The 144,179-nt window shown below is 40.8% G+C and overlaps 5 protein-coding genes and 1 long non-coding RNA gene across 10 annotated transcripts in view; 3 read left to right on the top strand and 3 right to left on the bottom strand.

Annotated features, from left to right (window-relative positions):
• Positions 1-1,236: 1,236 nt before the first annotated feature.
• myo15aa (myosin XVAa) lies at positions 1,237-23,090 on the top strand. The gene is made up of 64 exons (XM_027022221.2): positions 1,237-1,319; positions 1,472-1,535; positions 1,704-1,813; positions 1,900-1,974; positions 2,525-2,615; positions 2,735-2,740; positions 3,161-3,264; positions 3,919-3,982; positions 4,097-4,210; positions 4,405-4,566; positions 4,691-4,804; positions 6,849-6,907; positions 7,034-7,157; positions 7,267-7,362; positions 7,451-7,582; positions 7,667-7,792; positions 7,887-7,964; positions 8,045-8,199; positions 8,314-8,359; positions 8,451-8,575; positions 8,734-8,851; positions 8,938-9,113; positions 9,222-9,306; positions 9,395-9,448; positions 9,542-9,623; positions 9,748-9,878; positions 9,982-10,077; positions 10,161-10,396; positions 10,497-10,675; positions 11,259-11,331; positions 11,632-11,823; positions 12,068-12,174; positions 12,348-12,436; positions 13,637-13,760; positions 14,279-14,497; positions 14,678-14,739; positions 14,833-14,965; positions 15,606-15,744; positions 15,946-16,034; positions 16,141-16,317; positions 16,780-16,895; positions 16,994-17,053; positions 17,166-17,241; positions 17,351-17,466; positions 17,590-17,708; positions 17,828-17,969; positions 18,053-18,164; positions 18,506-18,580; positions 18,820-19,025; positions 19,269-19,411; positions 19,540-19,612; positions 19,753-19,825; positions 20,231-20,304; positions 20,401-20,483; positions 20,586-20,716; positions 20,818-20,912; positions 21,004-21,081; positions 21,175-21,271; positions 21,404-21,564; positions 21,729-21,862; positions 22,035-22,168; positions 22,289-22,422; positions 22,506-22,646; positions 22,855-23,090. Exons 1-64 carry the CDS (start codon positions 1,237-1,239, stop codon positions 22,954-22,956), a joined length of 7,164 nt encoding a protein of 2,387 aa, XP_026878022.2. The 3' UTR covers positions 22,957-23,090.
• A 929-nt stretch (positions 23,091-24,019) lies between these two features.
• Positions 24,020-46,324, top strand: llgl1 (LLGL scribble cell polarity complex component 1). 4 transcript variants are annotated; one of them, XR_003411449.2, is made up of 24 exons: positions 24,020-24,296; positions 25,452-25,549; positions 33,300-33,381; positions 33,472-33,602; positions 33,895-34,038; positions 36,170-36,332; positions 36,658-36,793; positions 37,370-37,424; positions 37,519-37,673; positions 37,864-38,081; positions 38,803-38,870; positions 39,183-39,336; positions 39,873-39,977; positions 40,071-40,363; positions 40,638-40,791; positions 41,134-41,275; positions 42,242-42,525; positions 42,950-43,214; positions 43,318-43,432; positions 43,795-43,880; positions 44,129-44,252; positions 44,412-44,507; positions 44,973-45,014; positions 45,114-46,324. XR_003411449.2 is itself a non-coding variant. In XM_027022186.2 (23 exons), exons 1-22 carry the CDS (start codon positions 24,216-24,218, stop codon positions 44,488-44,490), a joined length of 3,132 nt encoding a protein of 1,043 aa, XP_026877987.2. In that variant the 5' UTR covers positions 24,020-24,215; the 3' UTR covers positions 44,491-44,507; positions 44,973-46,324. The 4 variants fall into 4 exon arrangements, 3 of the variants coding, with proteins under 3 accessions (XP_026877987.2, XP_026877989.2, XP_026877990.2); XM_027022186.2 differs by having other exon boundaries at positions 44,973-46,324; XM_027022188.2 differs by having other exon boundaries at positions 44,132-44,252; positions 44,973-46,324.
• Positions 46,166-49,643, bottom strand: ccdc97 (coiled-coil domain containing 97). The gene is made up of 5 exons (XM_027022190.2): positions 48,983-49,643; positions 48,527-48,872; positions 48,046-48,309; positions 47,596-47,722; positions 46,166-46,973 (listed from the first exon to the last, which is right to left on the bottom strand). The coding sequence occupies exons 1-5, from the start codon at positions 49,133-49,135 to the stop codon at positions 46,841-46,843; spliced, it is 1,023 nt and encodes a 340-aa protein (XP_026877991.2). The 5' UTR covers positions 49,136-49,643; the 3' UTR covers positions 46,166-46,840.
• A 565-nt stretch (positions 49,644-50,208) lies between these two features.
• Positions 50,209-86,219, bottom strand: cacna1ha (calcium channel, voltage-dependent, T type, alpha 1H subunit a). Of its 2 annotated transcripts, none has more exons than XM_027022194.2 (33): positions 86,112-86,219; positions 85,068-85,201; positions 84,551-84,648; positions 81,778-81,937; positions 80,803-81,118; positions 79,144-79,236; positions 78,259-79,036; positions 76,695-77,059; positions 67,701-67,852; positions 67,128-67,313; positions 66,666-66,783; positions 65,820-65,975; positions 65,169-65,256; positions 64,535-64,740; positions 64,003-64,389; positions 63,338-63,438; positions 63,121-63,244; positions 62,885-62,953; positions 62,601-62,785; positions 62,076-62,202; positions 61,839-61,964; positions 61,454-61,543; positions 61,141-61,333; positions 59,207-59,358; positions 58,823-58,932; positions 57,654-57,787; positions 57,413-57,483; positions 56,668-56,746; positions 55,955-56,076; positions 55,506-55,805; positions 54,755-54,923; positions 54,457-54,617; positions 50,209-54,280 (listed from the first exon to the last, which is right to left on the bottom strand). In XM_027022194.2, exons 1-33 carry the CDS (start codon positions 86,202-86,204, stop codon positions 53,234-53,236), a joined length of 6,690 nt encoding a protein of 2,229 aa, XP_026877995.2. In that variant the 5' UTR covers positions 86,205-86,219; the 3' UTR covers positions 50,209-53,233. The 2 variants fall into 2 exon arrangements, with proteins under 2 accessions (XP_026877995.2, XP_026877996.2); XM_027022195.2 differs by having other exon boundaries at positions 54,103-54,280; positions 54,461-54,617; positions 86,112-86,218.
• A 29,371-nt stretch (positions 86,220-115,590) lies between these two features.
• LOC113584943 lies at positions 115,591-116,573 on the bottom strand. Its single transcript, XR_003411450.2, has 3 exons — positions 116,521-116,573; positions 116,276-116,431; positions 115,591-115,919 (listed from the first exon to the last, which is right to left on the bottom strand). It is a non-coding gene; the product is annotated as an uncharacterized LOC113584943 (long non-coding RNA).
• A 26,400-nt stretch (positions 116,574-142,973) lies between these two features.
• Positions 142,974-144,179, top strand: part of b9d1 (B9 protein domain 1) — a 1,968-nt gene continuing 762 nt past the window's right edge. Inside the window, exons 1-5 of the mRNA XM_027022193.2 lie at positions 142,974-143,192; positions 143,357-143,425; positions 143,546-143,657; positions 143,821-143,917; positions 144,009-144,071. Of these exons, the coding sequence (XP_026877994.2) occupies positions 143,130-143,192; positions 143,357-143,425; positions 143,546-143,657; positions 143,821-143,917; positions 144,009-144,071 (404 nt within the window). The 5' untranslated portion in view covers positions 142,974-143,129. The remainder of the gene's footprint in view (positions 143,193-143,356; positions 143,426-143,545; positions 143,658-143,820; positions 143,918-144,008; positions 144,072-144,179) is intronic.

Below are 144,179 nucleotides of genomic sequence, written 5' to 3' on the forward strand. Positions count from 1 at the left end.
TAGCCTTTGTAAGGCTTCCTACAGGCTTCCAGATGGAACACTTTCAACCAAGAGCCCTGGGCAGAAACCAGAACAAAGTATTTCATCCAATCTGTCAAGTGCTTTGCAAAATGCAAATCTTCGTAATGCCTCTTATCGACTGCCGAATACCTCAGGCCTTTTCAGAAACCCCAACAAAAAAGAGCAAACTTCAGTGCTGTCCAATGCACTTCAGAACCAAAATCTTCGTAAAGCCTCCTATAGATTGCCTGATGGATCAATCATGATGGGTACAAAAGCTCAGAATAATCAACCCTCATCACCTTTTCTAGGAAATGCTTTGAAGAACACTAATTTACACAAAGCCTCCTATAAGTTGCCCACAACTCTGGGGAATTCTCCAGAGGATCCAAGGTATGCAGTGGTGACACCTCAGGTTCAGGGTGAACCTGGTGAACACTGGGCTCAAGGCCATACAACAGATCCTCATGAGCCAGATGATGTCTGGTCTTCAGAAAGAGTCCTTCCACACCATACTGTGCAGAACCTCACAAAATGGTCCATGTACAGGGAGGAAGAATTGGTGGATTTTGTCTTTCCTGTGTATCCTGGTCAAGAGGCTGCTTTTTCTGAGCCTGAGTGGTCACCAGACAGGGAGGGTGAACCTCAAGGGCACTGGTATGATAAGGTACAAAGCTAACATCCTGGACAATTTTTTGTGGTGTACCACCTTTATGGTTTTAATTAGATTGTCTTTTATCCCCAAAATATCCTCATTGCTGAAACTCATGTAATTACAGTAAAAATAAAAAGTATGTTGCAGAGCTAATGGCAATATATAAAAAATGAAATAATTATATATCATACCAAAACATTTAGACCATTTGTTCATGACTGGTAAGATCAAATCACATCACTGAAGTCTTGATAAAGTAAAATAAGATTTGTGGCATGTTAGAGCAAAAATGTATTTACATGGCATGTGCAAATGTCAGGCAATAACAATTATACAGCAGTATTCTACTCCAAATCCATATAAAGCCACAGCACCAAACATCTTGGTGTTTTTTCTATTCTACCACACATGAACTCATAAAATGCTTGATAGGTTGACTTATTACAACAAAAAACATGAAACTCTTACAAGCTTCATTCCTCCAGGATTAAGAATACTATATTTGTTAAAACACTGTGTATCATGTTTTGCTGTATTCATCTGTCATCAGTATCAATATCCATATTTACTTGGGCATGTAGATGTACTCAATCCGAAGCCTGCCAACAATGTTGTACCGAGAGAGAACAGAAGAGGATGGGGTTGAAGACATGACACAACTTGAGTAAGAACTCATTTAATTTGCTAAAGCTAACTTGTCACAGAGCATCATTTTGTTCCATTAAATTATAGCACATTTGTCACTGTGATCTATAAAAAAGTGTTCTAAGTTCCTCTTCAGCTGAAATTGTACCATGAGTGGACTCCTTTTCCCAGGGATCTGAATGAAGCTGCTGCTTTATTCAACCTGAAGAGAAGGTTTGAACGGGAATTGATTTATGTAAGTATATTTTTGGTCCTTTCCTAGAGATTACACAATATTTCCCATAACAACTATTTAAGATCCATTTTGTTTGTTTCTGTGGTCAAGTTGATATTGCATGTGTGCTTGTATGTTTTATGACTGATATTTTTTAAGGCAAATACAACATTATTATGTCCTCTTCAGACATATATTGGAAGTATTCTGGTAGCCATGAATCCCTACAAGATGTATAACATTTATGGAACAGACATGGTGCTGCAACACAAAGGGCATGCCTTTGGCGAAAATCCTCCGTAAGCATGCAAATATTTCATGTACTCTTTCCATCCGGCACTTAGACTGGAGGTAAATTGCTTAACTACTCAAATATTTTGTTCAGGCATTTATTTGCTATAGGAAATGCTGCTTACACAAAAATGATGGATGCCAAACGGGATCAGTGCATTATTATCAGGTAAGTTCAGCTATGATCAAATATCCTTATAGTTATAGTATTAATAATTTTCTGGGCACTTTATGGGCTACAGAACCTAAAATTGCATATAATATTATGTGGCAATACTGGACAAATCTGAGTAAAATGAAAGTATTAAGTTCCTTTTACACTATTTAAGCCAAGTTATTTAAAGTGATTTACGTAGCCATCAGGGTCTACTGTTTGACACAACTGGTCACCTGGATCACTTTAAACCTCTGACTGAAGGAGATACTTGTAAGAAAAGACTACAAGTGTCTGGGCCGGTACTGCACATACGGATCATGTCACTGTAAAATGCACCTGCTGTCAGCGCAGGGTAGCTGGCATGACACGCTTGCCAGCATTTGATTTCACTCCTGTCTGATGACCAGACACCATGCTCATTACTTAAGTGCAAAGCAAAAGAGGTAGAGATCAATTCCTCGCATGCCAAGTGTCTATGCCAGTTTACCTAACTGTGGTGTTAAACTGATAACTAGGGAATTACAGCAAACATTTGGTGTAAAATCTCCCTATTGTCTTTCAGTGGGGAGAGTGGCTCTGGTAAGACTGAGGCCATGAAACTGGTGCTGCGTTATCTAGCTGCTATACAACACAAGCGCAACATAACACAGCAGGTATGGTTTAAATAAATGAAACTATTAGTCTTTGTAAAGGTTTGTCTTTACAGATGTCTCAAATGTGCAATGTTCTAACAAGTCTTTTGTGTGTTTTCCTTTCTTGTGCTTTCAAACAGATTGAGGTACTGTATGACTAAAACATTGTATGCTGAAACAGTGTGTTAAAATATGACCTGGTAGAAACTGCATGTGTGTTCATGAAGAGCAAGTTTTTTTCAGTTCATATCTAAATTAATTATTTTACTTATATGTCATTGTGAAACTTCAGGGATCAGTCTATATTATAAAATATACAATCTTTGACTCCTACCCCTCTAGAAAAGGGTGGTCTGACTTTCTAGCCCAAAGCAGAAACCACCCTGAATTTCACTCCAAGGATTCAGAGTTTGTGTCCTCCTCTACAGGTTAATTAAATTGAAGTTATGGTCTACATACTGTGAAGCAAGTTTAATGCTCCCAGACTGGTGATTTTGCACAGAGGAAGAAGAGAGGTCAACAATGAGTTGTTTTATTAATTGCTGACTTATGTCTTGTGATTACAGATTCTTGAAGCAGCTCCACTCTTAGAGTCATTTGGAAATGCCAAAACTGTCAAGAATGATAATTCAAGTCGATTTGGAAAATTCATAGAGATATTTTTGGAGGAGTAAGTGATTCTTAAGAGTGTCTGCCTGAGATAACCTTTGGAATTATGGGGTCAACTAATTTCAAGGCATTTGTTATTGTTATCATCATCTATCAAACAATATCATTATATGCATTAGACCAATAAAGTTAGCAAGTGTAAGCTTATATTCCAGGTGAGTAACTGCAGTGTACTGTAGTAAGAGTTGTAGAGATATTAAACATAGAGATATAGTGCACAGACCTTCCAGAGAAACATGTTTTGGACAGAGTTCCAAAGTGCAATGCTGCTCTTTGCTTGCATAGCTGATGAAGCTGATAAACCTCCAAAATGTTGTTTCTCTGGAAACTATGTGTACTTTACTACAATTTAATACTCCTCTCTCTCTCTCTCTCTCTCTCTCTCTCTCTCTCTCTCTCTCTCTCTCTCTCTCTCTATATATATATATATATATATATATATATATATATATATATATATATATATATACACATACATATATATAGTTTTGAAACCCACTTCATATACAGGCTATCAACTTTCACTATTAAAAAAAATTAAAAATAGTCATAAACCATTAGATTATAATAGCAATTAGATTTTAACATCCACTTAAGTGTGTCAAAACTTTTGCCCTGTAATGTATATATATTTTGTCTCCATTTTTATTTTCAGGGGTGTAATCAGTGGTGCCATAACGTCACAGTATCTACTTGAAAAATCCAGGATTGTGTTTCAGGTTATTTATTGCAAATCTCTTGCTCTAAAATTGTTACTTTGGTTACATATTTAATTATACAAAGTTATTGGGTTTAAAAAGAGAAAAAAAACATTTTTGTTATGTTTCCTTTAGGCCAAAGATGAAAGAAACTACCATGTATTTTATGAGATGCTTGCAGGTCTTCCTTCACAGCAAAAGCAGTCCTTGTACCTCCAAGAGGCAGAGACCTACTATTACCTTAATCAGGTGAATTAATTAACCTGATCAGAACACTTTGTAGTTATTACAGTTATTACATCAAATTAGAATAAAAATAATAGGAGACTGTTATTATTGTTATTTACATTTCTTTATTTGGCTTTCATCTTTATCACCTTATCACCCAAGAGCACACCTTAATGCCTTGTCTGTCTCATGGCTCACTTGTTCTGGGTGGCCAGGGTGGAGACTGTGAGATTGCTGGGAAGAGGGATGGGGAGGACTTCCATAGGCTCCTCAGTGCCATGGAAATCCTTCGCTTCAATGCCGAAGACCAAAACAGCATCTTCAGGGTCCTGTCGTCCATCCTGCACCTGGGGAATGTCTTCTTTGAGAGACATGAGGTAAGCTATATGTCTAATGTTCACTCACCTGCTGTGTGTTTGCCTCCCCTTATGCTTATTCAACTTGTCAGCAGCAATTATAAAAATGCTATAATTTATTGGGACTCTGTTTTTGGATGATCAGACAGATTCTCATGAGATGGCATCAGTGGTGAGTGCTCAGGAGATCAGAGTGGTGGCAGAACTTTTGCAGATTTCTCCTGAGGCCCTTCAGAAGTCGATCACTTTCAAAGTGATGGTAAGATGCACTGATGTGTACTACTAAACCTGAAGTTATATATTTTTTGAAAAATGTGTATTATGCAGTGATTGGAATGGATATTATGGACTGTGTGGGCATTGTTTATTGACCTTTTCTGAACTCCAGACAAACCTCATGGCACCATGCCAGGAACTGCCACTTGATTCAATTGTGTAGATATAGTGTTTTTTTGCTGCTTCTTCGAAACAAGATCCATATTACAAAACTGATGCTATTTGTGTTCCAGACAGCACAGACAATTTCACAAAAGAAAACATAAAATGGTGCATATATAAGCTCTGAATCGCTCAGATAGAATAACATGGTGAGTTCAGGGCAGCACGCTATAGTGCTATGGAAACCATTGTTACCTGATCAGGGGATACTCAGAGCTGGGGCAGTCAGGGAGGGGTGTAGACATGTTAGTCAGTGAGACAGTTCTTCAGTGTAGCTGAATTAACCTTACTTTATGTTAGCACAGCAAAATACAGGATAATCATAACCAAGGCAGAAATTATAGTCCACCACATTTTGAGCAATTTTCCTATGGCAAATATTCATGGATTTCTGGGACCTTTTTTTTCATATACTATAGAATTTTGCTAAATTTGCCATCATGTTCACTTGAACCAAACTAAAATTTTTCAGTTAGCTAAATGGGTGTAGGTTCTGAATTTTGTAGATGACTTGCATGTGTGATCAAACATCAGCTTCTTACTGGGACATTTATCATCAGACTGGTTTAGGTGACATTTTTTGTGGAGTGTGTCCTGTAATATGCAAATGAGAACAAAAAGTGGTAAATAGGCTGGCAATCCACATTTAAGAATGAGGAAACATATTACTTATATATTTCAATGTAAGTTACTTTTGCAGTATGCTGACATACCTTGAAGTTATGAAGTCAGTTACTGTGGCTCATGAAAAGACATAACATGGTCACATTTCACTTTTATATACCAAGCAAACAATGTGGTTAACTTACTCATGTTGTCACGCCTCCATAAAACAGAGATGTCTTTATGCACATATTCCTGATACCTTTTCTCCGTATGATATTTCTTTCCAAATATTTTTCATGTGCCAGCTGAAAAACATCCAAGCACTTAGTGAAGTATCCATTTTTGAAATCGATATAAAAAAAATCAATTGTTTTTCCATTTCCTATACATTCTACTTTGGATGTCAAAGGTGATGAATTAGATTCTTGGCTCCAAGTGGATATCAGCAGCTTTATGTTTTCATTTTCCCTTCTCTTTTGTTGATTCAGCATTTTTTGGTGATTCCTTCCATTATTTTCAGCATGAAAAAGAAACAAACAAATAAACAAACAATTGGTTGGTATCTTATTTCAGGCTAGTCTTTGTCACAGTGACTCCTGCCTGACTTTGTCAATGTTCGCAGTGTCCTGGCCATGTTGAAATGTGCTAAGGCATTTATTTAGACTACAACTCAATAAGGTTGTTATATGATGACACCAGAAGCTATGCAATGCAATATAAGTAATTCTGCTAAATAGAGACGAAGTCCTCCCTATGTAACAATAAAGGACCATAGCCAAAGTTATTACATTTTGTCCAATCACAGCTCTCATGCTGTCACACTTTGCTTATATGATGGGTCCTGTAAGACCCTGCATTGGGGAATGAAGTGGGGTTGCATCTTATCTCATCTACCAGGTTTGCTTCTGTGGTACATTATCAATTGATTAAACCTGAATGTAAGTTCTTTAATGGTATTGCTTGAGAGCAATTGTCATGTCACAGATGTACAGGGTGTGTTTATATCTCTTCACATATTGGTCTCGTTTCAACAAAGGCCTTCTGACCTTCTGCTCATTATAGAATATTGAATCTGTACTTGGGTATGACTTTTCTGAAGTGCAACCTGTGTGAAGCTGGCTATAGTCACTCTCTAATGACTTGGAGGAACTAGCAGCTGCATATTTACCTGTGTGAAATTTTCATGTTATTTCTGTTTGTATCCTTTTGACTACACCATTCTGTAGTCTGATTTAATGTTCAGTTGTACTTTCATAAAGGAGACACTGAGAGAGAAGATCTACACTCCCTTAACAGTTGAAAGTGCAGTTGATGCCAGGTAAGCATGCAAAGCTTTAAACATTAATCACATTTTTTGACATACAATAGATGGATTGTGATGAATGGATCTGTAAAAAACTGTAGATCTGTAAAATGTGTTCAATTCCTATTTCTAAAATTCCAGAGATGCAGTTTCCAAGATCCTGTATGCTCTTCTTTTCAACTGGATAACAGATCGAATCAATAAGCTGGTTTACCCAAGAAATGAAACACTGTCCATTTCCATCCTTGATATCTATGGGTTTGAGGTATTGAGATGAACTTAAAGTTATCTTGTGTTTGTCTATTTAGGGATGCTCCTCCACACAATTGTTTAAACATGGTTTCCTAGTCAATCATGCCATTTATGCTACACAGGACCTCACCTTCAACAGCTTTGAACAGCTCTGCATAAACTATGCAAATGAATACCTACAGTTCTTTTTCAACAAGATAGTTTTCAGGGAAGAGCAAGTAAGCTTTCTCTGTTCCTTCTAATCTTCTAAGCATTGTGAATATGTAGAGTTTTTAAAATGCATCTAAAAAATCTTGAATATCTTAGGAGGAATACAGCAGAGAACAAATTCCTTGGGAGGAAGTCACTTTCACTGACAATCAGGCTTGTCTTGACCTCATTGCAGCAAAGCCCCATGGGATATTTAGAATTCTAGATGACCAGAGTGGTTTTCCACAGGTGCTTCCCATTTCAACTATTTATGTCTCTGTTTTCCTGTTCTTCAGATTATGTTCACACAGGTTTTAAACTTTTTATCTTTAGGCTACAGATCATACCTTCCTTCAGAAATGTCACTATCATCATGGGCATAACCCACTCTATTATAAGCCAAAAATGCCTCTACCTGAATTTTCCATTAAACATTTTGCTGGGAAAGTCACTTATCAGGTACATATCAAGGCATGGTTTATTCCTTAAAATATTTAGTAGTATAATTATATAAAGGTCAGAATTATTTTTTTTAAAATATAATGCTTAACAGGTCCATAAGTTCTTGGACAAAAATTATGACCAGGTTCGCCAGGAGGTCCTTGACCTTTTCATGCAAAGCAAAAATAAGGTAAGCAGTTATAGCACTTATTTAGTATGGTCTTTGTTTTTGGTAACCTAGAATATAAGTTTATTTTTTTCTTGTTCTAGATGGTTGCACAACTGTTTATGAGTTATTCAGAAGCTGTCAGTCAACAGAAGAAGCATGTTGGGAAGAACAGCATGGTTACACGACGACACCAGTCCTCCACAGTGGCTGCCAAGTTCCAAATGTCTCTTATGGAACTTGCAGAGAAGATGGAGAGGTAGACCATCAAACCTCTTATGCTTGGAATTCATTTCACTTAATTTTTAAGATGACAATGTCTGTTTTTTTTTTAATTTTTATCTCATCTTGTGATTCTCTTATTTTGTGCCAGATGCAACCCATTTTTTGTGCGCTGTGTAAAGCCAAACAATAATAAAGTAAGGAACAGCAGTCAAATCCATCTATTTTCCACAGTAGTTGGAAAATGTCCATTGAGTTATTGTTCTGAGATGATGTGTATTCCTCTAGGAGCCTGGTTCATTTGACATGGAACTGGTCAGTAGTCAGCTTCGTTACTCTGGGATTTTGGAGACCATTCGTATCAGGAGAGAGGGATATCCAATCAGAATATCTTTTGATGTTTTCCTCTTTAGGTAATGTCATAGGTGATTGAGTTGCTGAGAAATAGTAATTTCTCTCTCTCTCTCTCTCTCTCTCTCTCTCTCTCTCTCTCTCTCTCTCTCTCTTTCTCTCTCAGGAATTACAATTTGTACATAGTTGCTTATATTTCAAACTCTTTGTTTTAATATAGATACAAGTCTTTACTGGGCCTGAAGCAGCCTCCACCTGCTACTGGGGAAAACTGTGTGATAATGTTGAGGAAGCTTTGTCCCATGAGGCCAGGAGATTTCCAAGTGGGTGTTTCCAAGGTGAGATTCTCTAATGTGGTAAATATTATCTGTTGGCCAGAGTGCAGTACTGCAATTTGCAATTACTCAATATGTGTTCACATTAGCTATTCATGAAAGAGAACATCTATCACCTGCTGGAGAGTAAGAGAGACAGAGTGAGGCATGTGGCTGCGTTGACCCTGCAGCGCTACGTCCGAATGTTCTTCGTTCGAAAGCGCTACAAGGCCTTTCGTATGAAAATCATTGGCCTCCAGGCCCACTGCAGAGGCTACCTTGTACGGTATGCACTCTAATCTATAACCCCTTATGACTTCCTTCAGTACAAATTCCCAGCATGACTACCCAAAGTTCTAATTCACATTCATTCATTTGTGAATTTTTCAAACAGGAAACGCTATGTGAAAATGCGAGTCAGTCTCGTCAAATTCCGTTCACTGGTCCACCTGTGTGTCAATCGAAAGAGATATGTTAAGGTATGGATAGTGCAGCTCTCACTGTCAGCATCCATGCTATGAATGTGAGCCCACTGCTAACCTCTGGGCATTATTCATCTACTTTCAGATGAGGTTGGAGGCCAGCAGGAAGGCAGAAGCAGAGAGAATCAGAATGGAAATGGTTTGAACCATACCTTAGATGGCTTTGTCTCTGGAAACAGATATATGCCTCAGTATGTCTCAGAGCCTTTTAACATTTTTCTCAAAATTGCAGGAGTTATCAAGACGTGAGGTAGTTAATGTAACACACTTGGTAATTCCAGCAGAACTTGGAAGGTTATTGCAAGCTGCTGCAGGTAGGATTATAATGATGTTTGCTTTGCCTTTCAACTAAGGGAATTAGAAATCGTAAGGTTGTAAAATGTAATTGAACACAGTGGTACTTCACATTGTTTTTGTGTGTGCTTTTCTTTTCTGCAGGTGGTCGAGAGCTTCATTCTGATTGCTTAGCCCTAGTACAAGCTCCAACTGTTCATGTGGAATCTCAATTAACATTACCCCTTGATATCAACAATTACCCAGTTTCTAAATTCATCCAGGTTCACTTCAAAGTAGGTGATGCTTTTCGATTGATCCATAAAGTGCTGTAGAGTTCTCAGAGCAATGGAACAGCTGATCATTTTTAAATGTTACTGATTCAGTTCTTCTTTACAGGAGCAAAAGTTTGGCATGTTGACTGCACCTCTGAAGACACCACTAACTTATATTGATGATGACCTCAAACATGAAGCTCTAGATGTGTTTATCATGGTAAACATATGCAATATTTCTGTTTCTCTCCATACTTTTGTATATTTAAGCTATGCCTTCAGTCTCAGAAAACCATTCTGCAGATCCTCAGGTTCATGGGTGACCCACATTTAAATGGGGCTCAGGAGAATTTATTTGGAAACTACATCATCCAAATGGGACTCTCTTACCCTGGCTTGCGAGATGAAATTTTGTGTCAAATTGCCAATCAAGTCTGGAGGAACAGCAACCCAGACAATGCTGAGAGGGGCTGGCTGCTTCTGCTCGGATGCCTGAGTGCATTTGCACCTTCAGCCAAAATAGAGAAATACCTTCTGAAGTGAGACATGAGATCCATTTATCCTCTGAAATGAATGTGTTTGCACACCATGATATAATTTGATATTTTGCCCCATATTGTATTTTTCTGAATTCTACAGGTTTGTGTCAGACTATGCCCATGATAGCTATAAGGCAGCTTGCCAACATAAGCTGATACAAGCCATGCAGAAATCCCTTTATGGGATTGAGATGGCTAGGACCTACCCACTGTCTGTGCTTGAGTGGACTGCTAACAGGAAGAAAGCCAACATGGTGCTGCAGGTCCACTGCTTTGATGGTGAGAGTCACAGGTGTTCAGCAGGGATACGCTGGGTTCATCAAATAATTTTTAAAAGCTATAGGAAATATCAACTGTATTAAAATCCAAATGCTTTGGGTAAATGTTGTGTGCCACAGAAAACTATATTATCTTTCCAGTCTAGGAGCGATGACATTGCTGTAGGTTTCATGTGAAACCCAAGTGTGAAATGAGAGGAGATCTAAAAAGGCTTCTGTAGAAATGTAGAAAACAAGTGTGTCAGTCTTCTGAGATTACCATCTGTAGATTCTCCCTGTTTTGGCAGGTGAAGGATACAAGAGCATTTACGTAACACAACCACACAAGACAGATCTTGAACACACAATAGGGCTGTACCCAGCTCCTGTCAAGGTCCTCCTATCTCTTTCATCTGCCTAAGTTATCCTGGCAGAGTTTCTCTAGCTCTGTAAACTCTCTGGAGACAAGTGTAGTGCTCTCATAGATTAAGAGACACTTGATCTCTGATGTTAAATGGGATGGAAAAAAGTGTGTGAGGTGTTGTCTTTCTTTTTCACACCACCCTTCTCACCATGGTTGTCAAACATCATGTTATTATCCCCAGGGGCCTCCTTCCTGTGTCCATTGTACTCCTGGACCAGTGGAGAGGATCTAGCTGGGGAAATCCTTCAGCACAGGTATGAGGGAGACCCAGATCCAGGCAGGACACTCTGATTGTATTAAAGACCCCAAACTGGCTGATTAACACAGAGAATTTGATCCTTCAGTCCTGAGCAGGGTCATCGCCTAACCACTCTTATTTCATCTGTCATTTAACCTAGGTCACTCTACTGTCCTCTATGTATAATGAATGAGCTTTAGAGAAGTAATGTATCTGTGAGAATCAATTGTTATGTGCTGGAATGGTACCAACTTATTTCAAGTGTGCTGGTGAGGAAGGTTACTGTGCTGAGCTGTTTCTATGTTCGGTCCTATAGGGGTGTTATAAAAGCCTGGAAGGGGTGTTCCGTCCTTATGAAGGAACAGGGGCAGTGGGCGGAGCTTGCAGGGCATGATTATGTGATGGACCTGATTGCAGACCTGGAGCTGATGAGAGATTTCCCCAAGCAGAAGTCCTACTTCATCATCTCTGCAGAGAGTTTAACCAGGACCAGACCCAATGCCACCCTGTTAGTAACAATAATAACATTTTAAACCTTTTTAAACCTTATTAAAGTGTGACCAAGTGTTTCCAGATATACCCACATGAAAATGGAATCTATTGTAATAATCTTGTGTTTTTGTATAGGCATGTTTAGACAGGCATGGTCTGTTCACAGGAAGATGTGAATGGTTTCTCAGACTAAACTTGAAATAAGGGGCTGAGGTGCTTCTGTTGTTTGATTGCTATTGTTGTTTTGTTCCAAATTCCAGAGCTCTGTTTGGGAGTGGTTTTGATTCAGATGATGAGAGTCCTCTCCTCATCCCTCCAGCACTGGCCAGTGCCAGTCTCCCAGACTCAGATGGATATTACAGTCATGGTCTGATGTTTCAATGCTCTTCATATATTCTTCATTTGGAATGCCCCTTTTACATGACTTGTGGACTGATAAATATCTAGTACTTTTCAAGCTGTATACTATGTTGTGCATTTTTGTGTTTTGATGACTGAGTGTATGATCCACTTCTTTACATTATTTTGATTCTACAGCAGAATCAGATTTCAGTGAAGCTCCAACTCAGAGAGGCATGGACCAATACCTAGACAGCTTGTTTGACCCAGTGCTGTCTGATGTCAGTGGGGTGAGTCCTATAGATACTTCCTTCTGTCCTGATTTTGCCCTAAATCATGTAGATGTGTCGAATATAATACATATCAAAAGCTTTTTGTTAAATGTATGTTCTTATATATATAGATTTATCATCCTACAAATAAAACTGTGGCTAATATTAAACACTTTGGAATCCACTGGGATGATGCAGAGATGCATCCTTTTTTAAGAGTCCTCCACTAATCTCTTACAGACAAGACAAAAACATAAAATACATGCTTGTCAAGAGGGAAATAACACGGGCATTAAAATAACTAGGATGACAGGCTGAATTGTTATCACCCAGTCCTTCTTATGCATTACTGCAGGAGTCTACTGTATAACTTACAAGAGATATAATCAGCTTCACATTGGAAAAATGACGAAAAGGCTGTAAACATCTACTTTTTCTAAGATAAACTGATTTCTCCTCCTACAAATTCAGTACAAATTTGCTTGTACAACTGACGAAGGAAATCTGTCTGAAATTTCCTGTTTCTCTGGAAACCCTGTATACTTCACTACAATTTTGAACACACACACATATATATATATATATATATATATATATATATATATATATATATATATAGTAAGATGAATGGTTAGTTCCAGTGCTGGATATGGTTCATTTGAACCTAGGAGTGTAAGTGATTGAGTATCAAATGTTGTTTCGGCACCAGATACCTACCACTGAGGGTGATTAAATTACTGGATTACCGTATTTCTGAGATGCACTTATTCTCATAGACTATTACCATTAAAACTAATATCCAATTTAAGCTGTATTTAAACACCTGTAGAGTAATGGCTCAAAACCTGCCAAGAGTGTGCTTTTAGTTAGGCATGATTGAGTGACCTGGTCTCATTTCCTCATTTCAAAAGGATCACAAGAACTGTATAAGCCAGCAGGTCAATATCAAACATCATCTACATTGTTCCCATAATTTTAAACTAGTGCTCTTCACATAATCAGTGAGTTTTTACCACCTGAAATGCCTCAGGATAGCAAGTAAAAACCAGATGTTTGTGGTAATTGTTTGCAGACTAAGCTCCTCTTAGAGAGTATAAGGTACTCCCAGGGGCAGAGGGGGTGGGGCTGGGTGGGAGTGTTGGGAGATAGATTTCTTCTGTAGTTGAGTGCGGACAAGGCCCTGGCTAGGCGACAGTGCGTTCCTTATCTCTGGGCCAGGACCTGGAGAAGTCAGCCAGTATGTCCAGCCATATGAAGGGAGCCGGTGGGATTGGAGGTGGGGATGGAGGGGAGGTGAAGACACGAGCCAGCAGGTCCTATCCTCCAGGACTGCAGCCCGGCGGTGAGTCATAGTTCTGCCTCCCTCTCAGCTCTCTCTACCACCCATGAATTATGTATGGAAGCCCTTGTGTCAATTGGTTCCTAAACGCAATTCCCCTGTGGACTGGAGTTCAGGCAGCCAGTTATTTTGGAATTATGCTTTTTGTTTTTGTGACTGTTTTATTGCTCTGCCTGTGTTTATGATGAATATGGTTGGCTGCTACTACTAATAAATATGAGTGTACTGAGTTTCATTACTGAAAAGTTAGTTTCTCAACTCTTATCTTGTGTAATTTTGCACATGCATTGCAGTTCCAGTTTTCTTGCTAATAATGTCTAGAATAAATAGCAGTGTTTATTTACTTTCACTTCATCATTTATATAAGGGCATAAAAGTATAAATATAAAATGATAAATCTTATTATAAAGTTATTTTTGCTTCTGTATTAAAATAATATTATTAGTGCTGGCCTGTTCCAATAAGGCAATAGATTTTAGACAGCACTTTGTAAGATTTATTTCTATCTTTGTTCTTCTCAGCGGTACCAGTACTACCAGTTATGGGAGGAGCAATGATGCCACCTGTACCTATGCCAGCTACGACCTCATTGCCTACATTGCTTACCTCTACATCTAGATCTTCAGATCCCTTAGTACCAGCAATTTCCCCAGTATCACCTTTACCTTCTATGTCAGATTTGCCTGTTATGCCATCTATTCCAGTTCTACCTAACATACCACCAGTGACCGATGTGCCAGGTATAACAGCATTCATTTTCAGTCTTTCATTTTGAGTAGCAAAACTAGGAAGCTAGCAAATCTTGTGAGAATCATTTTAAATCTCGTGAGAATCATTTTAAAGCATTTTAGAATATATCTCATTTTGTTCTTAATAAGACTGTTCTATTATACTTTTTTCCCTCATTTTTCTAATAGGAGTAGATCACAGCATCCTAGCACAACAGCAACAAGCCATCATCAACCAGCAGGCAGTCATACTAGTGAGTCACAGTTTTAAATGTTGACCTGTTTGGTTGTGCTTCAGATGTACTCTATTGTAGATCTAATTGCTGGTCTGTTGTGCTGTATAATAGGCTCAGCAAATGACAATGCATGCAATGGCCCTTCAACAGCAGATGTACAGTTCAGTGAGTGGGCCATATTCTGGTATGCCACATCACAGAGAACATTTACCAATGCCCCGGTCTAGCCAGTCAAGCCCAGTGAGTATCTCAAGGCTAAACAGAAAGCTTTATGCAATTTTGTTCATTATTAAATGTGCCTTATTCTAACTTTTATTTTACTCAAACTCAATTTCTTATTCTCATTCATAACTTTATACTCGATCACTCAACTGCCATCATTTTCTAATTCTTACTTATATTAACTTCTCAACAGTATATAATATAATATAAATATAAGTCAAAAAGCCCATTGCTGCAGTAAACGATTTCTAAAATATATTTGATTATCTAAAACATCTTAATTAGTTGTGTTTATCTTTTCTCCTACAATACTTGCTAAGGTAACAGAAAAATGACAGACAAAACAAGCACTATTGTTTATTCGGTATTGTTACTGAATGTTCCTAGTAAATGATGAGCTTTTGTTTTAAAACACAGACCAAATTTGAAACTGGATTTATTCCCCACATTTCAACTCCTGTTGCTCCAGTACCAAAGCCCTCCAGCCATAATAGTAAGTCGATCAGTCATGACTCTGATTTCATCATGGTCATTATTTAAGTTCTGTTGTGGTTTTGTCTTTTCTCAACATCACATAGGTTAGAGTAGATTGTACATTTGATGCATAAGCAAGTCATTAATGTATTCTGTTCTTTAATAAGTGTTTGGGTGTATTTTCTTAGGCCCAACCAGGACAGTACCACCAGTTGACGTAGTGAGGTCAACCATCTTGAATTCAGAGCATCTAGAACCAACACACAACATCAAAGACATAATCAAACAGTACCATCCTGGCTCTGTCAAGCCAGTAGAGATCCCAAGGTCTGTACATTCCTTCAACCAGTTCAACCATTATAATGGACTGTAGCCTGAATTGATGTATACCACACAACCATATTATAATATATAGGTTATAGTTTATAACATATAGGTCATTTTAAATATATAAATGCATTGTCTTTAAATGCACAGAAATAAGAGATTTTTTCCTGTTATATCTCTCGTTTTCTTCTGCAATCACAGAAAAGAGGCTAAAGTGTTTGTTAAGAAGCCAGACCCTCATGATGAAGCTATGATGATTCTTAAGGACCAGATGCGATCTCCACCTCCACTGGTAGATCTAAAAGGCATTCTACTCTAATATGATTCCTTACTCCATTGCTATCAAATAAAAACCTCCTGTGAATGACCAGTATGCCTTCAATGTCTTCACCACTTAACAAAAGAAGACCTATGGTCCAGCCTTAACTGCTTCAGGTATGAGAGAGTCTAAAGGTGAGAGTGGAAGATTACAACCAACAAAAAACATACAGGCAAAGGGATCCCCTCCAGTACATGTGGTCAGATCACCTCCAGTACCTGCAGTCAGTCAGAGGGCCCCACCCCCTGAGCCTGGTTAGTACAACTCCTTGTAATACATATATCAGATATTAAAAACTAGACCTGTTTGGTCAACTGGTGTACACCATGATAATACCACCACTGTGTTTTACAGAAGGGATGAAAGTTTTATACTGGAATACAGTTCCTTTCTCCAAACATAGCACTTCTCTTTTAAACCATAAAGATTTATTTTGGTCTCATCCATCCACATAACACTTCTGGCTTGTCCATGTGATCTTTAGCAAGCTGCAGCCAGGCAGCAATGTTGTTTTTGAAGAGCAACAGCTTTCTCCTTGCAACCCTGCCATGCACACGATTGTTGTTGTTCACTGTTCTCCTGATGGTAGATTCATGAACATTAACTTTAGCTAATATGCAACCTTTAGTTGCGTAATTTTAATTTTAATTTTCCTCAATTAATAATATTGTAGTTTTGTTGCTTTGTTTGTAACCAAATGTGACTGGATGGTCTAGTGTCTCGAGAACTTCCTATTGAAAAGGAGAGCATTCAGACTCAGCTCCACAAGAGGAGCAGTGAGGAACACTACACCTATACAAATGTCCCCTGGAAAATCTACCTGAGGAAAGAGGTTAGATCTGCATGTATGTGTGTGTGTGTTTCTGTGAAATTTACAAACATTCCATACAGTAGAGAAGTGTCATGCTTCTTTTCTGTTTGATTTTTTAGGTTTTCTATCCTAAGGACAGCTTTAACCACCCCCTCATATTAGATCTTCTGTTCAAGCAGGTGAGTATTTTTGCTTATATCCATGGCACTTACCTATTACTCTGGACCATCTAAATGGATCATTATTGCCTGAGGTTGCACTTGCCTTACTGACAGTAGATTTCTATTTCAGATTGTCCATGATACATTCTCAGAGGCTTGCATTCGCATCACTAAGGAAGAAAGGGAAAAAATGAAATCCCTCTTTGGTATGCAGCATTCATTTGATGGTGTAAAAGATGCTAATGCTTTCAAATAAATATCTTAGCCTTTACATTATTGAGACACGTCCCTGGTGTGTCTTTTTCAATGTGACAGGTGAGCACAACATTGATGTGGGTGCCTCAACACTAGATGAGAATGCGAAGAAAAAGGTTGTCACTGCAGCAAGGGACAGCTGGGAGATTTACTTCTCACGGCTCTTCCCAGCATCTGTGAGGAGGTCTTTCATCTTACACATACTTTTTCAAATAAAAATTTTAATCAGGTTTCTCTAAAGTGTTTGTGTGTGTGTGTGTGTGTGTGTGTGTGTGTGTGTGTGTGTGTGTGTATTACAGGGAAGTGTGGGCACTGGTGTCCAGGTGCTCTCTGTGTCTCATAGAGGGATTAAACTGCTAAAGATGGTGAGGAGCAGTGAAGTGGCCCCAGATTACTTCAGAGTTTTAAGACCATATAGGTAGGCTTCAGCAGAAAACAACTATCTACTCAAGACAGCACACGAATCAAATCTTTACCTTGGCTCTCAGAATTGCTGATGATAATAATGTATGTGAATGTGTGTGTCTCCCACCAAAGCTACACCGACATCATGTTTGTCACCATTCCCTCCAAGAACATGCTGGAGTTCAACTTCACCAATGAGAAACTGATTCTGTTCTCAGCTAAAGCTCCTCAAGTAAAGACCATGATTGACTATTTCATCACTGAGCTGAGGAAGGTTAGCCTCCTCTCCACACATGCGCTGAGTTCAGGGCTCATCTCTGTGAAGAGGTGGAGTAATCATATTCTCTTTTGCTCTAGGACTCAGACTATGTGGTTGCTGTGCGTAATTGCATTACAGATGACAGAACAATGCTGAGTTTCCATAAAGGAGACATTATACGCTTGCAGACAATGGAGGGCTTGGAGGAAGGTGATCAACTCTCATGCGTATCTTAAAAACACACTTTTGTGATTTGTGATGCCAAGTGTTATCTGCATCATCCAAATGATTTAAGATTAGGGAAAAAAGTATCATTAGTTATTCAAGAAGGACATCATACTGTGGAAACAGTGTTGCAGTATATTTCAGTCTGGCTGAAATACTTGTCAAACTGTTGACAGTCTTAGGGGTGCTTGATGAGTGGAATGTTGAAATATTGCCTATTCCCCACTTGGTGGTCAGGACAAAATGGTTAGCAATGATGTGGTGTGCTTTAAATATGTTTACCAGAGTTATAATGTTGATCTCTAGCTCGTGTGGCTGCTCCACAGGCCACTGCTATGGTTGCATTGTGAAAAAGAAGGTCATACTACTCGAAGAGATAAAGAGAGATAAACTTGACTTTGGTGGGTCAGTGTGCATTGCTTTGCATGGAGTGCTGTTCAACATCTAGTTTTCATTCTCGTTTTGATATGCTTTCTGTCTATTCTACTGCGGGTACCTCATTAACAGTAAATTTAAATTTGATTTTCCTTGGTTGAAATTATACTGCATCTCATACACACTCATGATGTGTGTTTCCAGATTATTTTATCATGATTCCTGTTGTACACCATCTCGTGTGATTTCTTTGTGCCTCCTTAAGGCTGGAAGTTTGGAGCAGTCCAGGGTCGTACAGGGGTTTTCCCTGTAGAGTTTGTGCAGCCGGTGGCTGCTCCAGACTTCATCAACCTCCCTGTGGACAAAAAAGAGGAGCCCAAGAATAAGCAGGGTCATGTAGCAGCTTCTGCAGCCCTGGTGGTGGCTGTGGGATCCAGTGTTGCTGCCCAGGAGCTGGACCGCTCCATTGAAGTAGGTGATCCTGGAATGGAAAGCCTCTGCCCTGGAACCACTTTATTTGGAATGTCTTCCTTGATATGTCTTCCTTTATAGATGATTCTGGGAATGTTTGAAGTGCAGTATTTCTTCTGGCAATCTTTGTTTTCTCTTTCTAAATCTGCTGAATGTTGTATCCAACAGTCACTGTCTACCTTCACTGGGCCTGAGAAAAGGATGTGAAAATAATTTATTGCAGATTCTTCCTTCTACCTCTAGGTGGCCTGCCCAGTGAGTGAGTATACAGAGGCCCTTACAGACTATGGAAGCTTGGAGATTGATGAGAGAATTCTGCAGGACAGCCAATACAACATGGTGGAGTTTGCCAAGAAATATTTCAGGGGGGTTCAGAAAAAGAACAGGTTAGCCAGCTACTTTATATAGAACCTAAATGTGATTGTAAACTTTACAGAGTTTGTAGTGGGCTGCCATGAAAGTGTTGAACTAAAACTCTTCAATAATGAACATGCCATCCCTTTTGATTTTACAGTGATTCCTATAAGCAAAAGTCAAAAAAAGGAAAAGAAGCCAGGGAACCATCTGATATAGTGAAATTTTCTAAGGTACAAAAGAATCAAATTGATGTAATTTATTGCATTTATTGTGTGTAATCGTTAGAAATTGAACAATTTTTATAAAGCAAAAAATCTCTAAATTTTTGTAATACTATTTGTGCCACCCATGTATTTGGTGTGTTAAATAGTCCCCAATCCAGGAGTCCTTGATTGAGTTTAGTGATGAAAATATGAACAAGATGGCAGCAGACATCTTTCTGGGTAAGGGAGACTTTCACTCTACAGCCTTCTTTCAAATCTCAGCTTAATTATAAACTCATTTAAAGTGCTGAGAGACATTAATACATCATGACTTGCAAATTAAATTACTTTTAAATAATTTTCTTTGTAATTATAAAAATAGAGTTAAGATGTAGTAGAGCTATTTAGCAAAAAGGACATTCTGCTGAATAATTGTCTACATTTTTACTGTAGGCTGTAAAAATTAAGTTAGATCAAAGTTTTGTCCTTTAGAATTGTTATGCATGTTTAGACCAGCTGTCTGCATGTGACCATTTGCTAAAATAACTGTTCAGACATGTGAATATGTTCCAAATCAGAATTTAAAAGAAAAGATTTTTAAACAAATAGATATGTATCTTATACATCTGCCTGTACTTTTTCCAGCTATAATGAAGTTTATGGGGGACTATCCGATGAAAGGTCAAACTGAGCAAGACATCATCAACACCATACTGAATGTAATCCAAAACATCTCATTTTAAAACTCCATTTGCTGTCTTCTGTTAGTAAATATACTCAAGTGCCCATTTAATGTGTTTTATTTTATTTTGTAGCTTAGTGGCGAGTATGGTTTGATGAGGGATGAAGTGTACTGCCAGGTCCTCAAACAGATCACAGGAAATACAAGTTCTAAAATGTATTTATCTTATTTTTTCTGCTTTATGAAAAGGTCTATTGCATCCACTTTATTGTCACTGGCAGAGTGATGTGAGTTTTTGTCTTTTATTGTATTCTTCAGGGACAGTTGTCAGAGGGGCTGGAGGCTGTTGTACATCCTCACAGCCTACTACCGGTGCTCAGAAGTACTGAAGCCCTATCTACTCAGATACCTCCAAGATGCCTGCGCAAGCTCTGGTGTGCACTTCCAAGGTATGGTACTATTACAGCCTGCTCTTTCATCAGTTCATACTAGTTAGAGCAGTTAAATACTAGTGTTCTTGAAAACAGAGTATGGTTTGTGATGTTGCCAGGCATTGCCAAAGCTTGTGAACAGAACCTCAGGAAGACATTCCAATATGGTGGGCGCAACAAGCATCCTAACAGCATGGAACTGAAGGCAATGATGGCAAGTTATCCATGTTCACTCTTGAATCAAAGAGTGTGGTTGTTCCTGGTGTAGCTTATATTGTTCCTGCATGTGCTCTTGGCACTTATAGGCTGGTAGGAGCTCCAAACGTCAGCTGTTTCTTCTTCCTGGTGGAATTGAGCGGCATCTGAAAATCAAGACTTGCTCAGTGAGTTCCCCTCTTTCCCAAGCTTATAGAGTTTATATTATTCTTATAACCTTCAAATTAAATTCATTGTTCTACAATGACTGTCATGTCTAGGTTGCTTTGGATGCTATTGAGGAGCTGTGCTATGAGATGGGTCTAAACAGGCAGGAAGCAATGGATGAATACGCCATATTTGTTGTCACACACAGGGGTGAAAATATATGCTTAATAACACCATTATATTTGAAAGAGAATGTATATACTGATAATAAACATATTGATAATAGAAAATGACTTGGGGACAAAAAAATCCTATTTTATGTTGGTTACTCTCAATCTGTAGGTCAGAATGTTCGGCCACTGAACAAAAGGGAGTACATCTTGGACATCGCCACAGAGGCAGAGCCTATTGATAGTAACTATAGTCTGTGGTTTAGAAGAGTGATCTGGAATCAGCCACTAAAATTTGACAATGAGCTTGGAGTCACTGTGCATTACAACCAGGTGATGCACACATCAATCTCACTCACCAGCTTTCTGTTAGCTGAACGTTTATTTGCTTAGATGCACTGTGTTTAGTTGCACAGTGCATAATGCATCGTTATGCATATTAAAGTGACTTTTCTCACAGACTGGGAGATCCTTGTTCCCATACGTTTTATTCGCAGGTTGCGCCTGACTACTTAAAAGGACTCCTGGATGTTGTACTGCAGGGGAAGGTTAGTGAGCAGCAGCTTCAGCAGGTGTCAAAACTAGCTGCCCTGCAACACCGTGCCAAAGAATCCGTCGGCCTTCCTACCATGTAATTCAACACTCACACATGCACACATACACACACACACACACATACATACACACACACACATACATACACACACACACACACACACACAGTGGATGTTGCTTATTAGCAGCAGTAAAGTGTGGATATTCCCCTTTCCTGTAAACTCTCCCTTCTTTCTGTTCCCATAAAGCGGTGAGGTTCTGGAATGTATTCCTACCCAGCTGTATGGACTGCAACGCCCCCAGCAATGGCTGAATATGGTGACCCAGCACATGCAGCAGGTCCAGCCTCTGAGTCCCCATCAGGCCATGTCCCAGTTCCTGGGTGAGTAGTACAGTACCTTCACTGTCTCATTGTGGCATTTGTCACAGAGGCCGACAGCTAGGAAACAAAGTAGGAATGCGGGTGTAAAACAGGCTACTGTTGTATGTTTTGTGACTACAGGGCTCATCAGTGCTTTGCCGATGTTTGGCTCCTCGTTCTTCTACATATTGAGCACTAGCAACAGCTTCATCAACTGCCCCTGCATATTAGCTGTCAACCAAAATGGACTGAACTTTCTAAACAAGGAAACACATGTAAGGAATTCTATAAGATGATTGTCAATAAACATATTTAGACCTTTAAAAAATCATACTGATGTCTTATTGCTGCTGTTCAGAAGCTGATGGTGAAATTCCCCCTGAAAGAGGTACAATCCACACGGACGCAGAGGCCAACAGCTGGCTCCAGTTACCCTTATGTGGAGATACTGCTGGGGAATCTAATGTCTCAGCGCATCACACAGCTGCAGGTAGACCAGGTATGAGCTGAGGTCGCTACAACAACAACAAAAAAATTCAGACAACTAAATCTAGAAAAAGAGATTCTGGTCATTTATATGAATTAAATGAGTCAGGCTGGTTCACAGTGATAAGTGAATAAATAACATGTGACCTTATGAGAGGATTAAGTACCTGAGTGCATGGATTGCTGAGTAATATGTGGTCCTCATGGGTGTGACTTTGCAGAGTCTGGAGTTGTGCCGTGTCATTGCAATGCACATGGAGAACATGCTGTCAGCACGAGAGAAGAGACTCACACTGCCTCCCAGTGAGATTACTCTGCTCTGACCTGCCTCCCAACAACACCCCAAACGGCCCACTGTCATTTAAATACTGTGCAGTAAGAGTTAATCATTGCAGTCTGTTATATCTTATACCACATTACTACTAATTGGAATGATTGGGCTAAATTTCACCTTCAGCATAACAGTAGTTGACAATTGTTTGAGCTATAGGTTCGAACCCAAGTCTTTTAATTTAAATATCATGAGTACCTCAGGACACATACTGAAGAATTTATTTCAGTATGATAAGCTTTGATCTCATATCTGCAAGATACAAAGCAAGATATAACCAATTATTGTGGAGGCCTGTGCTTCTTTTTCAAGTACACCATATTTCTACTGCTGAATTCTCTCTTTAAATATTTGTAATCCTTAAACTATGTTGTCCTCGTGTATAATAGCAAATGTTTGTGTCATTTTAAAATGCTGTGTGAACCATACAACACTGTAAAATCATTGTGTTTTTAATATTAAATGTTTACAAACCACCAAACTCTTTGAACTATGTTATATTGTTTATTTGCATTATGTCTATCAAAGAATCTGCGATTTATCTATCACAGAAATGTTTTGGAACCATCTGTTTGTAAGACAAATTAGGGGCTATATTATTCCTCAAGAACACATTTCTTTTTAGATGTATTTGAAGCATTTGGGGGGGGGGGACGGGGACGGTTGTTTACATCCGTACCCCCGGAGCCTTACCTCATTTATGTTTACATAAATGACGTAAGGCATCAAAAGATGTTTCTTCAGATTGCAAGCTGCTGGTTATTAAATCAGCTCTGCTCGTGAACCGAAAGAGGTCCATAGCAAACCATAGTATAACCACTGCGTTGTATTAAGAGTGCATATTTTAAATCTGTAAAGCGGACTGATGTTTTGAGTTGTTCTGTTTGGATGACAGGAAATCTTTTCTGCACTGTAATTGGCTTTGACGGCTGGTGACCAGAGTAAGCGTGAACAACAACCCAATCCACAGTAATCCATACCGGGTTTTGTATACGCATCATGGCTATGGGTGTGTTTTGGTGGATTGGTCACAGATTCTCGTCGGGTGATTGGATTCCCTCGACGTGGTTCTTGTGAACTTGCGCTGTGGTCAAACTGCATAAACACAGCCGAATACTTGCACGGGATTGAGGCGTGGATACAAAAGAAACGGGCTCCTATATGGGATCACGTTGTTGTTTTGTGTTGATTCAAACCTAACGGAATTTTAATTTCTGACGTTGCGGTTTGATATAATATATCGGATTCAGGATGATGAAGTTTAGGTTTAGACGGCAGGGAAATGACCCCCAGAGAGAAAAAATCAAGCAGGATCTTTTTGCATTCAATAAGGTACGTGCGATATCAGGATAGTCTTTTCTCCCCTGAGACGAAGCATGCGGTTTAGAGTTGCGTTGAAATCGTCCAAGCGAACGTTTATGACTAGCAAAACGTTTTTTTTCTACGGGCTCTTTCGTTGCTCAGTCTACGCATATTTTTGTAATATTGCAAGGACGCTGTCCATTGTGATATGAAGGCTAGTAAAAGCGTTCACATTTCAGAGGGACCAATTTAATACAAGACGGTTAAAGTTGGTAGAAACCGGCATATACAGTGTAGCATACTCCTCTAAGTTTTTACGTTGTTACTACGCAGTTTGCTTTTTTATTCGTGTTATAAGAAATGGTTATGTGCAGATATCTTTTTTGAGTTGAGTGCTGCCAACATTCCTAGTATTAGCAACCTTACTGTTTTATACTTAATTCGAAGGCTATACTCTCCTATTCTTTGTCTTACATCTCTTTATTTAGCGCAAAATACGTTACAATATTTGGCAAAAACAATTAACAGGGTAAAGTTTACATGGTTTTGTTCTCTTTAGCATGTCATCTGCCTCTTTCAGCTGTAAAATGCCAAATTAACAAAAACTGAAGAACTTATGTTGGTACTCGATGAAAAGAACTCTGGGAAGTTTGCCAAATGATATAATTTCCCGCCTGAGTTTTGCTTGCGAGGTTAGTGCGACTTCTTATGATTTTATTGTCTTTTGACGACAAGCTTTATCTCAATGGACATACCACAAGCCTTCCTGCTCGAGATATGAAGAGGCCGAGTTAAAGACTCCTAATCACTGCATCTTAATGGCACTTTTCAAGTTTTGCTATCCACATGTGCATTTGGTTAATTTGCAATTAAATTTATTTTCAGTGTTTGTAAGGACTCTGAGCTCAAAGTAATTGATCTGCTTCTGTTATTTAGTTATCCCTGCTTTGTCATGGTAGGAAATCCCCTTCCTGGTTAGTCTGGGTTTTATAGCATCTCTTATGTAATGATTTGCCTTATTAATTATTCTGTGTGAGACCAGGTCTAATTAAACACTATAAAGTTTTGCTGCCTCATTACAGTTTAATATAATGAGACATCACAATGCTGAGCTGGGTCCACTTCCTAGACTAGCTGTTTGCACTGGATCAAATGAAGCATGCATTTTCTCCCCATCTCATTCAGACTGTTGAACATGGATTCCCCAGTCAGCCAAGTGCTCTGGCCTATGACCCAAAACTACAAGTTATGGCCATTGGAACTAAATCAGGAGCCATCAAAGTGTATCCTTTTTAAAATGCAGGAGCATCTGTATAAGCCTGTATCTATGCTGGTGAGTGAGCACACATCATTAACAGTGCAAACCAGGCCTTTTTTCTTGCATAGCTTTGGGACAGGACGTTTTGGAATATGAATGAATCTGAAATGACTTAAAGGCTGTCTGGTAGGCTTAAAGAATTCACTTCCCTGCATACTTGTGTTTTGGGTTTGTAACAGATTTTCTCACCCTAGCAAGCTTTCTTCTTTGCTTTACAAGTGACCACGATTCTGACCATGATTCAGGCCATTGTTTGACCGGGCTCTGGGCCTGGGTTTCTTTTGATTGGGCTACTGGTATGTATGATGAGTCTGATGGGAAAGTGGCCTACTTTATGCTTAACTGATGATGCTTAATTACTGAGCTTGTGGGGGGTGTTTTTAACTTTTGCTTTTAGCAAGCTGGGTTGTTGCCCACTGTTCCTATGATTATGTATTCTGCTGAAAGAGTGTTTTTTAATAGTGACTAGTATTTTTTTAAAAAGATTGCGATTTGTAAATACTCAACAGTTTATACTGTATATCTCCCTGATGGAGATGTTTTTAGGTTTAGCAAGCTCCAGGTCACAGTGTGCATGTTAATTCTCTGGGTTAAAGGAATGCTAGGAGGGTATAATTACTCCCATCAGACTGCAGTGTTGTAGACTCCCTTGGCGATCTGTGATTTATCTTCTCTGTTTGGCTAAGGCTCCTTTATAACATTCGGTATCCTAAAGAATGTCTGTGGTGTTTTGTTTGTCTCGTGCTCGGCAGGCAAGGCAAGCGTGCTGCTGCGTGTGTGCCCTTCTGTCCGGGTCGGGTTGTTCTCCAAGCCGGTGCTAGGGCGGTGGGTGTTGTGCACACAGTACAGGTCATTGAGCCTTGTGGAGGCATGGCGGAGGGAGGCTGGCACCGTCAGGCACAGCCCAGCTGTGGGCCGCTGGCTCTTGGGCACTGCCTCGCTCTCTGCTGCACTCTCTAGAGGGAGGCAGCAGCTGTAACTGGCTTTATTCCACTACCTGTACTTCACTGGACTCTGCCTGTCTGCAGCTGGCTCCACCTTAGTTGGGGGTGAGGCAGAGGGCGGCACTGTTGTCTGGTGGGGAAAAGGTGATGTTTTGATGTTTCACCTGCATATGGATGGGCTAGAGACATGGTGGGTCGGGGAATAACAAGTTCGGGTTTTTTTTTGTTTGATCGCCCCGACAACAGTTCTCTGAGAACAGTTGATCAGGTATTGAAACAAAATCCAGACTTGTAGTTTATAAGCCTTCAGTTGAGCTTCCTCTTTTAGAATTACTGTTGACATTTTGGTTCATTTGTTTGTTTCATAGCACCTTGTAGCCTTCTTCCAGCTCTCACAGACCACATGTTTGACCTTATGAAACAAAGTGATGTGGATTTATATTTTTTGCATTTAGCAGATGCTGTTTTCAAGAGCAACTTACAAAAAGTGCTTTTTCATATTCTCATAGAAAGTATCCTAGCCAGTACAGTAGGTCTGAGTCAAAGTGAACCATTGAACTAGGATATTGCTCCATACAGGAGTCAGACTCCACCTTAACTTGGTTAGGCAGCTGGCGCCCACACATTCCTGCCGTCCTAGTCTCCTCTTCCCTTGTGAAGGCAAGATAGACACCACCCTTATCTGCCTTTGCTTTCAGGTGCTGACAAATGAAGCTGCCATAAGCACCACCGCACAAGTGCTGTACCATGTCTGTCACTAAAATGAATAGTTTCATATTTTTATGAAAACTTTCATATTTCATATATATTATAATGACTCAAATTCTCAACTATTTTTATCGTCAAGTGCGTAGCAGGATTAGTGCACCAGCTAGAGTATCAGTGAACATGTCTTTTTGTGCTGATGATGCCGGATGTGTGGCTCACACATCAAAGTCATACAGCATGGCTGTGCATCTGCATAGCTCTGCTCTCATGGTCAGCCAATCAGCAGGCCTCTGGATATGATGGTTTTGGCTCTGGCCTCCAGCATGTGGTTGGTTGCAGGGCCGTCATCCGTTCTTTTGCAAACACCCCCTCAGTTGTCATTCATCAGGCTTGCTACTCATCCACTACTCTGGGGCATGTCACATAAATAATTTGAATATTGGCTTGACTCAGTCACACTTTTCAATAAGTACACTGTTTTGGAGTCTGCATTGGCTTCTGACAAGATGAAACCATTACTTATGACATGGGACCATGTAACATCTTTAGGTGCCAAGTCTTCAGTGCTTATTTGCTCGCATTTGACCATGGCTAAATGAGATGCTTGTTTGTTGCCTGGTTCGGTTTTGGGTGAGCACTCTGAAATGCAAGCTTTGCAGTTCATAAACATGCCTTCACCCTGACCACAGAGGCGCAGGACAGGGGATTGTGCTGTAAAGCTAAGGGACGTGTGTGTGTGTGTGTGTGTGTGTGTGTGTGTGTGTGTGAATGCACATGCATGGGTTGAGGGGAAGTGGAAAGTAATGAGATGTCTGGAACAGAAGGGCCGTTGGAGAAGCCGGGTTCACCCCCAAAGAATGCGTGCTGTCTTGCCCTGAGTTCACCCTCAGCCAGAAGAGGAGATTCCTCCGTGGCATTGTCACCCAGGCCTGGCCTTGCTGAAGGCCTCTTTTGAAATGGTTTCCAAGGCCACTGCTCCTGGCAGCCAGTTAATCAGGATGCACTGCTTTCCAGCAGAGTTGCCCTAAATGGACATGACTACCATGTTGTGATTTATACTGCAGTTGTGATATCCCATGCAAAATATTATTAAAACATGTTGGTGAAAAGCCTGTTAGTCCAACTTTAAATATAGGTCTGCGTTATTTTGATCAGAATTGTTTACTTTTGTTGGGTCATGAGAGGACTCCTTTCACCAAAGCCACAGAACATTCTTCACAAGACCTGAAATGGTTCAGGATACTCTTGGTACGCAATTAGAAAAATGTTTTGTTAATGTTCATTTACATATCACAGACTTCTATATTTCAAGGACAAATGTTGCGCTCCTGATTACCCGACAATGTGGTGCCACCCCAGTTTCCAGTGCCGAGTGTGAATTACAGCATGCCACTGTTTCTGTAATGTCACTGTCAAAATCGTACTGGGCTGCTTCTGCTTTGGATTATGGTGACGCCGCAGTGAGTTTCTGAAAAGGAACCCTGCCTACAACCCCCTGCCTGCAGCCCGTACTGGGCATCAATTTGTCCTTCAACACATTTAAGGTTTGCACTTTAGTATTCTCTGCCTCAGAATCACACAAGACTTTTAAATGAATATCCAGACAGAGGAGTTTGCCTCCCCCCCCCCCCCGTGTATTTAGTGCTTTCCTGAAGGAACATACTGGCCCATCTCTGTCTCATGCACATCTTTGTGAGTGCTGCTCTCATTCACCTGATATTCACTCAACAGGGACTTGGTCAAAAAGGTGTTTGCTTAAATAATCACTTTCATGGGTTTGGGCATATGCCAAATTCCCCCAGTTCTAATGGATTAGGTTAAACCACCAACTTCTCAGAGTGCAAGGACTAGTGTGGAGGACTGTCAAGCATGACATTAAATGACTACTATAAATGCAACTAATGCAATGCAAAAAAGTCAAATGACTTATTATAGTACATTTGAAAAGCAGCATTCTGCATGTTTTTTCAGTAGCTAGCTGATGATAGAAGCAGTGTGCGTCTATGTGCTTGTATATGCAAGGGATTTGTTTTTTTTAATGCACCAGTGATCTGGTTGTTTGCTTTCAGTGCATTGCAAAGAGTTTTTTTTTTTTTTCTCCAATATCCACCCTCGGCACTGCAGCAGATTGTTTGTGTGTGGTTGAGTGTCAATGCCAAATCTGAAACATTTGTGTGGACTTGAGTGAAGTCTTATCAGACCTCTCGGTGCAGCAGGAGGCTCTGTCGATCTCTGGGGTTCTCTGGTTTCCTTGTCAGCTCTTCTCTCGTGCTGTGCTGTACTGCACTCTCTTCTGATTGAATGCAGCTGGGGAAACAGCACAGTATTTTCCTTCACTAGTTCCCTGTTCCCCTTCTGTTTGCTTAGTACTAGTTTCTTCCATTGTGCTGTTCTGGGATGCTTAAGTATCCAGTTATGTTTCTTGGTCTCTCTTGCCTACACATGCACTGTCATTCCCTCTGTCTCTCTGTTTTTCACTTTTGCTGTCTTCCACAGTGAGTGCGTAAGTGAAAAGTAAGTGTAAGTCACATGCCATTAGTATTCTGATGCACACCTCCTAGACACACACAGGGAGCTTAAAATTGGTCCTCACAACCTCCCACCCCACCAACCCTTGTAGTGCACTTCTCAGCACCCATAGGACTATCCAGCCTGTTTAAAAAGCACTCTCTGGGCCTTTGGAAATTCAAGGAGCACAGTGAGGAAGCCTCATTGAATTTTCTTTTATGCTTATTGGTGCCAAACCTTTCGGGATTTTAAAAGACGGTTGTGCAACTGTGAACTGTAAAGCGTCGTTTTGAGTGAACTAAAGAGAAATTTGGGTCGTCTAAGCTGCTGAATCCTTCATTATAAAGTTGAACAAAAGACCTGAAACTTCATATGGTTGCATCAGTCAGTCTAATCTATTGTGGCATGAATTTATAATGCCAGCTCACTCTCTAGGTGAGTCTCTTTGTTTGCAATTTAACCCCAAATTACAGCTTTTTAGAAATATTTACTGAAGCAAAGTTCAGTAGCAAAAGGGACGACCTTCTGATTCATTATTTGTTGACAAACATTTTTTTTTGTGTTTGGTTCTAAGGTTATATTTATTTACTCAAACATTGGACTTTAAAATTTTATTTAAAATCACAGAACTAAACTTCTTTATTGAACCCTTGAATGATTTAAATTGACAAGCTAATTTTCCCCTCTGTGATGAGGGACTGTAATTACTTTATTTGCCCCATATCGAATACATGTAACGGCATGCGCATGTGAGAACTGCAGCACTGTACAAAGCCGAGGCCCTCTGTTTTTTGTTAACACTAAACTCTAGGTTATTGTCACTATTCAAGCCTTGAAATTAAATCATTTCTTGCTAAGTTTAGGGTTAGCCCTTTAGTTACTAATTGCAAAATATTGTTGGGTGACCAGTATGAAGAGATGTCTGCAGGCCCTCTCCAACATGTTGGGCTACCTGGGCCCTCTCCCTCTCCTCTGTTTTGGGCACTCTCCCTCTCTTCTATGTTAGACTCATACCGTGTGACTGACTGGGCATGTGGAAGGGCAGGGCAGCCTGATTTGGTGAATGGTAGCACCCATGTGGAGCCCACTTTTGAAATCACACACTTTTCCTTAATTGGAAAAAGTTAAAGCTCATTGCTAGTTATAAGAAGAGCAATAGCTATTCATTACTATTGTTCAAATAGCAATACCATTTCATGATGTACCAGAGCAAATTTGGTCCTTGCACAATGATATATAGCAGATATGTGCATTTATTGATTGTATACTGATGCATGTTGGTATTTTAATTGCATTTAATGTAGAGACTGCACAAGTCCTGCATGTGAAGAGAACGCAGACAGCAGTAGGATGATGGTGTTCCCCATACAATAGTGGTTTGCTTTTTATTTCTAAGTTGAATTTTGTAAATATAAAAATTAACATTGGCAAATGTATGTGCTGACAAACAAACAACAGAATTTTCTGTGAGGCTGTGGGTTAAACCATGTGAGTATCGGTCTGCTGCACTCTCATCTGGCATGCTAGGCCATAACCTCTCACTGCCTGCCCACTGTCAATGCCCTAAATTCCTTTTAGTTCAGATTAAAATTTGAACGTGCTGCACACAAAAACCTGGATTAAATTTTAGATTTCTTTCAAGGGATATCTTTGATTGACTGGAGCATATTGCTATGTAATCTATTAGAAACAAATGAGATTTAATTGTTCCTAACTATTAGCATATTGCCTGCATTGTGTGGAGAAATTGAAGTCACAGCATTGATAGCAGGTCTAAAATGGCCTGAGGTAACTGAGTAGATGAGTTATCCCCATCCTGAGGGGTCCTGAGAGGTCCCATGCAGCACAGAAGATGTAGCTGAGGGGAAGACTGCAAGCAGCTGGTCTCAGGGAGCTTTGTGGGTCACAATAGATCAGTTGTAAAAGTGGCAAGAAACTGTTGACCACAAACAGGAAATCCCTTGCTTAATTTCCTTATTCTATTTCAAACAAACCAAAAAAAGATGCAGCCTTGCATTATACGCTGCCCATGGTGAAGTCTGTTTACCCAATAAACAATGAACTTGAAGATCCTGGTGGGTGGGGGATGAACAGCTCAAGCACAGTTTAACTCCCTCCGTGGTGATTGTGGCTGAGGGTCAGGCGATGGACATGTGAAATGAGTGTCTTCCAAAAAGCTGAGACCTTTTCTGTTGATGATTAATGAGTTGTGGAGTAATTGGGCCCTCTTCTGAGGGCCATATCCAGTTGCACCCAAGCCACCACCCCCTCCTTCAATTCCCCCAACTCCTGTTTTTTAACCCCCCCCCCCCCCGGTGCATTCCATGGGCTTATGGCTCTCAGCACGTACACTCCCTATGTCCCCGAAACCCTCAGCTCCCACCCACCCTCGACACTTGCTCAGCTTCTCACTCAGATAAAGCATGTCAAGCCGTCAGCCAGGAAGTCGAGCCGTGCCACGCTTTGCTTATCACAAGAAGGCCCTTTGCAGTAGCACCAGATGCACCCTGGAGCCATTCCATGGAAAACAGATGACAAAAGAATAAAATATGAGTACACGATGGAACAGTTTTGGCTGTGTCTGGTTTCAGCCACATCGTGGCCTTTATCTCTGCTGGGAGAAGAGCACTGTTTGCTAACTTTTTTTCTCTTTTAATTTCAGCCTCTTTGATTTATCAGCTGAAACTGTTGTGGCCTGTCCATCATTATCTTCCTGATGCGTATGCTGTGCTTTTAGCAAGCAAAAATAAAACATTTTTGTTTCAATCCTTCACAGGAAACATTTGTCCTCCTTGCCTTGGTTGAACAGGGATATTCTTGGCCTAACATTAACACCAATGTTCTTATCAGGTAACATGTCTGAGTTTCTTTAAACTCTTGGAAACACTTGCACAGGAGCATAATGTCACAAATGCATGCCTGGGTGGCCACGACACAAGTTGCCATGGTGGTAACAGGAATCTCTGAGCAGCACTAGCTCTTCTGGGAGATCGGGAGGGGGCTGGGTTCTGCTAGAGCTCATCAAACAGCTAGAGTTCATGAATATGTGCCATGTAGTGCCATTACTTTCCACTTCCATGGCTGTTATTAAAAGCTGCAAGCCTTGCACTGTGGCTGCTGAATGCTATTTTCATGGGTGCGTCTTCCCATCTGCACATGGTTGCATCATATTACATGGTGAATTGGATGTAGTTTACCTAGATATTCCAATATACTATTTAATAAATCTTGTCAGATCTGTTTTCATAGTGTCCAAAGTGCACAGCTCTCATTAGCCTGTTTACTCAGCTTTGCAATCTGATGCCACTGAAAATGGGTGGGGTTTTGTCACCTTTATGAATTATGGTTTGTTTTGGAAAGCACAACTTAACTATAGAGACAACCCAAAGAATACATTTTAATGCATGTCTATTTTTATAATATTTGTGATGGTTCAGTTAAGAGGCCACAAGCATGTACAATAAGTCTTTTGCTTTTTATTATTTTTTATTTTTATGCTTCAATACTTGTGAACTCAGACTCATAAAAGGTACAGCTCCTTTACTGCATGCCCAGATATGGGGCTCCTGGAGTGGAATTCACAGGCCTTCACAAAGACACTGCTACAGTCACACAGATCCACTTCCTCCAAGGGCAGGTAAACTCAGATTCCAAGTTTATTCTATAAACGTACCATGGGATGCGTGGCCTTTTGGAAGACTGCTCCGGTGTGTGTTTGTAATCGCAGGGGTGGATGGTATCTCTACTGGATGACAACACCATGCACCTGTGGGAGACTGGGCAGAAGGAGCGCTGCTCAGACCTCAGGGAGGTTCGGAGCTTCAGTCTCCCTGGCCGGTCTGGCATCGAGAGCACCAGGTCATGGCTCGTCCTGCCTCTGACCATCCTCTCTTTCGTTTCTCTTTTTACTGTTCAGTTATAGGTAATGTGATGAAGGCAGATGGATTTAAAATGGATTTTTAGATTGTAGCTTTTGTGTTGGTGTGTGTAAATAGGAACTTTTTGTCCAGTCACCTCTAGTGGGATCATTGCATCTGGCCAGTGTTAAAGCACTGTTGAACATCTACATAAGGGCAAATCTGGCTCGGCTAGGAGTTTCTGGGTTCTTCCTGGGGTTGTGATGGTTGTGTGTGAACCTTTTCTCTAACAGTGTGACACGAGTGACTGTTCTTCTGGTGAAAAGCAGCAGTGATCTCTTAACTCTGGGTACAGAGGGTGGTGGAGTTCACTTCTTGGAACTGCCTAGCCTCAGGCTAGTGGACAAGTCTCTGTTCCATGATGAGATAATGCAGAGGTGAGCGTGCAAGAGGAGCCGCAGTTCCTCCATCATCGCAGACACCCCGACCCCCCCCCCCCCCACCCTTGCTCTGTTTACCTAAGAACTTGCAACATTTGAGGCTACAGTCAGTTATAATGCAGTGACTTTTAAAGGAACCAATATTTAAAGGAATAACTAATGTATGTGTGAACACTTTTTTTTTTTTTGGAGTATGACTATAGGTCCCGCTCCCTCAGCCCTGCTGGTGGATGGCCACATTCCATGCTTGCCTCATAAAACAGGCATTTAGGGACTCCCTCCTCACTGCGAGCACTTTGCAGACAGAGCAGAGGAGTTGCAGTGTGCTCTGTTGTTTATCTCCTCATGCTCTTCTTCCACTGTGGGCCACTTTGGAACTGGGGAGGGCTTTAATCAGCCCCCTTCACCCAGGGCTCAGGGCCCCACTCCCACTCCCAGCTGTGGCTGTCCATTACACGTGCAGGGTAGACACAGGCTCTGCCAGACTCCCTCCCCACGACCACGGACCTGCATGAGCGCTGCCTTATCTTTGCCTGGACTGATTAACTTTATGAAGGCATGGGTCAAAAGGCTTCTTGGTGTAGTATATTTTGACAGTTTTCTTTCTTTCTTTTGACAGTTTTTTTTCTATCACATTTAAGAGTATAGAAAGCCTAATGTTTGATGTTCAGGTCCCTTACTAGAAACGGCCTTTTTTTTTCTTTTTCTTTTTTCTAGCTGTTAATGACTCCTATTAAAAGGCAGAAAATGTGCACTTCTTACACTCACGGTGCTCTGGAAGAATCTGTTTGAGTTGAGGTAAATTACATCTTTTCCAGTGCCATTGTCCCCCAGTTTTCTAAGTTCAAACTCGCCTGTCTGCAGGAAGAGACCACAAACTGTTCATTAGGCGAGCACAGTTGAATCTAATGGGCAGCCTGTCTGAGCCACTGCTAATAAGTATGTGTCAGCCAGAAAACTACAGAACAAAATGCTTTTGTACCGCATGCCAAAGCCCCTGAGATCCTGTCAGAGAGGTCTTCGAGCCAGCCCCTGCAAACGTCTCGGGTACGTCCCTGAGAATCAGCAGGATGCCTGAATCCCTAAAAATACACAGAGACTGTTAACAAAACAATGGGCTGCTTTGTGGTCAGCTGTTTATTTTTAAGCCTTGTGAGGGCTGTCTCCTCGGTGGTGTTTTGTTTGTATAGTCTCAAGGAATACATCTTATGACGTCAGGAGGTGAGGACTCCCATTATGTCAAGAGATTGCTGGCAATCTTTGTACTTTACTTCCTCTCTAAGTGAATCATGATTAGATTTGAAGGGGTCATATTTGTTGCTCCTCTGGTGGCGTTGTGAGCCTTCCTGCATGGGATCTGCAGCTCTTGCCTTTGTGGCTGTCGTCTGGCTACCTGCTCTGAGGTATCCCGTGCCAAGTCACTGTCCTGCTGCTCCATGGACCACCCCAGCATCCTGTCCCAGCTCAGTGGGTGCACCATATCCATTCCACTGCTTAAAATCCATGCTGTAGCTGTGGAGGAAGCCCACTCTATGGCTTTTGATTGGTCACTGGTCAGTCCTTCTTATGGAATTTAAGCCAATCAGTGACTGATAACAGGAGTCACTTTGGATTTTAACCTACAATCAGGAAATACTATGAAACCTTGTCATTCAGTTTCATAGTATCTCCTCTCCCCCTCCCTTTTCCAAATACGAATCAGTGTAATTGCTACCAAATGTTGCATGCATTGTGCACAGCACTACTGCTGCCAATGCTAACCCAATTGCAAGCATCCCACTCGGATGTTTTCATCGTGGTAACATGACACCTTTGTCTGTGTGTTGTCTTACCAGAGAGTGAATTTGGAATATGAGAAAAAGCGTTGGTTTGATGCACAGATCCTTCTGCAAGCTCAGCTAAAGGATTCTTGAGATCTGTGGTTCTTGGTGGTGGAGTTGGTCTTTAAGTGCACTTCTGATTGCACTCCAAAAAAATTATTATTTTTCCTTTGAAATGAAAAGGGAGAAAATAATGAGGTTCAAAGTTCACACACTGGGTTTTTGTCTTAATGCAGTTCATGCAATTGAGTGCAGTTCAATGCGATTGAGCTCTTACTGGGATCCTGCCTGTCTGGACTGCACCACAGTGTTCCTGAGGACTACCGCTGTGGGAAGTCTCTGGGGCCTGTGGAGGCTCTGCAGGAACATCCCCTGCACGCGCACAAAATTCTCATCGGCTACAGCAGAGGCCTGGTGGTGCTGTGGGACTTCAAAAGTCGACATGTAGACAACCTTTTCCTGGGAAAGCAGGTGTGTGTGTGCGTCTTTGTTCAGATGGGGAGAGCTAGGGAGAGAGAGAGAGAGAGAGAGAGAGAGAGAGAGATTGATTGATTGATTGATTGATTTATCTAATGGTGTTTTTAGTACTGGCTAGGATGGGGGAATTTCAAATTTAATGGCTACCTTGGCATTTAACATTTTTTAAAGTCTCTATAAATTTTAATAAGAGTACATTCAGCCTCCAACTTTTAAAAACAATTGTGCTGGGACATCTGTATCTGAATCATAGCTTGGCTGAGATTTTCGATTTGTCAAGCGCAGGTCATGTTAAGTGTGTGTGTTGTCCCCCCCGCAGCAGCTGGAGAGCTTGGTCTGGGTACGGTCAGGGAGCAGCTTTGTCAGTTCCCATAGCGATGGCGGCTACATGGTCTGGAGTGTTAGTAGCAGCACCCCCTGCATACAAGAGCCAGTCACCTCCACTATACCATATGGTAAGCCTTCTGCTGAAGTCACCCATGATGGCAGCACTCCTCCTGTCTTATTACGAGCTCACCTGTATGTCCCAGGAGTCCTCCCACAAGCAGTCCTAACTGGCCATTCCTGTTTCTGGCCTTATGCTACTGAAATAGGATGACTTTCACCAGGCATTCCAGTATGGAAATATGCTTATTGGATTGGGTTGATGAAGACCTTGCCCTTTTGGCCATGTTGTTGTGCTGTAAAATACATTTGTCTGGGTACTTGACTATACCATTAGCCATCATTGTCTCTAAGCAGGCTTGTCACACTCTAAATATTTGTTTAGCTCAGAAAACACCTGGAAATGTAGTTCTGGAACAACAGATTTGAGCCCATGTGACACTTTTAGTAGCCTAGTAAAGTTCTTCTCCAGACATATTAAAAGACCCCTTTTGACATAAAAATCCATTTTCACAATTAACAGTTTACTGGCTTCTAGGGGTGTTGAGGCTATTTTCCTGAATAAAATCATCTGCGTGCTAACTGACTGTATGGCTGTATTGTAGATGTGTAGGTTTAAGCCTCTTCCCCTCCTGCTCTCTCCTTAGGGCCCTTCCCCTGCAAAGCTGTGACCAAGATCCTGTGGAGGACCACGCAGTCGGGGTGTGTTTCAGCACTGGGACCCAGTGGGGGATGCAGGAAAGTGGGTGCGTTTCAGCTGGCACCTCTTTGACTCAGCTGGCTCTCCTCTCTACAGGGCTGCACTGGTGCTGTTCAGTGGGGGAATGCCCCGAGCCAGCTATGGCGACCGCCACTGTCTAACCATTCTGCAGGACAGCGTGCACGTCACGCTTGACTTCACCTCACGAGTCATCGACTTTTTCACTGTCCACCATGTGGACAGAGACCATGGTGAGCAAGCCAACTGGGACACTCTCAGTGAAACATGATTTCTAATGAAACTAGAAGCCATTGATGTCTCTGTGGGTATATCTGTACGTTGGGGGGGGGGGGGGGGGGGGGTGTTGTAAAGGCTGTAAAATCACAGTTCTTTTAGAGCTGATTTTTATACAGACTTGATGTCTTTCTCGATGGCCTCCAGAATTAGACGACCCCTCTGCTCTTGTTGTGCTCCTGGAGGAGGAGTTGGTGGTGATTGACCTCCAGGCGGCTGGCTGGCCCACCATCCCAGCCCCATATCTGGCTCCCCTGCATTCGTCTGCCATTACCTGCTCCTACCACATATCCAACGTGCCCACTAGGCTCTGGGAGAGGGTGGTGAGCGCTGGTCTACAGCAGTGCTCAGCACAGACCTGCACGGTTAGTCCACTCTGTACAACATCAAGCCAAGCTGCACTGTACTGGTTTTATACACTGCACAACTTCAGTCACTGGAAGAGGAAAAGCAGGAATTGGAGTGACACTTGCTCCTTTGTTGTGAGGCAGTGAAACAATGGAAAATCCCAAGACAGGATTCCTTTATGGAGGAATAGTTCTTTGATAAATGGTTGCTGTTATCTGGCAGGTTAAACATGTATCCTATATTGAAAAATTGAAAAAAGATTGTGAATGGGATTTGATTTTGGGTACTGCAGCTACTCACAGCTGTGCAGTGTAACGGTTGGTTCAGACATGGATGGAAGCTTGTACTGCAGGCACCATAAATTTGGAGATCAGACGTTTATATAATAAAGCCTTAATGCTTAGAACTTGAATAAAATCATGCCAATGCCAATATATCCTGAACCAAACCACCAGCCCTGCTTTTTTGTTTATTATTGAAGTGAATATAAAGCATTGCCTGTATATTTGTACTGTATTTTAAGTTTTTACTGCTTACAATCATATATATGACTCACTGTGAGAGGTTTAATTTAACAACATCAGTAAAATCTTAATCACGACTAGAGCTTAGCATTTTAGTTATTGTTACAACAAAGATCATGAAGGGTGTCTGGGAGCCTGTACAGTTTTAATTTGACTTGCTTCATGGGGTCTGTTGCGGCATCTCATGTAAATGACCTTCGTGCTGTTTTCACAGAACTGGCCAATATGTGGAGGGAAAAACCTGGCACCTGCAGTGAAACAGCGAGAGCTGCTTCTGACTGGGTAAGAGCTGTGGATGAATTAATTTCCACTGACAGAGCCGTGGATGAATTTAGTATCTCCATCTGAGCTGTGGAAGCATTCAGTCCCTCCTTCTGAACTATGGATGCATTCAGTACCTCTGTGAGCTGTGAAATGCATTCAGCACTTCCTTCTGACGCCCTTTGGTTTACTTTGTTTATCACAATAAACATATATATTTGCACATTCAAAATGTGCATACATATTGTCGATGATGTTTCCACATTTCAGAGAGAAAGGCGAGGCAGATTTTGTGTGTGTGTGTGTGTGTGTGTGTGTGTGTGTGTGTGTCAGGCATGAGGATGGCACAGTGCGTTTCTGGGATGCATCTGGAGTTGCACTTCAGCCACTGTACAAGCTGAGTACAGCCAGCATCTTCCAGATAGACTGTGAGCACAACGACAGCTTCACCCAGGCTGCCGAGGAGGAGTGGCCTCCCTTCCGAAAGGTCACGCATGGCTTTCTGTTTTTTGCCTCACTGACTAAGTCTGGCTGTTCATGGCTTCACTCACTGACCAAAGGGCTTCATGGTGATTCATCTTTTTCCATCAAAGCACTAGCAGCTTCTGGGTCCCGGAGTGTTCCTGCTTTGCCTCCCTCTGCTGCCTTGCTTTTCTTTCTGCCTCCACCTTTCCTTTCGCCACTGTCCCGCTCTGCAGCAGAGCTGCAGACTGGCTACCTGGCACACGGCCCTGCGCAGCCTCTGGGAGTCCCGCTGCGGTCCTTTTGCCTTGCTTCACTCTAATTAAAAGCAGACTGTCTGTCTGAGGCCTGAAGCAGATTGCTTGCTTCTCCTGAAGACCAAGCAAATTCCTTGCCTGGTTGGCACAGCTAGAGCACTCGTATTTTTGCCATGTTTTATTCCTTGAGTTATTCATGTATGGTATAGAAAGCATTGGGGGGAGAGAGAGAGAGAGAGACTGTACTTTGACAGTGTGTATATATATATAAAACTTCCTATGTTTGCCATTGATCTTTTTGCAGGTGGGCTGCTTTGACCCGTACAGCGATGACCCAAGATTAGGAGTGCAGAAGATCTGCCTGTGTAAATACAGTGGCAAGCTGGTGGTAGCTGGTACTGCAGGACAGGTGGGACCACATGTGCTGCTCACATCTCCACACAGTACTGCTTCTTCTGGGGCCTTGGACAACCGCATTTGGCTTTTGTCTGATCCTTTTTAGGTGATTTTAATGTATCTCTCTGACGAGAAGTCGGATCACATGATCGACCTGGCCACAGTGGACCTCCTCCAGGACCGGGAGGGTTTCACATGGAAGGGTCACGACCGGCTGCCTCCGAAGTCCGGCTCTGTGCTCTTTGCTCCTGGATTCCAGCCTGTTGTTCTGGTGCAGTGCATGCCCCCTGCGGCGGTCACCTCGGTAACCCTGCATGCTGAGTGGAACCTAGTCGCATTTGGCACCAGTCACGGCTTTGGCCTCTTTGACTACCATCGGCGTAGCCCAGTGCTGGCAAGGTAACTCTTGGGGAATGGACAATGTAGTAGTTGCATATTAGGGAATACTTTTAATCAGCCTTCTAGCTTCAAACAAATGCTCAACTCCTAGTATATGAAGTTAAATAATGACTCCAGTGTGTTTCTCTGTGATTGTGGTTATTTATAGCACTGAGCCTCCCAAACAAGCTTTGCTTTAAGGGCTCTGAATAAGCTGTTGAATGTGACCTCTTGATGGGGGCAAAAACAAGATCAAACTTCTACATCTTCGAAACGCCTTGGCTTCTCATTCCAGGTGCACACTACACCCCAACGACTCGCTGGCAATGGAGGGGCCTCTCTCGCGGGTCAAGTCCTTGAAGAAGTCCCTCCGGCAGTCCTTCAGGAGGATCCGTAAGAGCAGGGTGTCGGGAAAGAAGCGCGGTGTGGTTAGCAGCCCCTCCAGCAAAGTGAGTGCTCATCAGCCACTGTAGTGCATGGCTTGAGGTTTTCACTGTTCACACATCTGACTCGGCCTCTCTTGTAATTAATGTTGTCTTTCAAGAAGTTTTAATTGATTGATTGACTATATTAGACCATTTCAGTAAAACAGCATTCCCACACTTCGAGATATGGTACCTATAATAGAAACAAAACAAGGGATAACACCAGAGTCCAAAGAATTTATTTCCATTGTTGAAGGTTAATGGTAGACCATGGAAACCACTCGCAGATTCAGTGCAGGTTTAAGCTAAGAGCAGGTGCCCATGTACCCAATACATGATTTCTGATTTTCCTCTGATTTTGTCCAGGTCCAGGAGGCTAATGCCCAGCTTGCAGAGCAGGATTCTGAGGTGACACCTGTGCAGAGGCGCATTGAGCCGCGCTCAGCTGACGACTCACTCTCTGGTGTGGTGCGGTGCCTCTGCTTTGCCGATACCTTCCTCCGAGATGGTACGAGCAAACCATCACTGGCAGCACGTATACTTCAATGAAGACCCTACAATGCATACTTTAATGCATACACCCATGAGCCCTGACCACTACACTGGTTAAGCAAATGGCTTGGATTAAGATGATTCTGGGTTAAATCCTTTTTATACTGCTGTTTTGCTTCAGAGAGAAGAAAGCACAAGATCACTCAATGTACTGAATTTGTGATGTGTAATGTTTTCAGAGAAAGGTCACAGCAAGGCTTTGTGTTGGATAAGATGCCAATTCCTCAGCCCAATATATTAAGCTCAGGGAGGATCAGAATACTTTACTTATCAAATTCTGACAAGGTATACTGTTATTGCTATTCTGCAATGTGTGTACTGTTGTAAAATAAAATACAAAATGGCTCTGGAACACAATCTTACCATAATGTGCATAGCCAAGGGTGCGTGGGCTGGTTTGAACTGAGAGCGGTGCTGGATTTGGAAGAGGGTCTGATCTTTGTCTGGACCCCACAGTCAAGCTCTGCCTTGTTTCCAGCATTTGCAGATGTCCCGTCTGAACTCTGTGTCTTGCACAATGCAGGTCAAAAGACGTTCTGGCAAGGAATTCAGAACAATGTGTTATTGTTAGTTTCATATTGTAAATGTGTGTGGTGTCAACTAATACTTCTAAATTTATGGACACATGTGGCTAATGTTATTGCTAGTTTATTGGTATGTTACTTTTGAGAGAAACAGCTGGGTAAAGAACAGTGTCAGTGCTCCACCTGCAGTTTTGATTCAGAACCCTTGCAGTCCTTTTAGGGACAGACAATTGTATATGGTAGGGGTGTTTAGACCTTTCCATTATTGACCTAATTGCTAAAGTATTTTTATTCTAAAATAGACTTCTTTTTTTAAGTTTCCTGCTTCAGTGTTAAATTTAAATGTACCCACCTCTTCTACATGCAGATATTAGCAGTCATTCTTCCCTGATCCTCAGGAACACACCATGGCCCAACCATGTGGGCGGGTACGAACTCTGGCTGTGTGTATGCATATGCACTGGACGTGCCCCTGCAGGAGAAGTTCTCGGAGCAGAGCGTGGAGGCACTGCTCGGAAAGGAGATCCAGCTGATGCACAGAGCGCCCGTGGTGTCCATCGCCGTGCTGGATGGCAGGGGAAACCCGCTCCCGGAGCCCTATGAGGTGTCACGAGACCTGGCCAAAGCTCCCGACATGCAAAGCAGCCACTCTGTCCTGATTGCCTCTGAGGAGCAGTTCAAAGTGAGGAGGCGTGGCTTTAGTGTTCACTTGTATAGTCTTACCTGAAAATAATGGAAATTGGGTCCAAAATTTACATGGAATAACTATTTAATTGAATGAAATTATTTGTGATGGGAAAAGTATTAGATTTTATTGGCCTTTGAACAAGCATAAGATCTAATAATGGTCGTGAAAAAAGAATCTTCAAGTGCATTAAAAACCAATAGTGTATACACTGGCTGCATCTCTGGGACTTTATGTATGATCATGAAAAATATGAAAACTTAACCCAAAAAACCCAATAATTAAACTGGTTTTGGTGCAAAAACAATGTCAAAATTACCTGAAACACAGGTAACAGGTTTCCACTGGCCTGCTGCACTTTGACTGTAGATTTTGCTCAAGGCAGTATGGTGCTGGTCAGCTACTGTGTGTTGTGTTGCAGGTATTCATGTTGCCTAAAGTCAGCGCCAAGACCAAGTTCAAGTTAACAGCGCACGAAGGCTGCCGTGTGCGCAAGGTGGCGCTAGTGAGCTTCAGCAGTGTGGCCTCAGAGGACTACTCCGAGAATGGCCTGGTGTGCCTCACCAACCTGGGGGACATCCATGTGTTCAGTGTGCCCGCGCTCAGGCCGCAGGTGCGCTACGACTGCATCCGCAAGGAAGACATCAGTGGCATCGCATCTTGCGTGTTCACCAAGACGGGGCAGGGTGAGGCGCTGGAACATACCATCCTGTTTGAGTGGGGGGGTGGGGGGTGGCTGCATGAGTTGACTGTAACTGTCAACCTTACCTTAACCTTGCCCCATGACAGGGTTCTACCTGATATCGCCTTCCGAGTTTGAGCGGTTCTCTCTATCTGCACGGGTGATCACGGAGCCGCAGTGTCAGGTGTATGTAGAGAGACCTTATGAGTCTTCGGAAGTCAGGTACATCACCTGAGATGTTTCATGTTATGCTGGTGTGGGGGTCTTAACGTGTCTGTGGCCATTGAATAGAATGAACACCTCAGCAGATCTGAAAGGAATGTGCTGTGTTAAGTTACTCCCTAATATAACAGCTGGGGAAATTTCAGAATGCTTTGCTTACTGCAGTCAGATATCCTAAGGCAAATCTGTGCCTACAGCATGCAGAGAAGTACAGTGGTCTGAAGCAGAACTTGATATGAACTCAAATCAATAGCTCAGTTTTGAGAAGCCATCATACTGGGCTGACTTTTTGTTTGCTGGAGTCAGTAGGTGCCCATGTGTGTTCAGTATGAGCTTATAATTCACTCATGGAATTTTTCTAGCTCCTGCACGAGTGTTTCACCCCAGGCTAACGGCACACACAAGAGCCAGTCGCCAGGGCAGAGCCGGTCTGCAGGGGATGCAGAAGGTAGATGTTCTGCATTCTTTTGTTTTTAAACAGGCAATAGCAGATATTTCTATCAAATGTGTTGACCTATAGACTTTATACGATGCTCAAAAGTGGTAATACAATTATACATTTTTAAAAATGTGTTTTCTCTCTTTAAGCTCTGCTGAAGTGGCTGTCACCTGGGAATTGAGGCCCACCTTGTTACTGATGACGCACATTTGACTTGATTTCTTCTTGTGTGTGTTTGTTTTTTTTCTGGTTGTCAGCAGTAATTGATGAATTGCAGAGTGCCTTGTCTTCTCCTTGCCTGGACTCCCCGAACAGCAGTGCTGACATCACGCTCGACACCACTGGTGAGCTCACAGTGGAGGACGTGAAGGATTTCCTAGTGTGAGTCCTCTCTTCTAGGTCATCCTTTATAGAAGTGGTCTACATGCAAGAGCACAGAATAACATCGGGTTTATAGGATCTCTGTGTTCTCATAAGGATAATTGCTCAGGTTCTGTCAGTTCGCTTTAGAGATCCCAGTGCTTGTGTGCACTTCCTCAGGAGTGTGGATGAGGCTGAGAATAACCTGAGGAACATGACTGAGGAGGATGGCCGCCCTCCTGGAATCCTCATCAACTGACAGGATGACAGCTGGAGGTGAGGTTCTTGTCAGGGTCAGGGATGCTGCACTGTGTCTGCTGGGGAATGCTAAAGAATTTGGGTGGAATGGCAATTCTTTTGGTCTACTTCTGCATGAGTAACGGTGTTCCATTCAACAAAAAATGAAAAATAGCAATAAGAGGCGTTGTCTTTTAAATATTTTCCATTTAGTTTGGATGTAATGTAATAGAAAGGCCACACAGGAAGCTTCGGACAGAACCTGCATTCAGGATTAGGGCTCCAAAGCTGTTCCCATGAGTTCTGAGTTTTATGCACCAGACAGCAACTTTAGTGTGGCTCCCTGCTCCAGCAAGCCTGTGTTGGTGCGCTCTGCCCTTTCTTTTCCCCTTTCTCCTCCTCCTCTTCTGTACTTTTCCTATATCCCGCATTCTTACTGCTTATACACTCACTCACTCAAACCCTCCTTTACCTTTTGGGTTCTATCCTTTTTCTGTTTTTCAGGGCCAGAAGTGATGGAGATTACCCTGTAACTCAAGGAGAAGAGTATGATGGGGATTTGCACAGTGGTAGAATGCTGCACTTTCCCTTTTTGCCAAAACATTTGAATGTTTCACTGTGTGCCCTCATCCACCTTTTCTCCAGCTGCATTCCCACCCACTCAACAGTGGAGCTCGTTGGGTGTGAGGCTACAGACTAGCGTTTGCCACAGCAGAGGAAAAAGGTCCATCACACGTTGCACAGCACCGGAGCAGTCAAGGCTATCACGATGCTTGCACTGACCATGTGTTCAGTATTTTGTTTATTTTTTAATTCTTTACTTTCCTTAAACATTCCTCTTTTTCTGTTATGCCTTGCCCCTTTCACTGTGTGTGCCGTCGGGAGGAGTGCAGTCAGTAAGAACATTTCTATTGCTTCTCAGTATCCTTTTCTACATGATCCTGTGATGGTTTTCCAACAACAAATCAGGAAGCTATTGAAAAGTGAAGCTTATGGACCCTGTGGGTTTGGTAGAATAACATTTCTCTTTTTTAATGTCTCATGTAACCACTTGCCATTGTAAGTAATTCTGACAATTAACTGTGAAATGTAGACTTTGAAGGAGCATGGTGTGTAACCCTTCAAGTATTCCTATTAGTAATTAGTGAGTTTGGAGCTTTTTAGCTTTCTTACTCCAAATGCTTTTGTTGCAGTATTAACAAAAATGAAGTAACTAATAATGGTTTTTCATGTAATGTATTCTATAGAGTAATTTTATACTGCCTGTAAATTTGAAATTTTGTATTTTTTAGATTACTTAGGCAGTTGGGTGTTTCTAACTGCATTTTTTTTTTTTTTTTTTTTTTTTTTTTTTTTTTTTTTTAAGTTGTATGATAACAAAATAATTAAAAATATTTCACATTAAGTATAGCTCATGGCTGATTATCTCCTTGAAAGAAGCCATCCAAAAGGAATATTGTACAAACAGTCCAGTTGATTTTAAACGTTGCTTGTTTGGAGAAAATGGTCCATAGAGCTTGTGTTGGTGGATTTTAGATATGAATATAGGAAAAGCATTTATTTTATTTTTTTTAATGCAATATGCTACATTTGTACCATTTTTGAAAGGAAATGACCACACCCATAAATAGCCATGTTGAAGTTTGACACTCATCTTCCAGGTTTTAGATTTCAAAAAGGACCTCACTAATGTAATATTTCAGTTCATCTTAGTTTATTTTTGTCTTATGTCCAACATTGACATGTTATGTCTGACAAATAGCCTGTGAATCTGTATTTAATTTGTATTTTCTTGTGTAGAATTATAACTGAAGATAGTTATGCCAATGAAAATGCTAATAAAGTATTTACTCCTTTATCATGGTTCATTTTTTCCACCTGATGTGATAACAGGAGAGTTGCAACAGGGTATGTTAAACATGAAAGCAAATGAGTTCTCATTTTAAAAACGGGTAAGAGTTCACATGCCATTTTCATACTGTATTGAAACAATAGATACCATGCTACACCCATGAGAACCATATACCTTGGTGATAGCATGTTATTACATGTTAATGTCTGCAGCTGCAGGATCTACCTACATATCTTTCTATATAGAACAGTTTAGAATTTCAAGCCACCTCAGTACTCAATACTGCATATTATACAATGCATTTAAATAGTACTCTCAAGAATGCAGCAATGCATCCAGACTACTCATTAAAAAAAAATCTATAGATTATTTTAACTGCATTTGCAGTGTTTAAAAAAAATTCTTACCATGACAAATCTTTTTTATTCATGCTGTGACTCACCCCTTTCATTTAACAGTATTTACCCTTAAAATAGGTGTGATTGTTAAATGTGACTGCTTTTAGTCAACCATTCAAATACTACATCATACTGTTGTCTTCCTCCTCCTCGACTTCCTCCTCTTCCTCATTGTCGTCTTCATCAAAGTATCGTTCTTCTGCATCGCGGCTTACAATGTCCAGGTTATCATAATCTGGGTTCTCATCCACTTCACTGCAATGTGAATTGTAATGGATTCATGCTTTAAACAAAACATTCACATCCAACTCTACAGCATATGCAGCCTTGATCAGCAGAATGCAAATCTTTATGTTGAAGGTGTCCCTTAGGAAATATTAAAGGGGATGTTTACCAGTTTTTCCAGAATGTTGCACTACTCTGCTCTGGCTAATCAACTAGTGAACAGAAGAACATTCTTGCAGCTATGTGAGTTTAGCCAATTAAGGAAAGTGCATTAGAGCAGTATAAAGCTTAATTTCCCAGTTCACCGCCATTAGCCGACAGAAAGGTCTGCATGCTAATGCTCAAACTCTGGAGGTAAAAACCCAATAATGCATTTGGTCCATGCCATCTCATACATTTAAGGCATTTAGGGAAATTGCTTGTGAAATTCTGAAAGCTCCTTTAATACCTAAAATGTCATTTTAGTTTCACACAGTACATGTCTAAAAGGTTTGTAGGTTTATGGAGTTTATTGCAGTGAAGGCACAGAAAGTGTTTTAAAAAGAAAGTTGGTCACTTCACTGCATATTAAGACATCAGTGCACTGCTGCATGTAACTGAGCTGTAACAGTGATATGACTATCTGAGACAAAATAATGGAATCTGAATGAACCTGTAGTTGAAGTCTTTGTCTTTGCCATCCAAGAAGCTTTGATGCATTTGACTCAGGAACTCCTCTCTCAGCATTGCTTTCTCTTCTGCTGTTGGCTCCCACTCTGCCTGTCTGGATCTGTCATTATCTATGAAAACAGAAACAAAGTTACCTTTCAAACCAGACAAGGAAAATTATACTACCCTAGAGCAAAGATGGCCAGTCAAGTCCTTGTGGGTCCTTAACTAGGCTACACTTGTGTTTTATTGCAATCCCAAAACATAAACAAGGGCACCATATTCATTGCAGCTGTGCAGGTAGAGAAAGCATCAGGTCAGATCTAAATGGCAGGGGGTGGGGGGGGGGGGGGCAATTAAGAACTGGATCATGAAACTCTCCTACTAAGACTAGGGGTGTCTAATGTTACTGTTGTAAAATGTTAACACAGCCAACCATACAAAAATGACTCACCCCCTACTTCGTCCTCATCCTCATCCTCTTCCTCCTCCTCCTCCTCAGCACAGTGCTCTCTGTTCTGCTCCTCCTGCAGGCGCTCTTGGAGTTGTTTCTCCTGATAGGAGTTGATGAGCAGGTCGGCAAGGCCTCCCAGACCTTGTTGCATGGTGACCTCGGCACGCTGGAGAATCTCCTCCTCACTCAGGTACTGGCCGATGTACTGCTCATACAGCAGGGGCTCTCGCATGCGCATTTGCTCCTCACTGAAGTACTGGCCCTCTTTGGGGTAAGGAAAAAGTTCAGTCAGTACAATCAGTTCAGCCAGGATTTTGGGCTAACCATTATATTTACAATATCCCATTGATTGCAAGAGGGGAGGGCACAATAGTTGAAGACAGAGGATAGAGAAAGATAGATAATTTCATGTCACAGATGTGATATTGTAAACACTGAACTAATAATAGGAGTTTGGGCAAACTGGAATTGTCATTCATACCTTTCTGAAGTGCACGGAGAGCTGCGTAGCGTTGGTTACGAACCCTCGTCCTGCTCGAAGAACTGGATGTCCTTTTCTGAACTTCTTTACAATAATACTGTGCCCTGCAGTCAGTGCTCAGGTGAGAGAAGGCCTCCAAGTGCTCTGGCTTTAAATGTGCATGATAACGCTCCAGAAAGACTAAGGGTTTGGTTTTATATTGTTCCATTAAGACTTGCTTTTTTTCCTCCAAAGTAAGGTCAGGCTCTCCTAGCTGCTGGCTCTTCACTGGAGTCCCACTATTTGCTATGGCTTCTATCATTGCATTGAGACTTCCAGAACACCCCTGGGAAAAGACGTCACTCCCCTAGGGAAAGACGACAACGTTTCAAATCACCATATACTACATTTTCTCCGCTGTGGCTTTTAGCCACATTTCTTGTTTTGAACTTAAAAAACATTCTAGACACTTCTCACCTGACTCTCGAGATTTGAAGACTGCAAGCAAACCACACTTGAGGCAGAGTCACCAGTATCATGATCCAGCTCGTCACCAGCCGATTTGTGACTATGTTCCTTGCAGTATGCCGGAACGACAGGTTTGCTGCATGACTGGATTTCACCCCACATTTCGTCTTACTGTACAACGTAACTTAAATTACGTTGTAATCAGTGTTGGACTTAGCTAGCTGATTTTCAGATGCTAAACTGCGACTTATTCTGTCTTAAGCGCACAGTGCTAACAAAGACCATTTCATTTTTAGCTAGACAGCTAGTGTTAGGTAGCTAGCGTGTGCGATGTTAATTTAGCGCTATTAGTAGTCACAAATCACACATTAATATAATGCATCAGTGGCTAGGAAAATAGCAATAACTTTGCAAAAGATAGCTAGGTTAGCTCGTTAAACTATCATTGCATGCTTGCACACTTAAGACTGAATGTTAGCTAAACGTACTAGCTCTTTAGTTTTTCAGCTCTCTTTGGAAATCTTCGTAACGTATAAACAGCCACACTTCTCGGAGTTGCATGAAACAGCTCTTTTAGTAGTCCAGATATAATTCCATCTTGTTTACATGCAGCTAGCAAACCAGTTAGAGCGGAAGTACTCGTCTATCTTTAGACTAATATTTCGGAAGTGCCTCCTGTGCATCATTGTTTATCGTCCTTACAAACCTTGATGACTAACCGAGTTCCTCTTCCAGCTAAATATGTACAGCTTCCAGTAGATGTCACTGAAACCCTAGGGAAAAAAATCACTATTGATGGTTTTCTGACGCCTAAATATGCCTAGATATCAGTAAATATTTATATAAAATAATTTTCCCCAATAAATAATATATCATTTTGTGATTTCTCAAAATTGTTGAAAAGGTAAACAGGTCTTGATATGTTTAATCTATTTGGGTAAAATCAATGGATACTGAAAGGATGTCAATTGCTTAAATTTAATCACAGACTGGCCTTCAGAACACAACTGATCATCAGACATATTTTCAGACTGATAGCTTGTCTACATTCAGAATTTTCTCCCACTCATATAATTGGTTAAATTAAGCTAATTCTGTAGTTTTCTTTTTTGCCTTTAATTTTGTATGTTTGCCTTATGTGTAAAATGTTGCATCCTAAATTAAATAGAGGATAATGATTATTGTATTTCAAAAAAACTGCCAGAATCTAAAGAAAGACACCAGACATCTTATTTTTGGATAAAAATGTTTATCTTTAGATGACACAATATCGCTTAGATCAGAATGTGATCATTGCACAATAGAAAGTAACAATACAGTGTAGAAATTGTAAATCCATTTAAATACCTCCCTTGCGTTAACATCGGAGCCATATCAAATCAAAGATGCCAAAACCAAAATTATTGCAGACAATTTGCTTTAAGAAAAAAGAAGAATAGACTTAATTTTCTTCTAGGAAAGATTGAGGAAAATACTTGGATTATTTATTCAAGGATACTCAATCGATAGCAAAAGTTCCAACAGCAACAGGTAATATTATCTCCTTAAAGTGATTCAAGCACTTTAAGCATGTACTTACCAACTTCAAATCTACCATTTGTTTAAACATTCATTCAAAAAATCTCAACTCTCTTTTTGCAAAAATCATGGTGGTAATCTAAGAAAATAAACAGACCCAACTGCAGTTCCAGAATCATGTAAAATTAACTGAATATTAACTGTTCAGTAAAATTACTCATGCTGATTTCAAATGCCATTCAATAGTCTACCAACCATGGTTTTTGCTTACAGGTAAGTTGCTTGAGCTATGACTTCTATGATACAGATTACCATAAAATATTGCATTAAACAATTAATAAGTTGATCTACAAAGAGGAAAACCTAGACAGCCCATTACACCTCAGTGTAGGTAGTAAGATAGATAGTCTACAAATTTCAGATGAAATATCGAAAAACCTCAAAAATGTCCAGATTTCTTTTCCTAAAAATTTCTGATAACATGCAATAGTTTCACTTTCCGAAGCAATTCACATTCTGAATCGATTCACATTCTGAATCGATTCACAAATGAATAAATTGCCACTGTTCAAAATCTTCCATTATCAGCTAATTCTGCTGACATTGATGAAACTGTAAAGGCAATAGTGAGCTAAATAATTCATAAGTTAATGCACAGAGATAATGGTTTACTTTAATTATATATAAACCTATTGTCCAAAATTGTGTGTATGGGTGTTTTTGAATCAGTGGGCACTTTAAGTAAAGGGAAGATAAGTTTGTGCTTCAGTAAAGAGATCTGTCAGTGAAGAGATCTAAAGTAACTAATCTGCAAATTTAAATCGTCTTCTAGTTTCATATTATTCTCATTCTTTACACTACTCATAGTGTACATGCCTAGAACAAATTTGCATTCTTGTCATTACATTTGTCCCACTGCATTAGTTTTCTCTGAATAATACTGCTAATTTGGGGATTTTTTTATATGTATGAAAAAGACCAGTTGGCCATGAGCGCTGATCCTGCAATAGGCTACTCTGAGATAAATAAGCCATTACTGCCCCTTGAAAATGTAATTATAATTAATATCTATGTTTTAGAGACATATACAGATATAATTAAAGGAAGACAAAGGATGAACTGCTAATTATCGTAAAATTAATAATAGATCATAAATGTGGAGTTGGTTTAGCTTTATTTTGGGTGCCAGTAAAAGATCAAAATTCTTTCATTTGTGTTAAGGTATTTTTTATTACACCACTCTAGCATTTTTAAAAAGGTTTTTAAAAAATATATTATTTTATATAGACCATGCAGCTTTATACAAATCAAAGTTAATATTATGGCAAAAAAAGTTTGAGTAATTTGTGGTTTTTCCCCGCTGATCAATATCACTTACTCCATATTGCAAACCAGCTTTTTAGGTTCATATAGGTTAATAATACAGTTCCTATAAAGGATACAATGTAATATCACAATGCTCTCGGATAATAAAAGCTAGATCAGAGACCGTTCCTGACTAAGACTTAATGACTTATTTCATGACTATAAGCCAGTCAAAAAGTGCCCACAGTTGTAGAATCACCCATATTCAGCAATATCCAGCAATATCCAGAAATTCTTTCATAGAATGCTGAAGACACAACTAGAGGCACCATATCAAAGCCAAAAGGTAAATCGCAGCACATTTGTGCTAAAATGAACACTCTCTCCTCACAGAAACAATTCTGGCTTTTTCTTTGATAGATAAAATGTTAACATTAGAAATCAGGGAGAAAAGAGGACAGAGTCTACCTCGCAACAGAGCACATCTACAGATTTATTTTGTCCTTCACATGCATACCAACTGTGCCACAGTTGGGGGTCACGAAATGCCATTGTTGAGTTAGTTAATGAATGTGTGGTGGAAATCCTACTTCATACACTGAGATGAATTTGAGTATGTTAAAGGGGTTGCGTTGGTGAGATGCACATTACTGACTGTGTGAAAAGGGAGGACCCTAACATGGTAAACTTAGACAAACGTTTACAGTGTATTGCACTCAGGCTACAGATCATTTGATGTTTGGTTCTCATTAGATCTACTTTAGTATCTCTTACCCCATCTCCCAATAGAAAAATAAAAATCATCTCAGTATTAGTAGATCGATACAGACTATAATTGATCCCACTGCTATTTGATAAAAAAAAAAAAAAGTACATTCACAAGAGGACAACAAAAGACAATTCAACTTGAAATTCAAATTGATATGTGCAAAAACATTATAGATCTCTATAAAAAATATGTGCATATGAATAGATCTATTTTCTTCACCAATACAATATTTCCTCTATTTACATGTATGATTTAATAAAGAACAGAACATATACTGCTCTCATAGTTGTTGTTTGTTTCTTGGTTTGTTTTGCTTTATTTAATCTGTATACTCTTTTACAGAAAACAGCTTAATGTTATTGACAAGATGGTGTGGATGAAGGAATAAAAAACCCCACCACACATCCTGAACTCAAATCAATGTGATTGAGCACTGGGAGTAAGATAAGTACCAGAGTTTCATGTGGAAACCTGAAATTGCATATCCCATCTTGCTCGATCATATGTCATCATTGCTATTCCAGCCTGGCTAACATAATATTACATCTGAAAAAACTTTGGCTACTGAATTAGGTGATTAGTGCCCTGCCTCCTAATAAATTGCTGCATTCTGTGGTATGCACCACAAGGTTTGTCTAAGCCATCTGAATTTTTTCTCTTGATCTCTGTCATTGAGCAGTCCTGTTTACTGTACCGAAGTCTGTGGTCTCCTCCAGTCTGCTGTCAAAGGGAGAGTGCGGTGCTGATGGATCATTTTCGTGCAGGATACCTGCCAGGCTACCCATGGACCCAGGCTCTGACTGGTGAAAGGTGTACAGTGGAAGATGGAGATATTCGCCACAGTGGGAAGGGAGCCTCTCCACCTTGATCAGAGGCTGGCTGGGGAGCTGGTGTTCTAGGAGGTCCAGCTGGTCACGTGGTAGGCCCAACTCATAGGACGGTGTCCTTCTCCTCAGCAATGTGGTGCTCTCGGACAGCTTCTTCATGGCCACGAAGGATGCAGAAAGCTCCACCTCCAGCGGGGGCTCCACAGAGATGCACGGAGGGCTCATCTTCTTCTTCCTGGGGATGTGCAGCGACTGTCCACGTGTGGGAGGATGCTTTCTCTCCACTGCAACCTGGCTGAACGTGTCGTTGTCAGTGGAGGGGCAGATCTCAATGGAGTGACGTCGGTGGTCCTCAGCACTAGAGGGCTTGTCCAAAAATCCCTCAGCATCCATGCTGAAGAACTTCTTCTGGTCCTTGTCTCTGAGACTGCAGGCAGCCAGCTCGGTGGTGCTGATGCAGCTCTTTATAGGCACAGGTAGAAGCAGGCCCGATTTGACATAGGGCGACAGCGAGTGGCTCCGCACCTCCACTGGAAGCCCCGTCCACAGTCTTGCTGAGCTGTTGATGTGACGCACCTCCTCATCGGCTGGGTCCAAGGCTGAGTCGAACATGGAGCCACTGGGACTGCTGCAGCTGGCCCGGAGGCAAGGCCTGGAGGAGGTGTAGTGATGGCTGTGTGGGTGCTGCAGTATGTGGGGGCTGGGGCTTGGGGAGCGGCTGGCCGAACGGCTGCGAGACCAACATGCGGGGGACACCTGCGAGCTGATGGGACCAGTGATCTGGGGTACTGGGAGGGTGAAGTTCACTGCAGTGCTCCCATTCTTTCTGTCCAGGTTATCTTTGGAGTGGTAAGATTGCACATCAGTGGAGTTGTACTTGATTGCTTCCTGAAAAAAAAGGACTGTGTAAGCAATTCAAAGTACAAGAATGATAGTTTATTATTAGCTTCTCACAAGGAACAATTGGGAACATCTTGCAATTTAAGGCAATTCTTAAAAGAATGAATTCTTGACAATGAATAATTTTGAACAAAGAATAAGCAGCACTGGTGCAGCGACTGTACCTGCCTATGTAAAGGCCTGCTTGGGCTATGGGTGGGGGAGAGCTGAGGTGGGGGTACCCTGGGCATGCACATGCTAAAGTGGGGCATGGGACGAACTCCGGGGACCTGCAGAAGGGAACGATGACTCTTACACGGCTGTGAGTGGATTGACGTCATTGAGCCTGTATGGAAAGTTAATGCAGGTCATTCACTTTCATTACACCTTCACGCTTCACTTCAACTCTTTCCATTTTAGAAATCGCAAGAAAAGAAAAAATACATACGGTCAAGATGGCAATGCATCTAAAGAGGTAAATACCTAATTCAAGGGGCCTTAGGGTTGGCTCTGCCTCCTGCAGTGGGTATGACGCACTGGCTGGCCTCACTGGATGGAACATGTAGCTGTCATTGGGCAAAGAGTGCATCCGAGATACCGACATCTTCCGTGGCGATAGAAAATTCTTCTGAGCTCCTTGCATCCCCTCATCCTGTGTGAGAGAAAGGCAATCTTCTTGTTTACCTCTGGTCTGATATACTGTATAAATATACAACCCTCCTCCCTTACACGGTCAAGAAAAATCCAAATAAACTCTTATAGCAGACTCATTCACCGGCTCAGTGGATCTTACAGAGCCTAGTGTTTCCATGCCATTAGAGCTGCTCAGACCCTGCAGTAGCCAGTGGACCCAGGCTCCCACGATGGCTCACTCCCCACAAAGCCTAAGCTAGATTTCTTTGTGCTGTATCCACATTGCTGCTGAACTCAGTAAAAGCCCAACATGATCTCTTACTCAACACAGTACTCAATTAGGACTGTTCCACACTCACATATCAGACCATTCGTATTGCAGGATACCAAATGTGAAACTGCAAAAATCTTTTTAATTGACCAAAGTAAGCCATTAGAGATATATTTTGACAACTTAACAAAATGACTAAAACTAATCATTTTGATTCAATAGCAATTTTGTTCAGAGTTATAATTTCATCATTACACATTAGAGTACAACCAGCTTTAATGTATTAATACTACCAGTGATGCTTCTGAGGAACCTGATGTAATGAATTACCTGCCCAGGTGACTCAGGCCTTGGCCCCACATAGGTGCCCTCTGGTCCAATGGAGCTCCCTGTTGAGGCTTCACTGAGACGCCGGGCCATCTCCATCTCCATCTCAATCTCAGCGTCCATCTCAGCATCCTCTTTTGCCTCCTTATTGCTCTCCTCCAGGTGCTTCATCAGCACAGCCACCACCACGTTCACCAGAACAAACTGGGCCATCAGCACGAAAGTGACAAAATAGATGGGAGAGACCCAGGGCAAGTAGGGCAGACATTGCTTGTCTTCAGGGGTGCACTCTCTCAGAGTGTCCTGCGTGAGGTACCCAGCGTTCCAGGAATAGTGGTAAAAGACCATGAAAATATACAGATAGTCAGTTACTGTGAATGCCATCAGCACTGCACAATGAGAGGGTTTGTATGTTAATATTTCAGCCTTCATACTTGACATTTATATAGTACCTTCATTATGCCATTCCAATTGTCCCCGGTGGAAACTCTGAAGAGTGTGAGAAAGGCCATCCCAAAGTTCTCGAAAGTGGCGTGTCGACTCAGTCCTTCACATGGGTTCTTATCACTGCATTCTGCAGGGCAACACACAGCGATGAAGTACAGGCACACAACACACAACTCAAGAAGAAAAGCATTTAAAACATTACTGTTTATCATCGAAGTTGGAAACGTGGAAAGCAGAGAGATGTTGCATAAAGGACTGGTTGCAACATTAAAAGGACAAACAAGTAGCCACCATTTGTAGTGCCAGACTTAATAATTAGCATTGATTTCAATTAAAGCAAATGAAAGCAGAATGCCTGTCCTTTGAGACAAGAGCTTAATCCTGTCGTTTCTGTTATGAGAGGAGAGTCGCACAGGGAAATACTTGGCACAGAAATGTCCACCCAAGCCCAAAGGCCACCTCTCATAAAAATAAGCCACTGTCACACGGGTAACCTCTCTCAATTCTCCAAAGATCGACAGAGCTAATTTTGTTCCCCTCTCCCTTTACATCGCTACTGTAGTTTAGCAAGAGCTCTAGATTTTGAAAGAAATCTTCCCTCCCTTAAGGATTAAATCTAAACATCTCCAAACTAAAATAAAAAATGGCAGGCAGTGTACAAGGCAGGCCCTGACACTGGGAGTTAGGGAGCAGAGTGTGAGCAGAATGCAGCACTGACCGAGTTTCCCAAAGAGCTCCACGCCAAGTGCCGCATAGATGAAGAAGAGAAGCATAAACAGTAAACCCAGATTCCCCACCTGAGGAAAAACAACACAACATTATACACTGCATTACTATGTTAATAAACAACACCCAAATACCGTAACATGATTACTGGTCTGCCCTCTCTTCCCTTCTGTCTCCCCCACAGCAGCAAGTGCAAGTGAACAAAGCAAACTAATAGATTTTATAAATAACACCATGTAATGAACAGGCCACCATCTGTTCTACAAACAAAAAGTACGTAAAGTGCTGATATATATATATATGTGTGTGTGTGTGTGTGTGTGTGTGTGTGTGTGTGTGTGTGTGTGTGTATTACATGAAAATTTTGGATATTACTCATATAATTGCTGAATATTTATTCGTCTCACAGAAAAGGACAAACCTGTTTTTGCACACACAGCATGCTAATGACATTATAATCACCTGGCTATGAAATAATGTTACCAATTGCAATACTACAATAGCTTATAATATCAAGACCAATACAAATATAAAATACAAAAGCCAACATGAATAATTAAACACTTATATTACATTCCTCATTTTAAATTCTTCAAATAAAAAAAAACTAATAAAAAAAATAATCTTCATTCATTTCATGTGGCATCACTGTCTTCAAACTGAAAATATACCAGGCCTCTCTCTGTAGGAGGTGGTTTTATAAAACACTTATGAAACCCAATAGATAATGAAGTTACCTGTGGCAGAGCTTGCATGACAGTGTCCAGCAATGATCTCATGCCTGTGGCCAGCTTCAAAAGCTTCAGCACTGTAGACAGAGAAACCAAAATGAGCACTTACTCAGCACTACTGCCCTCCGTAATAGCGCTCCTACTGCTGTGAGAAACAGCCCCCGAGCATCTGGGTCAGCATGCACCCATAAAAACAGCACCTTATAGGAATTCTCAGCTAACAGCTGGAATGGAAGCGCGGTGCTACCTCGGGCTATCCGCAGAACCCGCATGATACGGATGATGGTGGGGTTGATTGGAAGAGCAGCATTCATCTTGATCTCCTCCAGGGTGATTCCAATGATGGACAGGAGCACAATGGCCAGGTCCAACTGGTTCCACCTACCAAAAAGAGCACAATATTTACAACTAGAATTTAACATGTTTTGCAATGACAAACCTTTAGTAGATACTGGAAAATCTAGTGGGCGACCTTGGATGTCTCACCATAATTCCACCCTGTAAAATCTTACACAGTCTAAATATGGCGTCATAAACTGAGGATATCATAACTCTTCTTTTTAACTCTTATTTAAACAAATAGTTCTTCTAACAGCCAACGTATCACCCAACCAGAGACATCACAATTTCATGCATTATGCATTATGCAAGTAATTATGACATTATCTAATCACATTGTTGTGTTTAATCATCAGAAATATCTGATGTGCTTTGTGCATTTCTAAGATTTAGGTTCTTAGTCCTTTTTCACTATACCACAATCAAATTTCAGAACAAAATAAGCAAAAAAAAATGTGATTGTCATCTTTTCTCTAAATCAGCATAGACTATTTGTGAATGCAGATATGAGAAGGTGCATTTCCAGTAACACAGTATGAGCTCACTTGGGTTCTTAATCCACTTTTATCTGGCAGAGCTTGTGATTTGCCTGCAGAAGTTTAACTGTAAAACACTGCAGCGCTATAGTATGTCTGAGTCTTCACCAGCATTTCTTCCTAAGGGCGATACGGGCACAAAGGAAACGGCCACCAAAGAGCCAAAGGGAAACAAAACTCCCTACAACACCCACCAGAATGACCTTTATGAAACAGGATTGCAATTAGTGTTCTTGGTAATGAGAAACGAAAGTGTGAATTCCAGAGGATGCTGTATAAACCAATGTAAAAGACTCCCTGATATGTATTCAACAGTCATAAATGGAGCAGGGAATTTGCCAAAGATCCTTTAATTTCCCCTAGTGTAGCACTACTGTTGGAGTTAACACTTTAATTGATCATGTCAGCTGTACTGTGGCCTACTTAACTGTATTTATGTGAATTTCTCTTTGTTAAAGTCAGTGTTTTGTTTTAAAGTCATTGCGTTAATTCCTGCTACAGTCAGCTTTGCACACCTCTGTGAATCCGTGTACTGTTGTACCTGTCTTTGAAGAACCTTCGGAAGCCAAAAGCCACAAGCTTGAGAATAGCCTCTAAGATGAAGAAGATGGTGAAGACATAGTTGCAGTACTTTAAAGATTCCTCAAGATACTGTAGGGAGAAGAAAGACAATTTCAGCACACATGGGATGAAAGCTTTCATAAGCAGTGGGTGCAGTTAATAGGGGGCAGACTCACCATGGGCTGACTGTAGTGTGGGTGGAGTTAACAGAGGGCGGAGTCACTATGGGCTGACTGTAGTGTGGGTGGAGTTAATAGAGGGCGGAGTCACTATGGTCTGACTGTAGTGTGGGTGGAGTTAACAGAGGGAGGAGTCACCATGGGCTGACTGTAGTGTGGGTGGAGTTAACAGAGAGTCAACTCACCATAGGCTGATTATAATGTTCCATAGACATAGTGACCACATTGATGCAGATGATGCAGGTGATGAAGAGATCCAGGTAGTGGTTGGTGCATAGTGTGTGGATGTAGAGGCGAACTGGTGAGTAGTCAGCATAGTAGGGTCTCTGCTGGGCCTCTGTTTCACACACACACACACAAACACACACACACACATACACACACACATGCAGAAAGCATTTTTGGGTCAATGCAGGGTACATATAACTCAGTGAGATACAGGCAAGAAGCACGGAGCATGAGAGGAAGAGTGATCAGTGTTTCAAGGTTAAAGGTTATACAACCCTCCTGATCTCAGATTCCTCTCATGTAGCGCCATTCCTCTCTGACATGCTATACTAGGGAACATGCCTTTGTAAAGATGACAGTCTTTGGCTGTGTGTGAAAGTATATGTATAAGAATGGCTGCAAATGTTACATGTTATTGTGATCATTTTTTTAGTACTTTTATTGTTGAGAGGATGATTGCTCATTCTTTAGCAGAGTTATGTGTTGCATTCTCCCATTGACATTATTAACAAATTAAATGTTTGAGTTTTGGAACCAGACAAAGATTGAATCCATCTTTCTGAGTCTGCCATATAAAGCATGTTTACTGGTAACAACTTACCAAATGCCAAGAGAGAAGCCAAGAGCTACAGTACACTTGAACAGAGAAGAACATGCAGGTATAACCTATCAATAATCTTAGAACCTAGGTAGATTCTCACCAGATACAACATGAACTGCATTTTTAAGGTCTTCAAGATATTTGAGATGAGACATGGTAAAGGCAAATTATTACAGCTAGAGAATGCAGTGCACTCCACCAAGCAGGGTGCTCGGCTTCCTGTATAACCTGAAACTGTGAGCGGAAGCTGACAGCTGCACATAAATCATTCCTTCCAGGGAAAGTTTAGTTTTTCCAAACCCCCTTCATGATGTCCTGTCATAAAGAAGCACTGTGCCTAAAGAGTGATTATATTCCTGGGGCTCGTCAGGACTTCTGAGTGAGTCGAACATCCCACAGAAGAGTCTTTCCCAATGATTTCCACTAAAACAGTGCTCTCAAGGGAAGAGCAAAAATAAATCACATCTAGTTATAATTATTCTTCCTTTAAAAACAGTGGATCTGAGATTTAGGTGGTTCTCTGACCCTGAAAAGAATTCAGAGGTAATCTGTATTTAGATCAAAGCTGAAATTCTATAGTAACCTTAGTTACATGTAATTTAGGCGTCAAAGATGCTACCTCTCATGCAGTGCTATTAATAGCACATGAGAAGAGTGTAACAGGCATGAATAAAGTTGTCAGGTTTTATGTTGGAGATCATTAGGCAGATTGCTTTTATCCTGAAAGACATGAGTGTGCTTATGCATATAAACCCATTGAGCACCTTATCCTTTATTCACTGGATCATGTAAAACTGTGGTCAGTGCTTTTAGCTTCTTTAGTTCTCCTTGGAGAGATCCGAGCAATACTGCTGGTGCTCATGGCTATTAGGAGACACAGTCAGTGAGATGTTTATGGAGCTAGTGGAAGTCTCCGTTATCCTCCACCGATCTCTCTGGCAGCCTGGTGTGACATGGATCAGTGCAATGCTAAAACCTAAGACAACCTTTACAACATTTTCACTTTTATAACTGTCAAAAGGGAAGACTTGCCTCCTACAGACCTACACAATGAGGTCCTAAGTGACCCTGTGTGTCAAGCAAGTTTCCTTTGATGATCTGTCATGCAGCATTTGGTGGCCATGGGATATCATGCAAGGGCATGCTGCAGACTTATCTATTTATTTATTTTGCTCTCTCTCTCTATCTCTCTCTCTCTCTCTCTCTCTCTCTAGTCTCTCTCTCTCAGGCTCTGGAGGCAGGCAGTGCTCAGAAAAACAGACTACCGACCAGACCCGCAATTCTCCTTACTCCTGCGCCTTTTCTCCAGCAGTCGTTGCCTCTTCTCCTCCCGCTGGCGTGCCTCCTCCTCCTCCTGGTCCTGCCGGCACTTGTGGAAGTTCTCTACCACCACGCCCACAAACATGTTCAGCACAAAGAAGCTGACAATCAGCAGGAAGGAGATGAAGTACAACAGCATCCAGGGGTTGTGGTTTCTCACCGGCTGCCAAGGGCATGCAGGACAAACAGACCAAGAAAGATGTGGCCATATGACCACTTCACTCAACAAACAGGCTGATTTTATTGTTAATGAACACCTGAAAAAAGGGATATAAAATCAAACCTGTTGGTCCACACCCACAGCATCCAGGCCATCATACATAATATTCACCCAGCCGTCCTTGCAAGACAGCACAAACAGCGACATGAGAGCCTGAGAAACAGGGATACAAGACCAGTGAACTCACAGGCAACTCACTGGCATCCTGGAAGACCAAACCTCTGGGATTCAGAACATTAGATCAGTGTAAGGGTAGTTTACATCATAAATCTGAAATAGACTTAACTGATATCCATTAAACCCCCTGACAATTCTTTTGGGCTATTCAAGCACTGGTACTGTAGTGTATCTTTTCTTTCAACCTGAGGTCCTACATATCAATATGTACTTCTACACACATACATACATTTCTCATGATCATCAGTTATTTTTAATAAATTCCTCTTACCTGTACCAAATTATCAAAATTGTATTTCCTTCGAATCCATTTGTAGTTTGCTTGTTGGCAATCTGATTTGTTGGTGATGTTTCTTGTGTCCAAACCTTCACAATGGTAAAACTTGCCCTTAAAGAGCTAAACATTAGAATAAAAATGTTATGCAGAATTGTTTAAATACCTGTATGGTAATCTATAAAGTGTATTTACATTATGGGGACTGGTCATATTTGGGAGTGAGCACTTCACCTGCACACCGAGAATGCCAAAGACAATGAAGAAGGCGCAGCAGATCAGCACTATATTCCCAATGGGCCTCAGAGATGTTATCAGTGTTTCCACCACAAGCTTGAGCCCAGGAGCACGGCTGATCACCCTGCCCACACAACAACAACCACGCCATCTGTACTTCTGCATGGACCAGGCACAGCATTTACACAGTACTGTTTTTCAGAATGATGTTCGTGATCACGACAACTGCTTGACTGGATAATAATTCAGGATGGCTAGCAATTCCACAACATTTTAGGAACAATTAACAAACAGGGTAGTGTACTTCCCTTTAGCAGATGGGCTTTGCACAATGCACTGCAGAACCTTCATGACCTCTCTTAAATCTGAAGGAATCTGAATCTGAATTAATCTCTGATAGTTCCCTGTACTGGAAAGTGGGAGTGCCAGGAGAACCAGACCTGTATTAAGGATCCTGGCTCTGGAGTAAGGATTCTTATCCTGCAGTAAGGGGGATAAAGACCCCAGGACTTGCTTGCTCACCTGAGAGGTCGCAGGGTCCGCAGCAGGCGCAGGACCCTCAGAATTCCCAAGATCCTATTCCCACCACTGGATGCCAGCAACACCAGGATGTCAATAAGAGAGACAAAAACCAGCACTCCATCCAGAATATTCCATGTGCTGTGCAAATAGCTGTGCTTCCCAGAGTAAAAGCCAAAGGCCACCACCTACGAGACAAGAGATGGCAAACATAATGAGCTCTGCTGAAGCTGAGGTACTTCTTTGGTAATACTCTGGATGTCTACAACAAATGGAAGCGTAAATACCTTCACAGTCATTTCAGCAACAAAAATCACAGTGAATACATAATTAGAAATGCTGAGAAACACTCGCTCCTAAAAAAACAAAAAGAACAGCATTCATCAGCAGATATGTTTAATAACAATAGCAAATAACTAGTACTGTCAAAGCCCTTAAGGCATCCAATTAAAGGGTTTTTTATCAGGAAGCTTGAAAATTCATCAGCGTTTAAGATTTGTATGGACATAGTGTCTGGGCCTACTGTGCTATGAGGCTGAATATCAGGCCTCTCCAGAGCGATTGTGATGCAGTTAAGGAAGATAAAGACCAAGACCACATGGTCAAACATCTTGTGCGAGATAACCCTCTGGCAGATCACCCGAAACCTACAATATGGAAACAGAAATCAGACATTGACACTGAAAGGATGTAAAGTATGAAACATGGTCACTGTAGACTGCATGATGAAGAGTACTCACTTGTTATGGGGGGAAAACAGATACAGGGACCAGTCCTCATGATTTTTACACCACTTGGGTTTATAAGAGTCCAGCATCTTCTTCATGCGAGAAAAGAAACTCTGCAGCACATGACCAGACCAGAAAGCTCAGTGACTGAGCTAACAGAGATATCAAGATATGCAGCATTCTGGCTATATTAAGAGTTCTTGTTATCTTGTTAAGAGACTGTAGCAGAGCCTGCATTATTTAAAGTCTTGAAACATGCTTACAGTCAACAATATGTTGAAATAGATTGTTTTTGTTACCCCTTGCCAGTCCCTCGCTGCCATAGTTGAGATATCCTCTAATCCTATAATTCAAATGTTCTTATACTTAATGTCAATGCAGAGCCCCTTGTTTGCTATAGCACTGGCAAGATGGCACCAAAGAGGTCACTTTCCACCCACCATGGAAATCAATTACAGTATGACAATTAGTCTCCTAGTAAGCCTAATTCCTGGGATGGCATCCTTTAAAAACTACAAAGCACTGTACTATCAACACAGCCCAGCAGGAATGTCTCTGCATATGTATACTTATGTAGGAGTGTGTGTGTGTGTGTGTGTGTGTGTGTGTGTGTGTGTGTGTGTATGTGTGTGTATGTGTGTGTGTCTGTGAGTTTCGGTGCCTGAGCATTTGCTCACATCATCCGAGTCCTCCTCTGTGGCAGAGTCCTCACGGTTCAGCTCTGAGGATAGCTGTGTGTGCAGGTGCAGAACCCTGCCGTTGCAGTCCTGGTACTCTCCTCCCAGGCCCAGGCTGGGCCCCGGGACCAGCTCTGGGAAGTCCAAGGAGCTGGGGTACTGCAGAGAGTCACCACTAGCACTGCCCACTGTGCCCAGAAAAGTTCCCTCCATGTCCTCGTCCTCGAAGCTGCCCCTGCCCTTGCCTGACAGCAAAGACTCCCTCTCACCGGAAGTGTCTTTCCTCTTCAGGCTTGGTGCCCGGCTCAGGCTGTTCCAGCTTGACCTGCGGCTGCCCCAGTTGCTGCCTGAGTTCCGTGGGTGGCAGGGTGATCTCCGCGGGCTGGCCTGGCATGAGGAGAATGTACCACCCTCAGCACTCTCCATGCTTTTTCACAACCGGGCCACTTCAGTTTGCTTATCTTAACCAATAAATAAATAAGAAAAAGGAAATCCAGCTTTGCCCCTTTCTTCCTTGGCACAAAGCTCTTACCACTGATCTCTGATCATAGATATTTGGGTCAATGGAGACCCCACTACCACGTCTCGACTCCAAACTGAAGGCTGACTCTTGGCCAAGAGAACTTTTGGGAGTGGGCATGGGGGTGGCTGCAGTGTGCATGATGATTGGCGGGGGCAAGCTGCCATGACAGTCCATGTGCCCATTTGCTGACATCATCAGAGAGTACATCTTCAACTCTGTCAGTGAAAATTGCAGAAGTGCCATCAGTTTCAGGAGACCAGGGGAGAACAAAAGACTAAAACAGCCCTTGATGTACTGCATGCTGCAAAGTCTCACTGAAGGCCACTGACTAAAGTCAACAAAAACAGGCCTAAAGTAAGAAAATTTAATGGCAGAGAACACATAAAAAATCCATTTTCCAATGCTGATACAGGTGGATGAACACCAATTTTAATGTAGCTTTAAAGATCCATTGCTCTCTTTACGAGAGGTTAACACAGAGGCAGTTGGACTGAGCTCATCCATGTCTGAGTAGCTCTTACGACAATGAGGACCATAGAATACATAAAGTCATTCTTCCTCCTGACACCTAAGTCTGCTTTATTAAATGTTCTGATGTTTCTCACCAGTTTATTACAAATAAAAAGGATTGAACAGCATAGACCTGTGGCACGCAATTCCCTCATCTTCTCCTCTTCCTCGAAGTTAATTGACCTTTTCTCTTCATCTGCGTCAGATTTATTGGCATCTCCCTGAAAGGCACAGGAGGTGTTTTAGACACCGGGCTCACAACGTGGATGCAGCAACTGGAACACTCAGCCCACAGTGCTTCAATAACTCCATTACTCAAAATAAACTGTAGGTCACGCCACCAGGGAGCAACACTGAGCGAAGTCACCCTGTCTCTCTCAGGGGGGCTGAGGCCTTTTGGCAACAGCACAAGCAGCCTTCTGCTCAACCTGAGCGTGTTCACACAGTAGAGGCCTCTCCCCCTGCAAGAGCATCAGCATTAGCGCTAGCGGCTTAAAACACACACATGGTGGTGAGCTGCTCAAGGGCCACACAGCTTGCAGCATGCCAGATGGGCAAAACAAAGGAGAACTGCAGTAGAAATACAGTAGAAGATGCAGATATTCCACAGTGGGGAAACGAACCAGTTTGCATGTGCGAATCTAATCTGGCGCTGACAACAACTGCTACTACAAAGAAGCTGTGTACAGTCATTCTATGGCTCTTCACAGAGAGACAAACGATGGCAATTTTGGGAATTTAACACAGAAGAGGTAAATAAATATTGAATGATATGTCAATGCACCTCTGCTTGAAAGCCTTCCACCAGGATGGCCACCAGCAGGTTAAAAAGCACATAATTCCCAAAGGTCATCAGGGCAACAAAGTAGAGTGCAGCCAGTGGAGATGTGGAAGCCATTCCATTATAGAGCACCATGTTCCAGTCCTCCTGAGTGAGGATCTGTAACAAAATCACAGTGTCTCACTGCAAATGTAAAACTGTCACAGAAAGATTTACAAACACAGCAATGAAGCTGGTAACAGCAGTTGGTTCATTTGCCTACTGTCATTTGAAGACTTAAACAACGTGATGTGTGTGTATTTACTATGTCCTTGTGTAAGTTATCATTTCTGAAATACACTAGACAAATTAAGATTCACTAGTTATCTAACCCAGCCATAGGGCAGAGGTGATAAAAACAAATCGAGGCAATTGTTCTTTTAAAGTACATAATTTCAATATCTTTTTGTTAGCTAGAGTTTTTGGCCACATCAGTTCAGTTATTATATCCATTCACTCCATGATATAATATCTGCAGATGTTTCCAGCAGAAAATATGCCTCCAAGTGTGCACAGCACAGCCAGATACAATGCAGGTTCAGCACCTTAGCAGCAATGGAGAAAATTGTGCTGATACAACAAACATGAAGATTGTGAAATGATGACTGTGAGCTGAACAGTAGAAACACCATCTCTACAGATAATGGAGTCTTTACAAACCTAAAGCCTATAAAAACAGTGAATCCCTGAGTACGGGCCACTGAATTGCGTGGAGGCACTCAACATGACACTATAGCCTTCGTGTTCATGATAATGTTTTTTGCCCTTAGCCCCCACCTCCACCCAGTAGGGTGACATCCCAGCTCTAACCTGAAACACAGTGACAATGGCCCACAACAAGGAGTCAAAGTTCTTCCTGTCTGGAATCGTGTCTCCATTCTCCATCTTCAGGCTGAATTTGCAGCCAAACAGATGCATTCCAAGAATACTGCAAAAGAGTTCAAACACTTATTTATGCAATGTTAGTGGCTTTAAAACCCAGAAATTATACCCTCTACTACTTTTTCTCAAGATGTGTTCATTATCTTAATACATAAAGTGGGATGTGAACCACCAAAACCAATTAAAAACTAGATGTGATTATTATAAAATAATCATAAAATAAAATTAATTATAAAATAAAAATAATTCCTTCAAGATTGTTTTTAAGTAGGTGGTGTTGCTCATTCTCTTCCTGCCTCAGGACTGTGGGTAATATCTGAAGCATCCCTCAATTTGTGGATTAACCCCTCTGTGTAAATTAAGTGAGACAGACGAGTGGCTGTTGAGCACCTGAAAGTGAAGATGAAAAGCATGAGCAGCATGCAAAAGGTGGCCACATTGTCCATGGTCTTCATCAGGACCACCAGCTGCCTGCGCAGAGCTGGGAGGAAGCGCACCAGCTTCAACACCCGCAGTAGGCGAAAGGTCCTGAGCACGGACAGCCCCCCATCAGCCTGCCCGATAATCTCCCAAACACTGGCACACACACACCAATACACACACACGCACATGCGCACCCGCACATGCACACACGCCCACACACACACACACACACACACACACACACGCCCACACATACACACACACACACACACACACACACACACACACATATACACACTGAGTCAACAAGATCAGCACATGTGCCAAATAAATCATACAAATTCATGGTGACAGCCATGATGGAGATGCAGGTCAAATGGTCATATTATAAACATCAGCTTTAGCTCATGAAGGTCTTCAAGGAAATGTGTAATTACAGTTAGCCCATTAGAATGAATTACAATATTATAAGAATGAGTACTAGAATGAGCCAAGTCAAATATGGTACAGTGTAGTAACATGTGCAGTAGAAGCACTTACCTTATCACTACAATGATCCCATCAAAGATATTGTAGGGGTTCTTGATGTACCCAAAGATGCCAAAGGCCAGCAGCTTGAAGATCATCTCAAGGACAAACATGCTGGTGAAGACAATGTTGCTGATCTCTAGAATGTCTGTCAGTACATCAGGCTGTGGGAGGGAACAGAAAGCCACATCTCATTAGCCCACTGTAGCACAAACCAGTGTTAATGGCCTTCTGGCAGTGCTAAAGATGAAGGTCCACAACCACTCTGACAAAGTCCTATTCTCCAAACTGCCATATTATATGTAAAGCAATAAATGTAGCAGCACTCAATAGAACCAGTGCACTTCTCCATCTAAATGGAAGGCCATACTTTTTTCCAACAGTATTTATATAATGAATACCTTAAGCTATTACCCTAAGCTATTAAAATGGCTCTAGTACTGATTAGTCACTAAATACATTTTCATACAGACATTAAAGTCTAGAATTGCAGGATTAAAACAATGACTAGGCCAATTTCAAAGTTTTTTGCTTATCAAGAGCTGAGCAATGTTGCAATAGAATCAGACAGTGCCCCTATAAACTACCCATCATAAGCTATTTCTCAACTAGATGTATCCCCATGTGTTTTCTAAGGCAGACAATGCCAATGATGTAAAGAACATACAAGATGACTATCTGTAGGCTCTCCTCTACAAATCAATACATTGTAAAGCAGGTATAAAGCCAAAGGTTCCTTCTGCTTCTAATAATTTAGAGTGCACTCAATCTCAGACCTTACCCGGATTCTGCTCATGTTAGATCAAGTTAATATATTAAACTGTTGATTTCTATGTTGCATTCACCACACCACCTGAGACCCGGTAAGACCGGTAAGACCTTTACTTACACTACACATTCCAATGCCAAAACAAATCAAATAATAGAAACCTAAAACCTTTGTATATGTTTTTTTCTGTAGGCAATGACAAACGCTAAACTTGGTTTGATGTCTGAGTGTTACAGTTTGTTTAATGAGCTAAGTCCTGCCATAAGCAGGGGCTTCTCGCAGCTACAGCATTTCCCACCTGATATTTACAACATCTGAACATCCACCCATTTCTAAAAAAGTCCCAAAGGTAACATATTTTACAGTTCAATATCAAAACACTTCACTTTTCATCTCAAACAAAGTGGAACATGGCTTGGAGTACAAAACCTATAACATGCATAGAAATGTCTCCACTTAAGGGTGATTAACTTCAAACAGAAACTGCTATATACCAGTACTTTGCTAAAGGTTTTTTCCCCATGTCTGTCAATTAATTACAGCAAAAGGATTGACATTCTAGGCTGTTTTTCAAAAGGTGTGTTTGATTTCTGTGTGCTCGCAGTCACAAGAACTGGATGTAATGAGTAACAAGAATAAAATTAGAGCATTCATGTTGGCTAAAAGATCAAAACCTGTATTTGATCACAGATGTATCTCTCTCTGTTATTATACAAAACAGGCTTATGTTATATAAGATACATTAATGATACATCATTCATGAATTTATTCTTGTTCAGAGATTTTTATAAAGGTTTTTGTTTCTTAATGGCCCTATTCCCATTAGTGTAGCCTACAGAATTTTAATGGACCTGAAAACAAATCTATGTGTGAAAAGCCTGTACCATGTTTTAAAGGAAAATGTCCACACTGATTGACCAGTACAATAATATTTAAAATCAATCTGTGACATCTAATAATTTACAAGAATCAACTTCTACAAATTTTTTGGTTTAACCATGCTCCCTCTCAATGTTTTTTCATAGAACAGTTTCCTACCTACTCACAGAATGGCATAATGTTCAAATTAAGCCTAGTTCACGTTTCATATTGTACCACACGGTGTAGACATGTTTTTTCTATGTCATCTTCATATGCAGTATGTTTATTCTACTGTTTGACTACTTTAGGGTTAATAGTGAGTCCACAGCTTACAGTACTGCAGCTGGCAGATTTGATATTGGTGAGAATATGTACAGAAGACACTTTATGTGATCAATGAAAAGATTTCAAATTAGTGAGGTTCATAATGTGCTGTTCTATGGTGAAGACGACGATGGCAGCAGGTAGAAGAGCTCAGAGCTGGAGAGCATGGAAAAAGAAACAATCCAATATGGTCTGGATGGCCTGACAAATCCAACATGGTATGTATGGCCTCACTGTAGCTGATATTTAGCATAGGTTGTAGGGTTTTTTTTGTTCATTGTGTATTGTGTTGATGCATGTAAATTATTTCAAATATTCATCCATTGGCACACCCACTGTACATGTATAGAAAGATGTTTCTGAAGTTTACAAAATGCAGTTTTTAATTAGCATTACAGTGAAAACTGTACTATTACATTTATGTTCACTTATAAAGGAAATTGAGCTTTCAGTGTGTATATATATATATATATTACTTTAAATAGGCTGTTTCCTAACACATATGTAAAAGCTCTTTTCATGGACATTAGCTCACCTAATAATAACACTGTCACAGAACTTCTGCAAGTCAACCCAGCTGTCTGTGCCAGATACCATCTGTGAGTAGATCACAGATTTCCCGAGAGGCAAGTGCAGCTGGGAAAACAAATATAAAACCCCCCAGCCACCAGTACACCTCAGTGGCTTTGCATGCTTGTCTGTAATTCCAAAGAACCTTACATCAAGATCATAAGGTTTGCCGATAACTTCACTGTGACTGGCCTTATAACCAATGGAAACAAGTCTTCCTACAGAAAGCAAGTAAAGCAGCTAGTGACTAGACTGCAGTGGCTAGACTCTACACAGAGCACCCCCTTCCCACTCCTCCTCCACATTCATGGGTCTATTATTTCAAATGAGGTATTACTTAAGTTGCTGAGCACCTATGCATCCATCACCAAGCAAGCAAAGCAGAGGATGCTCTTTCTAAGGCAGCCGTAGAAATTCAACCAGCCACAGGCTCTGATGATCAAGGCCTATGCTACAATCACTGAGCCTATCCTCAGCTCTGCCATAACCATTTGGTTTGGCTCCTTCACCTCACAGGAACAGTCAAACTGCAGCACATAATCAGGACTGTGAATCTGTCAACACACAAAACATAAGAGTCATGAAGTACTCTGGCAAAATCATAGCTGACCCCACTCACCCTGGACACCATGTCTTCAAACTCAGAGCTCTCAGGGCCATCAATGCCAGAATAACCAGAAACAAGTAACTACGGTGATTTCCCCAAGGCTGTGACCCTTGGTAACCACAATAGACACCTTGTACTTTAGTCTCCAACCTATTACCTCCTTCATTGGAGCACATTGTTACAATGTGCAAAAGTATTGCTTTACACTACTCAAATCTGACTCAACCTAGCTCAGCCTATATGCATGTACAAACATCCATTTCACACAGAAATAAAGAATTTGTACTGCATATAACACCGTATCATACATCTCTCCAGACCTTATTAACATCTACATATTCAATACTCCTTTTAATGTGAAGATTTTATTGTGCCTCTGTTTTAAAATAGGTCTATGTAATTTGTAGGTCTTGTAATCTATTAAATTTGGCTGTGCACATCTGCTAAAAATCATACCAAAAAATTACCTTTACCCACTGATTAACTTGTTTATGATGTATGCACAGTCCAACCATAAGCCTTACCTAGTAGTGTATCTGAGTAATCTTCCAATGTTCTCTAGAGTTGGGTTTGAATTATTTCCTAGCTCACTCACTCCTCATTTCCAACTGGCCAGCGAAAATAACTGCAGTTTCCGTTATCTGATTCCAAGATGTATTATATCAACAAGCTATCAAGAGTTGTACCAATTTATGGACATGTATAAATGGCAGGTTTTAACCAACTTGCAGCTTGCATGAAATGACTGAGATGCAATTTAGGGGTTAGAAAGTAAAGCACACATCCCCTACCTAGCCATAGAAAAAAGGTCTTATATATTACAATTTATGTCCATAGAAGTTGAAAAACTAAGCCATATGTCACCTCAGTTTCCATTACTGAGCTTTTTACATTTGTATACAACATTGCCCTCTCTGACAGTTGTGACAACTCTAGTTCTTTAATAAAGGCCATATACTGTGTATTCAGTACAGAGTATACAGGAGAAATACAGAGAACATCAAATGCACACCACAGTTTGTGGGTAACTGGTAGTGAACTATACAAGGAGTCAAGCTTACCATTAAGATTTTGAACATCCCCCACACAACAGCTGACATGCAGTATAATGCTCAAACTTGTTATTGGGAACAATATAGCATAGTTTTACAAAGAAGAAGTCTAAGATTCTGAATGGCTTGTAAAAATGGTGAGGGTTATTACTATTTTTGAGGTTATCAATGTTAGTATTTTTGACTTGCTCATAGTGACAAGAAATTAATACACCTATACCTTAAGAATATTTTTGAACTGTTTAAACAATGAAATGTTCAAACAATAATCTTTTTACCATCTTATAATAATGCTTTTGGGAGACTAGGGTTAGGGCCCATAAAACGTCTTAGAAGTACTCCAGGAGCAGGTTTGAGAGAAAGCTCATCTCTAAAAGGAGATGCTAGCACAACATCTCATATCATACTATACTAATTGCTTCACAAAGTACATTAAATGGCTCTGAGGTGTAAAGATAAGGCCTGTTTTTGTGAGAATTGGGATTGATTTGTTACTCTCAGATGCTCCATGAAGGTCGGTCAAATCAGTACCTGTTTTGATCAGACAAGCAGATTTCTCATTAATCAGGACACTGTGAACTATTATTCAGTGCATTTGCCATTTCTAAATGTCAAGATGTTTTGAGATCTCTTTAAAGCAACTTAAATCCAGCATGACCTGGATCAATAGTCTAATAAAGAAGAAGACACTTTATTTTCAGGTAATGGTATTTTGAACTTTAAATCAAAGACATACAAGTACATTGTCTACTCTACATACTCTGCATAATATAGTCTACTTTATGCCTTTTAAGGGTTGTAACATTCATAACTACCTCAATAAACGTTTAATCCATCACTTGGGGGCAATCATGACACCAATACAACAAATAGTGGACTTCAATAAAATATCTGGCTCCAACTTAAATTACTTACTTTTTCACTAATTGTATCTTGAATAAAGAAGCCAAGCATACATACAGATTGCAATGTTTATATGTTTACTGTTGTGTGACTTTTCTCACCAGGTGGGGGACTCTTTTAGCTGTGCTATTTATGCTCTGAATAATTTTACCCTGACACAAGCCGTGAGTTGGTCATTGAATAAATTCAGTACGATTGTCTTAATCATAAGATGCTATTTTGCTATTTCACAATAACTCTGAATTTAGTGCTACATCCTATAGGCAGAATACATTTGCCATTTTTTTGTGTAACAGAGTCTGTGGCACTTATGCTCAATGTAGAACAAATGATACATACTTTATTCATTGCCAGATTTTATATTGTTCACCAACAGTAAAAAAAAAACAAAACAAAAAGGACAAAAAGAGGAGGTTTATTTTAGCTTATCTGGCACAATATCGAAAAGTGCTTTATCTTCCTTTTGTGACTAGCCCTAAACTTTGCCCATTATAAATGACACACAAATTGAAATCCATTCTCATTTTCTTCTAATTGGCTGAGTGTGGAGCTGCAAAGTCCCAGTGCTGTTGCCTCAGACACATCTGCTATACATGAGGGCACAAGCTATTGAAAAACAATAGGAGCATAAAGGTGGCCTGGTGGTTTGCAGACCCTAGAGAGGTGTGGGGAGGAGGGGAGAAAGGAGAGGGAGGAAAGGAAAAGGGGAGGAGGGGAGAAGTGGAGGAGGGGAAGAGGAGAAGGGGATAAAGGGGAAGAGGGGAGAACAGGGGAGATAAGAGCACAATGTGGATTAACACAACTGTGACATGCTCCACAGAAGGTCAGCCATGGCTCTCTTTACAATACTCCTCTCCATCTATCACACTCCACAAAGCCTACAAGCTCCTCCACACTAGCTGTACCTCCATATCACCCACTTCAGGTGCCTTGGTAAGTGGGGCTAGACAAAGCAACCCGCAACGAACTGTTGCACAGCTGCAAGATAATGGAGCTGCCCATTATCTGGAGAAAGGTACATGGTACAGCTGCCGTACCATAGACTGCATATAAAATCTATCATGTGCACCACAGCATGAAGGTACATATCATAACACAGTTCTCTGGGACAGTGATAAAGAGAATTAACAGGGATGTGATGGCAATCACAAGCAATCTTAACATAAGCCATAGAGGGTGATACACTGGTGTTGTTCAGTGACTGTGTTACTCATAAAGCTCAATCTCTATGACCCTGACATTAGACAGCTGAGAAGAGAGATGTTGTACCCATTCTCTTGCAACCTCCTTCATCAGCAACTAGCACAGCCCCTTCCACATGCCTCTTACTCACTTCAAGCAAACAAGCAATTTATTATCAAGCTTGGATCACCATTAGTTTTCCACTACTCCATCAGGCCCTCAGAAACCCAGCCCTCCGGCTACAAGAGCTTAGTGTGGGTAGTGTGAGGCTGACTGATCTGCTCTTTGGTGCTGTGTTTATATGTTTAGGTGCCTGATAGTGCCAGAAATGCATGAAGTTCCTGACCTTTCACCCACCTGTGCCAAGAGCAGAGGACATGCCTACGCAGGTCAATAGTCCGCGCATGATTTCTCGAGCTACCATCCTAAAGAAACATTTTATTACTATGACACTGTAGAAACTGCATTCAAAATTCACATGTTTAGACCTGAATTCAGTATCTGGAAAAACATTACAACCACATGTTTAATTGTTTGTGTGATTAAGAGAGAGTTTAACGGTACTAAAAAGAAAGTAGACATAAAACAAAAGACATGTTTACATGATGATGCCTAGAGAAGGTAGCTAAATTCACCAGGATTGTAAGGTTTACTATAGGAACCTTGAGTGCCTTTTTTCCCAATTTATTTATTATGTAATTTCTTTTAAGCCAAGAAAGGCTTTGTCTGACTGACTTCTAGAGAACATGGTGCTGTATACAACATTTATTTAAAATAGAAAGCTCATTAAGTTTTCCTCACAATTCAATAACAGTCTCTCTTCCCCAGTGCTAGCACACACCAGTTAGACTGCTAACAACTCCTCTGATGTTGTATTACACTTAAGATGTACCTGATTATTTTTATGTTTTTACATGCATTTACATGTCAACTACTTATTAACTGTTAAACTGTTATTCTACATGCTGTTATTCTACATGCTGTTATTCTACATGCGGTCAGTGTTCTAGATTATTTTTATTGGTATTCAGTATTGTGCACTGTTTTTGTTCTATATATATATATATTATTTATGGAGACCATGTGCAATATGTAGCTCCTGAATTATTGTTCTGTATGTTATTTGTTTGCAGCAAATCTGCCATAGATTCCAGTCTACTTCTGTTCTACTTTATTTTTTATTAAAGATAGCAACCTTTCTATTTTCTTTGAGTTGTAAGAGGTTTAAATGGAATTTTTTGACATGCAAAGCAGGTGTAGTGAACTGGCAACAAGAATACAGTAATGGGGAAATATACTGAACAGCTGCTGTGATTGTCTTTGTTTACTACATACACCGAATCAAAGACTGGGCTTGGTACAGATTTAAAATAGAGGAATATACTCTACATTTTCACAATGGACAAAGGACTTGTGTTATAGCTTGACATTTATTATATTGCATACTTGCACAAAGCCAAGGCATAACTCAATAACATCCCTCCCACTGTGACTAGTGGAAGTGTAACAAAACATATGTATATTTTCCTATGCACAGTCCTGAGCAAAATAGAGAAAGTGCCAGCAAAATAGTTGCATATTTAGTTTATGACTCTTATTCAATGAAGCTAATTTGGCTACTATACACTGAGCATGGAAAAAAATGCAAGCAGACATTTGTCAAGAAATGTCTTGGAAATGCAATGTCATTGGTGATTAACCTTTGGAAATCCTTTGAGTCTAGTTATAGCCTTAATCTGGACCTGAGGAATTAACCCAATGACTATATTTTCAGTCTTTTTAAAAATCAGCAGGTATCATCAAAGGAAGCTAATAAGGCTTATTCACACACCAGCTTCTGTGGATTTATCATTAACTCATGCAGTAGGATCAAGGTGTGCATTGACCACTGCTAATATAAACAAAGTCATTGTTAGCCAGTCTTCATCTGCTCTGTCTGCTTGTAGAATGTCTGCTGCTGATATCAAACTTACATGTTCTAAATTTTGATTCTAGTCCATAAAAAGGTTTCATGATCAAAAATGCAGTGCAAGGTATTTTTCATGAAACATACTCCAATATATCAGTATAATAGGAGAAATCTCAGCATTAGTCTACTTCATCCATGTTCACTGTACATGTGTACATGTTGCTAAGCCTCTCCCACACACACAATAACAGCTGCAGCAAATGTCAGGCTGTAACTAGGTTACGGGATGTCCGACATCCGTGAGTCCCTCCTCATGAGACCTTGATTGAATCAGATGAATCTGAAGCCACAGGCGCCTGCTTGGCCAGAGAGCTGCACCCTCTGGGTGAGGCCAGTTCTCAGTGAGAGGAGCTGCTGCATGAAGCAGTGCAGCACACACTTACATAACCATGAGCCTGTTATCCACAAATTAGGCCACGAATCCCTCTTCACTGTTTATTAATGAAAAAGAAATAACTACCTAATCCCTTTGTGTACAGCAGTCCGATACTGCACTTCTGTGGATAGCATTGCTCAGCTCTCGATATATACCAGACACAGGCCACATGGTTCCAATTCGCTTCTGAAGAAAATGCCCTTTGTTCCTTCAACTTGCTTTTTTTCTCTTCCAGCAACAATTTCCAAACAATTGCTGCTGAAGTAATCTTACTGCTATCTTAGGCCCTTACTTTGACAATAGCAGATGTAAAACAGATGAGCGGAAGCCATGTGCTCATGAGAGACTCCAGAGCTGCCGGCCACCGGCTAAGGGACCCAAGCTTACACTCACCTGCTCATGGTACTCTATCCCCATGCTCAAGGTGTTGATGAGGATGGCGATCATAATGCCCTGGTTGAAGTACTTGCTATCCACGATGTGCCTCATCCCGTCTCTAAAGTCATCCCAGCACCGGGACAAGTGCCCGCGGTCCTCTAGCCGCCGGTGGTGGTGGTGGCGGCGTGGATGGCCTGGCTTGAACTCTGCGCCATGGGAAAGCTCGTGCACCACCTCCCCTTCATAGCGGGTGCACTCAGAGTCAGCCAGCTCCAGATCCATGGTGTTCAGTGCACAGGCACAGTATGGGCAGCCCAGCACCTCGAAGAGCAGTGGGGTGGGCACCATGCCAACCATGTGCTGCAGCAGGCGGCCGTGACCTGCAAGAAGAACGCTGCTCTCAGCAATGCTCCCCTTCAACAGCTGATGCGGATAAAGTCTCATAAATCCCAGTAAGATAAATACACACCTATTTTGAGAAATCACAAATGTGAGGTGGACTACTTTGGATTTCAATAGCATGCTTGCCTGAAGGACCCTTTTGTTTATACTAGTTCTCCCAGTGTCATTATTCCCTTGCACTTGCAAGTACTGTTCCAGGAGACAACCAAATTTGTGTGTTCAATTTTCAGTCCAAATTTACTGATGATTTAATCATCTACCCCATTAGGTTCATTTGGCTGATACTACAAATGTCATCAAATGATTCATGGCCACACAACATTACCACCAACTGCCAGTTTATTTTTAACCTAATCTGTTCAGGCAAATGCCCAGGTGTCAGTTACAGTTAAATCAAGTCCACAAAACAAAGCAGAGCAGCCATACACAGAGGATACAAGGCCTGGCAGCTGTGTTCAGGTGACCATTTATGAAAAACACAACCCTCCAGCGGTCTGTTCCATGCCTTGTCCTTTTGATTCATGCCTTTCCTCTCACGGTCTTTAAAAAAAGCACCATCTAATTTTAACATCCTGGTCTTCTTCTTCATTGTTGGTGAATACTCATAATACATTATCATACAGCACCAACCTTTTGAGTTGAACAGAAGGAGAGTCTAACCATTAAGAGAAATTAGCATGCACAGTGTATCTTGGGTAAATGTATTAGTCATATTCACTAAGAGAGATAAGTTAAATACAAAGTTTCATAATACAAACCTGAAATTGAACTGAATCCTCATGCAGTCCATGAATGTCATTTGTAATTACTTAAAAACAAATCAACTTAAATGTTTAAATTTAACCACCCATGAGATACTTCATAATGACAGAGTCAAATACTTCATAATGACAGAGTACACCTCTTTAACGAGCTTACCCTTCTGATGAGCAGTTAATGTTGATCCAAGTTTGTAAAAAATCTTCAGAGCTAAAGTCTTTAACTTTCCGCTCTTGCACTCTACGGTTAGATACCTTACCGGTCTAAGGATCCTGTTAATGACTTTAACATTTAGGTCATAGATTTTCTGTCACTGTAAAGTGCTGACTGACAGAGTCTCTGACTATGAGCTCCTTGCAGCAGCTGAGGGCAGTAAGAGGTGAAGGGAGCTGTGGACTGGAGTAAAAAGAGCTCTTACTATGGTCTCCTGTTAGATGCTGCAGTTTCTCAAAGGGATCTGCCACATCTGCTGTGCCATTGTTGGACTCCACCTTCACTTTGGCTGTAGTGTTGTTGCCTGCATAGCTGCAGATGAAGGATGGCAATATGGTAGGATAGTTCATGCCACCATTAAGCCTCCCTAGTTGAGTCACACCAGCTGTAGTGCCTGTGTGAATCTGCGGGGCCTCATGAAAGTCACCTTGAACGATGCTGTGCACTGATTGGGCCACTGGTGAAAGATCCTGCCCAGTGGTTGGCCGCGAGGGCAATGTCATCTGTGCCCCTGCTGTGATGGACCTCATCTCAAGAGTTTCACTGCCTGCCAAGGAGGCATTCAGGCTGATGCTGCCATTGCTCATGTGACAATGATGGTGCTGGTGGTGCTGAACGAGGCTGTGGACAGAGCGTGCCCAGTAGCCACTGCCCCTGGGCCTGCTGTGGCCGTTAACGCCACCAGGCCCTGCCCCGGACCCTCCAGCCAGGCTGCTGTTAGGGTTAACTTTTTTCCTGCGCTTACTCTGCCACCCATGGTAGATGCGAGAGGCTCGCCGCTTCAGCTTGCGGTACAGGTGGCTGATGTAGCGAAGCATCTCCTCGTAGCAGCTGCCTGGCTCCGAGTAGCTGGCCAGTGTACTGTCGTTGGACATGTAGCGTGCTCGCTGCTCCTTCATAAGCTGGTTCTCACGCTGCTTTGTCTCTGAAAACTGGGTCGCGATTACAACCAGGCACAGGTTGATCATAAAGAAAGAGCCCACCTGGGAAATACACAGCATATTAACCTCCACGGTTTAAACTAGATTGCACAGCAAGCAGTTTTCTCATTAAACCACATATAACTTGGGGGAAAAAGAAGCACACTTACTATAATGAGCAATATAAAATATATAAAATTGTAAAAGGAGTGGGCATCCATAACATAATACATGATATCCACCCATCCCTCCAAAGTGATAACCTGTGGGGGGAGAAGAAAACAAAAGATTACATTGTGATGGGTATGAAGAGATGAATCATGATTACACTGCAAGGCATGTGTGTATTGGAGTTGGCTAGACTTATTGTAGTGCCATCAGTTAATCTGTGTGTGTGTTCTCCTCACTGACAGCCTAATCAACACACAGTTGCTGCCTGCAACGCTACACGCTTTCAGGTAAAGATAGTCGAGGGACTAAGTAGTTTTGCGAGTCTTTCATGTTGTTTACCACTGGGATTTTTCAGATGAAAATATGACAGAAAGATAAAAGGACAGAAACCCAAAGGTGGACTGCTTATATTAAGTTAGAAAGGCAGAGATACCAAGGCATCTTGTTTTAAAGAGTTAGCTCAGATAAAACACACTTCAAAACAATTTTACAGCACATTTTTACTGAACATGGTTCATTATTATAGCACTGCCATGTTCAATTTTATGAAACAAAGAACAAGAATATGTATTTGAGTTAACACTAAACAATGCCACTTAGGTCTGTGGAGTGTGGCACTTTGCTTATACAAGCTTACTTAAATTTTGTGGGACAGCACTCCTGGGTGTTCTCCATTTATATCATTTAATATATTATGCTATTATTGCAGTTATAATAGACCACTTTCTAGGGACTGCAGGCTTTTTAAGTGCACAGCAAATTTCATGGTGAGATATGTGTCAAGTAGAGTTAAAAGGCAATCAGGTGGCACATACAGGTCTTTACAGGACCACAGTGTGTGGGGTATGTCCAGTGGCCAGCTCATAAGAACATGCAGAGCACTGTTCACCTCCAATCTTTGCAAATGAAGTCATGTCCTGTCACTCAGCTAATGAAGGTCTAGTGCAGGGTTAAAGGAGCTGGCATGCGAGGAGAGTTCCTGTCATCTTCCCATGTTTACATATTTGAAACAGTCGTCATCCCTCCTCCTAAATTACAGCCCAGTGTGCATTATCATTAACCCGGGGAAGAGACTGGGCAGCCATTTGTCCCATGCTATGTGCCCAAACTAATGAGAGCGACCTCAGGACAGCGGGCGCTTATTACCGGAGAACAGTGAGACGCTGTCCTTGTGTGATCGACAAGATGAGATGGCATGGCTGAATACCCCGTAGCCCCACCCAGCAGTGTGCCTGCGCATATTCTGTCCCCTTAAGCAGGGTGTTGAGGCCTGGCCCTGTGTGCTGATGAATTTATACAAGAAGACGTGCTTTTATGGTATTCCAGGAACCATTTCAATTCCACTGACAAAGATGGACAATGCAGCTCACAGTTCAAAAAGAAGAACTGTACGCGGCAATAGGAGCAGGATAACAGTGTGAACATTACATTTGTTCAGAGGATATTTAATTACATGTTGCAGCTGGAGTGACTAATGGAGCTTTCTAGTACGTTCTGTCTAGAAGAAAAAGTGAGCAGTAGAGGTGTGAACTTTGTAACCAAAACCTACTTTTCAACAGAAAATTGCAACACTTAAACCATATATGTCTTACCACTTTGTTGATTTCAGCACAAGAGAACAGAAGAAGCTTCACGATCAAGATCAGAACATGACTCACCTGGAATATAGCAATCCAAGCATATCCGATATTATCAAAGTTCACAGCCCCTTTATGAGGATTGAGCTCCCCGGCCCGACAGACATTGTAGTACAGGTTCCAGTTCACACAGTTGCTCCTGCTGATGGAGCCGTTTGGGCCGGTGTAGGCTGGACCCAGGGGCGGGTTTACTGCACACTCGGTCCCTCCTTCCTTGAGAGGGGGTACATCGTGGCAACGGAGCATGCCATTTTCCTTCTCAAATGAGCAGATGAACGGGCTCTCCTCCCCGTCTTCATGCATGTAGTATGGACTCATGAAGGACAGATTATACTGGCTGCCAAGAGAAGAGAGGAGCTACTGAGACACAAATCGTATAATCAAAACAAACAGCTGAACCCCCCAAGGGGGAACAGAAATGCATGACCAAGCTACACAAGCATGCTATACATGATAAGATTTGAGAGCAGAGACAGAGGTGAATTGATTAGCATTACAAATAAACAATAGCATTTGCTATTTGGCCAGAAGAACAAACATATACAATGCATAGTGGAATAAAGGCCATGATACAGTGGTTTTACAATCGAGATGGTTACTGAGGCTCCCCAGCAACTCCACCACAGAGGGATAAGACAGTAATCCAGTAGTTCAAAGTCATCTTTTGGAGCTAAGCGAGATGATAAACTGCTGCCCTCTTATGATATATGTGGCACAGATAATAGGACATGGGGGGTGTTTTTTTGGCCGATCTGCTTTCATTCTGTCCTCTGAAAGTCAGTGAGTTAAAATGACTTTGATGCCAAAGTGGCATTAGTGGTCTAGGCACCTCCACTGGACAGGGGTTACTGCTTAATCCTCATTTGGACCAGGCTGCTATGTGCTATTCATGAGATTGGATGCAGCAGAAACTGGCAACAGTTGCCTTTCATTTTGGATCACAGTGGAGAGAGTAAGAGCAGGAGAAGAAAGTTACAGGAGAGGACAGCTACTTACTCCTTCACCTCCTTTTCCAGGAAACACCTGTTCCTTAGGAGCCCTGCCCAGAGTTGCACGCCGACAATGCCAAATATAAAGAAGACGAAAAAGCACAGCAGGAGAACGTTGCCTAACATAGGCAGAGTATCTAGGAGCAGAGTCACCAGTATCCTCATACCTGCAGAGACCACAAAGCGAGACACACATACAACCACACGCACAGAGAGAGAGAGAGAGAGAGAGTGCAACATTTTAGTGGCATAATCCATGCTCTGTACTGCTTTGAGCTCTGTGCTGCCATTCAGCTTTTTAGCTTTCTGTGAATTCCTCAGAACCACACAGAGCCTGAGACATTTCACTTAAGGATGGTCTCAGATTATACAGCATCATTCCAGCTAACAGAAGCTTAGGCTGTGGATAACAACATGCCCTGCATGGGATTTATGCAAAGTTTTGATGGCAAACATCTGAGCCTCACAACCTCTAGAACAGCTGCACATGTAGTAATGCTTGACTAAGTGAAGAAATGTGTCTAACTGCAGTGCATTTTTGTGCACTGCAGTAGTACCAAGGAACCCATCTAACTGTTACACGCATAGAAAGCGTGCATGTGAAATATGCTATGCTGCTAAACCACACTGCCATTAAAACAGCCAGTGTTTAGCAGAGAGCATTGAAATTCTCTTCTGAATTTCATTTCTAATTCTATTAATAAGTAGCCATTGTCTGTAGCATTCAGGGACCATTAATGTCCAGAATTATTTCTCTATAGTACAAGCACTTCAAAGGATGCCACAACATACAGCTCATCTATTTCTATAGATATCACAGGTATCATCAATTTAGTAGGCATAAATAAATGGAAATGTCTGGCCAAAAAAGCAAAATGAAATAGTTTTCATGTGATCTGATCAAATTCATAAAGATTTTTTACTGCCATTGGAAACAATAAAAAAGTTTAAAACCGGGTGCAGAGGACAGGTTACGTAATCATGACTCTGCAAATGCAAAGACAGGGTGAAATTGGTTCAGTGGAACGCCAGTGGACTTGTCAGGATGTGTATGCTGCAGGAGAACATCAGCAATAGAAAATAACCTTCCTCAGGGACAACTAATGCTACATTAACCAAAGAGAGTCTATCCAGACCGCTCCAAAATGGATTCCTCCTGTCTGAAACCACCACTATGTTCTGAGGCTGCGTAGGTAGAAGCTAACAGATGATGATATTATAGATCAGTAACTGTGTATGTTGTTGTAAACCAAACCATTGATCCATTTTCACTTTCAAGGAAGAGGCACTAGAGGTGTCAACCAGCACAGGTTAATGGCTAGTCCCCCATTTGGGCTAATTGATGTAAAAGGTACTGTGTTAATGCTGTAGCCACAAACCACAAAACAGTCTGAGCACCTGAAGGAGAGCCAGAGATCAGCAAAACAGACAAAAAGAAGAACCCAGACGACAAGGCAGAAAAAAACCCTGAATGCTGGGATACATCTGACGGAAATGCCTTACTAATGTGTCTGGGTGTCCGTGTATGTGTGTGTGTGTGTGTACTTGTGTGTGTGTGTGTGTGTGTGTGTGTGTGTGTGCTTGATGTAAATTGAGTGAATGATGCGGAGAGGAGAGGGCCTTAAATGGATGTGTTTGAATGGAGAGGAAACATCCTCTATGTGGCCTATCTTGGCCTCTTTCCAAGTCTCCCACCTAAGACAGCATGGAGCCGTCTCAGAGGAGGCCCCAAAGTCGCACGGCCAGAGTAATGAGCTCCCAGGAGGAACACTCAGTCACAGAGAGGAGACAGATGTGGAGACCAGCACACACACACGCACACACACAGGCACACACACACACACACACACACACACACACACACACACACACACACACACACACACACACACACACACACTCTGACACAATTATACATATGCAGAGGTAGAGATGGAGTCACTCTATCCCAGGCCAGTTCATTGATTAGCCTACAGGTGTGTACTCCAGGGCAAACGGTATCAACCAAATAAATATGCATATATATATCGGATATATATATATATATATATATATATATATATATATATATATATATATATATATATATATATATATATATATATATATATATATATACATACACACACACACACACGCACACACACACACACACACATACACACACACAAAGGCACTTACAGTCTCAGCCAGTGATAAAATCTGAAGACATTCTCTTAAGCAGCAGAGACTTGGACACATAACTCATGTTCTCACTCCCCCCACAGTGGAGCCATTAAAACCAATCCAGTGGGGGAAGACTTAACTAAGCACTAAATCTACAGCCTGCTCCACACTGTAGAAGAAAGAGAAAGCACCATGAGACTCATCTGCTGGGGTAACAAGAGACAGGCAGGGAGGACCAGTACCATGCATACAGCTTTAGTTACATGTTTACATTAGAACAACTTGCTTGCTCAATTCTTATTTTTCTGAAGTGAGTTTGAGGAGATGGAATATGACATGTCATTGTGCCTTTCATTACTGGAAGAAACACCACAAATACTTCCATCAGCTCGGTATCGTGTTTCTTCCGGTCATCAGCGGATTTTGGGCTATGTAATGTATATAACTCTAAGTGCTCTGGAAGTGGTCTTTCCCATACAACCTCATCATATGTGCAGCTAACAAACATTGCCCATCTGTTGATCACATCAGGCAGCTCTCTTTCTGTCTTGGTGAGTCAAGTTAATGGGCGTTTCAGAGAGAGAGTGTGGGGACTGGTAAGGGCAGGAGCTTACTGGGGACTCTGTTGATGGCTCGAAGAGGCCGGAGAACACGCACGGTCCGGATGGCAGACAGGCTGGCGTTGTGGCCATCCAGTGAGTATTCCATCATCCTAGAAAGGAACAAAGTATGGGAAAATCTCAATGACTTGCAGCAGTGCCGGACACTGTTGCCATCAATCCCAACTCCAACCTTATCCCCAACCCAAACCATGTAGGCATCTTCCCTTATGGGTGTCTACTATTGCTTATATCAGAAACAATCTCTGTCTCAGCAAACAGCTCCTGAGATTCTGACTAATGTATTCAGTTACAAGAATTAAATGAAGACCCTTTAAAGAGCAACTCTGTACTTTATGACCTCAGCACTTTGAATGACCTCAAAAAGGTGCAATATAAATAAACTTAAAGTCCTGCACTGCCACAGGGGAAGAGATTTGCATTCCATAACTAGTGAATCATTCCTGATTAAATTAACTGGCTTAATGCAGTGCTATTGGGTAAAGGAGGAAGGAGCTGGTGAAGGACTCACCCTGCCATGACAATGAAGAAGTCTAGGCGGTTCCATGTGTCTCCAAGATAACACTTTGATCCAAAAATCCCCAGAGCCATCATCTTGATGACCATCTCCACAGCAAAGAAGGCGAAGATGCAGTCATCAAATGCCTGTAAACACATTCAGACTGCAGTCCCATATTGACTACAGCAAGGCAGCAAAACAATGTAGCTACTGCTCTCCTTTTTAAGGAATACATTAATCAAAGCTCTTCAAACAACAACCAAAACAATCCACAAGTTTGTAAACATGCCTGGCACTTAGGGACTGTAGGTTATATCACTAAGAATATGGTAACTCTGCAGAAGACATTCACTGCTGGGCCAGTCCTTAGAGGAGGTAGGAGATTAGTTATGGTTAATGTAGTTCTTGTCTTGCCCCCTGGCTGACCCATGCCTTTTAAATGCTTCTGAGCCCAATGGCAGAGCCCACTGGACCCATAATTTTCCCAAAGTCCCACAGATCTCCAGCTGGGCCTGGCAGGGCACTGGGCAGAATAATAGGGAGTTACAGAGCTCAACAAACAACATACTTCTTCCACTAACATCTGGCTAAGTTTCTACTGTCCCCTCAGGCACTGTACCCAGTGTGACTTGGACCAAGAACTGAAGTCACAAAGGGAAAAGGGAAAGCACTATAAATGGTACTGCCCAAAAGTAAACTCTGCTTGAAAAATGTTATATGCCCATTTTACACTACACACAGTAAACCTGCCACTTGCTGCACCACATGAGCAATATGCTCCTATTTTAAATCACCTCATCCGTTTGCAGCACGTGGCACAGCAGTAAAATTTGTGGCAAGTTAAAATAAATACATATTTTGTCTATTTTTGCTTGTAGCAGACCAGCAGTTTCTAGAAACAGTGAAGTATTCTTGCTATATCATGCAGTTTAGGAAAATAACTAGCCCGGGCTATGTTTTTATGGTACATTTTGCAGCCAGCTGTTTGTCGCTCATTGTATGCTTGGCAACATTATCCTCCACCATAAAAGTCTCCAGGTGCTGACCAAATCTTACCTGAAGGATGGTACACCATTCGGACTGGCACTTGACATCCTCACATGGCTGGAACATGCCAAGGGTCACACAGTTGAGCAGGATGACCAGCATGCTGACATGCTCGAACCAGGTGCACATGAGTTAAGGAAAATGGCTTGCACAGTACATGCCACAAACAGATAAATGAGCTATGACAAGTGGGAATTCATGATTTCCCCACTTGATTTAGCTTTCCAGTGTCAGTATGAAAGGACTGAGGCATCCCTTCTGGCAGTAAACAAGATTTAGGAGTAAGGAAACATAATAAATGATAGGTTTGTGTAAAACTTAAAATTATGATACAATGTTTTAATGAAGAAGAGGAATATAGTAGAAAGGCATGTTTTTCTGCTATGATTCAGCAAACTGTGTAAATAAACATTCATTAGCTGCTTTCTTTATAAGATCACTTTCTTTGTAAAAACCTGAAGAGGTGGATTTCTGTCCAGTGAGTATACTGGGACACTGAGTGTCCACCCAATCACTGAATGCTTCACCCTGGGGCCAGAGTCTTAATTAGAATAATTCTAAAGTGCTGAATAATAAGTAAGCAGTGAATAAGATATTGTTTACTAAATGAAAATGAGAAATGTAGTTTTTATGCTTATCTTGGGGCAGCTGGGGCAGTTATTCAAGGACACAGGCAGAATGGAAAGGAATGTGACTAGTGTACTCTCTCAGACCACACAAGGCTTCCACTGCCAAAAGTAAAGGAGGCTTTCTGCTTAAATCATGTTCCATCCCTTGCAATACCTTGTTCCACAAAGTAATCAGGCTCTTCACAACCACATGTGCCAAATATTACCACACAGACTTCTAAATGAAGAGTTTCAAATCACACTCAGTGTGGCACAAGATGTTCTTCCCAGTGTTTATCTGATGAAATATTTAGCAGTACAAGAGGCACAGGGTTTTGTCATTTCCAAATGCAAGACTGTCATCCCTTTTGCAGGCTGGGATGGGTGGAGGCATAAGCACCATGGGCAGTATGTCCAGCCCAGATGGCACAGACACTGGCGCTGTCAGCGCCTGAGACATGTTAGCACCTCTCTGGCCCTGCCTGCTCACGACTAACAGGCAAACAAGATCTTTATATGCACTGAAGTCACAAGCCCTCGTGTGATGCAAAAGAGCACAATTAAACACACACACACACACACACACACACACACACACAAACATGGAACCCTCGAAGGATGCAATCAGCATGTGAGGACCAGATCAGCAAGCCTGATCCATGGAAGGCCTCATGTTTAATGCAGGCTTGCTCTTCTAAACGGAGCACGTGATGGCTACTTACTGTGCTTTGGCTGGATGAAAACTATGAAAAGTCATTGGCCCTAATGCAGCATGCTGGAGATTGTGAGGGTCTTACCGAAATCAATCACAGATGACAAAGAGCTTTGAGGACCTGTAGGTCACCATGTCTGTGGATGGAGCCAAAAAACATGGGTGGTGGGAGAGACAGATGCTTATTCTTAAAGGGAATATGTTGGTACATTTAAGTTGGATACAATGAGAAATGATGGAACATTATTCTGGTCTTGATGATAGAGGGAAAGGCATTAATGGTAAAAGCAGAAGAGGACCCTGGGTGAGGCGCTATCTGCAGCAGGAAGACGTTTGATACACAATCACACAAACAGCGGACAACCAGACCGGCTTCCCAATAGTAAGAACCTCCCCTGACACTTTATGACATACAGTAAGATTGTTCTTGTCTTCAGGGGAACAAGATAAATGGCGCATCTCTTCAATAAATCATGACAAAGGTTAACCGAAGTGAAGGGTGCTCAGTGAAGCTGGGATGCCTTCATGATTGTGAACACATAAAATAAAGTCAGATGAGCAGCAGTCAGATTCAATTGATGGGGTGTCACTGTGGTGAATAACATTTTTTAAATATAACAACAACCCATTTCCCAGCTGTCTTATCTCCATCCATCCATATCCTTAAAAGGAGAGCTGAAACACAAGGCCAAAATAAGAATTTCCCAAGCATCATCTCAGCCATCTTGTCCAACTCTGATGGAAAGCTAGTATCTATATTTGTTCTTGTCCTCCATCCCACGCCCCACCCTCCACAATGTACACGTCACATTAACCAGATAGTACAAGTAAATGCCACAGTACACGGGGGAAAAAAAGATGGAGAGAGATGTAGAGTTGCTGCTATTAGACAGACGGTATGAGTAAAATTAAGGCAGTACAACTAAAGAATCATTAAACTGGACCCAAAGCTCCCAAAATCCACTGGGTCATCAAGACAGCCGACTGATAGAACAAAGCAGGGGCTCTGTTCACACTGGCAACACTCCCTTTCTCTCTCCCCATCAAGCCATGTTTTAGACCCAGAAAATGCCTTTACAAATTTGTCTGGAAACAGCACATTACCAGGCTTTGGGAGCTCCAGTGAAAAATTGCATGAGAGAGTTGACTTTGATGGGCATGTAGACCTATTTGTCTCTAGCAAAGTGGCCTGCCCTTGCAGGAATCCCTTCAGCGGTGAAGTGGGAGGAGGTTCTAGTGGGCTGTCTTTGTTATCTCCCTCTCCTGCCATACACCCGCCATATGGCTGCGTTTCAAAATGTGTCTGTGTGTTAGAACAAACCTTTCTTTGCAGTGACTGCATCTCCGCATCAAATGATGACTAACACACAAGTCTGTGACTCATGATAAAAGTAGTGGGTTTAGCAGTGATGTAACATCAAGAGCTGAGATCCATCATTCTACTTGGCTTCACGGCTTTGCATACACATTAAGCTATTGTTGTTAATAGTAGTGGTGCAAGCACAGTTAATCAGCAGAGGAGTAAAAATACACATCCTATGTGCTAATGTGAGGTTTTGGCAATGCCATTCAGACTTTTCCTAATACTTTAGTTATTACTTCTATGAAACAGTTGATTTAATTAGCTGCCAATAGACAGTCTATAAGTCTCACAATAAACATATAATATATATTTAAGCATATATACAACAACCAAGATCCAAGAATACACCAGGAAGGAAACAACCAAGATCCAGGACTAAACCAGGAAGATGGCCGCAAGTGATTGAATACCTCAGACAGCAGAAGCCCAAGAAGGATGGGAAAGAGGGGGAGCAGGAACCATCATGGGAGGATATACCTCTGCATGGTTTGTACCATGGACAAATAGTGGAAGTGGCTGATATGGACAAATCTTACCAAAGGCGGGAAAAGGCTGGACTGAAAGATAGCATGGAGGCACTAATCATAGCAACACAGGAAAAGCACTAAATACAAAATCAATAGAGGCTGGGATCTACCACACCAGGCAGGACCCCAGATGCAGGCTGTGCCACGATACCTGGAGTTCCATAACCACATAGCTGACATAGTATACGAAAACATCTGTGCTGAGTAAAGGCCAGAAGTTCTAAGATAAAAGTTGGAAAAACCCCTGAAAGTAGTGGAGAATGACCAAGCTAACATCTTTTGGGACTTCCAGATACAGATTGACAAACTGGTAATTGCTAACCAACTGGACATAATACTGATGGACAAACAGCAAAAAAAAATAAAAATAAAATAATAATAATAATAATATCCCAAGTGATTGCAACATCAGGAACAAGGAACACAAAAAGCTTAAGAAATACCAAAGGCTGAAAGAAGAGCTAGAAAAAGTGTGGAAGGTGAAGGCAACAGTATATTATAACACTGTTAGGTATATTCTTGAGTCATGAGTGCATGACTTGCCACATGACTGCAGTGGTATAAATACAGACAGACCAGTATCTATAATAGAATGTACATGATTGTGGGCTCATCTCCAATCTGGCTTTTTTTGATGTTTTTGATGTAGTACCTTGCAGAGTAAAATACTACCAGTAATCAGCAATCCTGAGGGTCAAAACAGCTTGTAGACCAGAGAGGTCAAGAGAAGTCAAGGGAGAATGGTGGGAATCATTCAGTGACAGATTCAGTGACACAGCAAACATCAGAATGAAACACCAGCTACAACACTCAAAGCCCATGGTGGGTTCTGATGTTGTCAGAGAGGAACAATAAAGTTAATCTCCAGTGGGCAACGGAGCATCAAAATTGGACCAATGAGGTGGAAAAAAGTTGTCTGAGGTTCCGTTCATGCATCAGACTGGTGGAAGTCTCAGAATTTGCTGTTTCACAATATCTGAACTCTGCAGGTGTATCTGAACAGTGCTGCAGTTCATCCCTTCATGGGTACACTTTATTCACAGGTATAGTTGATCTCAGTTTGACACCTCCAGCATTATAGTGCACTGTGTCAAAAGGCATGTATCATCACGGAATGCTGCCAGGAACATGACAGTGCATTCTCATAACTTCTGTGGCCTGCACAGTCCCCAGATCTCAGCCTAACATACTTTTCTGGCAGGAATTGGAAAAAGGGGTTTGCAGCAAGACAGGTACAGTATTTGTGCACAGTGCAGCCATCATGTAGAATCCATGCTCAGGCCAATTCATTTTGTTCCAAAGGTCATAAAAGACATAACATGCTACTAGACAGGTGTACTTAATAAACTTGGAACTCGCAATTGTAGTGTGTATATGCTTTACTTTCAACTGTATATGATTTTTTGTCATTAAAAATTTGTCAGTTTGAATTGGATTGAAGATTGTCATTGAACTGTTTAAATACAATCAAAATGTAGGTATCTGCTGATAGTAAGGAAATATTGCACATCAACAGTCGATATAATTGAAAAAAATCTTTTTGCACATGCTTTATTTACACTCCTAGAAGTCATACCTGCATGTTACATGGGTGATATAGCCAATTTGTGTTTTAACATTTCTTAAAATAGGCTAGGCTCAGACAAATGCACTCTTTATGGAGACAATTTGCTGAACATTAAAAGGCAATAAAAACTACTGTGGCCTATTGATTATCACATTATGTTTCAACATATTAGCTGAATGCTGCTACAATAGTTTCCAACTATTCATTAATGTTCATTAAAACATTAAAACATTTGTTCATATAGACATTTGTAGTAAAAATGACATTTTACACCAGAGCAGACACTTACAATTTTTGTTGCTTAATTTGAAGCAAACAAACATGTGCATGAAAGATGTGTGGTCCTGATGGTGTAAGCAGCTGGAGTCAAGTGTTTGCCTGGCCAACACTCCTCCTTTTGATGAATTATTAAAGTGTATACCACCTTTTTGATCATATTGAAATTACAGATTGAGCTCAACCTGATTATTCCAATTTAGGTGTTTATATGAAGGTATTTTAATCTGATCAAGTTATTATTCTGATTACTAAAGCATTATTAGGCTACATAAAAATGAACCCCTACGATCCCCTTTGTTAGAATAATCCCTCAAAATGACATTGACAAATGCGCTTTCTCTTGGCTTTGTTTTTTCTCTAACTTGGCAGGATCACAGTGGTGTCAAAAGAAGCAGGCCCATCTATACCACTTGCTGTAACCACAAGGAACCATTCACTGGCTGCTGGCTTTAGGGAAAAAGATTAATGAAGCAATCCCATTGATTAAGTCAGGCGAATTGTCACAGCCTGTCAGCTAGAGTAATGGACCTCTCAAACAAGAGTGTGACTGGGCCTTACAGTTCAGCCGACTCATCGCAAAAGCACAGATCTGCTCCGTTACAGCACCGTGTCCCCCTCCCTCTTTCATTAGAGCACAGATTTAATACAGGCTTCTTTGGCATGAACAGTAAGAACACCCTGCAGGGACATGGATGTCAGAGAGCACAAGAGCTACATGTCAAAATAAGGATTAGGTCCATGGATTCAAACATCCTATGTCAGCATGGGGCTCTAGCCCTGGGGGCTTCTGCTTGCAGTCAGTGAGTGGCATCCACTAGCAGGTTCTATGATGACATCACAATGCATAATTATAAAAGGACATCTCATTTGACATCTCGTCATCACTCCCAGTGGTCCTAATTTCTCAGTTCTTCATGTCCTTAATCTCTTTACAAATCTCGGACATGTCTTGGTGGAGCTAGCTGCCAGACGCAGTTTCTGTGTTTGTTTCGCCATCTGTTAACCACACGAATCCTGACGTAATATCAGTTCCTCCCAGTTTTCTGGGCACTGTCTGTAAAACACACTATAATAAATATTGCATTGCTTAGCAACTTTTCACAGCATGAAAAAATATGGAATGATGCTCACTCTTCCTACTAGATTCTAACAGAAGGTTAATTTGAAGTATCCCACCTTGTAAATGAATCTCATGCCATATAAGAAAAGTTAAAAAAAAACTAAACTAAAAAAATTAGTGATTATGTAAGAGCCCTAGAAAGAAGAAGAGGAATATGCAGTTATACAGTGAAAGGAGTAAACTACCAATACTGCTGAGCTGAGGGATGGCTCTAAGTAATGAGCCAGTTGCATAAATCAGTGAAGCTTATGAAACCCTTTTGTATGAGAGCAGTCATCTATCACTGTCTGGCAAGCAAATTTCCTCCACCTATAAGAGGCAAATCCAGGAGATCCCAGTAGAGCATCAAACCTCCTGGGCCTTGGGAAAACCTGCTAGTCACATCCGAGCCATCATTGTTCCTCTCACTCTCCACAGCCTGCCACTCCTTAACTATGCAGCCTCTGGAAAGAGGGAGCAGAAGCCTCCCTGCCCCAGAGCAAAAAGGGCTGCAAACTGTCAGCCACTGAATTGGGAAGGCTGGAATTTTCTGTCATGTCTGAGAGAGGAGTAGGGAGGGAAGTCACCTAAAGGATACCATCATTTCGAAATAAGAAAATGTGTGCTGAGTAATATTCCAAAACTGATCCATGAAGGGTTTCAAAGGAAGAGGGAAAATGCTATTTTTCTACTAAATAAATTTGGCTTTGTAACAAAGTGAGGAGAATGTTGGGGCATTTGGAAATGATGGTTGCTTTAATCTCTTGTCATGGTTGGTTTCTTGGGCCATCTTGCATTCAAACCATTTAAAATGTATTAAAAGCCTAAGGTAGTATTATATATTTTTTGTGGTGGTGTCTGATGTATACACAATATGTCATCTTAGAAAAGTTTTTATGGAGATCAAAATAAATAAACTCTAAGAATTAGTCTGTAAGATTGGACATCACAAAAGCTCCATTATCACCAGACATGCATCTGACAATACAGTTTTCACTTTCTTAAAGTAAAGCGCAGATTACCATCCAACCTTTAATAAACAGGGCTATCACAAATGAGCTACTGACATATATTGACAGAATGCCCTTGAGATGTTTTCTTAAACTCACTGATGTGGATAATTAGCTCTTGATAATTTCTAAAATGATGCTGAAAATGTATTTTTGTTGGGTCACTGATTTCAGAAAAAGAACTGATGATGTGATATTCCTTATCTTTTAACAGAGGCATGAGGGGTCAAGCTAAGATGACATGTTTGCTTATGGACAGCTATGTACTTTCACCTAAAGCTGAAAAGGCATGTTGAGAATGTCTTCAGCACAAAGAAAGTGTGATTTGTATGCACAGATGATTATGAGCACTAACCCAGATGTTTCCAGCAATAGTATAGGCCGGTCCACATGGAGACAAGAGCCCCAGAGCCTGGGGTTGTCTTCAGTAAGGATTTACATCATCCTCTTCTGCTCCTAAGGCTGTGTTTACAGAGGACACACACAGGCAATTAAACAAGCCCTGTGTGGTGGAGCACCACTGTGTCCTTGAGCTCAGCTGCAGTTTATTTTACCTGAATTACTGCAGCCCCCGGCAGCTGTGCACACATGCATCTGGTTTATGCAAGTAGCCAGAGATGTTAAACCCTTAAAAACATAAATGGGAAAAACAGTAATGAGTAGAGGATTAAAATGTCAGTTTTTCCCCTCTCAGATAAACACTTTAATGTCTACTCTACTCAGTTCAAATATATAGTAATATTAACATGTGGATTACTTGTTACTTTAGGTCTGCAACAATTAACAAACAGGGCCACAAATTTAATAAGGGCTTCCAGCATGTATATAGCCAATGTATTTTAGAAGGGCTTGATTACACTGATTAGCTGGCTTATACAGTAAGGTTCTCTGCGAACACAGTTTTTACAGTTTCCTGGTTGCTTAGTAACAGGAGGGACAGCAGCTGAGTTGGCGAGGCCACCTGCAGTGTGATATGCTCTGGCGAGGAAGATGAGCATGGAGGAAGGAGAGTGGAAGCCTGGCGTGACACTCCATCAGTGAGGCCCCGATTAACTATATGAGACCTGCACATCAGAGATGACTGTCACCACTCAGCTGCTGCAGGCCCACTCTGGCAAGAATTCACCATGTCTCACTGTCTAATGATGGGCAGCACAGGTGGAGGTTCAGGCATGCAGAAAGATGGGGCACAGCACAAAGGCCTTCCCCTGCTCTCCACAAGGCCCAGGAGTAGAGGGATCCAAACAAATCCATGTGTAACACTCTTTCAGTGGGTCACGAGAGGGAAAGAAATTGTAAGTGCACATTTTCAACTAAGCAGCAATGCTTCAATTTACATCAATGTGGTAACAGCAATGTGATGTTTTCTACATATTAGTTCTAGTCTAGGTCTAAACCTCATTGTCACATACCTGTCACTTTTGTCGCCTGCAGGGCTACACCACTTCCTAGAGTATACATGCTAAAGCATCCACCCAACACCTCCTCTACTGCATGACCAGCAGATTGGCCACCCACAAGTTTTTTTTCCCGTGCTCTCATGTGGGGAAGTTAGGGACAGGTGGCTGAGACCTGCAGAAGTGGACAAACCAAGCAGCACTTTGCTGTTCTCACAGCTGCTACATTGGTATGTCACACTGCAGGAAAAAGAAGTGATGTAATATTCTAGCACGTCTCAGATATTCTTAATATTGAATCTCCACCCAATGCAGGTGCTGGTGGTGGTCTTGGTAACCGTGCAGTTCCAGTGCTATGCTCTGTAGTACTGCATATATACAGTAACAAACTAGCTTTTATCCTCTAACATAAGCACAAAGGTAAATGTAATCTGGCTATAAAGCACTTGGCAGGAAGCACTAGGCTTTTCTGTTTTAAAACACAATCACCGCTAATTTAATGTCACCTGAATATTTAAGAATGGGTCAAGTTTTAAGTCAATTTTTTTTTATATTTGGGAGATCCATTTTCAAAGGCCAATAAAATTAAGCTTTTTTAGAAATCTAAGTCTAATTAAGCATACCAGGTTTTCATTTGCAATTCTTGTAATGGCTCATTGTGGAATAAAGTAAACACCTGTATAAAAACTAAAAACTTCAGTGTTGCTTAAGATATTATCACTGAAGTTGTCATAATAATTTTGAAAACAAAAGGAAAATACTCTGGAATAAAGTCATTTAGAATTATAGCTGCATGTAAACACTGTGTAATCATTCTTTATGGTAATGCATCTAGATTAAGACAACTATTTACTTCTAAGTGTGACGTTTTATTTAATGCCACTACTTTAATCTGTTTTCATTGAAAAGATGCTTTAAGGCTTCAAAGAAAAAGCAGAGATGCAGAGAGAGAGAGAGAGAGAGAGAGAGAGAGAGAGAAATAAATTAGATATTACTTTGTTGAGTATTTGTGCTCTGCCTGTTAACTGCCTATCTGTGTACATCTGCTGCATTATAATGATTTATCTTAAATAACTTCCAAATATCATTTAACTGAAATAAAGGCCATCTGTTAAATGATTGTAGGTTACTAGTTGATAACATGTAGCGATACTGGACACTGGTGGTAATAAACTAATAAATTAAGTGGTAAATACCAGCTTGAGACTGCTGTAGAAAATAAAAGTATACAAAACACCCACACAAACATGTACATTAGAAACAGCAGAGTCTACAGTCAAGAAGAGTACTGGAGGCTGGCCTTTCGCTGATATGCACTGATCCTGGACAAAGAAAATGGTGCAGTTGTTTTGCTAATCCAAAACTAGATATTCATGTTCAGTTATGGCTAACGCACATCAGACCTGCTGGCGCTGCTCTGTACACTAACTGCTGCTTGACTGTCTTCCCAGAGCCAAACAGCAGACTCTGCTTTCATAATTAAATCAACAAATTACATCAATCCAATTTGTAAACAATAGCACCTGATATCTCCACAAGCTATAATTTCCTGTAACTGCTGTGTAATCTTGTGCAAGATAAGCACTTTTTCCTATCAAATGTGTCCTTTGCATTGTTCATCTATCAACATTCCTTAAAAAAAAAAAAATGTCCGTGGCATGCAGGGACTAATGCAAACCTGCACAGATCTGCATAACTTCTACCTGCCATTATAGCACTCACAGGAGCAGCACTCCACCCTTCCCAATCACTTGCCTCTGCACACACTTGTTTTTCAAGTTTCAGAGAATCCAGTGTAGAGAAACACAAATGTATATGGCCCTTTGAAATAACTGTTTGTACCAGAAATAAAATTTTAGGCAGAGAGTAGACTCATCACTTACCAAATCCCCCCTGTTTAGTGAGAAGAGTACACTTGCTGAGAAAAGGAGGGAAGTGAGAGAAATAGGGAAAAAGACAGACAGAGGAAGCTATAAAGTAGATTCATAATATTGAGAATCTCTGTGGGAGAGGAATATAAACCCCATTTCAGTCCTCTGCAGACAGCAAAAAGTGTGCCAATCACCCTGGCCATATGAGTATGGGAATTAGCATTCTGTTTAACACAATTACAACAGCATAGAGTAAGGATTCATGAAGGTGCAACAATGATATGTTCAAACATATCAAATAGCAGATGCTTCATAGACCAGTTTAATGTGATGTGCTATGGCATATTTAATGGCTACGTCAAAAGAAGCAGTGTGGAAACTAATATTAATTTAAACACGTCTACGCCAGAATGTATCGTGTGCTGAGGTTACTGCAGTGCCAGCATTTGAGCAGCAATAAATCAGTAATGTGGAAAAATGAGGACATGCTGAAGAAGTATGTCGAGGTTTTGCTAAAGACAACGATGTCCACTGCTTATGCCCTCAACAAGACAAGGTCACAAAGAAAACCCTGAAGAAGACCACATTGAAAACTATGATTTCAACCCAAGCGTCATGACATCCCCTCTGCTAGGCAGGTGTTGTGTCCACTCTGCTCCATGCTGACAGGTACTGGAGAGAATTCACAATGCACAATCAATGCTCTTCCTGTTAGTACACTCTAGTCTTATAGTTGTAAACAGCAGTTACGTCATGTTGAGAGCAGCCTGGTGAACAACTTCTCCCCCCCCCCCCCCCCCCCCCCCCCAAGTGCCTCCCTCTGCCTGCTGCCTCCACAGAGCTGGATCTGATTGGACTAGAGTTCCTCCTCTGCCACCACGGACAGGAATCATACAGAGACACAATTAGCAAGAGCCCTGGTTGCCATGGTGATCCATGACCGCGCATCTGCTTGGAATGAGTAGACAGCTCCTTGCATGCAGGCGGATCTTGCAAAAACACCCAGTGACGTCCACAGGTGCACCGCAGGTCCTGCTGCACGGGTTCTCCGCTCCCATGCCACATCACGGCTTGGCCGAGCCTGGCCTGTGTAGGTGCTCAACAATCTCCCAGTTTTGCATGGGGGAAGCTTTCAGCACAGGCCTCCGCAATAGGCGGGGGGCTCTCTGCTAACAGTGGCTCAGGTTGCATTAAGTACCAGGTATGCAGAGCTCCTCTTCCATTGGATGCACACATTTTCCTTCTACCCAGGAGGGGCTTTTGACAGGCGCTGTCACAGCCGCAGACTCCCATACTCTCCCGAATGTTGTCCCCATTGAACATGCTTATGATGTATCAGCATGCCTGCTAAAGGCAATGGGGGATTGGACCTCAGGTTTCTCCTTACATTCCCCTTCACTGTAAATCTTGTGAAATGTAATTTGCAGTAATTTGCAGTCTGTACCTCTGACTTAGCAGCAAAGTATCTCAGAATGGGGTGGCATTTGGTTATTCTTTGTTTTAAGCAAACAAAACAATTCACAACAGAGGAACAGCACCAAGCAGACATATGTAAACGCGTGCACACATGCACTCGCACACACACACACACACACACACACACACACACACACACACACACACACACACACACACACACACACACGCACACACACACACACACACACACATACACACAAAACTTGAAACAACTAAAATAGCACCATTATACTGATCTTGTTACTAATACAAAATAATTGTATTAAAAATAATTACAAATATAGGGGCTGGGATGATCTTTGGCTTCCCAAAGAAGATCTGTTAAACTGTTGACATTTTCAATTGAGTCCTGCCTTGATGTCCTAGGAAGGCCTCACTGTCGCCCTTTCATGCACATCAGGATGCATGGCTTTCTGCATTTCTGTCCAGCTGCCAGGCGCACAGTATGGTAAGAGAGAGTGGGCGAGAGAGAGGTAGAGAGAGGGAGAAAGAGAGCAGGAGAGAGACAGAGAGACAGAGAGAGAGAGACAGAGACAGAGAGAGAGAGAGAGAGAGAGAGACAGAGAGAGACAGAGAGAGAGACAGAGAGAGAGAGAGACAGAGAGAGAGAGAGAGACAGAGAGACAGAGAGAGAGAGAGAGAGAGAACACATGAGTCTGCGTGGGCTTTCAAACGGTCTCCGTCCTCCCCCCTCACTATACTTTCACTCTCAGGGGAGTCAGAGGTGAGAGATTAGCTGCCTCCTGTGAGTTTGGTTTCAAACAGCACTGATGAAAAGCAGACCCCTACAGCACCTGCCCCTCCCGCCACATCCACTACCCTTGCCAAGAGCCCTGAGTGTGGAGTCAGTGTGTGTGCGGGGGGTTGAGCCAAGCACATTTGGGGATGAGTGAAGGCACGTGTTAGGGGTGGTGTTGAGTGGAGCTGGAGTGGAGTTTTGAGTCAAGGCATGTTCTGGGCTGGATGGGCTACATCTGAGCTGCAATGCCTCTTCAATAGCACAGCCCTGGTTCACAAGGAGAATCACAATGCTGGGTGAACACAGCCATGAAACAAGGTTAATAAATAACTTATGGCCCTTATCAAATATTTTCACTCAAGCAGCTGTGCATCAAGGAGGGATGTGTTTCATCCCTACATCTCTTTGCTTCACTGCATTCTCGCTACTTATTGCGTGATTCTAGCCACTTTAGCAACTAGATGAGATGCAGCTAGGAAAACAAGCCACATGGACCAACAACGTGAAGGGACATTTTGTGAATTCAGCGATAAACTCAGCTCAGACGCTCATATTCACATTTCATCTGTTCTGATCTGGAGTGTGATATAGCAACATGTATGATATGAGTATATGTATTTCTCTCTTCTTTGATATCAAATGTCCCTATGATCATAGGAAAATGTGAAAATTTTGATGTTTTGGAGACTTTTATTTTACATAAAGAATATTTGAAACACTAATATTCGAAAAACTAAAAGAATCATACCATTTCCTCTTGGCTGCTGGTGTTAAGCTTAGGGTGTATTATGCATACATTTAGTTAATTACAGTCATATAAAAGTCAATAATACACAAGTCACTGTGTGTGTGTGTGTAATGTAATGTGACTGTGTGTTAGTATGTTTAGTATGAATGCGTCTGTGCATCTCTGTCTATTGTTATGTGTATGTGTATGTCTGTGAATATGCACACGTTCTGCTTTCAACAATGTCACATGCTGGGGATTATGGAGACCAGGGACCACAAACGTGTCAAATCTCTGCAGCTCAAAGCAAAGACAGACATTGTTCTGTATTCAAAGGGACAGACCCTTCCCTGGCTCTGGGATTCTGATGTTGGTACTGACAGCACGCTATGGCCAGCGGATGCCATGGCAGCTTTTCCACTCTGTCATCACAAAGCAGCTCCATTTGTGTGACCAAGACCCCTTAGACAAGCATAAACACTATTCTTCCTGCTGTGACATCTCACCCATCGTTACATCAACCAATCCCATTATATCTGTCATACAATTCATAGAAAGAGAACAGAGAGAGAGAGAGAGAGAGAGAGAGAGAGAGAGAGAGAGAGAGAGAGAGAGAGAGAGAGAGAGAGAGCGCACATTTTGATATTAACCTTTTGATGAACATTCTGGTTGAAGCTACCTCCTGAAATATATTCTTCCTGAAATCTATTATTTTCAAGTAAAGATGCAAACTCATCATTAACAAATATAAGTTTATCCTTTTAATTCTGTAAATCATTGTAATGATTCTGTAATGCTGCATAAACCCCTAAAGCCTTAGGGATCTTCATTTAAGTCACATCTAATCAAACCTAAATTAACATCTAATTCAATTGACCATCTAATTCACCATGCTAGTCTTCCTGTAAGTATTGATGAATATTCTCAGATTTCCTTTTAATAGTACACTATGGCCGCATTCATTCCAATGCCATTAAACACCTTCTGTAATGATAGCACTGTAGTTCTTCTTTCAGCAAAACCAGTAATAGTCAGCAAGGTGAAGCAGATTCAACTGAGAATCAGCATCATTTTGCAGGTGTCACAGCTTTCAAAGCCCACCCCACACACTTAATAGTAAGTCCAGTCATGTGCTTTTTCGAAGCTAATTATGGGTGTGTGGTCAGCCTGTGGTGCCAGATCCTCCCCCACACTTGGCAGCACCTTGGACAGCTACGATGACTCAGAGGAGCTCACCTGTGGAGAGCTGGCCCATGGTTGCATCCTGCTGACGGACTCAAAGCACTGGCAAACAGGTCTTAACCTCACTAAGTCATCTCTCTTCCAGCAGGACACAGGCAACAGTATATCAGACTAACATCTTTTCTAGCTCCACCCTTTAACCCTCCTCCTCTCAGAATAACCCCACCCCCTACTGAGCATGAAATGCAAAAAAAGCCTCAGTACTGCACCAGAAACGTCAGTCCTGCTCCAACCAGCCAGTGATTAATATGATCAGTCACTGAATTTCTCTCTGAACACTTTGCACAAATGACCTGCAATACACATCTTCACTGCACCTTTGCTGTGAGAACCATGTTCCCAAACAATCATTTTAATGCAATGTCTTTACAACACAACTGTGCTGTATTTGACATCACTAATTACATTTCTTCTCTTTTTATTGGCTCAGACCCCTGTGAAAGCGCCGGTGCTGAACAACTCCCTCCAGGCACAAAACATAGACGTACAAAATCATTACATGACACTTGACTGTAGTAGCGATTACAGTCAGCTCCATTACCTAACAGCCAGCAGGCACAGTTGATTTCACTTATTTGCCTTTGACTGTGGCTCTCTGTGAGCCACAGCGAATGTACTATATCCATAGCTTTGTAATAGAGAAAAGGCAAATGCTCTGCTATTTGAGACAAGAGCTGCAGACTTCATTTAATAAGGGATAATTGGCTGATGCAGAGGTCTGTGACCAGTCTACTGTTAATATGAGATACATTTGCAGATATGGCACCACAGTACGGTAAATTTCAGTCTGAGCTGGCATTGCCCTCCTGGAAAAGGCTCCCACAATTCACTGCAATGTTGTGGGGGATTTTTTTAGTTCCTGTTTCAATCCACTGATTCACTTTGCAAGAATGCAAGAATGTGATGGGTGTTGGGCAAGACACGTCATGCAAGAGTGTAAGAGCCTCACCTTCTGAGGCTAAGGTGAAGGGTGCATGCATAATTGAACATGCTTATTTCAAATGGATTTGAGCATATCCAGAGCAAACCCAGGCCCAGCACACAGGCATGACTAGGTCACTATGGACATGGGGTGAAAAGTGATGCGGGCTGCTCTGTGAATTCGGCTGCATGCTCATTCACTGCCTGAGGAACGATCCAGGCTCTTCTGCTACATTCCCCCAACCGGCATGCTGACACCCATAGCCAGGTAGTATGAGGCTTACAAGCTTCTCCGCACCATGACTAATACCGCGTGAGCCCAGGAACGCCTCGCCTGCAGCCTCCGTCTCCAGTGCAAACACAGGCAGAGCCCCCGTGGCTATCGCAGCCAAAGTTGAGCTTCGAGGCAGTGTATACACTATAGCACTGGCTTGCTCTGTGGGTTGTTTTTTCTTTCCTGGGCGAACGTTGCCATAGTTACAGAAACTACGGTCTGCGGCAGCAGTGCCACCTCAGAGCTGTTTGAATGGAGTGCACTCGTCCATGTGCTCACTTGGGTTCTAATTAAAACAGCTGCCTTTGAGGTGGCATGGGAGCAGAGAGCCATCCCACCACCGCTAGAGCCCCAACAGGCCTGTCGAAGAGCAGTGGCACGGGGCCGCAGCACTAAGAGGCAACCCACTCACTATCCACAGCTAAAGACCCCAATGACAAACCATACATGTCTCACTCTGGGACTTATGATGGTACCTCACATTTCTCAACAATGTGATGCATGGTTATTGAATTACAACTCTTGACCACCATTCAGCTGAATATAACCAAGCAAGTAAATATGTACCAGATGTGTGAGTCCCAAAAGAAAGCCTTAGCATGAAGACTATGAAGACTATAAGTCTATATAATCTTGAATATTACACTAACATTACAAAAACCAACACACTCAGCACAGTGACCTTTAAAGGGTCTTTTAAAATACAAAGGGCATCAGGTGAAACATAGTTTTACTTAAGTTTAAAAATCAAAACTGTCAAAAATCGAACTACCACATCTTATCAGCTACTCACAGGCCACACAATATACATATATATTATCTCACTTCATTCCATGGCCTTTTCTAAAATCAGCCTTAAATTTGGGAAACACCCTGCTCAAATTATACTTTCATTGCATTATTTTATTCCACAAGCCTGGAAAATACTTGACATGAGTGGGCTTTTTTCAGTCACAAAATATACTCCCTCTTTTTCTTTCTTTTTTGGCACATGCTTCTCTGTGAGCCATTTAATATTAATGGCTACTTATGTCCCATCAGGGAGCAAGAGGATGAAGTATGTACACAATAGTTTAATTAATAGATAATGATAGTTCATACTTCATAAAGGGAGCTCTTTTATTACCAATTAGGCACCAGCGTAGATCTATCTCATAAAAAAAGTAGACAAGGAAACTTTTATACCCAAATGATAATAAGAACCCATAATAAAACAGCTGCAAAAGTCACTGACTTGGATAACTACAATATATTTCTAAAGGTAAACTGCAAAAATTTGGCTTTTTAAATTAATAAATATAATGCAACTGTGGTATGACCTATAGCAAATACCACATGCACAAAGAGCAGATCAAAAAAGAAAACAGCAGACTCAACTAATCATTTAGCTTGAACTGTCAACTGCAATACCAGACTTATACCATATAAAAAGAGACAGAGGACAGAAGCCAGTCAGCCTGTATATGGAACAGTACCTTTAAGTAACCCTCCTTCAAGAAAGTGCACAAAGCACTATGCAATCAAAAAGAGAACCAACCAACTTGTGCATTTGATTTGTACATATCAACATACCTACCAACAATGGCATAACAGTAAAACACTTTCAGAGTGATTGCAAAGACTAAAGTGATGCTTTGTGTTTGTTACCCTCCCTTATTGCATGTAATTAGAGAAATAAATGCTTTTGACTACCTGAGCATTAAATATAGCTGTGAGGGCACCGGTGAAAGACACTCTGCTCTATTAGTGACTTTTCCATTGTGGAGAGAAACAAGTTTGTGCAGATGTTTCACCACACTGCACACAAATCTGTTAAACAAAGAGGGGTTTTCCTGTCATTCCTTTGCTTGTTTCACTGCTCTGCAAATTAACCTCTTTTCTGGGCAATATCCCAATCAGACTCATTGTTTGCTGAGGGTAACTCCTAATCAGAAATCAGCATGGATGACATTTCATGTGCTGCCTATCAAAAGGTACAAGAATCCTACATAGAGCAAATACATCCCTGTATGCATAAAAAATACAGCCATAGACTAATTCAGTTCCCTAATCCAGTTTAAAGTGTTTACACAGGAATAATACATTGACAATGACATAAATAAGAACAGTCTACCTGCCCCATGATGTGTTATCAAAGAGGCTAGCAAATACTGAAATGGTTCTAAGATGGCTCTGTCCTGATAGTTGAGAAACTCTGAAGCAACCAATATGCTTTAAGTGGGGAAGGTGTTAAAGACCTATTTTATGTAAGAAAAAGAAATAGCGTTTTCACTTTGCACTAATTCATATGTAAAAACTGTCCCAGAATAAGCTGCTTTTTTGTCTTCAGTTCCACAACAGACCTCATTTGAGTATCTTGGGGGGGAAAAATCCTGTTTGGTGTTCCAGCTTCCAGTGCCTATCTATTTTAAAATTGTGGGGTTGTGATGCACTTCTCTATCCACTGTAGGCTTTGATCTGACTCTTCAGAACTCGCCCTATCCACACCAATGACACACAGACATTTCAACCCTGCTGACACACATAGCAAACAAGATTCCCGCAGTCAGCCCATCAATCAAGATGTTGTTTTCCACCTTCTCCTTGGATGTGTGCAGCCTTCTTTTCATGACCTAATCCATAATGCCTTTCTCAAGACCAGCCCCCTGTTCTGGGCTAAGATCCAGCTGTCATTACAACCTGGAACAATTATTTGAGCTTCTCCTTATTTTTAAAAGATTCAGCTACAATGCATTCAAACTGCAGGCAGAGCCATTCAAATAAGCATGAATGTAAATAATGGTAATTGTAATTGTTTAAACTATCTTTTTCCACAGTTCAGTGCTTTTGTGTATTTTTAGTGAGGGCCATGTAAAACAATGCAAAATCAAATGTTTGGCTGAAACAGAGATTGTTTTTTCTAAAGATGAACACCCTATAATTCCTAGGATGTAAACACAGCAAGAATGTTCCTGTCTTTCTTTATACACTTTCACAAGTTTCAAATGCTGCCCCTGATTTGACTCCCCTCCATTACAGAAGTCCAAAACAAGCATGACAGGCTCTCTCCACCCAGGAGTGCGCTTCATAAAAGAGTCTACAAGGTGACCTTATATTGAAAAGTCGTCGTCAGCACGCTGCAGCAGCGCACATCATATTTCACTTAAACAGTCACAGCCTCATTTCTCTCAGCTTGGGCCATGCCCAAGAGGCCGAGCGCTCCACTCTGCTTGCACGTTCTGCATGGTTCAGTGCCAGGTTGCAGAACTCACAAAACAATAACACTGGCCCCGTGTGGCACCAGTAAGGGAACACAGCGTTTACACCATGGGGGAGATTTATTCCCGTGATACCTCGCGTTTAGAACCAGCGCCAGCACCCGCCTATAATTTACCTAATTAGGAAGCAATTCCCATCGTTCACACAAACACATGCTCGACAGGAAATAACAAACAGTAGTGTATTTTTTGTTACTGTTTTTATACTCTGCTTGCCTATAACCAATGTGGGATCGAGTGAACTTAATGTGTGTAAAAATTGTCCACTCTGCCCTAGTTCACTGATACTGAGGAATTTACATTATATGCTGAAAAAAGCTGACCTTCTTGTGGGATCAAAGTAACAAAAGATTTATTATATCAAGCAAAACTCGAGCCAGTTACACATACAATTGGATAGATATTGAAATGTTTCTATACACCTTATATTGTCAATAACAAATACAATGTATACTGAATGCACTGATAAGGAAAGAGAGAGAGAGAGAGAGAGAGAGAGAGAGAGAGCGAGACAGAGAGAGAGACAGACAGAGACAGAGACAGAGAGATTTCTCCAAATCTAAATCTTTAGTCTATCAGTCCTGTCTCAGCTCTACTCTTCTTTCCAGTTCAACTCGAACTCCCCTCAGTGTTGTTCAAGATAAAACAATTCCTTCAGTTTCAAATTGAACAAGTAGTATTGTATAAACAGTTTGCTCAAAACTGACCAATCAAAAGTCACCACATACTAGAAGCACCCTCCCACCATAAGACAACCATCAGATATCACAGATTCCAGATCTCACACCTGGTAGGACACTGGTTTACAGTCCTGAGTAACAACTGACTATTTATGGTATGGCAGGTCTAACGTGACTATTGTGGTGTGATCAGCCTTCTGTTTGAGTGAGACCACACCCATGTGCATAACAGTGGGGGTAGATGAGAACTAGACTCCATAGGCCAGAGAAAAGCATAGAGTGGCATGTAAATACAGTTGCCATGTTGAGCAGCTGCAAACACGCCCCTGGCTGTGGTTCCCCTGAGGTCCGGGTGGTCTGATATATAGTATTGTCACACTTCTCTGGCTGTAAGCATGTCCCTCTGAGCAGCTTCGCCACTTGGGTGGCCCTGTGACCCCCCAGCACTACACACTCCTAAATCAGTGACAGTGCACAAAATATTACATATGATACTTTTATCCAAAGCAACTTACAATTATGACAGAGTAAAACTTGAGCAAGTGAGGGTTAAGGGCCTTGCTCAGAGGCCCAACAGTGGCAACTTGGCAGTGGTGGGACTTGAACCAGCAATCAATTCAATTACAAGTACCTTATCCACTGAGCTACCACTGCCTCTATTTGACAAATTAGTCCTAATATTTAATTGGTGGAACTATATAAGGGCTCTACATTATGGTGTCTGTGCCGGTTGATGGCATAGTCAAGGATATGGCATTCAGATCTCTGGTATGGCACTGGTGGAGTATAGGGTGTGATACCAGTGGAGTATACAGTACGGCACTATTGGAGTAAACATCTTTTCACTGGTGGCGTGTACATTGTGTCACTGGTGAAGTATACAGTTGTCACTGGTGGAGTAAACATCTTGTCACTGGTGGAGTATACAGTGTGTCACTGGTGGAGTGTACAGGGTGGTGCAGGTGGGATCAAAGGTGTATTGCTGGTGGAGTGTACTTCATGGTAATGGTGGAATACATGGTATAAGCTTAATGGAGTATACAGTGTGACACTGGTTATGTATACAGAGTAGCACTTGTGGAATATACATGGAACTGGTGGAGTATCCAGCATAGTACTGGTGGAATATATTGCATTGTGTTGGTGGAGTATACAGTGTGGGACTGGTGGACTATACGGTGTAGCACTGGTGGAGTAAGCAGAATGACAATGATGGATTTTACAGTATGGTGCTGGTGGAGTATACGTTGTGCCGCTGGCACCGCACAGATGAAGTTTATAGAACACATTCAAACTCTCCAACAGGGCCACTTATAATATAGCTTTTTTTCCTCTGTGGAACATTAAATTAGGAGTTCACATCACACACATAAAGTTAATATTCTCCATGAATCATACATGTAATGTCATCAATGTATAGTTAAACTACTGCCATACATAATCATCCTTTAAAAGTCTAACAGGTGCCTGTTATGGTAAAGCCAAACTCAGAGATGAGCAAGCACTCACTTCATTTTAGGATATGTCACCATCACTGGGTCTCCGACTCTTCGGCAAGGAGCTCAGGCAACTCAGGGCCTGGAAGCAGGGCACGCAGCATTGACCTGACATCAGGGCCCTCAAACAATATCATGTCAGATAAGCTAATGTATTCTGTGGGACATGTAGCATGGCTGCATCACCAGATGATCCATCAAGAAATACTCTATTGGTCATTTTTTGAGATTTGTGTACTTCAACAAACATATGTTTAAAAGTAATGGAATGGAAGTCACTTCCCTAAAACAGGCCATTTGCTATACAAGTACTACATATGTTTAAGGTCATTTTGAAACCTTTTAGCATATGAGAGTTTATAATGAGGTGGGCTGAACTGGCAAATGAAACCTGCCTTGCTATGTGATAATCAATATCCATTACACCTGCTGAGAAGAGTAATGAGCATTCACAGTCTTTTGACATGGGTAATAACTTAACAGGGTTTTTAAACCCAAGACAGGTCCCATGATAGCCCAGCCAGACATGCTTAAGCAGTACCCTGACTAGTCGCATGCACCGAACCAGAAGGAAACTCATAACGTGGCAAGCCACTGGGTCGTTAAATGTTACATCTCTTCATTCATGCCAAGTAAGCGTTTTGACTAAACACATAATAGAATTTTAATAATGGTGTTCAAGTAATGTGCAACCTCAAAATAATTTTGGGCAAAAGTATGACTGTAATATATTCACCTTAGTGTATCTTCATTGAGGACTCTGGATTAGTCACGTAAGAGATTAGACCATTTCATTTTGAGCATTTTTGATTACTAATACTGAAGACCAGCACAGTGCCATAGACACCAAAGTTTTAAAAAAAAATTCTAAAAATGAATCTTATCCACAGAAATGATGCCTACAGGACCCTTTGACTATAAGGGGACATTAAAGGTGAAGTAATTATCAGGACTCAAGCCGTAGTCCCCCATTTTCCCCTGACCCCCAGCTCCACAGCCCCTTATAACCTAAACCATGAATAATGAATAATCTTGAGTCAGCAGTGCACAAGATAGCAGAATGGAGGAGTGGTGCTCTCACGCTCGCTTGCTTGCTCTCGCTCTCTCTCTCTCTCTCTCTCGTAGCATGAGGCATGCCCACGACTGTTGCTTGGCAACCAGGTAATTCCTAGTAAGTACTTCTCCTCAGAGAAATCCCCCTCATCCTATAATTTACCAGGATCCCAGAGCCTCCCTCATCCTACTCACCATATATGGTGAGGTTATGGGGGTTCTCTGTGAGGCTACTTACACATGAAAAACCAATGGTTCTTCACAGTTTGAGAAACAATGCCGACATAGAAATGATGACAAAAGTAAATGCATTCAGAATACATAACTGTACACTGAGGTGTGGGACTGGTTCTGGCTGCTTCAAATCCAGAAGCCCAAGGTAGCAGCTTTATATCCCATTCAGGGAACACCACAGACATAAGAAATCCAGATGTTCTCATATTCCCAACTTTTCACTTAACTGTGTCAGTGCCCTACTGAAAAAGTCCTTAAGATTTAACAAAACATTTATAAGACATACAAGGGCCATATAAAACCATTCGGGTGATAAAAAGTAACCGATTACATCAACTTTAGCTACATACTTAGGTTACTGTACTTAGGTTATGTGCTTAAATCTGAGGTCCACAGTACACAAGTGTTTTCATACCTGTGAAAAACACAGGTGTTTTTGGCAGTCATCAAATCCTTGTATGGATTGATAATGGTTTGGAATTTAAAGTCACTTATAATTTACATATAAACAAAATATGTATTGGTATGTAAATATAATCACCAGTCAGAAAATGTAAGGTACTTATAGATCTAGATATAAATAATCTCAACTCAAACCTGAATATTGTCTCTGTAGTGTTATTCCTATTCCACTTTTCCTAGAGTTACCAGTAATTCCATTGGTACTCTTTCCATCATAAGGGATAAACAGGAGCTTTCTTTTTTAAGAGTATATAATGCAACCTCTTAATAAAAATAGTAATAAAAGTGCTAACCTGGCTCAGGATAAATTTACACTCAGGACATTTTCTGTTTCATCACATGTGTAACTCCCCAGTGTGGGTAACACCACTGTAACAATGCAAAGCCCGTCAGCGTGGGGTTGGGTAGTGTGTGTGGTAACACTGCAGTAACACTGCAGAGCCCTCCAGTATGGAGTTGGGTGGTGAAGTTATACTGCTGTAGCACTGCAAAGTGCTCTGGCTTCACAGAAAACCCTCCTCACAAGCTCCACACAAGCCTGCTGCCTGCATTGCCATGACAACCCCTGGCTACGGCTGACGAAGCCGTTACTGACAGTGTCTGTTTTCCAGCATGTTCTTCATTTATTCATCAGTTTCTTCTTTCATCTGCCATGGAGAATGCATAGAACAAGTAGAACGCAGAGAATGCAGAGAATGCAGGACAAACTTGCATCACCTGAATGAGTGACAGCCCATCCGTTCATACACAGGCCCAGGAGATGCTGAGCCAGGTGAGCAGAGGTGCAGCGCAAGGCTTCTTTTGAATTCGGCTTCCATCTGTGAATCATGAGTCTGCCACAGAATGCAACAATTCACTTTTGTTTTTCAAGATTAAGTTGTAATTTTACTGATTAAGAGAAATGAAATCCTAATAAAGATGAATGTATGAATAAACAAAACCATAGATGCAATCTGTCTCATAAAGTTCAATCTGAGACTAAACTGTTCAGATCTTTGCGGTTCAGAATCTCAATACAACTCTGATGCATAAATGTATTGAGTTTATTGATTTGAACATAGACACAGCTATAACAGAATCAGGGATTCCATACAACACAGCAAAGAAGCAATCAAAGGCAGACTCTATGCATTCTGAGGGTAAGAAATAAATGTGCAAGCCAATGACTCATATATATTTGAATGAATACTGAATAATTGTGGATCCTGCTGGAGAATTTAAAACTGCCCTCTTCATGTCAGCATGAGCATAAACATATTTAATACTGGACAGCCCACCTATGGCATTCATTTATGCAGGAGAAGAATGTAAGATGAACAAAAATAAAAAAGGAAGGCAATTTTGACAGGACAATGTCTTCAAAATTGATAAAACATTACAAACTAATGGGCAGAAGTATCTGTCACCATAGGAAATAAGACTCTGATTCTCTCTGTATTCTCTCAATCAGGCATGAGCCAACTATGAAACTTAACAGTTAACAGTTAACTGGCATTATCTAATTATCTAATCATTAATTTCAATTAATAATCCAACTGATCTTTTATCCTAGTTTTATTAATGGTTTAATGTCTTCCCCCATGTAAGAAATAAATTTTAAATTCTGATAAGATGAGAAGTCAATCAGAAAAGTGATTGTATTCTCAGACCCATTTGCTATTTCGGTCTGACTGTCAACTCTGAGCAGACAGTCATCTGTTGTCTAAAGTCACACTGCCCAAGACGGCAGCTGAATCAACAGTGTGACGAGACATCTCAGAGGCATGACCTCTGTCATCTGCTGCAGCTTGCAACAAAGCCACCCTATGCGCACCAAGCTGCATTAGCAGCAGCTACACGGCCAAAACTCCACATGGCCAAAACTCCACACAGCCAACATTCCACTGGCATAAAGGGTAGGTGCACCTTTAATGCCTTTGCCATTTATGATGAGCACATCTTATTAGAGTGATCCTAGTACCTCAGGAGACGTTTGAGATACTTCTGAGTGAAGTTCTAAATCAAAAAAATGCTCTTTGAACAAAGCTCTGATACAAGCTGTTGTTGGCTCCACAAAAGGGTTTTCTTCTTTGCCACATGCTCCTGAACTACATGGTGTCTTTGTTTGGTGCAGTACTGACACATCCCTTTGCTTTTCTAAGGGCATATTTCATATTTTACTGCAGTTTTTAAAATGGCTTTCTGGAAAAACAGCTTACACTCACATTCTTGTTTTCACACAGCAAAAAAATCTTTCTCCACCCCAGGCTCGACTTTTCCCCACTGGTCACCTTACCCCAGTCTCAACTGTTTCCCACTGGTCACCTTTCCCATAGGAAGGTCCATAGCAACCTCTGCAGCTGCCTCCTGTTGCCCACACAAATGCCAGCCTTTCTGCTCACACCCCACACAGATGCCTTACAGGACCTGGGCCGTGTGATGCTCACTGAAGGAATCTGTCCAGGGCAGCTTTTAAAATCAATGGCCATTTAGCTTTTCAATTATGTCTTTGCTTCTCTGTCTTTTGTTTATAACTGTCAGCTGTAAATAAATCTCTTTTGTTGAAGTCTGTTTCACCACACCTTATGCTAATCAATATCCACTGAGACACATGGTAGCATGGAGTGTCTGACAAGGAGGAAATATATCAGATCCAGCTAGCTAAAAATGTAGTACAGGGGGTTGGCAAAGGTACATCCTGGCAGCAACTATTTTTCACTTTTGATTCTGATATAAACTTCTACATTAAAGGCACCAGTACAGACATAAATTCAATTTACACAACAAAGCATATAAAATTATTGTTATTTTAAAATCACAGGACTGTTTTAGCAAAACAGTACATGTAAACCATTGTACTTTTTGTGCAAACCAGTTTTACTTTTTCGAAAGTAAAATAAACTGACTAAACTTAAGAAACTACAAACAGCAGTAAATTCTGAACAGTCTTAAGCAGGAAGGATATTTTCTTACCAGTAAAGTTTGGCGATCAGACTGCCACCTACTGTATTATTTCATAGCTTCAGAAACAAGCCTAAAATCAAAACTCTTCTTACAACGAGGTGCCATCTTATCTTTGAGTAACGGATGTGTCAGCAGTGTCTTTTCAAGATCATGTATCACTGTCATAACAAAGATACACCACATAAGTGCCAGTTAACATTTAAGCACTCCCTCCTCAGCTCTCATTTTCAGACTGATGAAAGATACTAAAATTTGTCGTCAGGCTAGACCTGAAGTTAATTTACGTCCATAAATGTACTGCGTTTTCTGGAATATATCAACAACAACAACAACAAAACTTTTTTCGTTTTTGTTACGCATACCGGCTGTTCTATGATGCCTTGGAAGGCAGTAGCGCCGTTATCACACCCGCACATCTGAAGTCATTAAAATGCCAAGGAGCCTGCAGGAGACGACCATTTGTAAAGGCCTCGTTAGTCCCATGTCATTGGTCTAAAAAAGGAATTAACTGGAAGCCAAGGGATATATGGAAAGTCTACTTCAGTGAATTTAATCCTTCAATGTGTCCCTAATCATTGCGCTTAACTGTTACTGATCCGATCTTTTCAAAAGTTTACAACTGTTAAATCATTCTGTCCTTTATTTGATTGCATGACTGCAATTTAGGCTCTAACAAAAGTTTGTGCTACACATTTCCATTAATAAATAATGAAGGATCACCTCTCCAAGTTTATTTCTGATTTCACACATTACGCAGCAAACAATAGATATGAACTTGAACCATAAGGTACGGTATGCTTGCATTCCTAAAATGAGACACATTTGTTCCTCTGTGCTGTGCCCTGTGTGAGCTTCCAGACACGCGCGCCTGCTGAGATTCCACAGAATGCTCACTCATGGCGCCTGAGCGCACGCTGCCAACAGTTTCTCTTTGGTTTTGCAGCGATGCTCAGCTCATGACCCAGCGCACATCGCCAGACCTGCCTCTCCTACGCTGACAAATCAGCTCATCTATTTCACAAACACATGCTTACGTTTAACGGCTCGGACTGCGAATGGCACGTAGGATTTTACCTGCATTACGTAAACCTTTTGAAACTGGTTTCGTGCCAGTGGGACAATTTAATTGCCAGAAAGAAACTAAAAAAAAAAAAAAAAAAACTTCAGAAAAGTTAACTTTTTATCTGCGCATTGGAAAAATATCTTTGGCGAATAAGCCAACTCAGAATTTCTGCCTTTACACAAGGTGTATTATTTACCAAATTATAACCAACCAAAAATTCTGCATCCATTTACAGGAAACAGGTATTTTCCCACAAATAAATGTGAGACATGTCTAAAAACACTTGCAAATGCCTGCAGTCAACAGCTGGAACGTTGAAAGACGCTGTGGACCAAGAGGAACTCTCCGCAGGGTCTTTACCTAACACGCATCACCATTGCACACAACGTGGGACATCCATGTATACACACATAACATGCATTTTAGGTAAAGACGGTAAAGGGAATGTAGCCTCTATATTTGTATGGCTACTAAGAGCTAATAACCATGTTCAGTCCAAAACGTGATTATAAACATGAACAGCTAGCATGAGTGTGAAAGAAAAACATCAACTGTTTGGCAGTTGTACACAATAAAATGACAAACCCAAAATCAGAATAAATGAAGCAAAATATGGCTCTTTCTTTCCTTTTAAAATGATCTTACACTGAATGAACTCCATATCAAACCACAATAGTCAAAATAAAGTCAAAAGAGTTTTGCTTAATTAATTAAATTCACCCAGCCTTTCTTTGGAGATGAGCTGTCTAAATGCTGTATCATGATAACCCTTTGTGTCAAATAACATGCCTGAGTTCTGAGGAGTTTATGGATGACTAACTATAACATTACATCCTCCCATTTGACACTCAAATTTCACATAACTGACACTGCAGGTTTGTTCCCCAAACATTAACTGTACAGCACTAAAAATAATAATAATAATGAATAATGATAATATACAGTGTAATCTCTACAAAATTCACAGTACACCTCTGGATGTGGCTTTTATAATACTGTAATAAAATCTGTCATGCTCTTGAAGTCATAACCAAAGCCAAAAAATCACTAGAATAACATGTCTGACAAGACAAAAGCCATTTTCACAGGGGGACCAAACTGCTAGTTCAAAATCTGGTGCCAAATGGCAGAGGAAACTGAGAATATAAATGATCTCTAACCGTTGATTAGTAATTCAATAACTGTTGGTTTTCAGAATTTGGTAATGCCCTTTATTGCTTTCATTGCTTATGGGTAATTGTCTTTATTTCTTCCTAATATTCATTTCAATCAGCTAAGCAATCAGTAAGGTGATGCAACAGATATCTTTGTTTTTCATTTTTAGCTGCTATCTTCTTCAGTGCTTCAAACAATTCTGAATCTGTGTTTTTCTGTAAAAAGATTCTAATTGACGTTAACACAGTATTGCGTTGCATACTGAAATAATTAAAAACACCATTCTAGTGCAGGCAGTTAAATCCGAACATCTGACAGCATAAGACTAGTTATAGCACTTCAGAGTATCTCACAGCTCAGACAATATAAAAAATCACTGAGCTTTACAGCTCCAGCTAGTGATGTCTTTGCTCTCAGTATATGACAGCAACAGCGAATTCATTATAAATATGTGCACAAATCACTGATCTAATTGTACTACTTAAAGCTGTTACTCAACAGGAAATGAAATCAATTTACAAAGCACCATGCAAGAGAATGTACCTACTGCAAATGCAAGATGACTGTAAGACTGTCAAGTTGGAGTTCATTGGGTCATTCTTCTAACAAGCAAAAATCCACAAATAAAATGTAGGAGTTTACAAGACCAGCATATTATATCAGCAAACCTAAGTACTCATCTAATTACCACAACTAAGAATCATGGACATATTGCTTCAGTTGATCTCTTTCTATACTATAAATTGGAACCTACAAAGATCAAGTTTTGTGCCTCACTTCTGAGAAGAGATGAAAGAGAATGTCATATTCCTTTACTGTCATGTTCCTTTAAATTAGGCTATTTATAATGTGGTACACTTAATTGCAACATTACCAAGAGAATGTATCTTTAGGAAATGCACAGCAGTGGCAGAGTGAACATCAACGCTCTGAAGTTTATTCTAAAAATATACCTATTTTATGGACAACTGCCATTTTTATTCTCTCACCCTGAGTGTCAGAATATGAAAGGTCAGTGAACCTCAGTCTAATAGATACTGATCTCATTACCTCCCACAAAAAACAACAACCCAAAAAACAAACAAACAAACAAAAAAACCTTTAAGTGCAAAACTTACAAAAAGCTAATTTCCAAAGGCAAAAATGTATACTTATTATTTATGGTGGGAGTTAAGTTGTATATTGATTATCATGTGGCCAGATTTATTTTTAGATACGTCAAAGCAAAGGTGTCCGATTAATACGCTACGGATTTCAAGAAATAGGTTTGCCTACGTTATCCATTGGGAACGTGAAAATTAAAACCTGTGTGGACAAAGGATATGGATTACAAACCACCCGGAGACACCAGCTACGTGGACGAGTGGTTTGTTTGATGCAGAAGAATACGACCGGCGCGAGCGCCGGATAGGGGGGCTGTTCCTCCTCATCTGAGACCAGATCCGGAGTTGGGTCGCGACCACTGGACCCCTGCGCCTGAGAGATCTCGGGGCCAGGAATCCATGTGCTTCTTTTTCCCTCCTCATACTCAACGTCTTCACCCTGACCGGGCGCCCGGTACAAGGCTGAAATTGGAACTCTCACCTCTTCGCTCTCCAAGTAGTGAAAGTGTTCTCTCCCCTCGCCATCAGTCATGATAAAGCGTCTGGCAATGATATCCTACAATTGCGAAATTAAGTCAAAATCAGACTGACAGGAGGTAGATTTAAAATACGCGCAAATAACCACTTCAAAAGGATTCATTGCGAACTGCATGATACGCTTCAGATCGTGCTTTATAGTTGGTTTCACCATTTTTATGTGAATACGGTCGATTGTTCATCACAAAGTGAAAATTTAACTGACATACAGAATTACATTTCCCCAACGAGAATAATGCGCAAAACCGTGGCGTGAACAATAGCGCCTTAGACTGGTATGCGTGCGAAAGAATCTAATGTAGAGACAATCAAATCAAAACACTTTAAACTTAGTGGTGTAGTTTAAGCAGTTAATAAAAAAGTAGCCCATGTTACCTTATAGGTAAGGAATTGAAGGTTCCCAAAAGCATCTCCTTTACTTTCAGTGTACCGCAGACAAATCCTTTCTGGAGAGGGTCTGTTTCCCGTTACAGTCCATTTGCTTTTTCCAAACGCTGTTTCTACCTCTTAGCAGTGCGTTAGTCAAAATTTCTTTAGAATGAAGAAATAGTAGTTATTCAAAAACATTAAATGTGAAAATATCTTTGAGGTTATTCTTGAGAAATGCCGAAAATATATACATTGTCGAAAGGCGGCAAACAGGTTTCGCGCGTCTGTCTTGGTCGAGATCCTCTCTTGATCTGACACACTAAACTTCTGTTGTACCGGGAGCGCAAACACGTGACGCCTCATCCGAGACCAAAGCTACTGAAACCGTAAAAGTAGCGTATTTGCATTATTTTAGACCGTAGGCACTGGGATTTGTGTCGTTGTTTAGGCTGTTTTTACAGTTATGCTTCGTTTTTTAGCTGACATATGCATTTTGTACAATACATTATTAACCGCATTTGTCTGCGGTACATTTCACCACAATATTTTCTTACCGCAGTGATAAAGTCCAACGCTTTTTCCTTTGTAAGTAATCTCATATGTTCTGGAAAAAATGGTCACAGGAGTGGAAATTATTTTAATGATCGTGCTTGTGTTCATAATAGATTTGGCCATCGCGCCAATTGGAAGGAAAGGAAGCTTGAAAAGCAATAAAACAAAATCACAGGGCCTAGATTAAATAATGTAAAATTAAACTAAATGTAGTACGGCCACGTTTAAAAGCGACTAGGTACTATGTAGTCGAACTCTGAGACAGCGTCTATGAACAAGATACACATATGAATTATGAAAGTCAGCGTGCTACATGCTAATGGTGCTTTCATACTTCCTCGGCGTAGTCGTTGTTTTCTTACAGCATTATCAGGATTACAAGAAGCAAATGTGGTTTTATAAACTGAGCGTCATCACAGAACTGCAAGACTGCTCACGGGAAATCCAGGCATTTTCAGTACAGCTCCCTCAGCTGTCTCCATGGCATGTGAATCACTCAGAAAATTAATTATCAAAAAAAAAATTGGATACAGTTCAATAGATTTTTTTCTGGGATACTCAGTCAGTGCTCCAAGGAGAATGACCTCTTAAAACTGTAAGAGTCACACTTGATGCCTAACAAGAACCAGAGCCTAAAAGTGTAGAATATAATGTAATTCTAATGAAATGCATTAGGTATTAAATGAAATTCATTGTTAATGCCTGTCTTAAAAAGTGGGTGTATGGCCATATACAAGCTTTTATTCTGAGCTCAGATAATCATGCTACTTACTACGTAAAAAAAAGCAGAGCAACAATGTTTATTTTAATGAACATCGCAGGGTGCTTCCTATCTGTTATAGTTCCACCATTGTCATGCATCAGAATACTGTGATAATTTAGCATAGTTGCATTCTCATATACTTCAATGTTCTGTGCTTGTGCGCACTGCAATGAAACATGCTTCTATCTCAGACTCAGCAACTGCTTGCAGATAAAATGAGCAGCGCTTTGAAATTCTGCACGGGCGTTCCACCGTCAGAATTTTGACATTTGATCAGAATGACTAAGAGATGGTGGTGTAGACACCAATCACTGACAATCATGACTAGCCAATCTGGCTTCCGCCCTGCGCCTTCCTGCACCACAGTAACTGGAGAGGCTGTGGAGAGGAGCTCCGCAGCCCAGTCCTGGCAGCACAACAGGTGTGGGTGTCTTGGTTAATGCTGCAGAATTTCTGCTAATGGTTGAGGCTATAAGGGGCTCAGAGCAGTTTGGGAGGGAGCCAGAAGATACATTGCATTTGTTGTGATCTCTCCAGTGAGAGGCTTCAAGGCCACACCTCGCAAACTGGGACATGCCGGCAACACTGTCAGCATGCCAGCTGAGTTTGCGCTAAGCCCCGCCCCCATGTCCACTCATCCTCTCCGAGCTGTCCCCTGTACAAGACTAAAGTTATAACATGCAGTTCGGAAATAATAATATATATAATTTTTAATGATGCTTACTTGAATCATGTTGTACATTTTGTAACAAAGATCACCCAGAATATATCAATATTTAAATAATTTATGGATGATGTCACCTAAGAATGATGCAAAACCAACAAGTCAACAGAGAGATTACATATATGGCTTTTAGCAGACATTCTTATCCAGAGTGACTTAGAAAAAGTGCTTTAGTTGTCTACTCAAAGTATCCTTAGGTGGCACAAATAGGTTAGAGTCCAAAAATACCCTTAACCAAGACACTGCCATGTGTTAGTGCTGAAACCTAGAATGAGAGATACAATACAAAGAATACAATACAATACTGTAGAATACAACACAATTTGAGAGCAATTGCTAATCAGAACAAGTCAAGTGCAAATCTTCTTACAAGTGCCTGATTAGGTTTTAGGTGATTTTCAGAGATGAACCTGCAATCAGTGTTTAATGCATGTAAGATACTCAACTGTTTAGATACTGTCACTGGAGGTTTATTTTATCAGCTGGGTGTCTAGGATAAAGAAGAAATCTTAGACTGACATTTAGGAAAAAATAAATACAAATCTTAGTACTTTATAAGATTCAAGAGGCTGTTATACAGCCCTGAATCAGATTGAACTCTAATATATTTTAGGAAAATTTTGTCAGTAGGAATTTCTATAAAGCAGTTGTGCATTCTGCTATATAAAGTTGCTTTAACCTTTCCATTATCTAGACTTAATTCCCCAGACAATGTATGTCATCATCCTAGTGGCTAAGAGAACATCTAGACATGGGAATGGACTAACAACCCATTCATTTCATAGGCAGAATGATGAATACATCAATGACTGCTAAAAAGAGAGCTATATGGAAAGCATGCATTGATTTTTCATTGAATTACAACTACATCTGCAAGATCATCAGCTGAGCATCACATTCCGATAGAACTACTTGATTTGGTGCATGGTGTGTTCACCTCAAAAGTGGTAAATCACTTAAAATGTGTGTAACAGTGCAAATAAAGTTCTGCATGACTGGGTGAACCATGGTCTGAGGCTCCTTCTATTATTGGAGGATGAGGCTGTAGCAGACCGCTTCCCCTACCTGCACACCTGAGTGTTGACTGGCCTCATAACTGCAAACAACACACCTTCCTCACTTCACAGGATCACATGGAGCAAGGAAAACCATCAGAGGTGGAGAAATGACTTAACACCTTTGGAAAGTCTGTCAAAGTCGAGCGGTTTGCAGACATTGTGGTTGAACATTGAGTTCTTCAAGACAAATGCATAAGTCAGATGGAGGATTTCAGAAAGCTTTTGTTTTGATTCACTGGTTGTCTGGACCACAGAAATCTACAAGAGACAGTCAATATATTGAACTCAACAATACCATTAGCGAAGATGAAATGCCGTGGACAGTATAAAAGTTCAATCTTCTGTATGCTTCAAGCAAAATGTCAGAAACATTTTTGAGTTATCAGGAGACCAAAAAATAGCCCATACTGCTAATGAGAGCAGCAGAATCACAGAATCCTTGATAAGCAGAAGAAAATATCCTCTCAGAGGCTTGCCCAGCTGCACAGACTAATGAGCCAGGTTAGACATTCTGACAGAGACTGACCCAACAGGTTGTACAGTAGGCCCAGTCAGCCATGTGCGCATATAATTAAAATAATCACTTAAACCATAACATACAAAATGTCTGCTGCTCCTGTTCTCTAAAATGAGACAGAAAGACAGAATTACCATTGAATAACAAAATTCCTGAAGCAAATAAAAATGACATTTTGTTGCCATAGATTAATGGATTAATGAATATGGCAAATTGAGATAACATGCCTTTCCACTATTGCTGGTTTTACCATTCAGTTGTATGGAATTCTTGTCACTTTAAAAAACAGTCATACCTGCATTGCATTAACTATACTAACAAAATCTTGTGTATGTTGTTCACAGTTCTGGAAACTAACATAGAAGACTTGTTTGTACAAGATAAATTTGTTATTTAAGACAGACTAGAAGATAAGGTTGTTTCAGTACTCTGAAAAAAAATTGCTGCAATTTTATGGTGCTTAAAAACATTTTTTTGTTCAGGGTATTGGAAGGGCAAAAGCTAAGTATTTCTCAACAGTCATTTTTCATTCATAATGTAAAACACATTTGTGACATTTTGTGACAGGGAGAACAACAATGAACCTCTCCTCAGGGTACTTGAGAAATGATGTAGAATGATAAGGAGCAGTGGAGATGAATTATACTCTATCTCTTCCACTTATGACAGAGCCACACCAAACCCTGCCATCTTGTGATAGTGATGCTGAATGCAGTCACATCATTCTGCTATGGGAGTCTGCTCCTACAGCGCTGCTGATGATACAATTGCCAAGCCACAGCAGGACAGGGTCAAGGTCCATTCACGCTTGTCAGATAGGGAGTTATGGAAGGGTCAGACATGCAGTGGTTTTGCATATTCATAACCGCTAAAGTCACGTGCTGCACATTATCAAAGCTGCTTGCAGAATAGAAAAAATGCACAACTGGTTCTTGAGGCTTAATCACAACTTCTGTGACAGATAAAGATGGAGGATGATGCATTAGCTAGCCCTAGTGTTATGGCACCTTAGAGATTAAAATGGCCTTAGGGTAAACTAGTTCCAGAAAATAAATACTAAAATTAGGAGAAAAAATCAAAATCCAAAAACTTTGCCTTTAAAACTATCTGAAAATTAGTAAGGAAAAAGGCCAAAATATTTGTTTTCAGTCCCATAGTGTATTATATAGTAGGAGCAATTACAGAACAACTGAACAATTTATGCAAAAGCTAAAAATTTTATAAATATTATATGTATAAATAAATTTCATACAACAAAAATGTTATAGCACATTTGTCTACCAAAAACTGTGACATGGCTGGCACAGAGGAAGTGAGAGGTGGGGTTGCAAAAAAGTGCTCTTTACTATCCATCAGACAATGATGGGAAGCACTTGACAAAACACAAAACAGAAGTAATTGTCTTCGTAATATGAACGCAGTTACTAGACTTGACTTTACATGGATGGTCCACTAATGTGCAGCCCCGTTTCCCAGGATCTGTGGGTTTAAGGGTAGAAAGCAATTAAGGAACAAGTAAACATAATCAGTACTCAGGAGACTGTGAGCAGGGCAGGTAAGGGTGTGATCCCTAGCAGGACTGGGCGTGTCCTTCCTGCTAGCCAGCCAACCAACAGTGACAAAAGCAATGTGCACTCCACATACTAAACCACACACAGTCCACATAGTCAAGCAGCTTTTGAATATAAGAACAAGAAGAGAGAAGAAATTATTTTGTAATCAGCCATGTCTTCAGCTCAGTTTTGAAGGATGAGATGGAATGGTGATCTCAGAGACACCAAAGTAGACTGTTCCATAGATTGGGTGCCAGAGCAGTGAAGGACCTGCCCCCTTAGAGAAATCTGAGGTCTGAGAAAGTACATTCTGAATAAAATTGGACCCTAAACAGTGAATGAATAATATATTGAAAAGAATTCATGGGTAAACCATAATGGGGAAAATGTGTGAATCATACCATGGGTCACAGCATAATCACACTGCCTGGCACAGATTGCTATTACACAGCAAGTGGATCTAATGGCGATTACATAGCAAATCTGCGATTGTGCTGCCCAGGAGTCCTTGGATTTTATATCTCCTTCTGTTCTTCAGTTATACAGCTGAAATGGCTATAAAGTCTAGTAGAAGTGAAAGCTACGTGCATTGTAAAATGCTCTATACCGATACACTTTATTACAAGAACCAGGGATAATTCTTCATGTTAGTTACTGGAAGTTAAGCTTCCTGACATCCAAAGAGAAATCTCAACAGTACTCATGGGTCATTATATCACTGGATGGGTCATTATTAAAGTGTCTGCAAACATTGAGTCCCGCAATTATTTCATAGGGTCACTGAGGATGTTTTTGGCCCCAATCCCACCCATGCTCAGCATGATCTGCATGACATCTTCATTATGTCATGTGACAATGCATGTTAAGGAGGGTACATCTGCGTAGAGAGTATGTTAAATAAGCCCAATCAACAGCCTTTCCTTACCTGTCGGGAGTGACTAATATGGCAGAATAGTATGGCAGTGTTTATTTGTCTGTGGCACATCTAACTGGAAAGGATGCACCATTCTGCCTCTACCCAGTTAATAAGATGAATTACTGTACACTTCACTCTGACGAAGAGAGGCGGTGATTTATTCTGCACACTCAGTACCTCCCACCACCGCCAACCCCTAGGCCTTCAGAATTGCACATGGGCACAATAAGCAGAGATAAGGAGGGTTTTCCAGACAATTGATGGAATCTCTATCAGCATGATTACATCTTGTGCCGCAGAAGAAATGACATTACTGCAAAATTAGTGGCATGCAAAAATATGCAGAGAAATGTATTAGTCACGTGCCCATATGCTTCGGATGGACAGGGCTTTCAGAACCACCACAGCAGTTGGCACAGTCAGCTCCAGCAGAGGCTGCAGCAAGTTGGTGAAAATTGCAGCACCAAAGCTTCCAAGTAGAGACGGAAGCTCAGCAAATAAAGGTGGACTCCTTCTTTGATGGTAGCAAACAAAGCCGAGTGTGTCAGTGTGTCATTTGTATGAATGCTTGCCCCATTTCCATTGCTACTAGTGAAAAGCATGACTGCTGGAGAGACTCAACACTGTGTGCATTAAAGGCCTGGGGATGCTTCGATCTGCCAGACCCTGTGGTGCTCCTGCCGAGAGCATTATTGTGCTGCGTGACATGAAGGCCTCAGACGAATTCTGCCCACTTCATAGCCCCCAGGCAGCATTCATGTCTGCAGCACTGAAGAAACCTTTACAGTATTGAATTAACTTGTATAGTTTTGAATTAACAGTGTTGAATTATTTTCCTGGCTGGACGTATAAACACTGCAGGTGTTAATTCAACACTGGGGTTTTCTAATGTTTTTGTCACGTGGACACAAGACAGTACTATTCACTTTGTATGACACTAAATGTGTGATACCATCTTGCAATCCACAGCATTAGCAGGACAAGAGTTTGCTAAGAATGATGCAACAACACAGCAATAACATAATGATGACATATAGTCTTTGTGAGTTGATTGGATGTTGACTCATGAGATGGCTATTGCATGTAGCTGGCAAAAAAGGATGCAAGCAGAACACAAACAAGGTCTCAACACAGTTATAAATATTTATCAAAAGAGCATTTTGGTCAGTCAGTGTAAATTGGTATCTTACAGGAAACAGACATATGCCAAATCTTTGTAGAAAAATGCTGCAGAATGCCACAAAAGCTTTATTCTCAAGCCAATAATGGATTAAATCTCCCTGGGGACAAAACCCCCTTGTTAGTTTAGTGCCAGTCTCTGAAGCACCAGAGTAGTGACAGTGATCATCTGTACTTAATGGATTTGCTCTATTGGCAGACCTAGGCAAGCATCTGCTCCTGTGCCTGTGTGTCAGCTGTTGACTCAGTGGACTGCCCTAGTATGTTGGAATTCTGCCGAGAGTGGCCCCCCATTCGCCAGGCCAGGCAGACTGAGCCATGCTAGTCTGCTCCTTCACATTAAATAATCAGAGTAATTCAAGCAATATTAAATATAAGGAGATAGATAAGTTGTTTTAACAATATTGCATTAAAAGGGAGCTTTAATAGCTTTAAAGTGCTTTTAAGAGTTTCCTCTGTGTGTGTGTGTGTGTGTGTGTGTGTGTGTGTGTGTGTTGTGTCTTCTAAAGGTCATGTAGAATGGGAAGGGAGACAGCAAGCTTTCCTGAGCTGCTCTGTTTCTCCAAGATGTCTGAGGTCAGAGACTTCACAAGCAGAGTGATGTCCAGCTGGAGCCAAACATTGGAAAAGCATGCATGCCATCATGTAAGCAAAGTTATTGTGCTAGTAGGTGACCTTCTCACCATTCACCTTTACTCAGCACTACAGCTCTTGTACCACTGCATTGGATCTGTGAAGTGTTTTGACAGGACCCCACAACAAACATTTACAAACATCCACCATCACTCATAAGTTTCTAGAACACAAGTGCCTCTGTTTACATGAGCTCAGGGCAGTGTTTTAGCAGAGATACAACTATCTATATTGTCTTGTTGAGAATGGCTGTCATAATGTAGGACACACTATTTAGGGCAACTTATTTTATAATATTTTGTATTATAGACCACAGTGGAGTGGATTACTAACTAATACCTGCTTGGTGACACATACAGTACATATAAATGCAATGTGATAAATACAGAGTTTGCATTACTATGGTAGCTGTATGCACTGTCTGTGGTTAGTAGTGCTGCACCCAAGGGAAAAGAGCATGTCAGCCCTCAATAATATATGGGCAGGAATTTAACCAATTTTGTAAAGGGCAGCCTGAACATAATTAGTAAAAGAGTTTTACTGGGCTGTCTACCATGATCATCAGGATGTTGGCATGACGAGCTCTCTCTCTCTCTCTCTCTCTCTCTCTCTCTCTCTCTCTCTCTCTCTCTCTCGCTCTCTCTCTCTCTCTCTCTCTCTCTCTCTCTGCAGTATTATTCACATGAAGTATTCCTCACTCTTCTTTAAATGGTATGTCATGCCACCATGTCCATTTTGAGAACTGCAAATCAAATATTGACCTACCTACACTATGATTGTTTTATATCAAGTCTAATTCAGCTCAGTTTGGGCCAGTGAGTATGTACTCTGCTGCCACTTGGCTAGATCTGTAGCTGGGAGAGACAGTGGAGCATGTGCTGAATAGGTCTCTAATGGTATTGAGAGCTTAAAGGGGAGAGCGGGATGCAGTTTGCAGTGTGAAAGGTGCAATAATACCTAGTCACACTGCCTCCACTACTGTGACTGCTACAGCAAGCAAAAAGGGCGAAGCCAAAGTTACTTAGCAACCTTCAAAAAAATAACTACCTTTGGAGTGGGCGTCTATGTGTCTATTACAAACATCAAAATAAAATTATAAGTGATGAAATATTCTAATATTCCATGGGACACATTATTTTCTAATTGTGTAGTGAGTCAATGCTGCATTACAGGGCTTTTAGAGTGCACAGTTGTACATTTGCTGACATCTAATTGCTGTTGATGTGTGCAACTGTTTGAGCATTTCAGTTAGGTGAGGACAGACACAGCTGACAAAGAGAATCTGGGTTGCTGCATCCAATGTGCAGACAGAAGACTGATTAAAAAGGTGGTGCAAAGACAACATGGCTCAGCTAAGGATATGTTCTGTCTTTATACACAATCCTCCCTCCATGCTAGCCATCCACTCCAAAATGCAGCTGGATCTATGTAATATCTTTCACCTAAAACAAACTAATATGTGGTTTCAAACACATACACTATTTAGTTGTAATCATCTTAAGAGTAAGACTATCTTGTTTTCCTCTAGGATTTAACCCAGCAGAAACATTAGCAGGAGGTGGAGACGAACGCCAACAGCAGCAGTCAGTGGTCCACTTGTTTACTCTCTTGATGTTTCTTGGAAGCTTCCCTCAGCACACTGGAAATGCGTGGCAAGGGAGACTATGATGAGAAGCGACATGGCACCATGAAAAGCATTCCTGTCTGCCAGCAGGAACATGTCACGAGCAAAGAATGTCTTTTGTGTGTATGTGTGTGTATGTGGGTGTGTGTGTGTGTGTGTGTGTGTGTGTGTGTGTGTGTGTGTGTGTGTGTGTGTGTGAATAAATACATGTGTGTGTGGCTTATTACACTGAGAGTGGTCTTAAAAACCATGCCCTGCCTGCATGCACAATGCAGTGCGCAAATCTTTTTTTTCCAGCCCCACTCAAAATGGGTCAGGCAGCCCCTTTCTGCTACTGCCATTCCTGCAGTTCCACTGGCATATGAGTGCAGTGTTCACGTCAGAGCTTCTCCCCTCCTCTCACCCTCCGGCACATTTAGACTTTACCATTTGAAGGCCCATCTTTTATTTAAAAAACCAAAGATGAATATCTAAATATATTTAGCATATAACGGTGACTATTTGCATGCACATGTAAAAGGAAACATCTTCTTGAAATAGATTGTATTATGCAGAGTAGAGTAGTGTTTGCTTTATTTTGCAGTGTATCCATGGTGCGCAGGAGGGTGGAGAGGAACCAAGACAGCAGGAGAGAGAGCTGAGAGAAGCCATGGCTTGTCAGATATGAGAAGACAGCGCGTGGGTGTACTGGGGGTTAGGAGCTCATGAAGCGCTGAGCCCTGTTAACACTCTCTCTCTTGTCTCTTCATCCATTCCGCACTGGAGTATCCAAACTCTTAAAAAACCCACCTTTCTAAATGGACCTCAAAGAGCAGGTGCTGTTTAAAAGAACCTAGACATCACCAACACCATCTGACCCCCCACCATTCCAACACCACCTTTCTCCAACATAAAATAATTGTTTTAGAATATGAAGAGCTGCCCTCAGTTCACCTGTGGGTCAATAGGTATGGTGGCATCAACTTGCTTTTGGAAGTCCACAGTCGTAACTTATCCATTCATACACATAATCAGCTAAAGACTACTCGAGGTTTGAATGCCATGCACTTCAAAGGCAGAGGGATTGCACTGACCTGGCAGAGATTCAGAATCATTAAGCCAGATTTGAACACTTCTGGTAATGTATTTGTTTAAATACTGAAGTGGAACTGACAGGAAGCTTCCTCATTTATGAGCATTAATTTGGATCAGATAAAACTTTGATCTGGAATACACAGCAGATGCTGACCCTTATGCCTGCATTGACTTATTATCTGCAGGACCTACCATATAATTCAATAAGCTATAAGTCCTATAATGCTATAATGATCATATCGTGGGGATAGCCTCACTTTGTACAAAGGTCAAAAGACTGATCTTATCTAATGTGACAGACACAGTCAGTTGGGGTTGGAGTTAGCCAAATGCTGCAGACGAGCATGGGCGACACACTGAAACAAGCTTTAATCAGACTGTAGAATTGAGGATATTATGTTGATCACACCTCACTGCTTAGTAGAAAGTAGAAATGTGGGTGGTTCCAGACTTTCATTTCTTACTGTCAAAAACAAACACATTTCATATTATTTCATAGTAATTGTTGAGTAATAAGCCTTAAAAGTAATAGTTCCTATTTTAAATAAAATTAAAATCTAAATGTCTATCAGATCCTGAAATTACATATAATAAATACATATCATTTTCTGGACTGACTAACCCTTTGGTGCAAAGGAAATGCCAACATGTTTTAATATGAACGAATATCATCCCTATCATTGCATTTCATAATCTTAATGCTCAATAGTATATGCTTGGGTCTGTATAATGGCTGGAGCCAGTAAAGTAAGTTTGTCAGGAGATGTACTTGAGAGTTGGCAGTGTGCTGTGGGCTGGTGTGTCATGCAGGATCACACAACAATATTTCACTTGGTGGAGAAGGATCTTCCCCACCCCCACCCCCTCTTTCTCAATGCACAGCTTGAGTAATGATGCTCCATCTTCACAGAGAGCTGATGGAGATATATTTGCTAAAAGTCTATCACTGGAGAGTTAAAATCCCAATTAAAGTGTTACTTAGTGGCAATACAGTACAGCCCCAGGAGCCAGAGATGCCCTCGCCAAACCGATGCATGATACCAAACCCATGTATATAGGCTGCACTCTGCAGAGCTGTTTGCATGTACAAATGAACATACAGCCGAGAGGATATTGTGGCAAATTAGGCCAAGAAGGGGGATGGAAGACAAAAGGCTGAGAGCAGTGCTAATTATCGCTGATGTTCCAGAGTGCAGTGGACCGAGGAGAACTGAATAAGCAGAACTGCACGTGTAAAAATTAAATGTTTAATTTTAGTTTACCATGAAAACAGAAATCATCACTTCTACAACTTCTACAACAGGCTTCTCTCTTATGTTTGTCTTGGCCTCTCCACACAGCCAAGGCAGTTGTAACTGCTGCCTCTTAATAATATTCTGCCCAGAATGGTTAAGTGTGAGTTGTTGCATTTAGAGGAAGCAAAAATTATAGCTGTTGCTAGGCTGAAATAACTTTTTTCTGGGGTTTGTATCAAATGGCTTCAGTAAAGGAAAGCTGGAGGTAAAGATATTTTATTCCAGCATGTACTTGAGCATTTAAGGGAGGGAGAGGTTGGGGGCAGACTGATAAGTTAGTTGCTATGCAACCAGACGATTCTGTATGAAAGCATTGCCATCCTCACAGTACTGAAAGCTGCTGCTATGAAAACACAGAGTACCACTGGTCCTGTGGTAACAAACACTACTCTAATACTGATAATACTAATGATTAAACAGTTTAAGCAATTTTCAAAGAAGTTCAAAGTTCAAACTTTATTTGTCACGTACATAGTCATACATGGTATAACTGGCAGTGAAATGCTCTGTCCAAGCTGAGGAGAGATACAGGGAAATACAGGGAAATACAGGGAAATGGATGTGGTTTGATGAACATATAAATATGTAATGATGGATGAAGAGGGAATGTATAATATGTATATATACAATGTACATATTGTATATCAAAGTCAAAATTAAAAGGCACATCCACGATTGACATCTTTATCCCCACTAAAATATACATCAGAGAGTAGACAGAAGGACTTGCCAAATGTTGCTGTCAGAATTAGTCTTTGTTCGCACATGAGGACCTAAAGAAACCATCATCAAGCCTTTTACATCAGAGACATCCATCTTCTGTTAACCATCCTCTGTTGAAGCCTCCTCTATGGTTTACCTGCGTCGTGACGTGAAAGAATTGTATTTATAGAATGCACGACGTGTCTGTAACCCCCTACACACACACATACACACAATACACAATGAACTTAGATATTTAACATACATATTTAAATATCCATATATACATTGTTCATTGTGTATATAAACATAATATACATATATTGTACATACGCTGTAATATATTTTTGTATATATATAGAATATATATTTCTCTATGCCCCCCTGTTTTCTTTTTCCTCAGTTTGGACAGAGCACTCTCAATCATTTCACTGCGAGTTATACTGTGTATGACTATGTATGTGACAAATAAACCAAACTTAAAACTTGAAACTTTGAAAAAACCCATTCTGTTTGTTAAGACAAGACCTTTTCTTATAATTTAAGTTATAGCTCCTATACATTTTCCATAAAATACAATATCATATTCAGTATTCAAATAATAAATATTCAAATAATTACCATGCACTGCAAATAAGTATTCTTGGTGTGATAGAGAAGAATATATACACACACACACACACACACATGCATACACACACACACGCATACACACGTCATAGACTGCAGTAAAACAGAGAGCAGCTTCCAGCATCCTTTTACACTTAAGAAGGACACACAAAGCCATGAATGAAACCTTTAAAGAAGTAATGATGTGAGTCATACAGAAGAATTTTGATCAAAACTCTCTGCTATCAACACCTCTGGCCCATTCCATTGCCGATCCACCTTCATCCTCCTATCTGTTTCTAGCAGATCTGGACATGTCAAGGCATTGACCCCTGTAACAGACAGCCTAAAGCATTACATAACCATGATGATTTGTGAAAGGAACTCTTATACTTGTGGCACTGCTGAAACTTTTATCAAGCATGGAGAGGAGAGGAAATGATTATCATCTAAGGCAGGTCCTTGTTGGCAGGGTGGGGTTGGGTGGGCCTTATAAGACAGAATTTACCAGCGCATTATTTCATCTTCACAGAATATTAGGAAACCTTTATGTGAATTGCATTTTAAGACTGTGTGAATGACATATGGGTGCACTACAAATGGATGGATATATGACTAGCTAGAGGACTGACTCTACTTAGTAGCATATCAGTAAATACTTAGTAGAATATCAATGGTTTCATGCAGGATTTAAGATCAGATAAGGGAGATATTCAGACATGGTCTTTCTGTTAATTTCACTTAGTAACTCCTTTCAGCTGGTCTTTTACTATTGAGATGCTTTACATGCATTCTTACAGCAAAAAACATATAATAAAACAACATTTCAAGATTCTTTCGGATATATTTATACATGATGAGTGCAATATGAATGTGCTGTTTTTAAAGGTTTTGCCTGCCTTAGTAATGGTTTGAAATCTAATAAAAATATTCAAGGCACAGGAATTATTTAAATACATTTATAGGTTGCTCTAGACAGGTAAATTGGCTTTTACAGTAAATTATTTTTTATAAATAAATTTGTACTGGGATGTTACAACAGTTCTCCTACATTAATGTTAACATGTATCCATGTCCTGATGGCTTTGGCTAATGTGAGGTGCTCAGAGAAGTCAAACAGTAAGAGAGATGATTTACAGCAGTTCTTCAGTAGTAGCACAGGGACAAGGGAAAGAAAGGAGGATGTTGAAAAAGTCTGCTCTCTCAAGGGAAAATCTTCTGGATTGCTACTGTCAGGTCACACACATTCAAAAGCGCAGATCAAACACAAAGAGCAAGCAAGCAAAACATGCACAGATGTATATGCATGTATGCGCGTGTATACACACACACACACACACACACACACACACACACACACACAATAACACACACAGACAAAGAACAAAGGCTTAGGGAAGAATTGTTCAGCCCTATCTGAAACTAGCTTTTATTAAGCTGAAAGGTAAAATACTCCTATTTTTCTTCTGAGAAATTGCCTTCCTTCATATGCTTATCTAGCAAAGACAAAGCCAGTTAGTGAATGTTTCAGTGTCTATCTCCTTGATCCATAACTCGTTAGAACATTCTCTGAAACTACATAATGTAAAAAAAAAAATTTTTTTTTTAAAAGCTGAACATAAAAAGCTATCCATACAGAGCCAGTACAAAAACAAATGCAGCAATCAAAATGTCTGTTGTGCTCAAAATGAAACTTTGCATTCAAATTAGACATCCAAGCAATCAAAGATGATTTCCCCATAATAAAATTCTATTTTAAATGATGGGTGACAGACACAGTCATAGTCAAAACATAGTTCATCGGAAATGAAGCTATCATCAGGAATTGTGCTTCTTCTTCTCAGATCTACTTTCTATACATCTGGTATAGAATTTTAAAACAGTTTACAAAGTGTAAAAATAAAAAGATACATTAAAAAGAAAAAAAAGCTAATAGAAAGAGCATATATCGCATTGTAAATAATATAAAAGCACAGCAAGTAAAAGAGAAACCATAATTTAAAGTAAAAGACCATTTTAAAAACCCATTCAAGGAAATAAAAGTGTAACTGCAGCAAGTAAAACAAAATGTATCATTAAAAATCATTTTTTTTAAATGACCAAGGTAAAAATGCAGTCAAGGCAGAGCACTTAAGGCCTCAGAAAATAAAGTCTTAACTTTTTTCTTGAAAGTATTTAAATTGTCAAGAGCCTTCAGGTCATCTGGAAAAGAATTCCATAGTTATATTTCCACCTATAGTACATAAATAGATATTTAGCTAATAGGAAGGTCAAACCACTTACTCAACACATGTAGGACATTATTGTTTCTTCTGGCCAAAGCATCAAACTGTACTCCTGAATTTCCCCAATTACATATTACTGATCATGGGTCATTGCAAAGAATTCACTGTACCATTGCACCAACACATGTCATTCTCAAGCACACGTTTTACAAATCATATTATGAACAGATTAATCCATCAGACTTTTAGAGAGTGAAGCATGGTTAATCATTCCATTGAACACATTTTCACTGCTCCAGAGTCCAGTAGTGGCATGCTTTACACTACTCCAGCCATCCCCTGGCATTGTGCATGGTGAATGATTGAGTGGAACTGCTCACGTATGGAAACCCATTACATGAAGCTCTGACACACAGTTCCTGTGCGGATGTTACTTGCAGTGAGTGACTGTTGCAACAGAGTGATGCAACAGCAGACAAGCAATTTTGTGCACTCTGTGTTCCGGAACTTGGTGGCCCCGTTTTGTGAGTTTGTGTTGTCTAATGCATCATGGCTGTGCTGTTGTTGTACCTAGATGCTTCCATCCTACAATGGAAGCACTTACAGTGACCAGGTCAGATTTAACAGGTTGAAAATGTCACAAATCGATTTGTGGCAAAGGTGACATCTTATGACAGTGCCACATTTAAAGTCACTGAGTTCTTCAGTTTGATCCATTCTACTACCAATGTTTGCCTATGGAGACTGCATAGCTATGGGTTTGATTTTTTTTTGTACACACACTTTTGGCCATATAGTGAAGTATTTCCCTGTTTCTATCATATATTTATTTCATAGAGACATAGTTACATTCAGCATAATTTCTTGACTAAATGTTTGAACATAAGTGTAAAATACCTTTTCGGAAACCTACCACAAAATGGCCCTTCACTGATATTCACTTACCATGTCATCCATCTTGGATCCTCATGTTAGCCAGTATTTTGATCCAATTTCCTACAAGTGCGGCCATGACAGGAAATGCTAAAAAGTACCTGACAATGCTGTGTGTCCTCAGATTATAATATTACTCTAAGGAAGTTAGTAATCAGCAAACCTATAAACTGACCCAAATTGGATATGTTCAGTACTGCTGGTCTTTATAGGCCAAAAGTGAATTTAATGAAACTGGCAGAGGTAGTGAGATCCCTCCCAACCCCTTCTCTCAAATTGATCATCAATGGTCTTCTGTGATCTTGTCAGTTCACATCACTTACAGTAAAATCTGACACACAACCACTTAGAAGCATTCATGAAAAATTATTTCTTTCATTATTTATTGAATCGAAAATTCCTAATGGCATCGAAAGACACACTTACCCTGCATATATAATTAAGGAGTGGTCTGAGAGAAATGACCACATCCTGTCCTGGTAATTTGATACATCCAGATCCTCTGTGGCCCTCTCATTTGTGTCTGAAAGCCATTATGCCATCATGTAGCTGCCCTCCAGCTAACAAAAAAGCAATATTAATGATAATAAACTGCACTTTCAAACATGGCACACGTAGTGACATAAATCTATGGCAGTTGTACACGAAGTGCACTCTGAGTTTTAACCACTCAATTTTGGCAACTGAAAGATAAAGAGTGACATACCATTTCAGTGTTTAAGTGTTTTCATATACACTTAGAATCATCAGGGTTTAATCCGTAAACATTAAAGAAAAAGCATTGTATTGTAACCAAGTTTCACAAGGGTTTGCCTAATTAACTTGATATGTAATGAAATAAGGAATGTACACAGACACAGTGGAAGGGGTGAAAACAACTAACTCACTTTTACTTCTCCGAATCTTTTTTCACCATCACTCCATCCTATAGCAACCCCAAAGTGTCACGTCGGCCGAACCCCAAGCACACTAGAACACCCAACGTGCTGTTCGTCACATGGCTAACGACAACCAATCTTACACATTCCTTCAGATCCCCATCACCTTTTTCTCTACACTCAGCTGTATGTAAACCTGCCTGGAACTTACTAGTATTGTGAAGTATTTCCACTGGTATCTACTGTGCTTACCGAGCATTTTTTCCTTGATTTCTCTCCTGTGTATCGGTTGTGTTTTTTGCTCTTCTGACTTCTGATTTTTACCTGCCCTTTTTTTTTGGAAGAGTTTGCCTGGTTTATTATTGCTCTCTGGTTTTTTGACTTGGACTGTTTACCATAATGATTTCGATTACCCCTGACTTGGCTTTCCTGGTTTTGACCCTGGCTTGTTCACCCACCACAAACTTCACAAACATGAGCATCTGACCTTGCTTGCCCTGTTGCACAAAGGGGTTCTGGATTCCATATTTCTTTCCACATTTCTGCTTGACAGATAGCTAATTTTCCCTGTTTGATTTATTTTTATGTGATTGTCAATAATGATAATAATAACCACAAAGCTAAGATGGTAGTGGTTTCAATAGCACTTCTTAGCATTTTCTCATTTCTCATTTTACTGTAATGTTGCAGTTGGGCTACCATTAATAATGATAAGAATTTTAATTTATATATCTCTTTTCACAGACTCAAGGTTGCTTTACAATGACAAAGCTGGAGAGAGAGAAAAAAGGCATTAACTGACACAGTCAACAAATTAATAAACAAATACAAATAGGAAGAGAAGTTATGAGAAATGCTGAGAAAAGAGGTGTGTTTTAAGTTGTGATTTGAAGGAGAAAAGTGAAGAGCAGAGACGGAGAGACTGAGGTAGAGTGTTCCATAATTTTGGGGCCATGACACTAAAGGATCTGCCTCCTACAGAGACCAATCTAAACTCGGGGACAGAGAGGAGATCTGCATTAGAATACCAAAGAGTATGGGTGGGGCAGTATGAGTGTAGGAGTTCAGCCAGGTAAGGAGGTGCAAGAGCATGCAAAGCTTTGAATGCAAGAAGGAGGAGTTTAAACTGAATGCATTCAAGGATGGGGCGCCAGTGTAACTGATGTAGACTAGCGGTGATGTGGGCTGATTTCCTTATATGAAGGAGGATTCTCGCGGCTGAGTTTTAGACATATTGAAGTGAGCAGATGGTTTTGTTTGGGATACCAATGAAGACAGAGTTCCAGTAGTCAAGACAGGAGGTAAGGAAGGCATGAACCAAGGTCTCAGCATCTTGTTTGGAGAGCATGGGCCTAAGGTTAGCGATATTACAGAGGTGAAAAGGGGGCATTTTTGACCAATGACTTGACGTGGGGTTCAAAAGAGACTGAGGAATCAAAAAGTACACCAAGGTTCCTAACCGTGGATGAGGAACTGATCAAGATACCATACAGATTTAATTTAAAATTGAAGAAAATTTAGATTTTGGACTTCAGGCCAATAAATAGAAATTCTGTTTTATCAGAGTTTAGTTTTACAATGTTTATGTTTATCCACTGCTGCAGATCTTGGATACAGGAGAATAAACCAGGAGGTGGTAGGGTAGTGTCAGCCTTGGTGTTAATATAAATCTGAGTGTCAGCCGCATAACAGTGGAAGTGAAGACCCTGCCTGCGGATAATCTGACCAAGGAGTAGCATATAGATAATGAACAGGAGAGGGCCAAGGACAGATCCCTGGGGAACACCTTGAGTGACGGTGTACAATTTGTCTAAAACAGCAAAAAGTGTTCTATTAGAAATATAGGATGAGAACCATTCAAGAACCGTATTAGTGATGCCAATGGTTGAGAGGCGGGCAATGAGGATGTTATGGTTAATGGTGTCAAATGCAGCACATAAATCTAGAAGGAGGAGAAAAGAAGATCCTTAGGACACATAAGAGGGCTGTCTCAGTGCTGTGCATAGGACGGAAACCATCCTTGGAAAGGTTCAAATAGTCTTTTAAGAAAGACTGGTGTTGAAAGGCTACAACTTTTTCTAATACCTTGGTTAGAAAGGGGAAATTGGAAATGGTCTGGTAACTATCAAGAAGTGCAGCATTTAGTTCAGGTTTTTAAGAATGGGAGTGATAGCTGAGGTTTTGAGAGCTGAAGAAACACAACCTGAAGTAAGGGATGCATTAATGAGATGACAGATGGGAGCAGAAATTGCAGAACAACACATCTTAAGCAAACGTTAGTTTGTTTCTGAAACCTAGGCTACTGGTTAGCATTGTTTTATTTGTATGTTGCTAAAAATATTTTATGAAGTGCTCAGGCAGTCGTACCGGTTGGGCAAAGCTAAATGTTGTTTACTGCTTATGTAGTTTCTATTATCAAATATCTATCACCTTGACCACTCGACTGATGAAGGACCTCTTTCCGAAATGTCCTGTTTCTCTAAAACCTTCTGTACATCACTATAATTTTGAATATCTTACTACAATACACTGCACACACACACACACACACTGCACACACACACACACACACACACACACACACTGGATAAAGGCTATTAGCATTTTTTTCTGTGTGGCATAACATTTTGGGCTTTGAAGTCAACTTTTATGTAGTGCAGACAAGTCTGTTGCTATTATTAGTGGCTGAGAGTCAGAGAACCTGTGGTCCCAGAGAGGGACAGTTGGCAACATATGAGGACAGCTCAAATTGGGACACACTTAAGCCACACAGTGACAGTCAATCACCATTCCCTTGATGACAAGGAAAGATCCACACACCAGGTGCAGAAGTAATTCATGGGCCTCTAATTTGTTACTGATGTCGATTGGACATTAGCGCTTTGTCTGGCTGAACCTGCCTCTCTCTTTTACACAAGTTTACGAGGTGCTGCTGCAGCCTATTAGCTATTCTTTTCTTTACTTCTCAGGATCGCCGTTGTGATACTAAGCTTTAATACATCTCCGTTATGGACAATCTTACAACCCTGTGGAGGTGCCTGATAAAATAAGCTAAATTCTACATAGTAGCTAATTTAGGCAGCAAAGTGCAATGTAAGCATTTGATTAATTCTGTGGATAGAGTGACATAATAAATGTTTATTTACCCAGTATATGTATTCCAAATGCACTGACTAGGTAAATAGGTGACTCTAAGATTGTTTTTATTTGTTTGCTTTGTTTTGTTATTGCTGTTCTTATGGTAAATTTAAATGAACTGTCTTAAGAATAAATGTAGTGGTATACTTGTCCAAATTAATCAAACTGTAGACACAGAGCACATCACATAATCCAAAAGAAAACCACACCCCTTTTGAGGGAAAATATTCTGCAAAGTTTAAATGGGAGTGAATGGGAAACTGGACACTGTGTCTTGAAACAGCTGTAGTATAAAATGTCAACACTAGCCTATTTGGATACCCTTCTGCCCGAATAAAGGGCCAGACATAGAGAATAACTAAATCTGATTGGAAAACCTCAGTGTCCATTTTCTACCCCAAACCTAGTCTGCAAAAATGACCCCACAGAGTGGACAGTCATCACTGATCAAATCACCAGTCAGTATTGTCAACTAGATAATCAATACTGTCTTCTAGTGTTAGTTAACATTGTGATAAAAATGTTCAAATTTTCTAGCCTACTATTAGGCCGCACATAATTAGCACTAGTATTATCAATATCCTCACTGTTCTGTATTAGTCTGAATCAAATATGTATGAACTTGTCGATCACCATTAGCTACTGTGTCAAGTAGCTAGCTGAATGTTAATGTCAAACCCTGCTTACAACGTTAACTGCCACATGCTCTTTTCAGGTTTCATTAAAAGGTGAGGATAAGCTATTCAGTCTTTACATTTAGTGGCTTTAAACATTAAATGTATTTATTTACATTTACATTTATGGCATTTAGCTGACATTAAAACATTAAGAATCTTTGTAGATCAAGTATCAAGTATCTTTGTAGATAGGTAGTGAGCTAACCTAGAGCAAACTTACTAGACTAGAATATAACAGAGAATTAATCAACTTTTTGATGTAGCTACCTGACACAAAATGTCTGCTGCACACATAGACATGCATACTATCAAGAGCCCATAAAATACCCATGGCTATGGAGACCTCCCTTCTCTTGATAGCTTTAAGCCAACTGTAACCTTTTCTTGGCTGTTTTGCATGTTGGGATCATGCAAAACCTTAAATCTGTGTTTTAAATCTTAATTGTCATGCAACCCACCCTGCAACAAGTTTTTGGCATATTTTCAATTTTAAAATAAAACCAACAAAGAAAGGTGCACAATGCAAATCAATGGAAAGTGCAGAGTTGTTTTTCCCCACAGCAAGGGCATGGCCCAAACGAGCTCTGACTCTATCTCAGAAAAAATCTAAGATGTAGTTGTTTTTATCGGGTGTTGCCTTCTGAGAGTTTCAGGAAAAAAAGCTGAGACTTGAGTCAATTATCAGTCATTTAGCTGTTGGCCATATTTGTTTCTCCAAATGCTCTCCATTAGTGAAAATTTTAGATTAATATACTTTGGAGTGTTTTATAGTGTGTTACAATGAACTGTTAGCTGAACATTAATATGTCAAGATAAACCAGACAAAATTTGTTGTCTGTTTCCATTGTGACCTTACAAAATACATGGCAGAAAACTAGCATCCACTGACTTTGCTATATATGCTTTGAAAAGACTTAATACTTATAAAGGACATATAGGCTACTGATAGTCATCATGTGGTCAATGGGAAAGGTTAGAATGTTTCTTCCTGATCACATGGACAAATATTTATTTATTGTAAACAAGTATTCCAGATATACCGTATACATACATAGCCATTTGAAGAGGATAAACAAAAACATACACTCACCAGCTACTTTGTTAGAAACACCATACTAATACTAGGTTTGATCCTTATTTGCTCTCATAACAGCCTCAGTTGTTCATGCCATAAATTCCACAAGGTGTTTGAAACATTCATTTGAGATTTTTGTCCATGGTGACACAATTGCATCACACAGTTGCTGTGTATTTGTCTGCACATTCATACTGCAACTCTCCTATTTTGCTATATTCCAAGTATACTCAGGAGGCCAAAGAAGTACACTGAAATCATTGTAATGGTCACAGAAACACTTTTAGATAAGCTTTGTGATGTGCCACATTATAAAATTACTTTCCAGTCCTGTCCAGTTTTGGTAAGACTGGAACATGATATAGTCTTTTGCTACTGTAGTCTGCCTCAAATGCTGATTGTGTTGTATGTTCTGAGATCCTTTTTGTTCCTCATCATAGTTGTAAAGAATGATTTAATGGAGTTACTGAGGCATATCTGTTATCTTTAAATAATTGATCAAATTAAAAACAATGTTTACTGTAAGGTTTGTTGTAAATGTAATGTGTTTGATGTGATGTTTGATATGTGAGGGTCTTGAGACATGTCTGCATGATCTTATGCATTGTGGGGCAGGCACATGATTGGCTGATTGGATAATTACATGAATGATGTGTGTGGTCAGACGAGTCAGCTGGAGCTACCTTTATGGTCACAGCCTGCAATACTTTCAAATTTTTGGAAAAAAAAAAATATTTTCAAAGTTATTCTGTAGATAGGTTTTAAATATCACAAACATGAGATTTGTGATAATCTGATTAATCTAATCCCTATGGAATTACTGCAATATGTAAGAAAATTAATTTTAAAAGTATAAAAAAAATTCCTGATATAGTGAATTTGTTTTTCCATATAGAACATTAAAAAGTCTATAGACCTGGTCTGGTCTATAGGCCTAGTATTACTCAGTATTATATCTAGATAAACATACTGTTCTGTATGAGCCAATCTAGAGAATCCTTCAGCCTTATCAAACAATACTGTACCACCCAAACAGAAATCCCCTGCAGCAATTAATTAAGCAGACAGTAATTACTGTTTGTCATATTTGCTAAAATGATCAATATGTCCATACAGATAGATAATCTGTGAAAAAATAGGCTCCACCTATTTCCCATAATACCATTTGCAAGAATCCACCCCGCCCGAATAAAAACAACCAGTCAGAGTCAGGAGGAGTGTCAATCACTGCTGTGTAAACTCGTTCTCGGTCAGGCGTAATCAGTGAGTGGCATAGACTGGACAGCTGGTGAAAAGTAAAGCTGCTGTGTGTCTGATGCCCTCTAGTGGCTAGCTACAGTACAACTTTTAACTCCGCCCATTTCCATGTAAGTGAAAAGCTCAGACGACAAACTTTAATTTCAAATTGCACATCAAGTAATTTTTTGACAGTTGTGTTCCGTCAATTCTATAATGTGCCCCCGTGTTAATATATCTCCAAATATTTTTCTTTACGATGAACAGTATTTATACAAATTATTTGATTATATTTAAAGGGGTGTGGCAATGAGGTGATTGACAGCTATTAGATGTGTTGATTGACAATCAATACAGGCAGTTTTATTAAAATTCACTTGACATCTTTTTTTTACCTTTCATTATGTTAATAATTTTTACTGTTCAGTTTGACATTTTTGGAGTAAAGCAACTAACTAGTTAACCAAGTTAACTACCTTGATGCACCTGTCATCAAACTTCAGGTTGAATAGTAAAAATATTGTTCATCATGACACATTACATTAAATAACGGTATCCTGTAATCCTGTGGATGTGGGACTGGATCTCAACTGAGAGGGGGGGGAGGGGTCTGTCAGTTGTACTTCTTCGAATTTTCACTGTTTTCAATCTTACCTTAAGACTTTTTAGTATCACAATAATTGTAAATTTAAGGAACACCTATCAGTAGATCTAAATAGGTAATCTGATCCTAACCAGGAATACTACTTTTAAAAGACATCCGATAAGTTTATATTTCTTAATAGTCAGAGACCTGAGACAACTGAGAAAGATTCTATAATAGCAATAGCCAGAAGTATAGTGGCATCTTTAAGAAATTGAGAGGCATCATCAGCAGGCTGATGATTTCTCACTTTATAATCTGAATTCACTTTAAATTAGTAGCTTTAGTGTGTGTGCAAATATGTTAGGCTGCAAGCAAAACAGATGGGGGAAACTGGCAGCCTTGCCTAACACTCCTATTTATATTGAATCTCTAGGAAGTTTCATGTTTCAAAATAATAGAACTATTCCCATTAGGATATAAAGCTCTGGCTTTCCTAAAGAAAAAAAAATTTATAAAGTCTAGTCAACTAAAATTAAAATTGTGCTCCACCATGTCAAATGCCTTATAAAAGTCCAAGAAAAGAAGAAAGCTTTCGTCAGTGATCAAATTAGAATAATCTCAAATATCCAATACTAAATGTATGCTAGTTGAAATGTGCCTTTTGCTCTTAAAGCCTAATTGTGACTTATTGGTTATAGAATTAAGGACACATTTTTAAAAGCAAGTATTGATGCTAATGTTTTGTAATCATTATTTAACATATTAATTGGACAATTATCAAAAAATAACTATTTTTAAAGTTTGTAATAACCACTTACCATTTTTTCAGTGAATAGATAAAAAGGGGGCAAGTATATCTGAATTTTGTTTAGAAAATTTCATTACCTGGAGATTTATTTTCTAATAGCAGTAGTCATCTCCTCTAGTAGTAGTCAGTTGCAGTGACTAATTGGAGAATTGGCAGTTACAGAATAAGCACAATAAATAGACCTGTAAAGCTTCGCACTAATTTTTTAAAAATGGGAATTTCTACATAGGTCATTAGTAACAGAAGCATTAACATTTAGCTGTAGGAGTCTTATTTGATCTAGATTTTTTATTTTTTTTTATGAAGAGTTCTGCTCACTTTTTATAGCCACCTAATTGTGGACTTAACAAAAGTACCTTCAGCTTTGGACTTATATCTCATCAAACACATTATGCAGTTCAGCAAACTGAATCTGTTCTTTCAGTGGATCTTCTTTTCCCTCAATGAAGGCTTAAAAATCCTCCTTGAAAGATTTGAGGTAAACACAGTTCTTGGCCTGCCTTCGCACTGCACTCCTCATCCTCCAAGCTGTGAACTGAGCTATGATCGGTCATGTGTGGAGGTCAGATGTATGTTTTCATCCAAAGCAATAAACATTGTGAGAGCAAAACGGATTCTACAGGTAGGACAGTCTGACAATTCTTAATGTTTTCCAAACACACATTATTTCTCATTTCTAGAAACACCATGAAATTTCAAATGGCAATGTCTGGAAAAGATTTGAGGTCATTAATTCGCTGCTGTAATATCCCGACTAGCATTTCAGTCCCCACAATATGGGCCTCAAGAGTGGAAACCTTTTTAGCTATCTCCTTGACTTCAGCAAAAGCTACATCAGTTTTGCCACTCAGCTTGATGTTCAGGCAGCTTGGACTCCACCCAGGCCTCATAAGAGTATCTCATGGAACCGTGAGCTAGGAGGCTAGCATACTTCTTGTGGACATAATGTTCACCTGGATTTGGAGAATTATATGCCATTGCAGAGAAAAAGAACAACCACAGACATCACAATGAGGGCTTAGCCTGGCATGTCACACCCATGCCCAGCTAGCAGTGACCCTTATATGAGTGGGGGGCAGGACATCCTGAGTACTTTCAGATAAGTTCGGGGCTGATAGTTGTAGTTGTGGTAAGAGGTCTGGCTAAGTACTTCTTTTGCAGGCTTTGGAGAACAATGTGGATAACTCAGTCCAGGCCAGTTTCAGCAAGACGATTTGTCACTATTCGGTCAAACATGAAGACTACATTTACGTTACCAATCTGACGTGACTCAAATCCAGTTTTTCTTTTAATCCGATCGAGCAAATGTAACTTAACAGTGTGGGGTCTAATGCGAACATAGCCAAAATACGAGCAGCAGTCAAAAATCTTATTCTCTCAACACGAGGGGACATGAAAAGTAACGGCAATTTGTTTCTCCGTGGGACTAACATTATCAGACGATCAATGAGTTAGGTGAAACCAGTAGTTAATTCGGTCTATAATTTTCTCGGGAGATCAAACAAAAAACCGATATGGTCGATCCGAACGGAAATGAAATCGCAACGGAGCACCTGTAAAAGAAGAAATGTAATTCCAGCATTTATGCCAAACCTGTCGCACGCTTGTTTGCACTCACACCATGTATCATACCAAGTACAAACTATGAATTTAAAATTCAGCTAGATCAATATTCCAAAACTTCATTCGGTGTCTTGATTGTCGGGTGAAATCCAAACAAATCATAGCCAATGCACTGAATGTGTAAATTCAGAAAATAAGACGTTTTAAGATCAGAGTTTTATTTCAAAACGTACATTTTTGCCGAACAGAAGATAAACTTATTTACATTCTTTTAATTTACAACGAAACAGTAACTTGTTACAACGCTGTTCTACAGCCACCTAGTGGTAGAGTATATTTACAAAGCGCTTTCTTCTTGTCTGCTCCTTACAACCTGCCGTAGTAAGACCACCCTAGCATCAGAGATGGTGTTAGCAACCAGTAGCTATTTGTGTAGTAGCCAGCTAGCTATGCATAGCTAGCCTGTTAATAATCTAGCTAGTAATCTATGAACAGAGGAGCATTTACCTTTCAGTGCTGACTGTATTGTTGGTTTCGTAAACATGACCTCATACAATCCATCTGTTTTTCTTCTCATGGTCAATGGGCAAATCGAGGGAGCTAATGTAAATTATTTGCTACTACCGTAGATCTGCTAAATAGCTAGCTAACTAACATTACTAGTTAAGCATTAGCTAAGTTATTTGGCTTGCTGACAATCGTGAATTTGCACGAAGTAGCTAAAAGCTAACTTATGTTTGTCTTATATTTCCTCTGCTTTTGATTCAAGTTCCCGGAATACGATGATTTATACTGCAAATACTGTTTTGTGTACGGACACGACTGGGCACCTACGTCAGTAAGTGAAAAAGGCTTTAATTGAATTCATGGTTCTTTTTAAGTTAGCAGGTTCTGGTAATGAACGGATAGTTCCTTAGTCATTACAAAGAGTGCTATAGTTTATTCTTTTTATTTGCAGGGTCTGGAGGAGGGAATATCTCAGATAACATCAAAGGGAAGGGATTCCTCTAGAAGTTTGGTGTGGAACTTTCCACTGGACATCACTTTCAAAAGCACCAACCCATTTGGCTGTATGTTTACTATATCTGAGTTTTCTTTGTATCTGCATCAAAGTACAACAGTAGAATGGCATTGTTTATATTGCTGTGGCTTTTTAAAGTCATGTTTATTATATACTTTACTTTTCTGCAGTTTAGAACAAATATGACTATGTTCTTCTGTGTGATTTTTCAGGGCCTCAGATTGTGGTCAGTGTGTATGGCCCAGATTCATTTGGAAATGATGTTGTCAGAGGTTATGGAGCAGTACATGTTCCGTTTAGCCCTGGAACGTGAGTAGGCCCTATACTGGTGTAGGGAAAAGCTTGCATTATCATATTTGGTCTATTTGCTATATGCGAGGGTAACAAATTATTTTTCCAGACACACAAGGACCATTCCAATGTTTGTTCCTGAATCCACCTCAAGACTGCAGAAATTCACAAGGTAGGAAAAAGGTGTAGCCTTTATTCTTGTCAAATGTATGCACACTTTGACTACTACTGAATGCAGCTGACAACAAATGAAATTCAGAGGACAGCTTGAAACACTGCG

Source organism: Electrophorus electricus, chromosome 8 (assembly GCF_013358815.1).
Source record: "Electrophorus electricus isolate fEleEle1 chromosome 8, fEleEle1.pri, whole genome shotgun sequence".
NCBI classification, from domain to species: Eukaryota; Metazoa; Chordata; class Actinopteri; order Gymnotiformes; family Gymnotidae; genus Electrophorus; species Electrophorus electricus.

Coding starts and splice junctions, on each gene's coding strand:
- myo15aa (XM_027022221.2), top strand. CDS start 1,237: ATGTACTCAATCCGAAGCCTGCCAACAATGTTGTACCGAGAGAGAACA. Junction 14,966..15,605: donor TAGCCAGTCAAGCCCAGTGA/GTATCTCAAGGC, acceptor GTATTTTCTTAG/GCCCAACCAGGACAGTACCA. Junction 19,613..19,752: donor ATATAGTGAAATTTTCTAAG/GTACAAAAGAAT, acceptor TGTGTTAAATAG/TCCCCAATCCAGGAGTCCTT.
- llgl1 (XM_027022186.2), top strand. CDS start 24,216: ATGATGAAGTTTAGGTTTAGACGGCAGGGAAATGACCCCCAGAGAGAA. Junction 40,364..40,637: donor CGTAGCCCAGTGCTGGCAAG/GTAACTCTTGGG, acceptor TTCTCATTCCAG/GTGCACACTACACCCCAACG. Junction 41,276..42,241: donor CGATACCTTCCTCCGAGATG/GTACGAGCAAAC, acceptor CCTGATCCTCAG/GAACACACCATGGCCCAACC.
- ccdc97 (XM_027022190.2), bottom strand. CDS start 49,135: ATGTGGGGTGAAATCCAGTCATGCAGCAAACCTGTCGTTCCGGCATAC. Junction 47,723..48,045: donor GGATGAGGACGAAGTAGGGG/GTGAGTCATTTT, acceptor CTGTTTTCATAG/ATAATGACAGATCCAGACAG. Junction 46,974..47,595: donor GACAAAGACTTCAACTACAG/GTTCATTCAGAT, acceptor TTCACATTGCAG/TGAAGTGGATGAGAACCCAG.
- cacna1ha (XM_027022194.2), bottom strand. CDS start 86,204: ATGCTGGTCATCCTGCTCAACTGTGTGACCCTTGGCATGTTCCAGCCA. Junction 63,245..63,337: donor CTGTTTTCCCCCCATAACAA/GTGAGTACTCTT, acceptor TCCATATTGTAG/GTTTCGGGTGATCTGCCAGA. Junction 57,484..57,653: donor GGTTCTGCGGATAGCCCGAG/GTAGCACCGCGC, acceptor CTCTGTCTACAG/TGCTGAAGCTTTTGAAGCTG.